Below are 144,179 nucleotides of genomic sequence, written 5' to 3'. Positions count from 1 at the left end.
ACGATGTATAACTCAGACATGTGCGATGTTCTGTTGAGACGTTACGCACGTCGGTTTATACCGCCGCTTCTTGTGTGGTCGGCCTTTCAAATGCGCCCTTGTTCAGTCTTTGCCTTATCTCGTCTTTGTTTGCTTCTATCTCCGTTATACCTATCTGCAACAAACCTGTATTGGTATCATTAGAAAGCTCTTTTGACGTCGGTGACGGTGGTGAACACAGATTGGATCTATCCTGAAAATTAAAATATATATTGTACAAATTGTTTGTAAAAATCGTCATGTTTTGCTATACTTCCGCAGGAAATCCTATATAACTTTTCTGTCCAAAGTCAACAATCAAATTGGCTTATATTGCCAGAAAGCCCATTCAATGGCGGAGGTACATGCAAAAGGGCATCTTTTTAACCCTTCAAATAAAGTATTTATTAACTTTTTAAAATGCATAGTACTCTCAGGCGAAAGTCTAACTATCCAACGTATTTACGGGTATTCTTTATATGGGGACAAGAGCCAGGCTGGCCACTGGCTCAGAAATTTGCCTATGTTCCCGGGCAAGACGATGCGACGGGCACGGCGATGTGAAAATTGCGACGCTGCCGTCCACGTCTGCCGACGGAGGTCGGAAAGATGGGGGACCCGAGGTAGTGCATGGCGGGATAATTCCGACCTCCACCATGATCAAGCTTTTCGGTGCCTTGGTGTTTAGCTTGTGTAACGGCGCGGGACATTGCTCATGCTATTCGTCATTGGTTCTCCCGAAGATGCTCGATGCGGCCACGGTGTAGCAGAACTGAAACACATTGAGTCCCGACAGGGGCTCAGAGGCGACTTGGCAGTAAGCAAGCGCAAACGGTGGTGGATTTCTCCTGGAAGCAGGACGAAATGCTGGTGTTGCATGGGAGTGAAGGGGCGACCCTTAGAGGAGAGGCTATGAAGGCGAAACGGTAGCTGGCGCAGGCAAACCAGTTCGAGCCCGGCAGGGGCTCAGAGGCGACTTGGCAGTAAGCAAGCGCAAACGGTGGTGGATTTCTCCTGGAAGCAGGAGGAAATGCTGGTGTTGCATGGGAGTGAAGGGTCGCCCCATAGAGGAGAGGCGATGGTGGCGAAGCATTGGCTGGTGCAGGCAAACCAGTTCGAGCCCGGCAGGGGCTCAGAGGCGACTGGCAGTTAGCAAGCGCAAACGGTGGTGGTTTCTGCTGGAAGCAGGACGAAATGCTGGTGTTGCATGGGGTGAAGGGGCGACCCTTAGAGGAGAGACTATGACGGCGAAACGTTAGCTGGCGCAGGCAAACCAGTTCGAGCCGGCGGGGGCTCAGAGGCGACAGCGGTTAGCAAAGCATAAGCGGTGGTGGTTTCTGCTGGAAGCAGGACGAAATGCTGGTGTTGCATGGGGTGAAGGGGCGACCCTTAGAGGAGAGACTATGACGGCGAAACGTTAGCTGGCGCAGGCAAACCAGTTCAGCCCGGCAGGGGCTCAGAAGCGACAGCAGTTAGCAAGCGCATAAGCGGTGGTGGTTTCTGCTGGAAGCAGGACGAAATGCTGGTGTTGCATGGGAGTGAAGGGCGACCCTTAGAGGAGAGGCTATGACGGCGAAACGGTAGCTGGCGCAGGCAAACCAGTTCGAGCCCGGCAGGGGCTCAGAAGCGACAGCGGCAGTAAGCAAGCGCCAAACGGTGGTGGATTCTCCTGGAAGCAGGACGAAATGATGGTGTTGCATGGGGTGTGAAGGGTCGCCCCATAGAGGAGAGACGATGGTGGCGAAGCGTTGGCTGGCGCAAACAAACCAGTTCGAGCCGACAGGGGCTCAGAGGCGACAGGCGGTAAGCAAGCAAAGCGGTGGTGGATTTCTCCTGGAAGCAGGACGAAATGATGGTGTTGCATGGGGTGAAGGGTCGCCCCATAGAGGAGAGGCGATGGTGGCGAAGCGTTGGCTGGCGCAAACAAACCAGTTCGAGCCCGGCAGGGGGCTCAGAGGCGACAGCAGTTAGCAAGCGCATAAGCGGTGGTGGATTTCTCCTGGAAGCAGGGGCCGAAATGCTGGTGTTGCATGGGAGTGAAGGGGCGACCCTTAGAGGAGAGGCGATGGTGGCGAAACGGTAGCTGGCGCAGGCAAACCAGTTCGAGCCGGCAGGGAGCTCAGAGGCGACTTTGGCAGTAAGCAAAGCATAAGCGGTGGTGGATTTCTCCTGGAAGCAGGACGAAATGCTGGTGTTGCATGGGAGTGAAGGGGCGACCCTTAGAGGAGAGGCGATGGTGGCGAAGCGTTGGCTGGTGCAGGCAAACCAGTTCGAGCCCGGCAGGGGCTCAGAGGCGACAGCAGTTAGCAAAGCGCCAAACGGTGGTGGTTTCTGCTGGAAGCAGGACGAAATGCTGGTGTTGCATGGGAGTGAAGGGGCGACCCTTAGAGCAGAGACTATGGCGGCGAAACGGTAGCTGGCGCAGGCAAACCAGTTCGAGCCGGCAGGGGGCTCAGAGGCGACAGCGGTTAGCAAGCGCATAAGCGGTGGTGGTTTCTGCTGGAAGCAGGACGAAATGCTGGTGTTGCATGGGGTGAAGGGGCGACCCTTAGAGGAGAGACTATGGCGGCGAAACGTTAGCTGGCGCAGGCAAACCAGTTCGAGCCCGGCAGGGGAATCAGAAGCGACAGCGGTTAGCAAAGCGCATAAGCGGTGGTGGTTTCTGCTGGAAGCAGGACGAAATGCTGGTGTTGCATGGGAGTGAAGGGGCGACCCTTAGAGGAGAGACTATGACGGCGAAACGTTAGCTGGCGCAGGCAAACCAGTTCGAGCCGGCAGGGGCTCAGAAGCGACAGCAGTTAGCAAAGCGCCAAGCGGTGGTGGTTTCTGCTGGAAGCAGGACGAAATGCTGGTGTTGCATGGGAGTGAAGGGGCGACCCTTAGAGGAGAGGCGATGGTGGCGAAACGGTAGCTGGCGCAGGCAAACCAGTTCGAGCCCGGCAGGGGCTCAGAAGCGACAGCGGTAAGCAAAGCGCCAAACGGTGGTGGATTTCTCCTGGAAGCAGGACGAAATGCTGGTGTTGCATGGGAGTGAAGGGCGACCCATAGAGGAGAGGCGATGGTGGCGAAGCGTTGGCTGGTGCAGGCAAACCAGTTCGAGCCGGCAGGGCTCAGAAGCGACAGCAGTTAGCAAAGCGCGAAGCGGTGGTGGTTTCTGCTGGAAGCAGGACGAAATGCTGGTGTTGCATGGGAGTGAAGGGCGACCCTTAGAGGAGAGACTATGACGGCGAAACGTTAGCTGGCGCAGGCAAACCAGTTCGAACCGCCGGCAGGGGACTCAGAGGCGACAGCAGTTAGCAAAGCGCAAAGCGGTGGTGGTTTCTGCTGGAAGCAGGACGAAATGCTGGTGTTGCATGGGGTGAAGGGGCGACCCTTAGAGGAGAGACTATGGCGGCGAAACGTTAGCTGGCGCAGGCAAACCAGTTCGAGCCGGCAGGGGCTCAGAAGCGACAGCGGTTAGCAAAGCGCCAAAGCGGTGGTGGTTTTCTGCTGGAAGCAGGACGAAATGCTGGTGTTGCATGGGGTGAAGGGCGACCCTTAGAGGAGAGACTATGACGGCGAAACGTTAGCTGGCGCAGGCAAACCAGTTCGAGAGCCGGCAGGGGCTCAGAGGCGACAGCAGTTAGCAAAGCGCAAACGGTGGTGGTTTCTGCTGGAAGCAGGACGAAATGCTGGTGTTGCATGGGAGTGAAGGGCGACCCTTAGAGGAGAGACTATGGTGGCGAAGCGTTAGCTGGCGCAGGCAAACCAGTTCGAGCCGGCAGGGGAAAGCTCAGAGGCGACAGCGGTTAAGCAAAGCGCGAAACGGTGGTGGATTTCTCCTGGAAGCAGGACGAAATGCTGGTGTTGCATGGGAGTGAAGGGGCGACCCTTAGAGGAGAGACTATGGCGGCGAAACGTTAGCTGGCGCCGCAAAGGCAAACCAGTTCGAGCCGGCAGGGGCTCAGAGGCTTGGCAGCAGTTAGCAAAGCGCGCAAACGGTGGTGGGTTTTCTGCTGGAAGCAGGACGAAATGCTGGTGTTGCATGGAGTGAAGGGCGACCCTTAGAGGAGAGACTATGACGGCGAAACGTTAGCTGGCGCAGGCAAACCAGTTCGAGCCCGGCAGGGGCTCAGAGGCGACTTGGCAGCGGTAAGCAAGCGTTAGCTGGCGCAAACGGTGGTGGTTTCTGCTGGAAGCAGGACGAAATGCTGGTGTTGCATGGGGTGAAGGGGGGCGACCCTTAGAGGAGAGACTATGACGGCGAAACGTTAGCTGGCGCAGGCAAACCAGTTCGAGCCCGGCAGGGGCTCAGAGAAGCGACAGGCAGTTAGCAAGCGCAAAGCGGTGGTGGTTTCTGCTGGAAGCAGGACGAAATGCTGGTGTTGCATGGGAGTGAAGGGGCGACCCCTTAGAGGAGAGACTATGACGGCGAAACGTTAGCTGGCGCAGGCAAACCAGTTCGAGCCGGCAGGGGCTCAGAGGCGACAGCAGTTAGCAAGCGCAAAACGGTGGTGGTTTCTGCTGGAAGCAGGACGAAATGCTGGTGTTGCATGGGAGTGAAGGGGCGACCCTTAGAGGAGAGACTATGACGGCGAAACGAAACGTTAGCTGGCGCAGGCAAACCAGTTCGAGCCGGGCAGGGGCTCAGAGGCGACTTTGGCAGTTAGCAAAGCGCAAACGGTGGTGGTTTCTGCTGGAAGCAGGGGCGAAATGCTGGTGTTGCATGGGGTGAAGGGCGACCCTTAGAGGAGAGACTATGGCGGCGAAACGTTAGCTGGCGCAGGCAAACCAGTTCGAGGCCGGCAGGGCTCAGAGGCGACAGGCAGTTAGCAAGCGCGCAAACGGTGGTGGTTTCTGCTGGAAGCAGGACGAAATGCTGGTGTTGCATGGGAGTGAAGGGCGACCCTTAGAGGAGAGACTATGACGGCGAAACGTTAGCTGGCGCAGGCAAACCAGTTCGAGCCCGGCAGGGGCTCAGAGGCGACTTGGCAGTTAGCAAGCGCAAACGGTGGTGGTTTCTGCTGGAAGCAGGACGAAATGCTGGTGTTGCATGGGAGTGAAGGGGCGACCCTTAGAGGAGAGACTATGACGGCGAAACGTTAGCTGGCGCAGGCAAACCAGTTCGAGCCCGGCAGGGGCTCAGAGGCGACTTGGCAGTTAGCAAGCGCAAAACGGTGGTGGTTTCTGCTGGAAGCAGGACGAAATGCTGGTGTTGCATGGGAGTGAAGGGCGACCCTTAGAGGAGAGACTATGGCGGCGAAACGTTAGCTGGCGCAGGCAAACCAGTTCGAGCCGGCAGGGCTCAGAGGCGACTTGGCAGTTAGCAAGCGCAAACGGTGGTGGTTTCTGCTGGAAGCAGGACGAAATGCTGGTGTTGCATGGGAGTGAAGGGGCGACCCTTAGAGGAGAGACTATGACGGCGAAACGTTAGCTGGCGCAGGCAAACCAGTTCGAGCCCGGCAGGGGCTCAGAGGCGACTGGCAGTTAGCAAGCGCAAACGGTGGTGGTTTCTGCTGGAAGCAGGACGAAATGCTGGTGTTGCATGGGAGTGAAGGGGCGACCCTTAGAGGAGAGACTATGACGGCGAAACGTTAGCTGGCGCAGGCAAACCAGTTCGAGCCCGGCAGGGGCTCAGAGGCGACTTGGCAGTTAGCAAGCGCAAACGGTGGTGGTTTCTGCTGGAAGCAGGACGAAATGCTGGTGTTGCATGGGAGTGAAGGGGCGACCCTTAGAGGAGAGACTATGACGGCGAAACGTTAGCTGGCGCAGGCAAACCAGTTCGAGCCCGGCAGGGGCTCAGAGGCGACTTGGCAGTTAGCAAGCGCAAACGGTGGTGGTTTCTGCTGGAAGCAGGACGAAATGCTGGTGTTGCATGGGAGTGAAGGGGCGACCCTTAGAGGAGAGACTATGACGGCGAAACGTTAGCTGGCGCAGGCAAACCAGTTCGAGCCGGCAGGGCTCAGAGGCGACAGCAGTTAGCAAGCGCAAACGGTGGTGGTTTCTGCTGGAAGCAGGACGAAATGCTGGTGTTGCATGGGAGTGAAGGGGCGACCCTTAGAGGAGAGACTATGACGGCGAAACGTTAGCTGGCGCAGGCAAACCAGTTCGAGCCCGGCAGGGGCTCAGAGGCGACTTGGCAGTTAGCAAGCGCAAACGGTGGTGGTTTCTGCTGGAAGCAGGACGAAATGCTGGTGTTGCATGGGGTGAAGGGGCGACCCTTAGAGGAGAGACTATGGCGGCGAAACGTTAGCTGGCGCAGGCAAACCAGTTCGAGCCGGCAGGGGCTCAGAGGCGACTTGGCAGTTAGCAAGCGCAAACGGTGGTGGTTTCTGCTGGAAGCAGGACGAAATGCTGGTGTTGCATGGGAGTGAAGGGGCGACCCTTAGAGGAGAGACTATGACGGCGAAACGTTAGCTGGCGCAGGCAAACCAGTTCGAGCCCGGCAGGGGCTCAGAGGCGACTTGGCAGTAAGCAAGCGCAAACGGTGGTGGTTTCTGCTGGAAGCAGGACGAAATGATGGTGTTGCATGGGAGTGAAGGGGCGACCCTTAGAGGAGAGACGATGGTGGCGAAGCGTTAGCTGGCGCAGGCAAACCAGTTCGAGCCCGGCAGGGGCTCAGAGGCGACTTGGCAGTAAGCAAGCGCAAACGGTGGTGGATTTCTCCTGGAAGCAGGACGAAATGATGGTGTTGCATGGGAGGAGCGAGGGTGAAGGTAGCTGGCGCACCCAAACCAGTTTGAATCTTGGCAGTGGCTCAGAGGCGACTTGGCGGTAACTGTGCATGATTTGCCGTGTCAAATCTTTGCAATTCCCTAAGGTGTGGCATATGGGAAAGGAGAGGTATATTGCTGTAGTGTCTACAGCTATGTATGCGAGTCACCCAATTGATGGGTAGATGCAATGGCATTACACGCCAGACGGACATTGACGTTTTCTGACGTTTGTTATGCATGTTGATGTAAATTGTAGTATGTATTGTTCATCACGTGTAGCAGCTCCACTGCCATTGTCAACAGTACCTGAAGAATTCACAGAGATCTGATCTACCACGACGACCTTCCTACGTAGACTCAACTGCGCCATCACAGCAATCGGACTTTGAAATCAAAGTTGTATCCTTCCAGGTTTAATGTTTCGTATTATATATTTGTGCTGACATGTTTGAATTATCTGTCCATTATGCAATTGTTAGGGTATTGAATTCGTGAGCTATGGTTATCCATGTGGGTATATGACTGTGATGCACAAATGCTTCGTCATGATCATGTTCGTCTTACAAATGGGGAATGCAAAAATAAAAGTACAAGTTATCACCGTCTCGCTCTAAACTAACACTAACCACAAACCGATGTAACATAAACTTGCGTGAAAAGGCAATCAGTCCTTCTCTCTCTAATCTAAAACGCTAACCTAAAAACCGAAAAAAACAGAAATTAAAACTAAAAGCCTATGGCCTTCTCTTTAAGCTGAATCCCTAACCCAAACCGCAATGACATAAACTTAAAACAATGAAGGTTAAAACGTAAACCAAAACCGAAAAAAAACAGAAATTAAAACTAAAAGCCTACGGCCTTCTCTTTAAGCTGAATCACTGACCCAAACCGCAATGACATAAACTTAAAACAATAACAACAAAGAACTAATAATACCAGTAAATTAAACGGGAAAAAACATCGAGGTAAAGTCGGGCATGTGAAACTGAAATATAATCCTTGGCTCAAGTGATTTTCTACACTTGGCTCAAGTTCTATGAATTGAGTCGGTAGGCCGGCCGAGGCATTGATAGTATTGTTTCCAGGTGAGGGGAACATGCTTTCAATGTCTACGAACTAGCCCGGATATTTGTCTTCAATTCCACCTGGTGTGATGGCGAACTGAATTTTTGCTATGTTTGCACTTGGTTTGATGTTGTCTGGAAGGATGAATAAAACGTTTTCATTGCTGCGCTTAGCCGTGGTATTGTCTTCAATTCCACCTGGTGTGATGGCGAACTGAAGTTTTGCTATGTTTGCACTTGGTTTGATGTTGTCTGGAAGGATGAATAAAACGTTTTCATTGCTGCGCTTAGCCGTGGTATTGTCTTCAATTCCACCTGGTGTGATGGCTAACTGAATTTTTGCTATGTTTGCACTTGGTTTGATGTTGTCTTGAAGGATGAATAAAATGATTTCTTTGCTACGTTTAGCCTTGGTATTGTCTTTATTTCCATGTGAAGAGAAAACGGAGACACGTTTTTTGTGATATTTAATTCGTTTGTTACTCAAGGTCACCTTCACGCAATTACATTCCTAAAGTAGCTTCATAGTGAGTTCTTACTCACCTCATTGTCTTCAAACGAGCCTTGATTGACGTCACGTTTGCAGAGGCACTTGTTGTGGTGGGGCACACAGGCTCTGCTCTGATGTTTTGATTGTAATGCCTAATCCGAGAGTTTCTGAGTGAGACATGGAAGCCAACCAAGTGGCGGGAATTACGACTGAAAGCGCCAATCGTTGATCGGTTGTTTAATCGCATAAGTGAATGGGATGAGTGAGTCGTGTCAGGTTTAAGCTACCAACCGGCCTTAATCCATGAATGATTGATTGACTCTGTGACCTCAATGCAGAGCTTAATACAAACACTTTTCAATCGCTCGGGCTATATATACCTAGCAGTCAGATACAAGCATCACGGCACTTGTGCTAACATTGTTTGACACAACTCATTGTTGAAGACTTCATTCAAGCCATGGCCTACACACTTTTTTAAAGGTCCTGTTTCAAAGCCCGTCCACTTTGCCATCCTGGGACATAGCTTCGTGCGGCGACTTGATCAAGTCTGTCCCCCCTCCACGTGGCATCATCACTTCCGTGCGTGGGATAGGAGGGGCGACTGTCGCTCGGATGAAAGCAGTGGTGGATGCCCTTGATGCAGGTTTCCAGGGCATTGTTTTCTTTCAAGTGGGAGAGAACGACGTGTCGGCGTCAACTGATCCTCAGAACCTGGTTGAGGACTTGCTGGATCTTCTGGACTACCTTCGGTGGAAACGGCCGGGCTCCAGAGCAGTGATAGGAAGTCTGTTCCCGAGGGTAAAACCAAGGAACATGACGGTCTCTGCCTACAAGCGGAAGGTGGAGGAGACGAATCGGCGCTTGAAGAGGATGTTGCGACGCCGTCTGGATGCCACCTTTTGGGACCACAGCCAGCACATGAGGATGGGACCTGCACTGTTAGGCAAGGATGGCGTCCACTTGACGTCAAAAGCCAATGCCCAGTTCTGGCTTTCCATTCGTAAGTGTATGTGTAGGTACGTTTAAACGCACATGCCCTGTCCGGTAGATCATAATTTTATCGTAATTCCAAAACTCTATAATTGTCGTTTCGGCCCATTGTGTTTATATACAGCAGTGGCAAAAAGGGGATCCGCGTGTGAGACAATCAGTGCAAACGGGACGCACAGATCAGTCAAATCTGAGCGCACGGGGCTTAGCTTGGGATGGCTTTAAGGGTGGGAAAACGAGACGACATCCGCACGTGTTGCACATGACGTGAAAGCTAAGACACGGGACTTTCGATCCATAGTAACGACAAAACCCTGTGGTCGATGTACGAAACAAAACAAGCATCTGCAGTGTGAAATACTGCCGTAAATCGGGGTCAAATCGGGCTTAAAAGCGCCCCGGCTTCGAACCCGTTAAAGACAGGTCACTTCTGAGGATACCACCAGTTGGCCCTGGGAACCAGCTTCACGTCGGTGTGCAACATGTCAATGGGTTGCGTATATTTGTCGTCCACGCGACGTATAAAAGATGATCGCAGAGCAAGGCTCTTTTCTTGGTAAAAGACATGTCTATATCACATGGCCAAATGGACGTGGACGTCCAACCAGGTGCCCCACGTCGACCCGTGACGATCCCAGGTGCCTTGTCCACGTGGCAACATTTTCATATATGATATGCGTGCATATGTTTCTTTCTCCGGGTGCGAGACGATTAGTGCAAGCGGGATGCAGAGATCAAACCCCTTTTGATATGAAATCTGAGCTGTTTTGGCTCCCGTCACACGCACGGGGCTTGGCTTCGGGGGGCTTTAAGGGTGGGAAAACGTGACGACACCCGCACGTGTCGCACATGACGTGAAAGCTAAGACACGGGGCTTTCGATCCATAGTAACGACAAAACCCTGTGGTCGATGTACGAAACATAACAAGCATCTGCAGCGTGAAATACTGCCGTAAATCGGGTCAAATCGGGCTTAAAAGCGCCCCGGCTTCGAACCCGTTAAAGACAGGTCACTTCTGAGGATACCACCAGTTGGCCCTGGGAACCAGCTTCACGTCGGTGTGCAACATGTCAATGGATTGTGTATAGTCGTCGTCCACGCGACGTTTAAACAACAACACTCACCGTTTCTGGCCCGTGATATAGGGCTCACATGTATGCCTCACGCAAACTATAATAGGCCGCGCCACTCAACCGCCTGAGCTACCGGAGACATGGCTGAAGTGTGTCGGTTTAACGGGTCTATCCTAGGATTGCATCATCGCTCCACGTGCCGCTGTGTCACGTTGACAGGAGGTAACATTGTGCCGTACGGTATGACTAATAATTCCTGTCTAACAAACCCTCTCCCTGGCCCATCTCCCAAGTAGTACAAGTTCGGCTCGTCGGCTTTCATGTCCACTTTATCTATGTTGTAAGTTTTGACTGACCATATTGGATCAGTGGCTCGCTTACGGCTATCACCCTCGTGTTCCCCCCGGCTGGTATAGATACCTCACTAAGACCCTATCTGGTATCTGTTTCTCTTTCCCACGCAATGGAGCAGCCGACTCTGCCACTATTGATTTTAGTTTGATAGCGTCTACCGGTTTCTTGCGGGTGAGACGGGTGGCTTCATGGTTGATTGCCGACACCACCTTAGGTAACCTCGCGACCCATTCAGTCGATCGCTTCCCCGGGGTGGCCATCTCACTCGCATACTGATGTCCGAATAAGCGCTCAGCCAAAGTCCTATTGAATCTCTCAACTATGGCTTGGTTGCGATGGGCTCCGTCCATGCCACGCCTGACCTTTGTATCATGTTTGGCTAGCAGTTGTGACACGACACCCATGAACTCCCGCCCGGGGTCAACTTGCAGCTCTGTTGGCCACGTCAGCGGACTGCGTTTGTATATGCGTTCGAATCCTCTGGCTACCTGGAGTCTTTCGTTGTCAAGGGTTCGGCTTCCTTGTAGCGACTGGCCACATCGACGACGGTTAAGGCATACTTGTACCTCTTGTCGTGGGGTAGGAATAGGAGGTCGGCCTGGTGAACGCTATTGGGTATGTTAATACCGAACCTCCTTCTAGGAACGTCGCGTGGTGCCGGTAAATAGATCTGCCACAGGGCTTGTTTTTCAAGCCACGCTTTGGCCTCCTCCGGGGGTACTCGCGCCATTTTAGCCAGCTTATGTACAGCGCTAGCTCCTTTCCAGTACCCACGTGGGCTGTAGTAAATAGCCGCAAACTTTCTCTGGTTCCGTGACATCCCGATATGTACACCTATGTTCTTGGTTCAATTTTCTCATGCCCGTACGCGTACTTGTTTATCTCATCAATAGCTATCCAACGTTTAGTGTCCATCGGCGACAGGGACGTCTTGTTTATCGTCAGTCCGTATATCCTATGGCCATCACTTCTAAGTGTGTTCATTTTATGTCTAAAGGTACGGGTCTTGAACAAGGCTTCCTTGAATCTGGCGTGTTTGATGTGTTGTTTCACCACGTACTTCTTAACACCTTTCGCCTTACGGATCTCACCATTGTCGGCTTTCAGTATGGAGTACATCTTAGGCCTCAACCCTATGTACTCGGCTATGGGCGTGCCAGCACACTCGTCCTTCATCTTACCTAGGACCTTTTTATTTACCGTGCTGTGTATGGCATGGTCCTTGGGGTAGTCACTGGTGTCGTACAAATCGAGGTGTTTTTTCATGTCCTCGTACACGTCCTTGGCTCGAATCTCCATCAGCAGGGAATCCGTGTCAGTGTACAGCACTTCACACCTGTCGCCGTACTGTTTCTTCAGCTCGTTGCAGTAAAAGAGGTACATCAGGAGTTTGGATAAATCGAGGATGCTCATCCCCACGTAAACAGGCCGGTTGAATTTTATGTGGCTTTTCTTCATGTGTAGGGCAACTAGGTCGTCGGTGAATATTTTGCTACGGTTGAATGCCGGACTGGCTATCAGTCTCCTGAGCTTGTCTTCCTCATTCGATCGAACCAGCTTCATAGTCACGTTTCCTCAGGTTCTCCATAGTCTTACCAAACACCGAGTTGTTCATGAGCTTGTAGAGATTTTTCTCAAAGTCACTGGTTGCAAGCTTTCGGAGGTCTGTGTTCATTCTGATGTATGGTTCCATCCAGGGGCTCTGGTTGAACATGAGCACCCTGTGTATTTTGGTCAGCCTCATACCCAACGACAGGTACAGTTGTAGGTTGCGATAGTGAACGATGTACTTGGTCTTATTCATTAAGTTGGGCACGAGTTTTTCAACGTCTTCCACCCGCCCACCTAACAAGTTATGTTGGTACTCAGACATCCAGTCTGGGTTAACCCTCATACGTTCGGGGGCCAGGGGGTAGCTGTTGTGTGATGTGTGTAATGCCTTGGGGTATTCCAAGTCAACCTCTAGGATATAACCTTTATTCGAGTCTGGTGCGATGCTCATAACATTGACCTCATGCGATGCCCATTCGAATCCCCCTGTGGGTAGATACTGGCTAATGGCCCAGCCGTACAGGTTGTTGGCATCGAGGTAGAGAACATGATTGGTTGGCTTGCTCGGGTCGTAGCCTTTCACGTATTGATTATTTGTTTTCGCGTATGGTTTGGTTGCCATGGAAATCCCGCCTCGCAAGCCTTTCTCAATGAATAGGTGCACGTCATAATCTGTGAGCAATTCCAACTTAACTCCGGTCTTTTTAAGCAAGGCATCCCACGACAGACCTGGGCTGGTGTAATACCATGCGGGGTCTAGTTTATACTGCTTGGAACATGTCCGCCTAAACGTCTCAAACACGTCGGCTAACAGTAGTACATCTGTCCTCAAGTACAGGTCGTGGTAGTCACCCAGATTCTTACAACCTAGTTTATTCCATTCTTTAATAGCGTGTGAGTAATCGTCTTTGGATATTGCCGAGTCGGTCAGGTTACTGTAAAATTCTCTGATGGGTAGTCTGGTCTCGGTGAACTTAGCCCAGCCATCCATATACTCATAGGGGTACACACCCTTCCTCATCAGCAGGGGTCTAGTCTCGGCGTCTGTGTATCGATCGGTAATAGGGAAGGTATCGTTGGCCTTGACCAGACTATCGAGTGACGACAGGAGGAACTGAACCGAGTCGATGAACCTCAGGCCGTTTAAGCTGAAGGAAATGTATCTCTCCATGTTGTTGGGGATGCACGTCAGGTTGCCATCGACTTTCGCGATGGCCTGCATGATCAAGTGAGAGTCATACCCTCTCAAGTTGTGAAAGTCAACGGGGATGTTTATTGTCTTGGGGTTGATTCTAAGCTTGAGGTTGCACGCGCTGTGAGCGGCGCCTCTATTCTTACCGGTTACGTGGCAGTGATCTCTCACCGAATCACCGTTCAGTGGTGAGTCACACACGTGACAATTAGTGCTGCAGGCGTGAGCTAGCCGGTCGGCTTGGGTCATACGCATGGGAGCGATTGTATACAGTGTATTCCTAATAATTTTTTCTTCCTCCTGCAAACACTTTAGAAACCTTTCAGCCACGTCAGGACCCCTGTACACTACCGGAGCTTTCGTTTCCCCATCACAACAGACGACTATGTATCCAAACCCACAGGCTTCATGCTCTTGTGTTTTATGTGTGAAGCTCTCACCTGTGGGAGTACCCCCAACCTCAAGTGGTTTGACCAAGGCTTCAAAGTCGGCGTAGATGATATAAGGCACAGACATTTGGTTCTTGTGGTTACCGAATTTTAGGATATTGTCACCTTCCTTAGGCATGTCGACTCGTATGGCCGTCTGCCCCACACCTTGGCAATCCTCCCGGTGGGATTCTAATAAATCAGCTCGGCTGAAACCGTGCAGGCATCGCACACAAACGTGTTTCAACTGGTCGTGCAACAACCGACTGAGATGTTTTATCCACGTGTAGTGATACTTTTCACCTCGTTGGATCATGAATATATTGATGACGCGGTGGGATCCCCCCCCAGTTGGGGTTCCCCCAACGCTGGGCTGACCCTGTGTACTATTGTTGTGTTGCCTTCGTGCCCTAATACGTTTATGGCTATATCGTTCTGTTTTTCTATTTTAGTGATCTGAGATATGGGGGTGGGTTCATCTATACCATCCCAGTTCAGCCCATCGTCTTGGGGATAGCTAGAAAGCCTGTTTGAATTAGTGTCAGCTGGAAACAAGGCTGACCTGATAGCTACCCTCAGGCAATCGTCTCCTCTATTCTTGATGTTTACCATGGCCTGTTTTTTCTTATAGTAGGGGGGCAAGTCTAGGTATGACCCGCCTCTGAACGGCACGTAGTTAGCTATGTCTAGAGACAACATCAAGCCGTTGGTGCGAGACTATGCCAAGTTTACCGTCGATAAGAAGGGCACGCTGCGATTGAAGGCTCACCCGGGGGGTCGATATCATGAAAAATTTCCCCTGAGGGAACTGCGAGGCCTAGACGAAGCCTTGAAACATGTACGCGGAGAACTTGTTAACAACAAGCGGAAACTGAACGAAGTCGACGAGCACATCGCTCGCGCGAAAATAAAACTCACCGAAACTGAAGATGATGATATGAAACGTCGTATCGAGGAGAGAATAAAAAACTTGGAAGATGAGAGACGGACTTGGTTGGAATCCGCTTCCTCGAACCAGGAAGCCCTCCGATCCCAGATCAGTCGTGTACGGGAAACCATCGATCGAGTCCTAAATGAGGACACCTCGCTAGCTGACAGGATCCGAATCCTCTTCCGAGAGCAAGGCATAACCATCGCCAGCATTCTGACTGCATTGGGGTTCATCATATCAACCCTGGTGGTGACATTGAGTGGGGGTACCCCCACGCCTGCCGGCGGCACACCACCAAGTGGTTGTAACTGGATAAAAAAACACCTGAAATACCTCGGGGAGGCCCTGGCTAAACTGGCTGGTAAGGCCGCCGAAGCCCTGCCCGGCATCCTGGGTAGCATCGTCTCGGGGCTGCTGAGCGCTCTGGCTAAAACTGCCACATGGCTCAGTCAAAACCTGTGGGCAGCTATCGTCGCCGTGGCGGGTTTGGTGTACGTAGCGGCTAAGGAATTTTTAACCAAATGAGCCCCAACCCGACCGCGACCCCTCCAACCACCAGGGCTGTTTTACGATCGATGTGCTGCTGATTGGACGCCTGAACGTGTGACCCCACAGGGGGTGTTGGTTGAACCCTAGGCTCTGGGGGTGGTGTCACTATACCCGTTTCACCGGTCGTGGGTGGTGGGACGTGGGGGGTGTTAACATCGGGGTTGACGCCCAACTTTTGGTCTGCCGTGGCTATGACTATTTCGTTGTTGTAGCCCACAACTTTTTTTACTCTCAGTTGCATATCACTCGGAGCCATGTACAGCCCCACGTCGAAGACGTAGTCGACTTTTGACCTGGCGTATTCCAACACGTCTTGGTAGCGTTTGATGGCACTGGGGAGATCAACTGGAGAATTGATAGCATCCTCAACGTTAACAACGAACTGTTTCTGAGCGTCCTAAGCAGGCCCCTTACCAAGGATGTTGGAACGTGTTTGCGTCTGCGCACCCAACAGCGCCCACACGTACGTTCGAATCGAGTCGTTCAATCTGGTGACACCAGCACGAGTAAACCCTTTCGACGTGTCCAGCATGAACTTTTTCCAGTCATCCGCTGCCCCCTGCTCAAACCTCCAGACTCGGTAATCCTTGCTGTTGTTGAAAGCCATGTAACGGTCATCCCACTCGTTCGTTGTGAAGTGATGATACGACTTGAAACCCCATTCTTTAATCTTCTCGCTGGCATCCACGAGGGGAATGTTTTTGAACGATGGGGATACCCAACCCGTGGTTCGGTCCCGGCAAACACCAATCCGTCTTCGGGTTTAGTTCGAATTCGTTGCAAATACGTTCGTAGGCCCGTCTATCGTACTGGTTGTTTACTGCGTTCCATGCTTTGTCCTGTGGGACCGGAGCGCTGATCTCTTTAAGGATACGCCTGACCTGGTAGTACACGTGGAAAGTGAACACCGACTGACTCAGCGGTCCACACCGAGTGTCGGCCAATGTCACACCACACCCCGTTGTAGCGCACCACACGGCGAAAGTGAGTTGATTCTGCCAGAACTGCATCGGGTTGTTGAACCAAGCATGAACTACCTTAGCGTTAGTCACCGAAAACTTATACTGGTCGAACACATCTATAAACTGGGTGTTGAAATACATCCCATCAGCGACCACGATCTTCATGTGGGGGAAATCTATGCCCAGTTTAGGGTAAAACACTCCAGGGGAGTAAGACACTCCTTGGGAGTACATTTAAAAACTATTATATAATGATCATATATACTCTAACATGTACATAACACTTCCAGGAATAACGAGCGGCAAGGCCGTTCAGCTGACGCACGCGATCGATAACACGTCGGGTCAACTCGAGGTCGCACTCTGCGATATCACCTACCTTTCTGTGATGGACTAACATCAACGCCAGCAACAATAAGCTGATCGTTAGTGGCGCCCGCAACCAGATAACTGACGGCTACTACAGCGTGTGCTCGCTAAGCGATGAGGTCTTCAAGCCCCTGGGAGCCGAACTCAAAATGAACGACTCAAACGGCACAGTGGTGTTAATCAACAACGGAAGAAACCCCTTGAGACTCAGCCGGCCAACAACTACCGTCACAGGCACGAAGTTACCCGACCTAGTACCGTACCGAGGGCTGTGCATTCATCTCAACCAGCTGAGCACAACGGACAACATTCAAAGGGGTCACCCTTCCACTATACTGAGAGCCGTACCGGTGAAAACGGAGAAATACAACGACGGTAGAACCGAGTCGTTTTCAGCGCGGCAGTATAAGAGGTTGACTCAGGGCGAAATCCCTGAGCTGATGATATCGGTGTTAGATATAAATCATAATCCCGTGAATATAGGATACCTCAGCATAATGCTGCACTTAAAATGACCAGCGCACAAGGCCCCGGAATGAAGGTGAAAAAATGTGTCAATGCGGGGATATCCGACCTCGGAGACACACGCGGATTCGACGACCCCGGAGTAGATGGTAAATTGTACACCTTGCAGCTTAAAAACAGTATTTACAAACGCGTTGAAGTCCCCTCCATCGGTGGTACTAGCAACCTAAGTGATATAGTAGATACCACAAGAGCGACAGTCAACAGCGACAGTACACCCTAGTCACCACAGGGGATGATACATGGATAATATACCCATCGTTCGGGGGCAAACTGTTCGACTTATAGATGTTGAGAGCACTACCGTCGCCCGAAACAAGCCATATACGCTCGTCTTCACCGAAGATGACAAGTGGGTGTTGTTACCCGATAAAGACGACTGGTTTCTCAATATTAGGCTCGTCTCCCCTACGTGTTCACGGATAACAAAGACAACCACCTAAACAAAGTCGCGAAAAACGGAACCCTGCTCGTGGCTTACGTCCCGACTCAGAGACGTAGCGTAATCATCAGTCCACTCGCCAGTATGGCAGCCCACATGCTATCGGGTAAACCCGGGATGCAAAACGTGGTATTGCACTTGGTGTCTGAATTCGAAGGCGTGGTCAACATCCTGGAGAGTCTACCGGCGAACTCAACACTGGTCATCCAAGTCTACCTATGGGAACCATCGCGGGATGATGTCGAGATCGTGAAGGGGATCAAACTCCGTTTGCAACGTTTACGTGCGGGTGGGTGTCGACTCCAAAACCAGTCTGCAGGGTGTCACCATGATCGTGGAAGACACGATATCACTAACCAAGATCTTCCTACCCGACAACATACACTTCATGGGGGTGAAGTTCACCCCTGAACTATTATCAGAAAACCAGTTGGAAATTATATCATAATAGTATTATAGCAATGTCTTGGCTTCGCCCCAACACTACACTTAAAGACTTAGGGGACACGGAGGGATTCGATCAACCTGGTGAGGAAGACACCTTATGCATCCTGCACTTGAAAGACAACGTGTATAGGCGGGTGTCGTTATCAGATTTTAAAGAACCCAAATGGATAGTCAACTTAACCCTCACCTCACCTTATATCTCATTTAAGGAACACAGTATTATCTCTGAAATTAAGAATAGCGGTACCTTACCCTCGTGTTTCGTTCCGGGGCCTAATACAAGGATTATGCTACACGTGTCACCCCATATGTTAATGGCTTTCAACGGGGGTGAGTTGAGGTATGACTGCCACGGGGCCATAGGAGTTCCGGCTCCACACTCATCATAGAAGTCTATCTCCTGAGAGCTTATAGTAGTATAGAACAACAACTTTTACCTGGAGTGACAGTACACTGGAGGCCCCGTGGCCATGGTCAACGTTACCGTATCATCATACAACCGGACCCCTCAACGGGTTCTATAACCTCCTCAATAAGCCCCTCCTCCTATGGGGATCGTGTGGATGCAGAGTTACCTATTAACTTCTCCACTATTCTCCTACATGAGGATTTACACCTTATGAGCCTCAAGTTCGTTGATCGACTGTTAACTGAAACCCAATTAAAATATCTTTTGTAATATATATTATAGGATGGGGCTGTACCCAGTCGTAGAGGAAGTACCGAAGTCACTGGAAACTGTAGACAGGTTCCGCTTGAGACAGTTATGTGATGTAAAACGCCAACTAGAACAAGACCGCGACACGCGGAAAGCCCTGTATAAGAAGTACCATAGAGCTTTCAATGCCGTGGACGGGACTGATACTACCCTTATGGCAACCAGCATGGGACTAGGGGCGGCAGGTGTTGGGTTGTTAGCTACCATCGTGGCTGCACCTATAGTGCTAGGTCTTGAAATAACAGCTGGGGTGGCAGGGGTGTTAGGGTTGGTGCTTAAGTTTGCATCACGGAGTTTGCATCGTAAGGCATTGAAACACGACGAGATCAGGGTTCTGGCTGAAGCAAAACTGAACACGGTAAGTGAGCGTATTTCAGCAGCACTCACTGACAGTAAGATCTCAGAGGAGGAGTTTCGCTCAATCCTCTCTGAACTCGACAAGTACCGTAAGATGAAACAAGAAATCCGGTCCAAGTCTCGTAAGTCTGCGAAGACGAGAAAAAAAAGTACATAGAACAGGGGGTACGAAAAGCCCAGCAAGCCTTTATTACGAACACCAAAGAGATCATAGGCGATTCACATTAAACTGTTTCATCGAGGTCAACACATCATAGCGGCACAATAGTGCCACGTGGATCCAGGGAGTTAACTGGGGGTTCAAAAGTAGTAGATACAATGGTGGCGAGATCTAAGGGCCTAACAAAAGCTTTATTTGTGATATAAGGCTTTGCAGAGGCTTTTGTTGGACTTGATCCCGGACTATCATTATATATACTACTACAGTTTTATCATTCATGCACAACATTATTTCAAATACACAGCACAATGAAGTAACAAGCATAAGTGAGATCGAGTAGATTATGTAAATAAGTTGTGGCATGATGACCAGAAAGTCGTGAACTTGCTATATTTGCATACCGAGTATGCATTATATTTATGGAGATTGTAACGGTGGTTTAATTTGGCTTTGAGACTTTCAAAGGTTGGACGTATATTTGCTAGATTTCTGGAATATATATATTCCTTTGTTATGATAAATATCAAGCTCAGAACATCGTTACGTTTTTCATGAAAGCCCAAAAGGATTGTTTTCGGATCCAGGTTTATAGTAGTGTCTGTTTTATCTTCAAGCCAATTTAAAAGGTCTTAAGAAAGTAAGAAAGTTTATGGATAACAACTTCTTTATTATATATGATGCGACGTTTCGGTATGGATTTTTATACCGTTGTCAAGCAAGAGTGAAGTACTACAGCACAGAACAGACTTATATACATGAACAGGGATTAAGTAATAACAACATGTAGGACTGAATGAGGGGGATTAACAATAACAACAAGGCACGGTGGCAATAATGTAGTGACAATAGGAAGCCAATGGTGGTGGAGGTAAAAAACAAAATATACATGCTGATGAGATTAATTAACAATGATGGCTGAGGTGCTCTTGTTATTTGCCCAAATATTCTGTTTGCAAAAGTCGGATTTCGTGTAAGGATACCGTTCTTGTAAATCAGCCCAAGCATCCAGAACATCTTTCCAGAAAAGGTTTTTAAGTTTTGGGATGATGTGTGTTTTCAAGTAATTTGAGCCCATTTCTATTGGGTTTGTATTTTTTACCATGTTATTTAAGATATTGTTGAATTTAGAATTTGTTGTAAACAGCCTTCTTATCCATGATACTTTCTGAGATTTTATAGTTTCGAGTATATCTGGAACTTTCAAGCCGCCTTCTTTATAGTTTCTGATTATCAGAGATCTCTTTATTTTGTATGGTTTGCCTCTCCAAATAAATGCGAAGATCTTTTTCTGGATCATTTGAATTGTATTCATTTTGGGGTTTGGTAGTGAGGAAAATAGATGATTAAGTGTGGGCAATATTAGGCTTTTCAGGATAGTTATTCTGCCGAATGGTGTGAGATCTCTAAGTGACCAAAGTTTCATTAATCTATCCATTTTCTTTAGTTTATCTTTATAGTTTCTTTCCACCATTTCTGCCTTATTATGTTGAAATATGATACCTAGCAGTTTGAAAGGCCTTTGCGTCCAGTCCAGATTATAGTCTCTGCAATACTGTGTACTTGAGAATTGTTTAGAACCTATCCACAATACTTTAGTTTTATCAATGTTTATTTTAAGACCAGAGAGGGATGCATATTGTTTAAGCACTTCTAATGTTGTTTGAAAAGAACGTTCAGACCCGTCTAAGATTATAGTTGTATCGTCTGCGAACTGTGTTAGTAAATATTCTAAGTCAAACATTTGTATCCCTTTTATTTTGTCATTTTGACGTAACATGTGAGCAAGGATTTCTGCGACTATGAGAAATAGATATGGCGATAGAGGATCACCTTGTCTGCAGCCTCTAGTAATGTGAAAGAAGTCTGATGCAAAACCATTTATTGAAACGCTAGAATTCATGTTGTTGTAAAATGTTTTAATCCAGTGTTTGATTGATGGTCCAAAATTATAGAAGTTAAGACATTTCTCAATAAAAGACCATTCCACGGAATCGAAAGCTTTTTCAAAGTCTATCATTATCAGTAATCCTGGTATATTCATATAGTCTGTATAATCCACAATGTCACTTACCAATTTCGTACATTCGCCAATGTATCTACCTTTCATGAAGCCTTTTTGGTCGTCGCTTATTATTTTCGTGAGTATACGTTTTATTCGCGCTGAAATTACGGACGAGGCTAGTTTATACTATATGTTATATAGGTCTGTGATATTTAATTTGGTCAGGTCTGTAGTTTTTAATTTGGTCTTTAGGTTTATCTTGTTTGGGAATACATGTTATAAGGCCCTGTTTTTGGCTTACCGAAAGTTCACCTGTTTTGAATGCGTGATTCAACGAGTTAATCAAATATTTGTTAACATCTTGCCAAAAGAATTTGTAAAATTCTGCAGTAAATCCAGATGGTCCAGGACTTTTATTGTTTTTCATATTTTTGAGAGATTGAAGTACTTCATCATATTGTAGTGCGCCTTCCAGGCACTGAGATTCTTCTTCAGTTATTTTAGGTATAGTGCAATTTTTTAAAAAGTTCAAGTTCTACATCTTTTATTTCTTTACTAGTATATAGATTCTGGAAGTAATCTTTGGTATGTTTAATAATATCCTTAGCTTCAAATATAGCACCGTGTGCAGTTTCTAATCTAGCGACGGATTTATTTTGAAAGTTTTGTTTTTCAAGTGACAGGAAGTATTTCGACGGTTTCTCTCCCTGTTCATACCATTTCGCTTTCGATCTTAGTATAATGCCTTCTGTTTTGTATCGGTTAAGTTCTAATTGTTGTTCTTTGACTTCATTTATTTCTTTTAATAATTTATCTTTATCTTCTTCGTTCATGGCTGCATCTAATTTGACGTCAAGGTTTTCAAGTGCTTCATTGGTTTCCTGTTCTGCTTTAATTCTTTCTTTCTTTTTTGAGATGAATATATTTAATTGTATATCCTCGAATATTACATGATAAAACTTCAAAGAATATTTGTTCGTTTATCATTAGTACTCGTTCTCCTTCAGTGGATCGACTATGATACTGATCAACAGTTTCTTGAATAGTGATTTTGATTTCTTTCACATAATGTGGATCTTGTAATAAACTATTATTAAATTTCCAGAAGCCTCTACCCCTTTCTATTTTTGTGAATTCAATATGTAAAGAGATTATGGAGTGATCAGGTCGATAACTAGGTTCTGTTTTAGTGCAGGTTATTGATTTTTCCATATTTTGACTTACGAGAAAAAAATCTAACCGTGCCTGTTTTAGGGATTTCGGCTTTCTCCAAGTGTACCTGCGTACATTTACATTGTTTGCTCGCCATGGATCATATAAACTGAGTTCATCAACCATCTCAAGTACTGCTTCCTTTGATTTAGGATTATTTATGTGCAGATAGTTGAAGGTGTCTAGGTTTTGATCTTGAACCAGATTGAAATCACCACATATTACATTTGTTTCTGTTTCCAAGTTTTTTACAATGTGTTTTATGTTATGATAGAAATCTGGCGTGTCGGTATTTGGTCCGTATATATTTGTTATGCTTATCAGTTCGTTTTCTTGTTTAACCTTAAGTATTATATAGTTTCCATTATTTTCATCTCTTATTTCTTGTAGTATTTCAAATTCAAAATTATCTTGAAATAGGATGGCTACACCTCTAGACTGACTTGTAAATGAACAACAGCGTACTTCGGATGATCCCCATTCTAGTTTAACTTTCTGCTCTATATCCTTAGTAAAGTGTGTATCTTGTAAACAGTAAATATTTCCATTTCTTTTCTTTAAGTTTTCAAAAACATCAATTCTTTTCTTTTCATTATTTATTCCTTGGCAATTTGTAGAGAAAATATTTAGTTTATGTGCCATCATGTGAATTTTTTTGTGCTAGCAACCAGAGTTATTGTTTCACTTGTTGAACAAACAGCCAACTGTACCAATGTTATAATGTAGTGCTTCCCTGTGCGAATTGAAAGTGAATATCTTTTTGAAAAACATAACTGAACGATTAAACAAAGGAGGAAAACTGTGACTTCCGTCATGTAACCCTACGGCTCAATGCTACCATCCCCAACCCATGTTACTAAAACAGTTATGTATAATCTCCTGCTCTGTAGGGCTATCCATAAAGTTAAATATAAAGGTAAATTTACTATCTAGGAACAAATATTTCTACCTTCAACGAAATAGACAATAAAGCAAAAGTGAAATAGAGCTTCTAATCCTCTCAATATTCACAGTGCATGAATTTAGCAATACACAATACTAGCTGCATAGGTGCACCTATTTATCCATTCATGTTGCTGGGGTTCTATATAGAAAATGGATCAAATATGTTTACCCTCAACAAAGTCGAAAACAATCGTGCAAAAGTCAAATATAGCCTCTAACCTAGAATTATAATAAGTTGTGGGTATCCAGCCATTTGGCAGCTAACTGGTTGTTTTGACGGAAATAATACGGAAATAAAATCAATACTCACAGTGCTTGGTTGTATCATATAATCCAATATAAATCCTATGGATTTAGCAACACACAATACACTATGCACAGATACACTTATTTTATCAAAGTCCATGAATGTCTGTCATGGTTAGGACCTGATGGTAGTTCATAGTATCTTGTATGTCTGTACATCATTTTCCGATATGAAATCCTGTGAAGTAATAACAATATCACAACGCACAATTACACATAGTTTAACAATATCCATGATTATCTGTTAGTTCAGTGTGTAGTATATCTGTCCATCTATAATGCAGATTTGGACACCACATGCGTTGACAGAATGAGGATGCTCCCGTACGCGTGTGGGAGAGTTTCAGCGCACAACCTGCACGTGCGTTTCATGCACAGTGAATACTGTATGTGCGACAACTCATTTTTAAAACAAGATATTGAAACGACATTTGACCTTTGCAAAAATTATTTTCAAATCATGTTAACGTTAAGAGGTATATAAAAGGTATATAAATGTCCAGTTAACTAAATGCCTTTAATAAAGAGATTGAACAGTCGTTAAATCATCGGAACTTAGTGTAAGAAGTATGGTACGTGTTTACTCTTAAAGAAAGTACTTTCTCTTTAATGTAAACATTGATCTAGGCACAAAATGTCTGTCGATAATCAATCACGTCTTTGCCATTGTAAAGAAGGTGCATTTGGTTCCTTCACCTCCAGGACTACTTCCACTCCTACAACGCGAACGCGTGTCCACAACTTCTCATTTTCTCGGATTTCGTTAGCCTTTCTGCTCAGAATTGCGCGTCGTTTTTTGAGCATTGCAGGTAAGTCTGTTTGAATACTCATGTTGTTGTTTTGCTCCCGCAAGATCAATGCAGTTTACAAGATGAAGAATAATAAAAAGCCCAGGGATTGATAGATTTCCTATTGATTTCTTTAAAGCTTTGTGGAAAGAATTAAAAGTATGGATTTATAGATTCGTTAAAAATGTATCAACTAAGAATGAAATGTCTTCAAATATGAAAAGGGGTGTCATCACCTGTATTCCAAAATCCAATAAAGACAGAACATTACTTAAAAACTGGAGGCCTATCACTTTACTCAATGCCATTTATAAAATTATCAGCTCCTGTATTGCACATGGATTAAAAGCTACTTTAGATAATCTTATTCATTGTAATCAAACTGGTTTTATACCATGTAGGACTATTAGCGAAAATACTAGACTGCTATATGACATAATGTTCGAAACAAAGAAACAAAACATTCCTGGCTTGCTAATTCTGATTGATTTTGAAAAAGCTTTTGACACTGTTTCTAAAGATTTTATCAACCTAGTTTAACATAAATTTGAATTTGGCCCTGAAATAATAAGATGGATAAATATGCTGACTTTTGAAACAACATCTTGTGTCATCCAACATGGTAATCTCTCTGAATTTGTGGCTAATGAACGAGGATGTAGACAGGGAGACCCACTTTCCCCTTACATTTTTCTTTTTGCAGCTGAGATTCTTGGTTGTATGATAAGAAACAATGGAAACATTAAAGGAATTGTCATCAATGATAAGGAATATAAGCTGGATCAATATGCTGATGATACTGAACTATTTCTTGATGGAACCGAGGAGAGTTTATATCTCGCTATCGACACAATTAATGCATTTGATAAAATCTGGATTTGATCAAAAGCTTAATCTACTGATAAAGATGTAATGACCTGAAAATTGAATGGGTAACTGGTGAATTTGATGTACTTGGCATTAAATTTACACCACATCTTGAAAACCTATGGGTAATCAAAACCAGAAAGAGACTGGAAGAAATTAATAGACTCTTCGCATCTTGGAGAAAAAGAAATTTAACATTTATTGGTAAAATAACAGTAATAAAACCCCTAGCAATCTCCAAACTAGTTCATATTTTCAATTCCTTGCCCAACCCTCCAGAAGAATTTCATGACTTCGCTTGAGAAACTATTTTTTAAATTCATAAAAAAGAGGAGTGTAATAAAAAGTAGATATGAAGATGGAGGATTGAGAATGATTGATACAAGTAGATTTATTGATGCTTTGAAATTATCAACCATAAGATTACATTTTTAAAAAAGTGAAAATAAAAATCCATGCAATATACCTTTTAAAGACATATTTAACTTTGGAGCTTATTCTGAAAGTTTTCTTGAGATTGAAAATCCTTTTTGGCATGATGTGCTAAAAGCATGGAAACTATTTCACAAACAACATTATGTTGATCCAAATAACATTAATCAAATTTTATCCCAATCACAATTTCAAAAACTCTACATATTTTATAAAGAATTGGGCAGAGAAAGGGATTATGAATATTAGGGATATATGTGATGAGAATGGTTTACTATCAATAGAATCTTTAAAAGAAAATTATCATATCAAAGGCACCTTTTATATTTCAGATATTTACTGAACGTATTACCTGAATCTTGGAAATATACTTTAAAGCACTGTCTCTCTATTCCAGTCAGTAATTTGACATGACATGAGGGTGACATGACCACCTCGTCATTGCGCGCCTCATTTGAACTGTGTTTTGTTTTCGCTTCATGAAGGGTTTCATGCAACATAGCACGAGCGAGGGTTCATTCACCTTTCTGACCTGTGACGTCATGCATTCATTAAGATTGAATGTCACTTTGTGTGTTTGCACTTAAAATGAACGATGTCAAAATGTTGACATCGTTCATTTTTCAGTGCAAACACACCTAAAGTGACATTCGATTCTTATAATTTCTCACTTTGATGTTTACACATACGTTTCTTACCCACTTCTACATGATCATTGTTTACAGTGATGTGTTTTAATACCTGTAAAATGCTGTAATGTCATTCTGTTCAAGACCGTATTGTAGCGATGTGTGTATACTTGGCGATTTTTTTACACATGTATCCCAACCCTTGACGAAATAGTTCTCAAAGTATTCCTTAAAATATTACAACAAATTCGTCAATAGGTTTGAAACTGCTTTAATAAGCATAACATCAATAAAATTATCAAACAGAAACAAATATCAATAACAATATCATTTTAACAAACTGTCATTGTACCTATAAAACTATGACGGATTCGTTTGACCGCGTAAAAATACACTGACCGATTTCGAAGTTGTGCGGCGTGGCAAATAGGAAGCAGATCTCGTTGGTGTATTCTATTTACTTGTGATTGTTTATTGTGAAATTTAATTAGCAGCTTTTAAACAGATAACGGGGTAGAACCCGCAAACCGCGAGAGATTAAACTCTTGTGATAAGGAACAATGCTCGGCAATTGGAAATCCGTTTTGTCGTGAAGAAGCGTCGTTGACAAAATTGGGGTGACTTGAAACAGGATCGCTCGCTAAATTGTCATCACCAAATGCAGCAAGATCATTGGGGTTCCTTGAAACCGTAGCGGAAATATGAAAATTAGGACGCACTGGCTGGGACTTGTTGTCGGACGCGTTGTCGGTCAGATTTTTTCAAAACTGTGCACAGTTGGTGCTTTTTGTTACGTACAAAAACAAGTATGTGATATGTATAAATTAAAAGGAATGTGAATACAATTCAGACCTTTCATCCAGGCGAGAAGCAAGCCAATTTTTCGTGTAAGCCCGATAGGTTGCAAAGCTTTATATTTAGATAGTATTGGGGGCTTGTCCAACCTTTCTAGCCAAAATCACGTGTAAGCCCGGGCTTTTTTTATAATGGTAGCAACACCCCTGACAACTTTAATGGACGACAACGTAATAATGACTGAAATGCAATGGCTAGTGTAGAAGACACAGTACTCACGTCCGACTGATGGATTCCAATGAGTGTCATCCGATTGCGTCACAGTCCTCCCACATGATAATCTCACGTGATATACATTGATATGTTCGGATTTTCGTATATCAGATGATGTGTCTGTCCCCAGCCCGAGGGCGGTGCATACAGCGTGAAGCAGGTACACCAGGGCGACTGCTACAACTGCGTAGAGGACGCCTAGTATTGTAAAGCAACAATCCTATTTTCGCTTTCTTTTGCCTGGTCACATGACGAGTATGTAGGTCATTGCGTCACCCGGCATTGTGTCTTGTATTGACGGCAGCCACCGCAGAGGGTTGGTAACCGAATACCCGTCTAAAGTAAAACTCCTAACAAGCGTTAATGGCGGGTCTTTATGTCACCGCCACAGGTACATGACACGGGCTGGCAGCTAACAATCACATGACACAGGGAGGTGGTCAACAGGCACATGACATATCACACAGGGCGGTGACCAACAGACACATCACAAATGACACAGGGCAGTTACCAACAGACAAATGACATATGACAGAGGCCTGCGGTGGTCAACAGGCACATGACATATGACACAGGGCGATGGTCAACAGGTACATGACACAGGGCGGTGGTCAACACGCACATGACATATGACACAGGGCAATGGTCAACAGGCACATGACACAGGGAGGTGGTCAACAGGCACATGACACATGACACAAGGCAATGATCAAAAGGCACATGACACAGGGCGGTGGTCAACAGGCACATGACAAATGACACAGGGCGATGGTCCAACAGACACATTACATTTGACACAGGGCGATGGTCAACAGGCACATGACATATGACACAAGGCAATGATCAACAGGCACATGACACAGTGCGGTGGTCAACAGGCACATGACACAGGTTTGTGGCCAACAGGCACAAAACACAGGGCGGTGGTTAACAGGCACATGACATAGGGCGGTGGTCAACAGGCACATGACATATGACACATGGCGATGGACAACAGGCACATGAAGCAGGACGGTGGCTAACGGGCACATGACATATGACACAGGGCGATGGTTAACAGGCACATGACACAGGGCGATGGTCAACAGGCACATCATATATGACTGAGGGCGATGGTCAACAGGCTCATGACATATGACACAAGGCGGTGGTCAACAAGCACATGACATATGCCACAGGGCGGTGGTCAACAGGCACATGACATATGACACAAGGCGATGGTCAATAGGCACATGACATATGACAGAGGGCGATGGTCAACAAGCACATGAAATATGACACAAGGCGGTGGTCAACAGGCAGATGACATATGACACAGGGCGATGGTCAACAGGCACGTTACATATGACACAGGGCGGTGCTCAACAGGCACATCACATATGACACATGGCGATGGTCAACAGGCAGATGACATAAGACACAGGGCGGTGGTCAACAGGCACATGACACATGACACAAGGCGATGGTCCAACAGACACATTACATTTGACACAGGGCGATGGTCAACAGGCACATGACATATGACACAAGGCAATGATCAACATGACACAGGGCGGTGGTCAACAGGTACATGACACAGGTTTGTGGCCAACAGGCACAAAACACAGGGCGGTGGTTAACAGGCACATGACACAGGGCGGTGGTCAACAGGTACATGACACAGGTTTGTGGCCAACAGGCACAAAACACAGGGCGGTGGTCAACAGGCACATGACATATGACACAAAGCGATGGTCAATAGGCACATGACATATGACAGAGGGCGATGGTCAACAGGCACATGACATATGACACAAGGCAATGATCAACATGACACAGGGCGGTGGTCAACAGGTACATGACACAGGTTTGTGGCCAACAGGCACAAAACACAGGGCGGTGGTTAACAGGCACATGACACAGGGCGGTGGTCAACAGGTACATGACACAGGTTTGTGGCCAACAGGCACAAAACACAGGGCGGTGGTCAACAGGCACATGACATATGACACAAAGCGATGGTCAATAGGCACATGACATATGACAGAGGGCGATGGTCAACAAGCACATGACATATGACACAAGGCGGTGGTCAACAGGCAGATGACATATGACACAGGGCGATGGTCAACAGGCACATTACATATGCCACAGGGCGGTGGTCAACAGGCACATCACGTATGACACATGGCGGTTGTCAACAGGCACATCACATATGACACATGGCAATGGTCAACAGGCACATGACACAGTGCGGTGGTTAACAGGCACATGACATATGACACAGGGCGGTGGTTTACAGGCACATGACACAGGGCGATGGTCAACAGGCACATGACATATGCACAGGGCGGTGGTCAACAGGCACATGACATATGACACGGGGCGGTGGTCAACAGGCACATGACACAGGGGATGGTCAATAGGCACATGACATATGACACAGGGCGGTGGTCAACAGGCACATGACACAGGACTGTGGCCAACAGACATATGTATGCCCTATAGAGATTTAGCTGATGCCACAAACAACTGTTTGCATGTTGCTGTTTCATATTATGGGAAAAAATCGAAAAGTAATAATTGTTGAGGATTTGTGTCAAGGCGAAATTCGGAATGTTCCACTTGTATAGGAGAATAACGTAGATTAGCACAAGTCACAACTCGTCCCTTTCCGTGAGCTACAAGAAAACACGTCACCTGAACTGAACTTTACTTCAACTTAGGCTGCAGACAGAGGCATATATGAGGTTACATATGCTTTATAAGTAAATACATCCGTACAGTTCTAAACATTATATGTGCAGTCGAGTATTTCATATATACAGATGAATAAGCAATACAATATGAGTCCAGATATTTCTTCTTGCCAAGATTTGAATTTTATATATTTATTGCTTATACACTTGCAGAAATCACTTGTGTGTGTGTGTGTGTGTGTGTGTATATATATATATATAAACAGAATGCCTTTTTCTCCAACATGTTTCGTTCTTTACTCTTGAGGGAGATTGTCGCCAATCTCCCTGAAGAGTAAAGAACGAAACATGTTGGAGAAAAAGGCATTCTGTTTTATTTATCTATGTAATATTTATGACTGAACACCTGTACTATTTTGGACATTTTGTGCGTATATATATGTGTGTGTGTATATATATACATACATACATACATACATACATACATACATACATACATACATACATACATACATACATACATACATACATACATACATACATACATACATACATACATACATACATACATACATACATACATACATACATACATACATACATACATACATACATACATACATACATACATACATACATACATACATACATACATACATACATACATACATACATACATACATACATACATACATACATACATGCATGCATGCATGCATGCATGCATGCATGCATACATACATACATACATACATACATACATACATACATACATACATACATACATACACAAGTCTGAAGATCCTAAGCACAGATATAATTTCTTCAATTCTCACACTGTCAATGTTATCATCTTGAGAATGACGTTATAGACTACACTTTGTGTGTGTTTTGTGTGTGTGTTGTGTGTGTTTTTTGTGTGCGTGTGTGTGCGTGTGTGTGCGTTGTGCAAAACTCCTAAGAATTCGTGCATTAATCACGGCTCATATTAATCAAGACTCACTCACTCATTCACTAAGCTCCAGTCCACTCCACTCTACTCCATTCAGTAATTTTTTCAGCCACTTTGCGACGAGGGAAGCTGGCAGTGTCAGAGAGCTGTGGCTACAACGTTCCATGTTTCACATTCTGAAATTTGCAGGTTATGAAACATGTACGAACAATCACAAAATGTTGACGATCGACCCCGTTCAGGGCGCCCCACAATACCTGGTCGATTGATCCCAAATCAGGTTGTACGAATTCGAGCGCAAATGGCGAATCAAGTCGGGTTCGGGATCCTGACCATCCGATCTATTAAGTTGCCCCATACTACCAGTAGAGTTTGGTGGGGCAGATCCCAGCCGGAAATTATCACGGGTCACAGTACAATCAATAAACCAATCAAAAGGATGATATTGCAGGGGTCGCCACAGTTACCTTCTGTGTCTGGTTGCGCCTTGATCTTGCCTACAACCTCATCCAGTAGATTGCATGTCTGTATCAACCCTGGATACTCCAGACGGAACCGGAAGTAGACAACATGCGTCATCAGTACCCCAGCATGTTATTCCAGGGAATAGAGGCGGTTCCAAGTAAGGGCGACATGCGTTGCGTGACTGCGCGTCATCAGAATGTATTATGGTGTTGGGCGACATCACCACATTGTGACAAGAAGATCCAGTTGACAGTGTAGGTACAAAAGGCTGACGGCCCCTGTTTACCAGTTTGGAAGGCTTGCAGGCGACGTCTTAAGCTTACAGGACGACACTCCCCGTGCTTACTGCCCAAGAATCGCAGGACAATATAGAATACCTGGAATGGTTTCCACCTGAACATGTATGGCACGCGATAGGGAAACGAGAGCGTCAACTTCACAGTGTTACGCACTACTGATCCAAAACGTTAACACTGAAATTTCCCAACTTGCCACTATCGTCTCCAAGATGGTGGCAAGGTCAAGGTTCTTTTCATTTTACTCAACAAACGCCACCAATGGTGGTACATGAGCTATAATATAAAATCATGAAAACAAATGTTACAAGATGGACAAAGCCAAAAATGTAAATGGAAATCACAACAAAAACAAAAACAAGCCGCATAGTGTAATATAATAAATAAATACGGATAACAGAAACGCATCATAATTAAAGAAATTGTTTAAATAATGTACAGTATACATACAATTGAATGCAAGAACATTTACTGCCATACGTCACCACTGGTTGTAATGTGGCCCCTATTTGTTAATTATCAAATTACAGCAATTATTTATGTCTCCTAATTACAATTTTTGAAAAGGTTATTTCCGAGTGTCCCCTGTCCTTTTTTAAAGAGCATAGATGAAACCACGTTCTCGAGTAACTGTTGACTAAATGTATACTGACGTACAATAGAAAGTATACACCTGCTGTACTGGGATGAATTTCACAGAACACAGCGTGAGTATGAAAAATATAAACTATTTTGACAGTTATGAACGAATCACAAACAACATGTACATGTTGCTCAGTCACCAGTTGAGTTCTTCGGTTTGTTTTTAGTTCAGGGTTTCCCAAATATTTGACGAACCATGGTCACATGTCACGCTCACTGAAATATTGTATTCATGCACGGTATCAATGAAACGATCTCTATCTTACTAACAGAGGGAAGTATATGTGCATGGAATGCACGTGCTGTATGAACACTTCGCTACTCTGACGGGTTGAGAGTGTATACCACTAAAGATCATCCATCCAGGTAAAGATCATCCAGCCTTCCTGTTGTGGTATTCTTTAACTTGTTTGGAGCTCTATATATTGGGTGGCTCTCAGACTGAGCATTAAAAAAAGTACGTTACAAAACAGTCTTGACTTAAGCAGAGTAAATAACCCCAGCATGTCTATGGTAAACGATTATCTTCGGGAACCAACGCATCCGGGTGGATCCAGGGGGAATAACTCCTGTTACTCTAGTGTCGTCGTTCGACGTCATTGTGTGGACGATGTCTTATGCTACAGTGCCGGACTATCGTCTACGACTCGGTGAAATCCGTAACTGTTTTCATGGCGGTCAATGGTATTGGACTTCTAGTGACCACTATGCATGTTAAGGGAGGGTGCAGACAGTTTTTCTGTATTAGGGTACTTCTTTCTGTGTTACATACATTGTGTCTCAAGTGGTATTGATGTATACTTGAAGGTATACGTATGGTGTATTGTCCTTCCTGTTTCCCGTAATCTCTTGAAATATTTCCTCTGTTCGTAAAACTTTTTAGATGCTTTTTGTACCTTGTGATCTGGCTCTTTTCAACCCAATATGTACACCCCCCAAGACCTTTCTGTTTCCAGTTGTGACCTCGGTTACCAGGCGTGTCACGTTCAGTGAGTTATTTGGGTTTTAAGCCGCTTTTAGCAACATCCCAGCTACATCACGAGGGGATTACACAAGAAATGGGCTTCACACATTGTACCCATGTCGGGAATCGAACCCGGGCCTTCGTGTGACGAGCGAACGCTTTAACCACTGGGATACCCCGTGATACCCTCTGTTACCCAGCGTGTGACGTAGAATGGAGACAGAATGCACCGGATGATCGAGGATGTGTCACTGCCTCCTTAAACACCATCCTTCAGCCACCTGACCAGCCACCTGACCAGCCACTGACCAGCCACACGGATGTGTGAAGATACGCACAGTTCCGTTGGTATCTGAGTAGTCCCCGCCGACAAGAGATCATCTGACTTGATGTAGCTACCTGTATTGGCTGGCTGGTATCCATTTTCTCCACTTGACCCACTTGATCTTATTTATCATGTCCTGTTACGTTGTATTTAAACACACTCTACAACCTTGGTCTGTCGTATACCATCAGGGCACGAAGCAGGACTGCCTCACTCACCCATCGTATACCGCCAGGGTATGAGGTAATACTGCTTCACTCACTCATCGTATACCGTCAGGGCATGAGGTAATACTGCCTCACTGACTCATCGTATACCGTCAGGGCATGAGGTAATACTGCCTCACTGTCTCATCGTATACCGTCAGGGCATGAGGTAGTACTGCCTCACTCACTCATCGTATACCGCCAGGGCATGAGGTAATACTGCCTCAATCACTCATCGTATACAGCCAGGGCATGAGCTAATACTGCCTCACTCACTCATCGTATACAGCCAGGGCGTGAAGCAAGACTGCCTCACTCAGTCATCGTATACAGCCAGGGCATGAGGTAATACTGCCTCACTCACTCATCGCATATTGTCTGACCCGTGTCTTGGCTGACACATATACACGTGTCACGCCGTAGATTTATTATTTATATCTTATTTTTCTTATAATTCCGGGTACGTAAGTCCCAAAACATTTCAAGTAAATTTAAGTATACCAGGTGTTTTAATCGTAGTATTTTTGTCATTTTAATGTATGGCTAATTCTCGATATAAACGCCAATGGCTGAAGGGATGGTGTAAATCCAGCTAGGGTCCATGCAGGTAGCAAAGGTACTGTAAGTCCCCATGGTCCCTAGTATAGTGATCTACCTTCAGTTGTTGGCGATCTATAGCCCAATTTTACATTGTATTGTCCAGAAATAATTTTCTACTTTTAAAGATATATGTTAGCTAGTTTTAACTCAATCTGTGATAATCTAGTGGTTTTACTGTCCTTCGTTGACAGGGTTTAATATATTATATGTATGTATTACAAATTTAGAACTAGTTTTAGTCACGATATGGCTGAAATATTGCCGATGTGACTTTAAATCTTAACTCACTCACTCACTCTTATAATTCCAACTGTGGGTGCTGTCTACTTAGATCTAATAAATTTCCTCAGTTCATCTTTGGCTGTCTTTGTGGTACTGAAAAACATTAGTGGTAAGTGGACCTGCTTACAACTACCAGCTCACGATAAACAACGCTGTTCACGAAAAGTACTCGATGGGTGATCTCCCTTGACTCTTGAGGTCATGACCCACACCGGAGCACGTGCAGCACGTCGGTGTCTCCTTAGGCACTTGAGTATTTGAAATAATCCTGTGCTGATGGAGCAGGGAATGGGTACCCGGTGGGTGATGTGATAATGGGACTATTTTAGTATGTCACATGTCACATGTCACAGGCAGAGAATCACAAATCGTGTGTACACTACGTCATTCAAGGGGGACTCTTATTATTGTTATAATCATCATCATTATTATTGTTATAATCGTCATCATTATTATTGTTATAATCATCATCATTATTATTGTTATAATCGTCATCATTATTATTGTTATAATCGTCATCATTATTATTGTTATAATCATCATCATTATTGTTATAATCGCCATCATTATTATTGTGTGTTGCAGCCTCCCCACTAAGGCAGGGCGACCGCGAGTACTGGACTGAGTGGTACGACGTGGACGACCCAGTGAGCGGCGACGGCGACTACGAAACGGTTCAGTCCATCACCAGGGTGGGTGTTGTGGTTGTTGTAATCCATGTACCCCGACTGGGAATTAAAGGTTGATATAACGGTAGAGCTTCACACTCATGTACCCCGACTGGGAATTAAGGGTTCATGGAACGCCTGTAGAGCTTGACACTCATGTACCCGGACTGTGTATTAAGGGTTGATATAACACCTGTAGAGCTTCACACTCATGTACCCCGACTGTGTATTAAGGGTTGATATAACACCTGTAGAGCTTCACACGCATGTACCCCGACTGTTTATTAAGGGTTGATATAACACCTGTAGAGCTTCACACGCATGTACCCCGACTGGGAATTAAGGGTTGATATAACACCTGTAGAGCTTCACACTCATGTACCCTGACTGTGTATTAAGGGTTGATATAACACCTGTAGAGCTTCACACTCACATAAATTGGTCGCGCTGCCTATTACCTGAGAAATAATTAGCTCTTTATTCCCTTTGGGACCCCTATAGCCTTATATGGTGAGTCGTCACAAGACATTGTGTACGCCATTGTATTACAACCCCGCCCCTTTCCAGTCACTATAGCCAAAGTTTGGAGTTTTAGTCAAACGCGTTCACGATATTTGTAACTAATGGATGAAATACACGGTTTCGAATTTTTCAAAATGGATCCGTTTTCAAATCCAAGTTAGCCCTGATCACGTTTGTATATAGAATTACCTTCATACTCCGTCGTGTATTTCTGATCGCGTGCATATACACCTACATCCCTGCAGATCGTGACTACAAGCTATATCTGATCCCTGACACCTACATACCAGCAACTAGTGGCTACAAGCTATATCTGATCCCTGACACCTACATACCTGCAGTTAGTGACCACAAGCTATATCTGATCCCTGACACCTACATACCACAAGCTATATCTGATCCCTGACACCTACATAACATACCAGCTAGTGACTACAAGCTTATATCTGATCCCTGACACCTACATACCAGCAACTAGTGACTACAAGCTATATCCCTGATCCCTATATCTGACACCTACATACCTGCAGCTAGTGGCTACAAGCTATATCTGATACCTGACACCTACATACCTGCAGCTAGTGACTACAAGCTATATCTGATCCCTGACACCTACATACCTGCAGCTAGTTACTACAAGCTATATCTGATCCCTGACACCTACATACCTGCAGCTAGTGACTACAAGCTATATCTGATCCCTGACACCTACATACCTGCAGTTAGTGACTGCAAGCTATATCTGATCTCTGACACCTACATACCTGCAGTTAGTGACTGCACGCTATATCTGATCCCTGACATCTACATACCTGCAGTTAGTGGCTACAAGCTATATCTGATCCCTGACACCTACATACCTGCAGCTAGTGGCTACAAGCTATATCTGATCCCTGACACCTACATACCTGCAGCTAGTGATTACATGCTATATCTGATCCCTGACACCTAAATACCTGCAGCTAGTGGCTGCAAGCTCTATTTGATCCCTGACACCTACATACCTGCAGTTAGTGACTGCAAGCTATATCTGATCCCTGACACCTACGTACCTGTAGCTAGTGACTACAAGCTATATCTGAACCCTGACACCTACATACCTGCAGCTAGTGACTACAAGCTATATCTGATCCCTGACACCTACATACCTGCAGCTAGTGACTGCAAGCTATATCTGATCCCTGACACCTACATACCTGCAGTTAGTGACTGCAAGCTATATCTGATCCCTGACACCTACATACCTGCAGCTAGTCACTACAAGCTATATCTGATCCCTGACACCTACATACCTGCAGCTAGTCACTACAAGCTATATCTGATCCCTCACACCTACATACCTGCAGTTAGTGAGGGCAAGCTATATCTGATCCCTGACACCTACATACCTGCAGTTAGTGACTGCAAGCTATATCTGATCCCTGACACCTACATACCTCCAGCTAGTGACTGCAAGCTATATCTGATCCCTGACACCTACATACCTGCAGCTAGTGATTGCAAGGTATATCTGATCCCTGACACCTACATACCTGCAGCTAGTGACTACAAGCTATATCTGATCCCTGACACTTTCATAACTACAGCTAGTGACTACAAGCTATATCTGATTCCTGACACCTACATACCTGCAGCTAGTGACTGCAAGCTATATCTGATCCCTGACACCTACATACCTGCAGCTAGTGGCTACAAGCTATATCTGATCCCTGACACCTACATACCTGCAGTTAGTGACTGTAAGTTATATCTGATCCCTGACACCTACATACCTGCAGCTAGTGACTGCAAGCTATATCTGATCCTTGACACCTACATACCTGCAGTTAGTGACTGCAAGCTATAACTGACTCCTGACACCTACATACCTGCAGTTAGTGATTACAAGCTATATCTGATCCCTGACACCTACATACCTGCAGTTAGTGACTGCAAGCTATATCTGATCCCTGACACCTACATACCTGCAGTTAGTGACTGCAAGCTATATCTGATCCCTGACACCTACATACCTGCAGCTAGTCACTACAAGCTATATCTGATCCCTGACACCTACATACCTGCAGTTAGTGAGGGCAAGCTATATCTGATCCCTGACACCTACATACCTGCAGTTAGTGACTGCAAGCTATATCTGATCCCTGACACCTACATACCTCCAGCTAGTGACTGCAAGTTATATCTGATCCCTGACACCTACATACCTGCAGCTAGTGATTACATGCTATATCTGATCCCTGACACCTACATAACTACAGCTAGTGACTACAAGCTATATCTGATTCCTGACACCTACATACCTATAGCTAGTGACTGCAAGCTATATCTGATCCTTGACACCTACATACCCGCAGTTAGTGACTGCAAGCTATAACTGACTCCTGACACCTACATACCTGCAGTTAGTGATTACAAGCTATATCTGATCCCTGACACCTACATACCTGCAGTTAGTAACTGCAAGCTATATCTGATCCCTGACACCTACATGCCTGCATTTAGTGACTGCAAGCTATATCTGATCCCTGACACCTACATACCTGTAGCTAGTGACTGCAAGCTATATCTGATCCCTAAAACCTACATACCTGCAGCTAGTGATTGCAAGCTATATCTGATCCCTGACACCTACATTCCTGCAGCTAGTGACTGCAAGCTATATCTGATCCCTGACACCTACATAACTACAGTTAGTGACTACAAGCTATATCTGATTCCTGACACCTACATACCTATAGCTAGTGACTGCAAGCTATATCTGATCCTTGACACCTACATACCCGCAGTTAGTGACTGCAAGCTATAACTGACTCCTGACACCTACATACCTGCAGTTAGTGATTACAAGCTATATCTGATCCCTGACACCTACATACCTGCAGCTTGTTACTACAAGCTATATCTGATCCCTGACACCTACATACCTGCAGCTAGTGACTACAAGCTATATCTGATTCCTGACACCTACATACCTGCAGTTAGTAACTGCAAGCTATATCTGATCCCTGACACCTACATACCCGCAGTTAGTGACTGCAAGCTATAACTGACTCCTGACACCTACATACCTGCAGTTAGTGATTACAAGCTATATCTGATCCCTGACACCTACATACCTGCAGCTAGTTACTACAAGCTATATCTGATCCCTGACACCTACATACCTGCAGCTAGTGACTACAAGCTATATCTGATCCCTGACACCTACATACCTGCAGTTAGTAACTGCAAGCTATATCTGATCCCTGACACCTACATGCCTGCATTTAGTGTCTGCAAGCTATATCTGATCCCTGACACCTACATACCTCCAGCTAGTGACTGCAAGCTATATCTGATCCCTGACACCTACATACCTGCAGCTAGTGATTGCAAGCTATATCTGATCCCTGACACCTACATACCTGCAGCTAGTGACTGCAAGCTATATCTGATCCCTGACACCTACATACCTGCAGTTATTGGCTACAAGCTATATCTGATCCCTGACACCTACATACCTGCAGCTAGTGATTGCAAGCTATATCTGATCCCTGACACCTACATACCTGCAGCTAGTGACTGCAAGCTATATCTGATCCCTGACACCTACATACCTGCAGCTAGTGACTGCAAGCTATATCTGATCCCTGACACCTACATACCTGCAGCTAGTGGCTACAAGGTATATCTGATCCCTGACACCTACATACCTGCAGCTAGTTACTACAAGCATTATCTGACCCCTGACACCTACATACCTGCAGCTAGTGACTGCAAGCTATATCTGATCCCTGACACCTACATACCTGCAGTTATTGGCTACAAGCTATATCTGATCCCTGACACCTACATACCTGCAGCTAGTGATTGCAAGCTATATCTGATCCCTGACACCTACATACCTGCAGCTAGTGACTACAAGCTATATCTGATCCCTGACATCTACATACCTGTAGCTAGTGACTGCAAGATGTATCTGATCCCTGACACACCAACAAACATGTTTACATTAGGTCACACTGCTAATAAAACACATATGAAATGTACACCATGAACTACAGTTTCAAGTACGTTTACACAAGGAAAGGACTGACACAGGCAACTATACGCTCGCTCATATCGGAATTTTAAATAAAAAACGAACACGGATATAGCACGACCTCGCGTTATCCGTGAGTGTTTATCTTTGAGCTCAGCTTTTAAAACTATGCGAAGTATAACTTTACCCCATTTACAGGCTCTGAGACGGAATATCTGCCCATCAACTCACAGAATCACCAGAGCTGACTGCGATGTCGACAACGGTGACGTCGACGACATCGTGAGGGAAGACAGTCTGGCTCCACTGCGGGTCTAGCCTGCAGGAATAGTGACCAGACTTCTGGAATATGCAATAACTACAGAATAAGATTCTTCTGTCAGCGTACGTGCCTTTATGTTGCGTGAATACTTATGTTTCTCTCTATGATATTTTTTGTGAATTCAAGGCTGGATGCCTAAAGACTGTCATGGGCCCCATTGGCATTTGAGATGTTTTTTACATTATGGTAAATAAGATCTTAATTTAGTGTTTAAAACTGTTATTTTGGGGACTAAAAGTCAGTCTAGCTCCTCACATTAAATTCCGTTGTTCCCAGCAACATAAGCTGGTTGTAGGAGACGACCTACGGTAACAGCGGGTCTGGCTCGGGAACTTGGTTGTTGACATGTCTTTATTGACAAAATACTTTTCTCGAGTTTTACGTTAAACATTTGGAATATATCTCATAGCAGTGGCAAAAATTCGTGCAAACTCTTTATCTCCTCTCCGTGTTTTCAGCACTAAACAGGGTCCACACGAAAGGAGACACGACACAAGACGAGGACGAGGAAGGGAATGGTACAAGACGTGTCCCCCGATTTGACATGCGCATTTACATCGTCCTCGCGGCTGTTCCGGTCGTCATCTTCCTGTTCCGTATTTGCTGGTCGTGCACCTTCGAGAAGCGTCGTCGCCGGAACAGACGCTCTACGCGTGCGCGACGTCCAGCTCAAGACGAAGAGGCGGTTCACCCGGAAGTGTTTCTTCCTCCGCCGAGCTATCAGGAACTGTTTGGCTTGAATGGAGGGCCTTTTTTGTTATCTCGACATTATTCTTTGTGCAGAAAGTGCAAATCTTCCCAATGTGGCATTTTTAGGGACAGACATTTGACAAATCTTGACTCTGAAACCTCTAACGAATCTCTTTCTACTTCATCTGAACATGAGCCGGACGTCATGATAACATCAGAAACCACGTCTTCATCCGCGGGGTCTCCGTCAATTCGAGATCGAACTCGCTCAGTGAAAGCAATTCTTCCGAAAGCAGTGCCCCCACAACGAACACAGACGCCGAGGCTCCCACCTCTCAAACAGTCCAGCCTGCTCAGTGTGACTGCCCTTGCCATAAACAAGCACCGGAAGTCAGTGTTTATGACAATCCCGCATATGAACCGGAAGTAGCTATACATAATGGCCGGTCATCACGGATACCGGGGATGCATTTACCTGTATTTTCTTTATTCAGGTCAACATCTGCTTCCTCCGTGGAAGAAGCCCCACCTCCAAATTACAAGGAGGCTTTGAAAATATTGAACCTTAACAAAAAAATTCTCTCGTTGAAACACTGTTGTTTTTTCGTCAGAAACACATATGGGCATTTCCAGCTATCTCGTATAGATATTCAGGGCTGGTCCTTGAAATATGAAAACCCCATCTGATCACGTGACTACTCGTCAAAGTTACATCCTTCCGTGAAATCCTACACCAAGGGGGAGATAACTATTTATGTAGATAGATGACATTAATATTATAATGTTGAACTGTATTCGTGTATCTGTTATATCATTTATATCATGTTTGTGTTGAGAGTTGCTCAAGTTAGTGTACACTGTGAACTTCAACCAGACAATCCTTCACTGACCTCCTTTTATACAGTATCACCTCTCATTATCAGTTCATGTGTGGGGCATAGGTAGAAAGTTTCCCAATTATGCATGTATATCGCTCTTTACTGTTCTCAGCAGTGAAGGAAACTCTTAGTTCGTGGGTCGATGCTGGTATTGGGTTTGCATGTCCCAGATGAACATTACCTTTGAAGGCGTTGTGCTTCCACTACGACGATGTAGAGCTAGCGGTGAATATCCCAGAATAAGGTCTGCTGATTAAAACTCAAACCGGAATCACACGTATATATGTTTGACCCAAGGGAATGTCCACTTTGTAGAGCCGTGATGTTCAACTGACATTGCTACACGAACTTAACTGTGTACTTTGAACTTTGTACTTTGAACTTTGTACCCAGACTGAATTACATGCGAGGCCAGTGAGACACGTGGGGAAGATCCTGTGTGACCCGTGACAAAGCAACGTGTATCTTGTTCTTCTGCTGCTGGGAGGTATGTTGTTACGAGATATGTTGATGTGATGCTGTGACGTAAAATTGAATTTCCCCATGCGCTTTGGAGTCACTACACCAGGGGAGATAACCTGTATCATCCAATGTCAGCATGCTTGTTTTTCTGAGAAACTGACTTATTGTTGGATCTGTTACTCAAAATGAAGGCAATCAAAACCACGAAACTGTGTATTCCCTGCGAAACCGTGATTACCATACTAATAACAATAGTAATAACGCAATGTGTTAGTTTGCTATTGACGTCATGGACACCATATATTATGAAATCCTTGTTGGATAAAATAAACCAAATACTGAATGGATATTGTCTCGTATATATGTTGTAGTAGCAATGTACATGATCCATTCTGGGTCCGACATAACTGCTTGACATCGTCAGCATCAATCTCAACACTCGGGACGTGAATCAAGTAGATATCAAGTAGAAACATAGCCTGAGTTAACCAGGATTCGAACCCGGAACCACAGGTTAACGTGACAATGTATAACACTCAAAGAATGCTAAAGGTGGAGTTTAGATGATATTAACAAGTCGTTCAACAAAAAATGCTTCCAATATGTCAGAACACGATGATTGGGTAACTCTTGTAGGTCATCTGGGTCTTGTCTTATCCGTCGTAGACTGTTTTGCACTAGGGTAAAGATAGGGTGCAATGTGCAACTACATTATCTCCCTTAGTTCGCCAGGATCAGCCGCGGCTCGCACGTTTGACTGCAATCACATAAGTAAACTGTTGGTGCAGAATTTCCTTCAGCAGTAACTGGAAAACTGATGAAAGTGATAAAACCCAATAAACTCAATTTCAATGCACTCATATTGACCTATGATTATATGACACCTATATATGTTGCTGTCCACATTGTCGAGTTGACATTGCAAAACCATTTAAAACCTGACATCGATCCGCAACAGTATATTCCTTTCATGATTCCATCACTTTGTGTAATGGGTGATTGAGGTTTTACACAACTTTTAGCAATATTGCAGACGCAGACGATGCAGACATCGTACCCATGTGGGGAATCGAACGCAAACACAGAGGCCCACTTGTGGCAGTAACCTATAGTTTCTGTAGCAGAGCCCCCTTGTGGCAGTAACCAACATTTACTGGAGCAGAGGCCCACTTGTGGTAGATGCCTACTTGTGGCGGTAGTATAGTGTGTATGGACCGATCCCAGGAGAGAACATACTGGTTCTACAACAGAAAATTCCACGCCAATAACCGCTGTGTAAAGTTAGTTCCACTAAAAAAGTGAACGGGTATGGTTAATCCGTTTTTAACGCTTTTCAAGACTTTCAACAGTCTCAACATTCTCAAGATGTTTGTATTAGTTGGGTGGCATGACTTACTCCTACTTCGTGTAAATCCTTCATATGTAAGCAGTAAACCCCATAATGCAGTGTGAACACAACGCGATTTATAATCACAAACCAACAAGTAAAATAGATTAAGTCTGTTAGGAATTTCTGTACTTTATTAGCAAGTATATATCATGCAGTACAAATTAAATGCTTTTCAAGTGAGTTTTGTGATTGACATATCTTTTTTAAGATTGAACCAACTAGGTATGACAGTCAGTACTGAACTATGTCTGCTAGCGATCTGATTATCTGCACCCGGAGCTCGCTCAATGTACCCTGTCTCAAAAGCATTTCAGTCCGTTGGGAAGCGACGTTTTTCCTGTCCTTGTAACAGTAGGCAATATAGATAACGAAAACCCGAATAATCCACAAGAACCAAAATTCTAAAACAAAGCCCGCTGGTTCGAAAATTTGTGTAACTAGGTAAACCAAACTGAACAAGAAAACAAAGACCAGGACAATTTTTGCCAAAACCTAACACACTGCATCATATATAAAGCTAAAGAATTCATTCCTTTAAAATGCCTACAATAGATAACCCTTCAGTATTGTGGTGCATCAAAACAATCAAACAGACCAGGAAAAAGTGCACTGTACAATGCTGTATACACAGTGGTGTGGTTCGCACTTATCCAGTGCCACGTTACATCAGTCGGGTAGCGTACACAGTGTACAACATCATGCCATACAGTGTATGCAATATGTCATGCATACATTCATACCAGAATCCACTAAGGTTACAATACTGGAAAATAGTACCATGCTATATACACCTCTACAACCCTATACGCTCGTACATGCAGCAATACACAACTATTTATATATGACATTTACACCACAGCTAAACAATGCCATAGTATAACACGATAGTATACTACAATGTCACGTACACCACGATACAGTGTTATATACAGATATTCAGCTTCCAGATATGTTTCCTCTCTTGCATGGCAGACAGTTTCTGATGCGTTCATCAATAAAGGTCATATCTGCACACCTAAGACAAGATCACAAGCATTACAGTGTTTCCAATGTAACGACATAGCAAATTGTGTTAGTTTCATATATCAGTTGTGAGATCTGCGCGCTCAGATACAAGGAGATGATAAACATCATAGTGTCCTCTTTTCAATGCCATCACTTTTGGTGTTTGTTTTGACTTTCCTCCCCGTCTGTTGATGTCACATGTTTTCATTGAAAGGATGTGTTTCACAACAGATATGTTACCTCCTTCACATGCCAACATCAGACCCATTTCTGGTGTTCCCCGCCGTGATGTTGCTGGAATATTGCTAAAAGCGGCGTAAAACCAAAACTCAGTCAGTCAGTCAGCCAACATCAGACAGTCAGTGTTGTATCTATCAGTAAGGTTCAGATCTGCGCCCTCAGATACAAGGAGATGACAAACATCATAGTGTCCTCTTCTCAATGCCATCATTATTGGTGTTTGTTTTGACACTCCTCCCCGTCTGTTGATGTCACATGTTTTCATTGATAGGATGTGTTTCACAATAGATATGTTACCTCGTTTACATGCCAACATTAGACAGTCAGAGTTGTATCTATCAGTAAGGGTCAGATCTGCGCCCTCAGATACAAGGAGATGATAAACATCATAGTATCCACTTTTTACTGCCATCATTATTGGTGTTTGGTTTGACTTTCCTCCCCGTCTGTTGATGTCACATGTTTTCATTGATAGGATGTGTTTCACAATAGATATGTTACCATTTTACATGCCAACATCAGACAGTCATTGTTGTCTTCATCACTAATGGTCAGATCTGAGCCCTCAGATACAAGGAGATGATAAATATCATAGTGTCTTCTTTCCAATGCCATCATTATTGGTGTTTGGTTTGAGTATCCTCCCGTCTGTTGAGGTCCCACGTTTTCATTGATAGGACGTGTTTCACAATAGATATGTTACCTCCTTCACATGCCAACATCAGACAGTCATTGTTGTCTTCACCAGTAAGGGTCAGATCTGCGCCTTCAGATACAAGGAGATGATAAGCATCATAGTGTCCTCCTTCTAATGCCATCAGTATTGGTGTTTGTTTTGACACTCCTCCCCGTCTGTTGATGTCACATGTTTTCATTGATAGGATGTGTTTCACAATAGATATGTTACCTCCTTTACATGCCAACATCAGACAGTCATTGTTGTCTTCATCAGTAAGGGTCAGATCTGTGCCCTCAGATACAAGGAGATGACAAACATCATAGTGTCCTCTTCTCAATGCCATCATTATTGGTGTTTGGTTTGAGCATCCTCCCCGTCTGTTGATGTCACATGTTTTCATTGATAGGATGTGTTTCACAATAGATATGTTACCTCCTTTACATGCCAACATCAGACAGTCAGTCTTGCCTCCTCCAGTAAGGGTCAGATCTGCGCCCTCAGATACAAGGAGATGATAAACATCATAGTGTCCTCTTTCTAATGCCATCATTATTGGTGTTTGGTTTGAGCATCCTCCCCGTCTGTTAATGTCACATGTTTTCATTGATAGGATGTGTTTCACAATAGATATCTTACCTCTTTCACATGCCAACATCAGGGAGTCAGTGTTGTTTACATCAGTAAGGGTCAGATCTGCAACCTCAGATACAAGGAGATGATAAACATCATAGTGTCCTCCTTTTAATGCCATCATTATTGGTGTTTGGTTTGAGTATCCTCCCCGTCTGTTGATGTCACATGTTTTCATTGATAGGATGTGTTTCACAATAGATATGTTACCTCGTTTACATGCCAACATCAGACAGTCAGTGTTGTCTTTATCAGTAAGGGTCAGATCTGCGCCCTCAGTTACAAGGAGATGATAAACATCATAGTGTCCACTTTCTACTGCCATCATTATTGGTGTTTGGTTTGACTTTCCTCCCCGTCTGTTTTTGTCACATGTTTTCATTGATAGGATGTGTTTCACAATAGATATCTTACCTCCTTTACATGCCAACATCAGACAGTCATTGTTGTCTTCATCAGTAAGGGTCAGATCTGCGCCCACAGATACAAGGAGATGATAAACATCATAGTGTCCTCCTTCTAATGCCATCAGTATTGGTGTTTGTTTTGACTTTCCTCCCCGTCTGTTGATGTCACATGTTTTCATTGATAGGATGTGTTTCACAATAGATATGTTACCTCCTTTACATGCCAACATCAGACAGTCATTGTTGTCTTCATCACTAATGGTCAGATCTGCGCCCTCAGATACAAGGAGATGATAAACATCACAGTGTTCTCTTCTCAATGCCATCATTATTGGTGTTTGGTTTGAGTATCCTCCCCGTCTGTTGATGTCCCATGTTTTCATTGATAGGATGTGTTTCACAATAGATATGTTACCTCCTTCACACGCCAACATCAGACAATCAGTGTTGTCTACATCAGTAAGTGTCAGTTCTGCGCCCTCAGATACAAGGACATGATAAAAATCATAGTCTCCCCTTTTTAATGCCATCATTATTTGTGTTTGGTTAAAGTATCCTCCCCGTCTGTTGACGTCAAATGTTTTCATTGATAGGATGTGTTTCACAATAGATATGTTACCTCCTTCACATGCCAACATCAGGGAGTCAGTGTTGTTTTCACCAGTAAGGGTCAGATCTGCACCCTCACATACAAGGAGATGATAAACATCATAGTTTCCCCTTTCTAATGCCATCGTTATTGGTGTTTTGTTTGAGTATCCTCCCGTCTGTTGATGTCACATGTTTTCATTGATAGGATGTGTTTCACAATAGATATGTTACCTCCTGCACATGCCAACATTAGGCAGTCAGTGTTGTCTTTATCAGTAAGGGTCAGATCTGCGCCCTCAGATACAAGGAGATGATAAACATCATAGTGTCCTCTTCTCAATGCCATCATTATTGGTGTTTGGCTTGGTAATCCTCCCCGTCTGTTGATGTCACATGTTTTCATTGATAGGATGTGTTTCATAATAGATATGTTACCTCGTTTACATGCCAACATTAGACAGTCAGTGTTGTCTGCATCAGTAAGGGTCAGATCAGCACCCTCAGATACAAGGAGATGATAAACATCATAGTGTCCTCCTTCTAATGCCATCATTATTGGTGTTTGGTTTGACTTTCCTCCCCGTCTGTTGATGTCCCATGTTTTCATTGATAGGATGTGTTTCACAATAGATATCTTACCTCCTTTGCATGCCAACATCAGACAGTCTTTGTCGTATTCATCAGTAAAGGTCAGATCTGCACCCTCAGATACAAGGAGATAGTAAACATCATAGTGTCCACTTTTTAATGCCATCATTATTGGTGTTTGGTTAAAGTATCCTCCCCGTCTGTTGATGTCACATATTTTCATTGATAGGATGTGTTTCACAATAGATATGTTACCTCCATCGCATGCCAACATCAGACAGTCAGTGTTGTCTACATCAGTAAGGGTCAGATCTGCGCCCTCAGATACAAGGAGATGACAAACATCGTAGTGTCCTCTTCTCAATGCCATCATTATTGGTGTTTGGTTTGAGTATCCAATCCGTCTGTTGATGTCACATGTTTTCATTGATAGGATGTGTTTCACAATAGATATGTTACCTCCTTTACATGCCAACATCAGACAGTCAGTGTTGTCTTCATCAGTAAGGGTCAGATCTGCGCCCTCAGATACAAGGAGACGATAAACATCATAGTGTCCTCTTCTCAATGCCATCATTATTGGTGTTTGGCTTGATAATCCTCCCGGTCTGTTGATGTCACATGTTTTCATTGATAGGATGTGTTTCACAATAGATATGTTACCTCCTTCACATGCCAACATCAGACAGTCAGTGTTGAATCTGCCAGTGATGGTCAGATCAGCGCCCTCAGATACAAGGAGATGATAAACATCATAGTGTCCGCCTTCCGCGGCAAACATAGCTGGTGTTTTCTTCAATTCGCTATCCTTCTTGCTTACATCATATATTTTCAATGAAATTAAGAAGCTCACAGTTGACAGGTTGCCATTTTGACTTGACAAATGCAAACAGTCTTTCCGCGTATACATGTTAAATCGGCTCCTTTTGCTTTAAGGAACTTGAGAATATTAAGCCAACCTGTTTTGCACAAATCATTGCAGGCGTTAACTTCTCATGATTCATCAAATTAATCAATGCAGGGCATGTTTCCACCACCTTCGTTGCTATTGCCATGTTTCCTGATTCACAGGCATAATGCAAACAGGTGTTTCCTTTCCAGTCCCTCACTGGAACATCAGCACCTTTCTGTATGAGAAAGTTGAACACCTTTGATTTTGGTGACTTTGCAGCCATGAGCAGGAGGGTTGTCCCATGGATGGTATATTCAACATTAAATCCTCCATGTTTACCCATGACTGTAACGAGGTGTTCCAGATGTTCCAGTTTGTCGTGGTAACACAGGCTACCACACATGCATACAGATCAGGTGCTCTGTCACCCAGTCTCACAGCAACTTCTAAAGACTTGGAGAATAGAAAGTAACTGTCAGAGAGGGAAGCCAAGTACAAAAGCTTTCACCAGTGTCCACATCCCTTTGTAGGACAGTCTCAACTATGTTATCATTGATCTCTGTCCAAAGCAGAGAAGCAATCCTTTCGCCACGGAGAACTGGGTGTTTTATTGTCCAAATGAAGCATCCTTGTCGGATACCTTCCACCAATCTGTTCACTACTGTTGGGTGTAGTTGGGGAGTTATGGCGATCATGTTTGTGACATCGTCCATGCCTGTTGACTCAGAACTCTTATCCAATCTCACTCTTTCATACAAGAATTTCAGTGAGCAGTGTCCCAGCAGCAACACGATATTGAGATGTCCTACAGCACAGGCTGCAGCATCGTATATGGAGGGGTGGGAGAAAGATGCCATGTGATCCTCCACTGTACAGTAGACCCCAGTAAAGTTGCTGATCTCATTGGCAACGCCTGTCTTTGTACAACAAGGAACTACTTCCTTCACAGCGTCAAACATTACATGTCCAGCTTTCCCTGACTGCAAGGAAACAAGATTCAGTTTCCCATCAGACAGGATGAGGATGATGATTGCTGCCGATCTATTGCTTCCCTCCCGGACAATGGTGTCAAGGTCGCATCTCAGGTAGGTCAGTGGATGGTTGAAGAATTGCAAGTTGTGCATCTGGAAGACAGCATTGGTGAAAAACAGTCTGCTGATAAGAGGAAATCCAAATATGCTGTGTTTTGAATCTGCGATGATACAAATATCTTTTTCAGAGATATCGCATGCAGGGTGTTTGGACTTGTAGGACCATAACATACGTTTCTTTTCTTCCATCGTGAGACAGTCTTTAGCCATATCAAGAACAGCGTCTGTTGTAAGCAGATCCACTTTGTACTGATGTAGTCTGGAACATCCTTCCTTCCAGTTGTATGTCCTGGATGTGAACACAAGCTTCAGTCTGTAGACAGGGATTTCTTCATTAGATTTGTCTTCCTGTTTTGATTGTTTACCCTTATTCTTCTTCTTCTTTGAAACCTCTATATCTGCAGCTGTTTTAGCACGATCATCAACCAAAGCACTAAACAATTTATGCAGTTTTTCCAGATTTGAAATGAAAGTAACACAGCCAAATATATCATCAAAAACAACCAACATGTGTGATTGTCGTTTAGAAATTGTATCAACATCAAAGTGTTCAATGTTTTCCACAAAGACTGTTTCATATCCCTGTTGCTGATATGCCTCACAGATCATCAGAGCAATGCTGGTCTTCCCATCCCCCGGGGCTCCACAGATGCTGACATGATTATGTTTCTCAAGGAGTTGTCTGGCTGTCTGGAGGGCATGGATGTCCACAAAATACTTCTTTAGGTGTTCCATCTTTTGACGGAAACGTTCTGTGGGGAAAAGGAAACTACAATTGGGTAACAGTTCATGCGGGCGGTGTTTGGATCTGATGCTGTCAATTCATACAAGCATACACGTAAACGTAACAATTTCCATCTTTAAGCTTACCACAGAGGATGAAAGTATGGACTTACACGCATTTATCTTACTGCTCCATAATGAAAATACTGTCAATATTTTAGATCAACTGTTCATTTTTCGGAACATCCATTATGTCTGAATAATATTTTCTGAGATAAAACCTGAGAACCAATCCTCAGTTAATTTGGGAAGATTATTATGGATTGTGAAGCCCCTGGAAATCTTTAAGTCAACCCTTCTTCCTTATTACCATGCCCTCTTTTCATTTTCAGGATAACACGTTTGAGCAGCTACATCAGGGATCAAAAACAGCACTCAAGAGATGCGATTGTCGCCATTGTCCTCTTTACCAAATTATCAGTATGTTTGTGCATCATCTCACCTTGGGACAGACATCCTTTAGTTCCTTGCTCCCCAACGGAGACAGATACATTGGAAGCATTGGTCAAGTCCACCTGAGACACTGGGCCACCTGCAACAGAACAAGATAACCTCTGGTCTCAATATTCACGTCATACCCATCCGGTCAAGGAACCATAAACATAAATTCAAACCAATTATTTCATTTGGTAATACTCCTGCTTATCTAACTGCATGCATGACTTGAATGAATGAAATGCTCACTGTAGTTCTGCTGCATGGCTGAGACAGAAGTGGGTTGTCTCCCTTGTTCATTCCTCCTCAGCACTTCAGCTGCTTCCTCAGTAAGCCATCTGGTCATGTGCTGGTCACGTGAGTCGGGAGTTCCTTCCATTGCTCACCATTCTGAAAGTAAACTACACTATGACTGAGGACTTGATCAAGCTACAGTACATTCCACATGGGTCTGATCTTTCCATTTTGAAAGAATTTCTCCAGCAGTTTATGCAGTGCGGTCTAACAGATCAAGCAAGAAAGTATGCAACTGAAATTTGAAACTTATATGCACTTCCAGTCTATTAGGCCCGACCTTCGTACTCAGTCAAGAGCTAAATGAACCCTTTTGTGCAACATACAGTCTATATTTTGTCATTGTTTTGATTCCAGCAAGAAAACAGGTTCATGGTCCAAATCTCATTGCAGAGGTTTTAAGTTTTTAACATTGCATAACATTGTGTTTCAGGTAGGACAGGTTTAATTCCAGAAAATATTCATCTACATCTATCATACCAAGTCCTCCGTTACTTCTGTAACTGGCGATTAGGTCCCTGAATCTGAGGGTGTGGGTTCGAATCCCGGATTGGACTTAACCCAACAAAACGGCAAGAATCTGTACCTTACTAAGAAAGTGTAATTCCAAATATAACATTTGTTACGTCAGAAATACGCTCAAACCCATGTGCGTGCGTTTGAATCTCTCACCGTCCATGGCATTATCCTTACTAAAAACTACACAAACAAATTCTGTTACAAAGGTTCTTCGTACTTTCAATATGACGATATATAAGCTTCAGAATGTGTTTAACAATGACATGATTCCATAAACGATTTAAGTACCCGGGATTATCTTTATCAAAGCACCTTTTGTCGTATTTGTAGTGTTCTTGTAGGTTACGGAAAGGGGCGAATGGGACACATCTATCAAAGCCATCGCGCTGGCTGAATGCCTATCGTGTGGCGGGAACAGTTGTATATCCACATTATACAGTTATAGACTGGTGATGAGGTCAATAGCCACATTATACAGTTGTAGACTGGTGATGAGATCAATAGCCACATTATACAGTTATAGACTGGTGATGAGGTCAATAGCCACATTATACAGTTATAGACTGGTGATGAGGTCAATAGCCACATTATACAGTTGTAGACTGGTGATGAGGTCAATAGCCACATTATAGAGTTATAGACTGGTGATGAGGTCAGTAGCCACATTATACAGTTATAAACTGGTGATGAGGTCAATAGCCACATTATACAGTTATACACTGGTGATGAGGTCAATAGCCACATTATACAGTTGTAGACTGGTGATGAGGTCAATAGCCACATTATAGAGTTATAGACTGGTGATGAGATCAATAGCCACATTATACAGTTGTAGACTGGTGATGAGGTCAATAGCCACAGTATACAGTTATAGACTGGTGATGAGGTCAATAGCCACATTATACAGTTATACACTGGTGATGAGGTCAATAGCCACATTATACAGTTATAGACTGGTGATGAGGTCAATAGCCACATTATACAGTTGTAGACTGGTGATGAGGTCAATAGGCACATTATACAGTAATAGACTGGTGATGAGGTCAATAGCCACATTATACAGTTGTAGACTGGTGATGAGGTCAATAGCCACATTATACAGTTGTACACTGGTGATGAGGTCAATAGCCACATTATACAGTTGTAGACTGCTGATGAGGTCAATAGCCACATTATACAGTTATAGACTGGTGATGAGGTCAATAGCCACATTATACAGTTGTAGACTGGTGATGAGGTCAATAGCCACATTATACAGTTATACACTGGTGATGAGGTCAATAGCCACATTATACAGTTGTAGACTGCTGATGAGGTCAATAGCCACATTATACAGTTATAGACTGGTGATGAGGTCAATAGCCACATTATACAGTTGTAGACTGGTGATGAGGTCAATAGGCACATTATACAGTTGTAGACTGCTGATGAGGTCAATAGCCACATTATACAGTTATAGAATGGTGATGAGGTCAATAGCCACATTATACAGTTATAGACTGGTGATGAGGTCAATAGCCACATTATACAGTTATAGACTGGTGATGAGGTCAATAGCCACAAGATAGAGTTATAGACAGGTGATGAGGTCAATAGCCTCATCACCATTTACAGGTTCCACCATATACGATGGAGCCATAACCAAGCTTCGAGCGGACAAGTGATCTGTATAGGTGTAGGAGAGAAGCTTGATCCCCTCCCCAATTTGAGTTAGAATCATCTTTCAGTAAATCGAGTGCCTTCAGGCATTTAGTTTTTAGGCATTTGATATGCGACAAAAAAGTTAAAGTGGAGTCGAAAATTAGAATCCAAGAATTTGGCCTCCTTGACAACTTTGATGGGAGTGCCATTTAAAGATAGTTCTGGGTCACCTAATTTGGAAGCTGGGTTTCAAAGTTTGAAGAGAAAAGAGATAAGAATTTGAATGTTAATGGATTAAATTTAAAGATAAGAAGATGTTTATTCAAAGTGACGAAAACACAGACAACAGAGAAATGATTTAAACAAATCTCTCTCTCTCTCTCTCTCTCTCTCTCTCTCTCTCTCTCGCTCGCCCCTCTTCTTCTTATTGATGATAATACAACCAGTACTTTTCTTTGCGGTCTAATTTACGAGGATAAGCACACAACGTGTATTTCTGAATGTATAACAAGGCAAACAGTTATCATTCTCTTCGTTTACCTGAATTCTTTGAAAGGATATGACGCAGTGCATAATTTCCTATGTAAAATGTGATTTTGAACCCTCATCCTTACAAGAATTCAAGGAAAAAGACCAACAGTCTGAGTGTATCCCCTTATTGTATTTCCCATGTTTTGATATCCGGTCGTTCTTCGATCCTCCTATACTTGTCGCTATCGCGCAGGTCAGCGAAAATAGTGTGGAACAAACCAAACCAGCCATAACTAGTCTAGTATTAGCAACGTTTTAATCTGCGAAAAAGGGCCATATTTCAGTACCGTCAAACAATCGCTGTTTCACTTTTCTAAACCAAATCCCCGCAAACTATATTCCATATTAAACATGTTGATAACACCAACATTTGTTATATGTGGATCGCATCATGTTACAACTGTACAGGACACAGGGATATATTTCCGTGCCACAGCTATTCATAATAGAACAAATCAGTGCACATCTTTAACGCAAGACAACGTACTAATGGTGGAAATGCAATGGCTAGTGTAGAAGACACACAGTACCTCACGTCCGACTGACGATTCCAGCCAGTGTCATCCGATTACGTCACAGATGAGTCTTCACAACTGATAATCACACGTGATATAGATGGATATGTTCGGATTCTCGTATATCAGATGATCTGTCTGCCCCATCCCGAGGGTGGTGCATACAGTGTGAAGCAGGTACACTAAGGCGACTGTTACCACTGCGTAGATGCCGGCTACTTGTACAACCAGGATCTTATTTTCGCTTTATTCTTCCTGGTCACATGAGTCGTATGTAGCAGCCAGCCACCATCGAAGGTTGGTAACCGGATACCCATATATAGTAAACATCCTGACAAGCATTAATGGCGGGTCTTTATGTCACCGCCACAGAGCGGTGGCCAACAGGCAAATGACATGGGTTGGTGGCCAACAGGCACACGACAAATGCCTATGTCAAGTGTCTGTTGGCCACCTACCTGTGTCATATGTTAAGTGACTGCGGGCCAACGACCTGTGTCATATGTCAAGTGTCTGTTGGCCAACGACCTGTGTCATATGTCAGGTGTCTGTTGGCCTCAAACCTGTTTCACATGTCAAGTGTCTGTTGACCTCTAACCTGTATCACATGTCAAGAGTCTGTTGGCCACCTACCTGTGTCATATGTCAAGTGTCTGTTGGCCAACGACCTGTATCATATGTCAAGAGTCTGTTGGCCACCTACTTGTGTCATATGTCAAGTGTCTGTTGGCCTCTAACCTGTATCATATGTCAAGTGTCTGTTGGGTTCTTACTTGTGTCATATGTCAGGTGTCTGTTGGCCTCTAACCTGTATCATATGTCAAGTGTCTGTTGGCTTCTAACCTGTGTCATATGTCAGGTGTCTGTTGGCCTCTAACCTATATCATATGTCAGGTGTCTGTTGGCCTCTAACCTGTGTCATATGTCAAGTGTCTGTTGGCCCCTAACCTGTATCACATGTCAAGTGTCTGTTGGCCTCTAACCTGTGTCATATGTCATATGTCTGTTGGCCACCGACCTGTGTCATATATATCAAGTGTCTGTTGGCCACCGACCTCTGTCATATATCAGGTTTTTGTAGGCCAACTAACTGTGTCATATATCAAGTGTCTGTTGGCCAACGACCTGTGTCATATGTCAAGTGTCTGTCGGCCACCGACCTGTGTCATATATCACGTGTCTCTTGGCCACCGAACTGTGTCATATATCAAGTGTCTGTTGGCCACCGACCTGTGTCATATGTCAGGTGTCTGTTGGCCAACGAACTGTGTCATATGTGCCTGTTGGCCATCGACCTGTGTCATATGTCAAGTGTCTGTTGGCCACCGACCTGTGTCATATGTCAGGTGTCTGTTGGCCTCTAACCTGTATCATATGTCAAGTGTCTGTTGGCTTCTAACCTGTGTCATATGTCAGGTGTCTGTTGGCCTCTAACCTATATCATATGTCAGGTGTCTGTTGGCCTCTAACCTGTGTCATATGTCAAGTGTCTGTTGGCCCCTAACCTGTATCACATGTCAAATGTCTGTTGGCCTCTAACCTGTGTCATATGTCATATGTCTGTTGGCCACCGACCTGTGTCATATATATCAAGTGTCTGTTGGCCACCGACCTCTGTCATATATCAAGTTTTTGTAGGCCAACTAACTGTGTCATATATCAAGTGTCTGTTGGCCAACGACCTGTGTCATATGTCAAGTGTCTGTCGGCCACCGACCTGTGTCATATATCACGTGTCTGTTGGCCACCGAACTGTGTCATATATCAAGTGTCTGTTGGCCACCGACCTGTGTCATATGTCATGTGTCTGTTGGCCAACGAACTGTGTCATATGTGCCTGTTGGCCATCGACCTGTGTCATATGTCAAGTGTCTGTTGGCCACCGACCTGTGTCATATGTCAAGTGTCTGTTGGCCACCGAACTGTGTCATATATCAAGTGTCTGTTGGCCAACGACCTGTGTCATATGTCATGTGTCTGTTGGCCAACGAACTGTGTCATATGTGCCTGTTGGCCTCTAACCTGTATCATATGTCAGGTGTCTGTTGGCCTCTAACCTGTGTCATATGTCAAGTGTCTGTTGGCCCCTAACCTGTATCACATGTCAAGTGTCTGTTGGCCTCTAACCTGTGTCATATGTCATATGTCTGTTGGCCACCGACCTGTGTCATATATATCAAGTGTCTGTTGGCCACCGACCTCTGTCATATATCAAGTTTTTGTAGGCCAACGAACTGTGTCATATATCAAGTGTCTGTTGGCCAACGAACTGTGTCATATGTCAAGTGTCTGTCGGCCACCGACCTGTGTCATATATCACGTGTCTGTCGGCCACCGAACTGTGTCATATATCAAGTGTCTGTTGGCCACCGACCTGTGTCATATGTCATGTGTCTGTTGGCCAACGAACTGTGTCATATGTGCCTGTTGGCCATCGACCTGTGTCATATGTCAAGTGTCTGTTGGCCACCGACCTGTGTCATATGTCAAGTGTATGTTGGCCAGCGAACTGGGGCTTGTGTCTGCGGGCCACGGACCTGTGTCACATGTCATGTGTCTGTTGGCCAACGACCTGCGTTATATGTCATGTGTGTGCGGGCCACCGACCTGTGTCATATGTCATGTGTCTGTTGGCTAACGACCTGTGTCATGTGTCAAATGTCTGTTGGCCAACGGCCTGTGTTATATGTCATGTGTCTGTTGGCCAACGACCTGTGTCATGCTTCCGTATGTTAAAGCTTTAGGCTGCAAACATATGTGATCACAATCATCCAAACATCTACATTATCAAGACGGAGCAGTGTGTTCTGCTCCAGATCAAGACTGGTGCCACACTGGAGACAAAAATACATCATCCTTAACACTCTGACCAATAAAACAGCAGGAAGACTCCCAGTGAGTATGTCGATGCAATGTCGCATTAGGGTGGCCTATAAATGTGTTTCACGTGTGTATGTGAATGAACTGTACATTGGATTTGGGTATTAAACGTACTGCGTTTGTACAATATCTGAAGAAAGTATGCTTCTGGGCATGTTGAATTCGTGGGTTAATAATTTGTTTCATGAATGTATAGTAGATTACAGTGGTGACCATTACAGTTGGGTCTAACCCAATTAATTTGCCATGGATGACCACACTTCTGCCTAGAACAATAAGTGATGAACAACATTGGATAATTCAGTGACCCTCATGAGCTGTGAGCATGAGACGGTTACCTTTGTATTCCAGCTTCAGAAATGAAGAATACTAGAAAACAACCATTATGGTTTGATAGTGAATGTGCAGAACTTAAAAAAGAGAAATACAGAAGCTTGAATTTATTCCGAAGATGTGAGTGTAAGAAAAACCTAGATAAGTATGTGGAATCTAAGGCTCAATTTAGAAAAATATGTGCTATGAAAAAGGACAATTTGGAAAAACGTTTAGCAGACGATCTGTGTCGAGCCGCTAAGTATGGTGACTGTAAAACATTTTGGAACAGTTTAAAAAGCTCTCTACGGAATAAAAACAAAGGATGTCCAATAACACCAGATACTCTACAGTTATATTTTAAGGATCTCTTAAACCCATCTAAACTTCAAACAGATGACGACTTTGATCAACATGTTTGTGATTTTATAAGTAACCATTATTGTGATGAGTGTGTGAACTCCTCAGGTATAGATCAATTGTTGTCTGATAATATTTCTGAACTTGAAATCACTGAGGCTATTAGGAAACTGAAAACTGGTAAATCCCCTGGCGAAGATGGAATTCCTCCAGAATTTTTTAAGATTGGACAATCGACGTTACTTGCTTTCCTCAAACCACTATTTAACTCAGTATTAGACTCTGGAATATGTCCAGATGCCTGGAACTCTGCACTAACCATACCTCTATTTAAGTCAGGTTGTGCAACCGACCCAAACAACTACAGGGGTATATCACTCCTAAATGTTTCAGGGAAAATATTCACATCAATACTAGATAAACGCCTCCGTGTGTGGATAGACTTGAATGATATTTTAACAGAAGCACAAGCTGGTTTCAGGCCCGGATATGCTACTACAGATAATATATTTACCCTTCAGACTTTATGTTCCAAATATCTTTCGAAGCCTAAGGGGCGATTCTTCTGTACTTTTATAGATTTTAAAAAGGCCTTCGACTATGTTGATAGAGCCAAACTTCTATATTTGTTACTTAAGTCAGGTTGCCATGGTAAATTATACAATCTTCTTCATAATATGTATTCATCTGTAAAATCTGGTGTAAAGACTGGTAATTGTAAAACTGATATGTTCTCAACAAGTTCTGGTGTACGTCAAGGTTGCATTTTAAGCACAATTCTTTTCATCTTTTTTCATAAATGAACTTGTTGCAGAAATATATAAATCCTGTAAACATGGTGTGTTTATATCTCAAGACATTGATGATATTATGATGTTACTTTTTGCTGATGATGTAAATATGTTTTCCTATACAGTTAATGGTTTACAGCAACAACTTAATGTTTTGCATAAATTTTGTATTACTTGGGGTTTGAGTGTTAATATTGAGAAAACTAATATTATTGTGTTTAGAAATGGAGGTGTGCTAAAAAAGGATGAGGTATGGTATTATGGTAATACAAGGCTGAAATGTGTTTCGTATTATAAATATTTGGGTTTAATATTCTCATCCAGACTAAATTGGTCAACAGCCTGTAAACATTTATCTGTTCAAGCATCAAAGGCTATGCAATCTGTATATCAGTTATTCAAAAAGAATTATTTTATTTCTTTCAAAACGGCCTGTACCATCTTTGATTGTAAGATTTTACCGATTCTTTTATATGGGTCCGAAATCTGGGGAACTAAATATTTTCATTGTATAGAAAAGGTTCATGCATCATATTTTAAATGCTTCCTAAATTTGGGAAAGTATGCTTCAAATAAGGCTGTATTAGGGGAAACTGGGCGTTGCAATATATTTGTACTCACCAGATTACGAGTAATAAAAGTTTGGTTGAAATTATTAAAAATGGATTCTTATAGGTACCCAAGGCAAAGCTATATGTTCCTAAAGCTACAAGATGATATTGGCAAGCTTAATTGGGCATCAGAGGTTAGACAGTTACTTTTTTCGACTGGATTTTCTCATGTGTGGATTTCACAAATGGTTGGAAATGAATGTAATTATTTATATGTTTTTAAGCAACGTCTTCAGGACATTTTCTTCCAAGAATGGTCTATGTCTATAAATAATTCAAGTTTCTTAGAACACTATTCTTCTCATAAATCTCTGTTAGAACCGGAGTTTTATATTATGAACTTACAAGACAAATCATTAATACGGGCGTTGTGTAAATTTAGAATTGGCTTTCATGATTTTAGAATTCACTATTTACGCAAACCCAATAGAGCTTTCAATGATGTAAATGAATCCATCTGTAAAAATTGTAATACAGGTAATATTGAAAGTGAATTTCATGTATTATTTGTGTGTACCAAATATTTAGATTTAAGAACTAAGTATTTATCATTTGTACAAACACCTGTAAGAGATGAACAAACATTGTCCAGTCTGTTAAATTCTAAAAATATTGATATTATCAAATCTATTGCAATTTATTTAAAACATGTCTTTAATGCAAGAAATGTCACCACAACCAACACGTGCATATAATTGTAGCAAGTGTATTTGTACTATAGGCCTTTAGGCCCGAAATACTGAATAAAAATGAATCTGAATCTGAATCTGTATTCCAGCTTCACACTGCCTGCACCAGCCTCGGACCAAGCACATATATATCATCTGCTATACAACATTGGATAATACAAAAACCTATACAAAAAACAAAATACAGCTGTCAATATATGATCTGGTGTAACGCAACCACCCTGAGACCGAGGACAGATGTATCATGAAGAACACACATGTTTTACAAGAACACATATCACCACTCGTCCCTCTCCGTGACCTAAATGAACACACATCACCACTCGTCTCTTTCCGTGACCTAAAAGAACACATATCACCACTCGTCCCTCTCCGTGACCTAAATGAACAGACATCACCACTCGTCTCTTTCCGTGACCTAAAAGAACACACATCACCACTCGTCACCAGTCGCCCCTTTCCGCGGACGCTTTTTGTTCTGGGGAGGTAATGGGGCTTAGCAATTTCGTACATAAAATTATTGTAAAAACATGCTTAAATATGGGTAGTTGGAGGTAGTGATATGCAAAGGGTGGTGGTGGGTGGGTGGTGGTGGCATTTTCTCTCTCCCCCATCCCCTCTTCCCTTCCTCTCCCTATCTCTTCTCCGCCCCTCCCCCCCCCCCTCTCTCGTTCTCTCTCGCTCTCTCTCTCTCTCTCTGACCCACAGTGTGCGCTAGTTACAGAATTCTTTGAAGCGTCTGTAAAATATGTTGCTATGCCCCTTATGATTTCTTAATCCGCGGCACTATCCAAACTACAGCTCATGTTCCGACAAAATGATAAGCTTAAGATTCCACACATATCCAGCTCACACGCGGCGTAATACTTTGTTACATTGAGGGAGCAAATGTTGAAACATTAAGGTACAGAATTGTTACATTAAGAGAGAAAACATTGTTATATTAAGGGTCATATGATTGTTACATAAAAGGCAGAACGTTGTTAGATAAAGAAACATAACATCGTTACATAACACCACACAAAATGACTGTATTACCCAAATTTACTAACGTCAGGAAATACTCGTTTCATCCGGCGGCCATATGAACAACGTTTGAAATCTACGTATCATCTGGCCGTCAGATTTACACACGTTTAAAAGGGTGTTAAAATAAACGAACATTCGACTCTGCATTTACATGTATTTCACAGGTGTGTAAATCTGGCCATTGTTTCCATGTGTTTCCTAACATGTGTAACATATGTAAATGCTGTGATTGTAGGACATGCATTTCAATACCCTTGAAATCTCGTATGACCAGGGTTAGGTTTGTCATATATTTTGTACATGCGTAAATGGTTGGAAATGAGTAAGTATAGTGTTACAAGATTAGCACTACTTTAACATGTATTTCAATGGTGCTATAATGTAACTGTCACATAGGATTCGTTAGCGCGTCCGACCACGCCATAATGTACTGAGATAATTAGTAACACATGGTAAAGTGATACCCATGACTGAGCAACACTAATAACGTACGTGTCTTTCTTGACATACACATGGTGTCTGTTTAAAAGGTTCAAATATCGGGTCTATGGGCCAGAGCGATATGTATGTTAGGGAGTGTGTGTGTGTGCGGGGGAGAGGGTGTGGCATGGGGTAGGCCTAGGGTGGGGTGGTGTCGGTGGTCGGTGTTGGGGTATTGATAAGTCTTTCTGATCAATAGGTAATATCATTTATATTTTTTGTAATGGAAATTACATAACAGTTTAAATAACTGACCTTAGGTACTCTTCTTATATATGCTATACTAGGAGACACTGCTAATTACAATAAAACACAGATCTAGACGAATGTGTTCACACAGACATGAACCGGTAGGTCCCTAATTTTAGTTCTCACTTGTATGAGTTATCCGACTGATCATAACTGAACAAATTTCATTATCTATACTTTCATAAAAGATGATAACAATGTATTAATGATTCCCGGTGTAAATTACTTTTGTAAATGTGTGAACATGCACATACTTGGTGTGACCTCTTTTTGATTCGGAATACAGGTATTATTCCATACGGACGTTTTCTCAAATTTCAGTTACCCGACGGAATATACTGTAGACATATTTTGTTTCCACCTCTTGGGTAGACTAAAGAAAATTGTAGTGATTGCAATTAGCTCATAATTTTCATATTAGACCTATTTTGTTTTCATCTGTTGGGCAGACTATAGGAAATTGTAGTGATTGCAATTAGCTCATAACTAAGAAGTTTCGATAATTGTTGAAAGCTTACTACCTGACAGTATTATGTTGCTCATGCGTTTTCTTTTTTGCTTTTGCTTTTTGCTGTCTAATTTGTTATACATTATATAATCATGTTAATCATTTTGGTATCTCAATATCATGGAATATAATATGTACTTATTAATCTATCAAAGTACCGAAACGTATTATCTGTATGCTTTACTGTTATTGGGTGAAACTGTTAAAAGTACCTTCATACAGAATTTCGTGAAAACAGATACTGAAAATTACTAGATCAATGGAAAACTAAATTGGATAAAGATCGCAAACAATCATTATTTATATTCCACTTTTTAAATTATCAGTGTGAAGATCATGTCACTAACATAAAAACAGAAGGATATATGGTGACAAAACTGGGTTCAATCTTGAATGTATAATAAATGTACCAACAGTATCAAGGAATGATGGGGTACGCTCGTGGCTAAAGCGTTCGCTTGTCAGGTTAAAAACCGGTGTTTGATTCCCGACAAAGGCACATTAAGACTGAAAATATATTACATATTGTGATAAAAGGCAAAGATCTTAATTTCAATTGAAAAAAAGAAACGAAGTAATTTGGACTAACAACATCTACATTGGGGCTACAGGTGCAGGGAGCATCTTCAATTATAAAATCACATTCCACAAATATCCGATAAAGGTTTAAATGACAAGCATATTTATTAGTATCTTGCCAAGCTCTGTCCTCTCCCAATGCAGTAAAACCAGAGTGCTGTGGTTACTACCTCCGGTGGCCAAATTCAGCAATCCCATTACTTTACAGTATTTTCTTACAGGCATATATTGGAAAGTTAACTTTTACGGGTATGGAAAGAGGGGGAACACGTGCAAAGTATTAGTACGCTGATATTATCCTTCAAAAACATCATATGTACAACAATCACTTATCATTATGGCATTACAAAAAGGCCATATTTCAAGACAGCATAACATCACCTTTGGCTGGAGTTCCAAATAATTTGACACCGAAAGCCTGTCAGTTAACCCAAAGGAAATAACCCTTGTGTTTTAAAGTGATAGGCACAATGAAGTGTAGGTTGCCATGCATTTTCTAGTCTGTCTCACAGTCCCTGAACCACATTATTTTCCTTACTGTTTAGTCTGTCTCGCAGTCCCTGAACCACATTATTTCCCCTACTGCCAAGCCCTATGTGCAATGCTAAAGCCTTAAATGAAGCAAGTCTAGATCTCCTCAGGTCCAGGGTCTGTTAACACCTGCAAGAACCCTAACTCACTTTGGAGGTCGGGTTACAAAGTAAACATATCTATAGCTAACTGCAGCCATGGCTAGCCGGACTGAATCTCGTGTCTCCCTGGGGCTCAATTTAAATGGGCTTGTTTGTTACTATCAAAATTATGATGATGATAGACTTCATATAAGGCATCACAGATTTTTCACAAACATGGTACAGGACCCTTAGCCTCATTAGCTTATTGCCTCACCACTTGCGAATTAAGCGTTGGCAGATGTAAATGTTACTGGAGATGTTGGTCCCGCCAGCTGTGGGTGTTCGGTATGGCTCTCCATAACCCGAACCCTGCAGTGAGTTTTCCTAGCGACGGAAGGGGAGAAAATATCGTTCTGTGACTATGGAAAACCAAAAATGTGGACAACACACCATTGTTTGGGTCTTTTAATTGTAAATATGATTCAACTAGCTTAACCTAGATTTCGATATCCTCCGAATGTACATTTGGTGGAAAATATACATTTATCCCGAGACAAGGACGAATGTTTATATATAATTAAAAAATGTAACAGCACTAGTATCCATTTTGTCTTTTGTCTTCTACCCGTCAGAACTAGATTAACAACTAGTCTCTGATATGAACATATTTTACAGAAAAAAAGTTGATAGTAAAAAAAGAATATTATATAAGGAAAAGGAGCCCTGAGACTTTCTCCTGAAGCTGTGAAAATCTAGACTTGCCACATTTTGTAGACTTGCGTGGGCTTGGATATATTTGCTTCAGGGTCTGTATGACAGACGACGTCCCAACAACGGACGGAAGTCTTACCACCATGGAAATTCAAGTGTGATTTCCTCATATACAAATATGTTTGGACATATTTTATACATGTCAGCTGCATTGATACAATACCATACATCGAGTATTTGGTGTTTTTTCTAAAATAATTGATAAACAAATGATAAATAAACAACTGCATTTCAGTGATGATTCACATATAATCATGACTGTAACAAAACATCCTCATACATGTCGATTTACAGCTTCTCTTTTCTTAACATGCTCACGTCATAACTGATTTAAATTCTAATCACAGATTAAAGAACAACACAATAAATAGTATGCCAAATTATCGTTACCATGACAATCCTGTGATATTTCACCTTATGTAAGACTGACTGACTGACTGACTGAGTTTAGTTTTACGCCGCTTTTAGCAATATTCCAGCAATATCACGGCGGAGGACACCAGAAATGGGCTTAACACATTGTGCCCATGTGGGGAATCGAACCCGGGCCTTCGGCGTGACGAGCCAACGCTTTAACCACTAGGCTACCCCACCGCCCCCCTTATGTAAGAGAGTAATGCAGATGATACTGTCGGCTGTAAATTTTGATAAGCTGCTTCGTCGCTATCAATAAACACTGGGTATCTATACAATTATATGTGTGATCAAAGGCCATATGATAGATTATGTGGTCTCTGGTGTGATGGAGGAGAACTTGGGTCGCTAGTTTTCTCGACAATCTGAACACATGTATGTAGCGTGAAACCGGCAGATACTTTAGAATAAAGTGTTTGCCCTACCTGTAACAACGATGTCCCGTGTCTATAAAAGGGATATAATGTGGAGATGAATGACATGTACTTTTATCTTGGCCCGTTTATGATGATACATACTGCGATCTTTCACAATAATCCCTCTGGCTATCAGATTGAAGGTGCGTTTTAAACATAACCGGTATTTCTATTATTGTATTTATAAAGTTCTTCGAACGTTCTCCATATACGTCCGTCATATACATCGCGCACTACCCTTTTCTCTTTTGATCTTCTCAAACGACTGTTACAAGTTCGAAGAATCTTGGTCAAAGTAGAAAAGTCTTAAGACTATTTCCTACAATTCTGTAACTTACACATTGTGCCCTAAATGGGTAGAGCTTTCGTTCGGGGGAATATCAGAAGGACAACGATACAGTTATTTCCAATGTTGTAGAAAGATCTCCACTTACTTAGGAAAACACTGAAATATTGTATTCATGTCGGAATGATATTTTCAGCATCTGTCAGATCTGAACCTGAACAGGCGATGTCCGCGTCTGTGGACCCGTGAAGGTCCGCGGTAGAATAGCCCTTCAGCAACCCATGCTTGCTATAAAAGGCGACGATGCTTGTCGTAAAAGGCGACTAACGGGTTCGGGTGGTCAGGCTCGCTGACTTGGTTGACATATGTCATCTGGCCCCGATTTCTCGAAACAAACTTAAGTTTTTACTCAAATTTCAAACTGAGTTTGACAACTTGAAACAGCTGAATTTTTAACTCATCTGCATTTTATAAATAAAAAGACGAAACAACCACAGTAATCTATCCTACAAACCCAAATTGTCTGCTACGTTTGAGTTAAATATCGAATTCAGTTCCTTCTGGGAAATGCATTTTCTCAGATTTGAGTAAAAACTCTTACGTAAGTCGAAACTCAGACTTAAGTTTCTTTCGAGAAATCGGGGCCTGTTCCCAATTGCGCAGATCGATGCTCATGATGTCGATCACTGGATTGTCTGGTCCAGACTCGATTATTTACAGACCGCCGCCATATAGCTGGAATATTGCTGAGTGCGGCGTAAAACTCAACTCACTCACTCACTCCGCGTCTGTGTCAGACTAAAGGCCTATAAGATGTTTAGCAACACTGGGGCGTAATAGCCATAGATCTTCTCCAAACAAGGGAATATACATCTTGTGAGAATGACTTCTTCGACAGGGAAATTTACAGCAGTGCGACATCACAATTAATTACGTGATATTTACTCGCAATCTGATTTATGGATCGTCAATTTAAACAGGACAATATAGACGAATTTCACAAAAGGCACGGAGATCCAACATATCTGTGATATACTCAGAGAACACACCCGGCCTGTGCTATCCGGTCATTTTTCATTTCATGTCTCACAGAATATATAATTTGATATGGCATTGTTTCTTATTGTATACTTTTGCGTTAGTGAAACAAACTTTAAAGTTTATGTATGGCGTTTATTACAGCAAGTGCAATAATATTCCAATTATGTACTGCCACAATTATTGTACAGTAGTGATGCGCGAGCTGAACAGAAATAGGAATTACGAGTTGGTTCGTGTAGCATATTTGACTGTGCTCCAAGAGAGACAAAGTGCTATTCTTTTGGGGCAGCTAGGGACACTTGCTAGGACAAAGGGGCAACGCATCGCCCTTTGTTCACCACTGAACCTTTCAATCCCTCGAAACATGCACCTCACAAGATTTGCCAACACCACAGACAAGGTGTAACTGATACTGGTAGCAAGAGCGAGTGCAGCTTAATAAGGCGTGTTAGCTTGCGTAATACCGCTTTCTTTGTCAGGCTCTTTGGTGATAAGAATATTTAGGTCATGTGAACGTTGATTTCAAACGTACTAAAATGTGTGAAAGTGAAATTACATGAGCCAAGTAATTCACATGATGGAAACATATGATCATCTTGCTTGAATACAGGTAAGATTGATGGTGTAAGAACCGTTCATATACATGCCCCTGAAATCCGATATGATACATAAATATCTAAGGTGTGTAAACATTTGCAAATTTGAGAATTTACTTGTGTTTTCCCACCTAAGTAAATTCACATGTTTCCAACCCGAGTAAACTTAGAACGAAATCGGAAATTTCAGCACCCACTGAAATTCAAAGGAATGCATTGGAAATACTGTATGATCATGTATTTACCGGGGTATCTGTTTTGCAATTCATATTTGGAAATCCCCGACAATCCGGTCAGGGCCTACATGAACGAGGTGCTTGTGCATACGAAAATGTACGATGAGCATATGTTTCAAAGGTATAGATTCATATGAAATATATCCCCGAAGTTAGGAAATATCTGAAAACATACGTAAACCCGGTCATGGCATGTATTTCCTACTGTATTTACGTATATTTCAATGGTTTACTATCCGGTTTTTGGTGCTGTGTAGAGGGACGGAGCATTGTCACACAGTAATGGAACTTTGTTAGTTACTGGAGAGAACATTGTTACATTCTGGACAATTACATTGTTACATTCGGTAATATAGCACCGTTACATTCGGAAATATAACATTGTTACATTAATGAACATAGCATTTTTGCATGAGGGAACACATCTTGATCAGGGCTGCCTTCGGGTGTATAGTGCCGACCTACTGAGGTTGCAGACACAGATTGACACAGCAGACTAGTCCCGAGCCAGCCAGTCCTTTAACCGATTACTGGTCAAGGAAGGAAGCCACAAGTATTATCTTTAAACGTATTGAAACGACAATCCTCTTCTCTCATGGCCTCTGAACCACCGACTTGTTGCTCTCCAGACAGACGCTATCAACTATACAACCGACCTTCTCTTCTCGCAGACATTCTTTTCACCTATACACCGACCACAGGCTCTCCTGACAGACACTTTGTCAACCACAATGACCACGTGCTCTCCTGACAGACGCTCTATCAACTACACCGCCGACTTCCTGCTCTCCTGACAGATGCTATGTCAACTACATCGACCACAAGCGCTCCTGACAGACGCTCTATCAACTACACCGCCGACTTTCTGCTCTCCTGACAGATACTCTGTCAACCACACCGACCACAAGCTCTCCTGACAGACGCTCTATCAACTACACCGCCGACTTTCTGCTCTCCTGACAGATACTCTGTCAACCATACCGACCACATGCTCTCCTGACAGACTACACCGCCAAATTTCTATTCTCCTGACAGCCGCACTGTCAACTACATAGCCAACATAGCTCCTTTTAAATCTAATTCTAGAGGTGTTGCCATACGTTTTAATAATGATACTGATATCTACATAGATAGGACCTTAATAGATGAAAATGGCAATTATATTATTGCTGATATTTCACTAATTAATCTCTATGGACCTAATAATGATGAACCTCAATTTTATATTAATCTATTTTAAAATATTTTAAAATGTGAAATTGATTCATTAGCAATTGTTGGATACTGGAACCTAGTGCTTGACCCCACAATTGATCTGGAGAACTATAAGCATGTAAACAATCCAAAATCGAGAAATACTGTGGTAGAATCTTGAAAAAGAAATCAGTATGGAGGAAATTAGCAATGCAGTTTACAAGATGAAGAATAATAAAATCCCAGGGATTGATAGATTTCCTATTGATTTCTTTAAAGTTTTTTGGAAAGAATTAAAAGTATGGATTTATAGATTCGTTAAAAATGTGTATCAACTAAGAATGAAATGTCTTCAAATATGAATGGGGTGTCATCACCTGTATTCCAAAATCCAATAAAGACAGAACATTACTGAAAAACTGGAGGCCTATCACTGTACTCAATGCCATTAATAAAATTATCAGCTCCTGTATTGCACATGGATTAAAAGCTACTTTAGATAATCTTATTCATTGTAATCAAACTGGTTTTATACCAGGTAGGACTATTAGCGAAAATACTAGACTGCTATATGACATAATGTTCGAAACAAAGAAACAAAACATTCCTGGCTTGCTAATTCTGATTGATTTTGAAAAAGCTTTTGACACTGTTTCTAAAGATTTTATCAACCTAGTTTTACATAAATTTGAATTTGGCCCTGAAATAATAAGATAAATAAATATGTTGACTTTTGAAACAACATCTTGTGTCATCCAACATGGTAATCTCTCTGAATTTTTGGCTAATGAACGAGGATGTAGACAGGGAGACCCACTTTCCCCTTACATTTTTCTTTTTGCAGCTGAGATTCTTGGTTGTATGATAAGAAACAATGGAAACATTAAAGGAATTGTCATCAATGATAAGGACTATAAGCTGGATCAATACGCTGATGATACTGAACTTTTTCTTGATGGAACCGAGGAGATTTTATATCTCGCTATCGACACAATTAATGCATTTGATAAAATCTGGATTTGATCAAAAGCTTAATCTACTGATAAAATATGTAATGACCTGAAAATTGAATGGGTAACTGGTGAATTTGATGTACTTGGTATTAAATTTACACCAGATCTTGAAAACCTATGGGTAATCAAAACCAGAAAGGGACTGGAAGAAATTAATAGCATCTTGGAGAAAAAGAAATTTAACATTTATTGGTAAAATAACAGTAATAAAACCCCTAACAATCTCCAAACTAGTTCATATTTTCAATTCCTTGCCCAACCCTCCAGCAGAATTTATGACTTCGCTTGAAAAACTATTTTTTAAATTCATTTGGAATGATAAAAATGATAAATTATAGAGGAGTGTAATAAAAAGTAGATATGAAGATGGAGGATTGAGAATGATTGATACAAGTAGATTTATTGATGCTTTGAAATTATCAACCTTAAGATTATATTTTAAATAAAGTGAAAATAAAAATCCATGCAATATACCTTTTAAAGACATATTTAACTTTGGAGCTTATTCTGAAAGTTTTCTTGAGATTGAAAATCCTTTTTGGCATGATGTGCTAAAAGCATGGAAACTATTTCACAAACTACATTATGTTGATCCAAATAACATTAATCAAATTTTATCCCAATCACAATTTCAAAAACTCTACATATTTTATAAAGAATTGGGCAGAGATAGGGATTATGAATATTAGGGATATATGTGATGAGAATGGTTTACTATCAAAAGAATCTTTATAAGAAAATTATCATATCGAAGGCACCGTTTTAGATTTCAGATATTTACTGAACATATTACCTGAATCTTTGAAATATACTTTAAAGCACTGTCTCTCTATTCCTGTCAGTAATTTGAATGTTAACCAATGCCAGATACATTTAGTAAAAGCATCCAAAGGCTGCAGAACGTTTTAAGATAAACTTATTTGTAATGATAAATATCCAAACATTTGTAATAAATGGCAGCGTTTATTTTCTGAAACTGACTTTGATTTGAAAACTATATTTATAGTATATAGAAAGGGATTGCAAGATACAAAGCTTATAGACTTTCAATATAGATGTCTACAAGGTATTTTTTACACAAAAAGGGAATTGGTCAACATGACAAAAATTGACAACAGTTTGTGTTGTTTTTGCAAAGATGTTTAAATGAGAGTGTGTGGCATGTGTAGTGTTGTTTTTACAAAGATGTAAATGAGAGTGTGTGTCATGTGTAGTGTTGTTTTTACAAAGATGCTTAAATGAGAGTGTGTGTCATGTGTAGTGTTGTTTTTGCAAAGATGTAAATGAGAGTGTGTGTCATGTGTACTGGGAATGTCAGGAGACTCAAACCTTTTGGATAAACCTACAAATTTGGCTTAACAATTATTATCCACATCCATTGAAATTATCAAAAAACATGATTTGGTTTGGTACTCAACATGAAAATAGATTACTAACATCACATCATCATTGCTGCAAAGAGACATATTCACTAATGCTGTATTAAAAATATGCTTCCAAATCTAACTTTCTATATAAAAACTCTAAAAGAAATATTCTTTGTGGAAAAACATACATCAGCCAAAAATGATAAAATACATAATTTCCATCATAAATGGAGGCTTCTCCCCCCAGTACTTAGATGACTTGAACTGTATTGACTTGTACCTGACATTATCTGTACATTATCTATTTAATGAATTATGCATGTTTATACATATATTAATACAAAAATGTCTCACCTGCACATCTGTACATTATCAATTTAATGAATTATGCATGTAATAAATATATCAATACAAAAATATCTCACCTGTACATCATGTAGCCATATTACTTTTAAGCCGTACGTATCACGGTATATCTGCAATATTGTAATCTTGGGAACCAATAAAAAAAAAAAAGAAAAAAAAAAGAAAAGTATACCTGTATGGGATAGTGACCAGATATACTGTAAAGCTGACGGTTATCTAAGGCGTAACCAATGACATTACATCTATGCTCTGTGTTGACAAAAAACATAATCGATCATAGTTTGGATATCCCTACATTTGCTTGTATAAGTATATAATGTAGGAAATTCCGTTCATGCAAGGCTCGAAAGAGCATTCTCGATTTAGACACACACAACTGTAACTCTCTAACTTATGACTACTTAGAGAATAGTTGTATTTCATGTAATCTGTATATATTTATATATTTTACATATATTATATTTATGCAATGGTCAGTATCGATGACGTCAAATCCTCCATTTTCATGTTGTATTATATGTTGCATGGGAGCGGTGTTAATATAAGCAGTAATGCTTGTTCACCAATCTCAATTCATCTTCATGAATAGAAATATGTTTAAATCATTCTCGATCTAGATTTCATGTATTTACAGTCACGTAGATCTGTGTTAAAGTCACCGACCAGGACAGTCTCACCGTTATATGAAAGTCTGTCATAAGCCTCAAAGAGGGTATTCATTTCTTCACTGTATACACTGTCCAAGACATTGGTAGATGGAAGACGTGCACCAATGATGTGGATCGGAGTCTTATCCGTAGTTAGCTGCACACCAATCACATGATCACTCCCCGGGATGTGCAGACTAGAGGTGGAGTAACTATCGTTTTCCGTACAAACATAGCGAGTCCACCTGCTCCCCTGAGTGAGGAGTGATCAGTCTGACACTTAACATACACATCGAAGTCTGTGTAGATCTGTAAGGAGGGATAGCTGATCCGTGTGTAGCTGATAAACATCACATCGGTGCAGTCTAGTTTGGTGTTGATTTCATCTAGACACGTAGCGGCACCCCTAACGTTCCAAGTGATAATACGGGAGAGCGTCATTGCCATAAGTAAAATGTTCATGACGTTCATCATGGTCATTATTGTCTGTTATCACCGTACCATTGTTGCTTTGGCACCCACTCACGACAGTTGACGTTTTCGGGCCAGAAACAGTCATCATCTGCTATGACGTCAGCACACTTACTGGAGACAGCTATCCTGATGGTGTAGGTCGGGTTGTATCTGCTGTCCCAATATTTTAGCAGCACAGTGTTCGTGACAGTAGCACCACGATCTGATGCATACTTACAAATAGCATCCTTCACAGCGTCAAAAGGTTCGTCCGCACGAACGTAACTGAGCACAAAACGCCTGTTGTTACTTCTGTGCACTCCAGTGAATGCACGTTTCCAGTGGTTGTTGAAAGTAACTGTACCATCTCTTTTGTCTTGTTTGTTGTCATTACTCTGTCCAGCACGGTGTTTTGATTGCTGACCACATTGCTTGTCATCATTGCTTGAGTATGTGTCTGTGATTATGCAATCGCTTGTGTTGGGAGTTGCGTGCTGCTGGGTGTATCTGGATGGCTTGGTGTGGTGTTGTTATATAACGCTGGCTTTACGGATTGGCTTGGGAGATGATAGCCAGTTTTAACACATTCTGGATACATGAGCTTACTTCGTGTACTCATGCAATCAATTTTTCCATCAACTTCACGTACATTTTTGTCGATACGAGTTATGGTCGAATCCAATGTATCTTTTATGACTTGGAAATCAATGTCTTTTTGTTCAAGCTGTGTCTGTAACTGAACAATTTCTGCCTTGAGTGCTTTCACATGGGCACGATGGCGTTCATTTTCAATCTCGAGACGTCTAGCGTCATCTCTCTTGCACTCATATGGGCCAATAAGTTGTACCATGTCAGAGTTGTATTTATCTCGAAAGTCCTGTAGCTCTTGGGTTACATACTGAAAATTCTTCGTCATGTCTTCATGCATATGCATCATTTTAGACAGAACACTACATATTATATCTTTATCTCTGTTGTTTAAAGTCTCGTTGTCTGCAGGCACACAGCCTCTGACAAACATATACAGCAGATATATATCAGATGCATATTTTGTCGAGACATTCTTAGTTTGTCGTTTTATTCTCTTGATCAAGACGCCGCCAGGAAAATCATCACATTGTGTCTTTGCCACGTCATATACAGACTGTCTTTTGAAGTTTAGACCAGATTCATCATTATCAAATTTGTCTATAAGCTTTCTTTCACAAGTTTTTCTGTCACATTATCCTAATAGTTCATCAAGTTCTTTGATGATATCGTAGTAATGGCCATTATGATCTTGTGTGTCTTATACTTGTGAAGAGTTCTTGTAAATGCAAGGTTTCTTTACATGCATTTCAATGTACAAATTCTTTCAAATGAAATTGTTTACTAAGTTGTGACAATTGGTTTTTAGTATTTTATCCATGTTGGTCCAATAATTAAAACACTTAATTAATATTTAAAGTTCATTTCCATTTAAATCCTTATCAGTCAAAATTGTAAACAATGTGGCCCAGTAAATTTCCATTACCCTGTGGCCTTCACCTTCATGTGTGATGTCAAAGCTCACAGGTCACATCATGACCTCTCCAAAGCTCATGCATTTTGGAGCACATGCTTACCGGTGTGTATTGGACCTCCATGCTGCCTGGTTGTCACCCAGCTGACTGTAAGCTGAACTATGTAAAGACACATATGTGAGTACTTTACCATTTCATTGCTAGGTTGTACTATCTCTAAATTACAATGAAATTGTATATATGCCAAAATTGTTAATATATTTCACACAATTATTTGTAAATTTGTAGCTGTTACTTTTGCATTTTCAATGTATTCACATATCATTCGAATGAAACATTGAATGTTATGTGCTATGAAATTTGTACATTTTCTGAATTTCATCGAAAGCCATTGTTTGTTGTAGTTTTCTGAACCTCATCAGCTCATCAGCAACTTTACTCTTCAAGTGAACGCAATAATATTCATCAAGTCCTCAGCAGCAGCCATTTATTATGAACTGTAATTTCTTAAATATCAATACATTAAACCCTGTTGCTGCGAGTATCAGTTTTTGTGTTCTGCATTAACAGTTCTGATCACTCATGCTTGAAGTGTGTAAATAGTATATTTACCAGACTGGTTTCCTTAAAATCCAGGAATAGTCCATAAAATTCACACTGCACAAGAGAATGTATCCATTTCTTGAAGTAAGCAAGCGTAACTTCGAATGTTCTCAGTCACTTCAAGATCAGTCAACCGTGAGATAAGCCCGAGAGCTCCCACAGAGCACATCTGCTCACCTCAGCGTACCAAGCCAAACACAACAGTTACAAAGTTTAATTGCACAGTCGTGAGTGTTTGTGGATGTACATAGTTTGATATACAAAAATTTAACAGAAATGAGAGATGGTAACCCAAGAGTAAATAATTATAACATGTCCATTGTACTTTCCATTTTAAAGATACGATAAACTCTTTTAGCAATACCAATCAATAGTTGTACATTATTAGTTTGTAGCATGTTCACAAACTTTATCATACTTGGTCCGGCAATGACATTCTTTGGTAGATTCCTTATACTTAAATATTTTGGACAAATGAGCAAGATATGGTATTCATCTTCAACATCGTTCACACAAAAAGGACACAGGCGATCGTGTAATGGTGTTTTAGGTGTAGTCCATCTACCCTTTTCAATCATCAGTGTATGTAAACTCAGTCTGAACCGTGTAAGAGCAATAATTATATCAATATGTACTAGATACTTTTCAAAATCTAAACAATCTTTAATTTGCAAATATAATCTAGTTTCACTCAACGAATTTAAATCATTTCAACATTCATCACACACATGACACGTGTTAGTAGTCATATGACACAGGTCGGCAGTCATCAGACACATGACACAGGTCGACAGTCATGCGCAACAGCCCTATAGAGACCTATACTATATTGAATACACAGTAAACACGCATACAGACCTATTGACCTATTATTTCGGATCACGTATGCGTTGACAAGATGTCAAACTAATGACTACCACAACTCATGTTTGTATGTGAAGAGGAGTGAATATCTTGCTCTTGTAGATGTTATACAGTTAAAAATGGGTACGGGTGTTCGTCCACAACCAAACCAAACCGGTTTCCACTGGTGCTGCAGGTACATTCGGGTGAGGACTGAATGATTCAGCACTCCTTTACAAGTTGATTTCAATAGTTTCAAGTCACACCCTCAATTAACATTTTGAATATAAAGTTCTCTTTATTGAACAAAGTAGGTCGCACGCTCTGGCGAGCACGAGTTTTTAAAATCCAGGTACATTCATTCAGGGTGACATAACTACCTCGTCATTGCGCGCATCATTTGAACTATGCTTTATTTTCGCTTCATGAAAGGTTTCATGCAAAATAACACGACCGCATTAAATGAAACAAGGGCTCATTCACCGTTCTGACCTGTGACATCATGCATTCATTATCATATGAATGAGTTCTCGTGCATATTAATCACGGATCCGGCAGAGCAGCTTGTACTTCCACCAACAATACTACTGACGATAAATATGCATTGTGTACATATCTATCCACATTTATTATTATCCAAGCATATTACATTCATTTTCACTTACATGACGTAATGCTCTCTCTCTAGACATGATAGTTCTGGACCAAGTCCAACAAAAGCCTCTGCCAAATTTCAGGCCCTTGATCCCGCCACCATTACCCCTACTGCTTTTGAGACCCCCGGCACTCAAAAGCCTTATAAAAAGTTGAAACGCCAGCAGGATACGAACGCCCAATGTTATACCTCACAGCCGCACCACTCAACCGACTGAGCTACCGGGGACATGGCTGAAGTATCTCGGTTTAACGGGTCTATCCTAGGATCTCCACGTGCCTCTATGCCGTGTTGGCAGGAGGTAACATTGTGCTGTACGGTACGATCAATAATTCCGCTCTAACAAACCCTCTACCTGGCCCATCCCTCTAGTAGTACAAGTTAGGCTCGTCCTCTTTGATGTCCACTTTATCTATGTTGTAAGTTTTGACTGACCATATAGGATCGGTGGCTCGCTTATGGCTATCACCCTCGTGTTCCCCCGGCTGGTATAGATACCTCACTAGGGCCCTATCTGGTATCTGTTTCTCTTCCCCACGCAATGGAGCAGCCGACTCCACCACTATTGATTTTAGTTTGATAGCGTCTGCCGGCTTCTTACCAGTGAGCCGGGTGGCTTCATGGTTGATTGCCGACACCACCTTGGGTAACCTCGCGACCCATTCAGTCAAACGCTTCCCCAGGTTGGCCATCTCCCTCGCATACTGATGACTGAATAAGCGTTCAGCCAAAGTCCTATTGAATCTCTCAACTATGGCTTGGCTGCGATGGGCTCCAGCCGTGCCACGCCTGACCTTTGTATCGTGTTTGTCTAACAGGTGTGACACGACACCCATGAACTCCCGCCCGGGGTCAACTTGCAGCTCTGTTGGCCACGTCAACGGACTGCGTTTGTATATGCATTCGAATCCTCTGGCTACCTTGGCTGAGTCTTTCGCGGTCAAGGGTTCGGCTTCCTTGTAGCGACTGGCCACGTCCACGACGGTTAAGGCATACTTGTACCTCTTGTCGTGGGGTAGGAATAAGAGGTCGGCCTGGTGAACGCTATTAGGTATGTTAATACCAAACTTCCTTCTAGGCACGTAGCGTGGTGGTGGCAAATAGATCTGCCACAGGGCTTGTTTTTCAAGCCACGCTTTGGCCTCCTCCGGTGGTACTCACGCCATTTTAGCCAGCTTATCTACAGCGCTAGCTCCTTTCCAGTACCCACGCGGGCTATAGTAAATAGCCTCAAACTTTCTCTGGTTCCGTGACATATATACATCTATGTCCTTGGTTCAATTTTCTCATGCCCGTACGCGTACGTGTTTATCCCATCAATAGCTATCGAACGTTTAGTATCCATAGGCGACAGGGACGTCTTGTTTATAGTCAGTCTGTATATCCTATGCCCATCACTTCTAAGTGTGTTCATTTTATGTCTAAAGGTACGGGTCTTGAACAGGGCTTCCTTGAATCTGGCGTGTTTGATGTGTTGTTTCACCACATACTTCTTAACACCCTTCGCCTTACGGATCTCACCATTGTCGGCCTTCAGTATGGAGTACATCTTAGGCCTCAAACCTATGTACTCGGCTATGGGCGTGCCAGCACACTCGTCATTCATCTTACCTAGGACCTTTTTATTTACCCAGCTGTGTATGGTATGGTCCTTGGGGTAGTCGCTGGTGTCATACAAATCGAGGCGTTTCTTCATGTCCTCGTACATGTCCTCGGTTCGAATCTCCATCAGCAGGGAATCCGTGTCAGTGTACAGCACTTCACACCTGTCGTCGTACTGTTTCTTCAGCTCATTGTAGTAAAAGTCGTACATCAGGTGTTTGGATAAATCGAGGATGCTCATCCCCACGTAAACAGGCCGGTTGAATTGATGTGGCTTTTCTTCATGTGTAGGGCAACTAGGTCATCGGTGAATATTTTGCTACGGTTGAATGCCAGACTGGCTATCAGCCTCCTGAGCTTGTCTTCCTCATTCGACCGAACCAGCTTCACGGTCACGCATTTCCTCAGGTTCTCCATAGTCTTACCAAACAGTGAGTTGTTCATGAACTTGTAGAGGTTTTTCTCAAAGTCACTGGTGGCAAGCTTTCGGAGGTCTGTGTTCATTCTGATGTAAGGCTCCATCCATGGGCTCTGGTTGAACAAGAGCACCCTGTGTATTTTGGTCAGCCTCATACCCAACAACAGGTACAGCTGTAGGTTGCGATAGTGAACGATGTACTTGGTCTTATTCATTAAGTTGGGCACGAGTTTTTCAACGTCTTCCACCCGCCCACCTAATAAGTTATGTTGGTACTCAGACATCCAGTCTGGGTTAACCCTCATACGTTCGGGGGCCAGGGGGTAGCTGTTGTGTGATGTGTGTAATGCCTTGGGGTATTCCAAGTCAACCTCGAGGATATAACCTTTGTTCGAATCTGGTGAGATGCTCATAACATCGACCTTATGGGACTCCCATTGGAATCCCCCTGTGGGTAGATACTGGCTCATAGCCCAGCCGTACAGGTTGTTGGTGTCGAGGTAGAGAATATGATTGGTTGGTTTGCTCGGGTCGTAGCCCTTCACGTATTGATTATTTGCTTTCGCATATCGTTTGGTTGCCATGGAGATCCTACATCGCAAGCCTTTCTCAATAAATAGGTGCATGTCATAATCTGTAAGCAATTACAACTTAACTCCGGTCTTTTTAAGCAAGGCATCCCACGACAGACCTGGGCTGGTGTAATACCATGCGGGGTCGAGTTTATACTGCTTGAAACATGTCCGCCTAAACGTCTCAAACACGTCGGCTAACAGCAGTACATCTGTCCTCAAGTACAGGTCGTGATAGTCACCCAGATGTTTACAGCCTAGTTTATTCCATACATTAATAGCGTGTAAGTAATCGTCCTGGGATATTGCCGAGTCTGTAAGATTGCTGTAAAATTCTCTGATGGGGGCTAGTCTGGTTTCGGCGAACTTGGCCGAGCCATCCATGTACTCATAGGGGTACACGCCCTTCCTCATCAGCAGGGGTCTAGTCTCGGCGTCGGTGTATCGATCGGTGATAGGGAAGGTATCGTTGGCCTTGACCAGACTGTTGAGTGACGACAGGAGGAACTGAACCGAGTCGATGAACCTCAGGCCGTTTAAGCTGAAGGAGATGTATCTCTCCATGTTGTTGGGGATGCACGTCAGGTTGCCATCGATTTTAGCGATGGCCTGCATGATTAAGTGAGAGTCGTACCCTCTCAAGTTGTGAAAGACCACGGGGATGTTTATTGTCTTAAGGGTGATTCTAAGCTTGAGGTTACACGCGCTGTGAGCGGCGCCTCTGTACTTACCGGTCACGTGGCAGTGATCTCTCACCGAATCGCCGTTCAGTGGTGAGTCACACACGTGACAATTAGTGCTACAGGCGTGAGCTAGCCGGTCGGCTTTGGTCATACGCATGGGAGCGACTGCATACAGTGCATTCCTAATAATTTTTTCTTCCTCCTGCAAACACTTAAGAAACTTTTCAGCCGCGTCGGGGCCCCTATACACTACAGGAGCTTTCGTTTTCCCATCACAACGGACGACTACGTATCCAAACCCACAGGCTTCATGCTCCTGTGTTTTGTGTGTGATGCTCTCACCTGTGGGTAGAGCATTGGGGATACCCCCGGCAGCCTCAACAGGTTTGACCAAGGCTTCAAAGTCAGCGTAATGATATAAGGCACAGACATTTGGTTCTTGTGGTTGTCAAATTTTAGGATATTATCACCTTCCTTAGGCATGTCGACTCGTATGGCCATCTGCCCCACACCTTGGCAATCCTCCCGGTGGGATTCTAATAAATCAGCTCCGCTGAAACCGTGCAGGCATAGCACACAAAAGTGTTTTTTCCCAACGTGTTTCGACTGGTCGTGCAACAACCGACTGAGGTGTTTCATCCACGTGTAGTGATACTTTTCACCTCGTTGGATCATGAATATATTGATAACTTGGCGACCCTCCTCCCCCAACACTGGGCTGACCCTGTGTACTATTGTTGTGTTGCCTTTATAAGCTAGATTATTCTGTTTTTCTACTTTAGTGATCTGGGATATGGGGGTTGGTTCATCTATACCATCCCAGTTGAGCCCATCATCTTGGGGATAGCTAGAAAGCTTGTTCGGATGAGTGTCAGCTGGAAACAAGGCTGACCTGGTAGCTACCCTCAGGCAATCATCTCCTCTATTCTTGACGTTGACCATGGCATGTTTTTCCCTATAGTATGGAGGCAAGTTTAGGTATGACCCACCTCTGAACGGCACGTAGTTAGCTATGTCTAGATAGACATTATCGATTTTATCTACAGCCCACCCGGACCCCAAGTGTGTGTAGCGTTCTAGGTATTCTCATATCTGCTGAAAACTGGTATCGATTGATGCGTCTATGGTCTCTGTATGCGTGACGACCTCTTGCCTACCTCGGAAGTAAGGCTGAACGTACTCAGTGACACCATTTCCCTGTTTATCGAGTGACATTTTCACTGTGACTTGAAATTTTATACTTCCCAGATCGTTTAGTTCCTGGTTGACTTTATCAGCTATCAGAGGCTTGATATCTGTGATGTCTATGTTCCTATCAACATGCATGCGCCATCCTCTCAAATAGTTGCCTACAGCGCGCTCAGTGCACATGAACTGTAGGTCAATAGCTCTATTCTGCCGTAATAGTTCTACAAGCTGTGGTTTCCTCATACGGGAATAACCACCTAACCCCAAATTACGTGCCTCAGCTTTTAATTGTTTTACAGTGGGAGGTTTTGCTACGGGGGCATGTGATAACAATGCGACTAACCCGGCTCTCAAGCTGTTTTGCTTGGACTTTTAATTGTTTTACCGTAGGAGGGGCTTGTATGTTAAGTAATCTCAACAATGCTGGTTTGGTCATTCGAGAATAACCAATTACACCTCTCTGTCTTGCGATCTGCTTGAGCTCGCGAACAGTAGTCATAGTTGCACACACACCTAAGAATATCAATCTCTAATTGGGCTGCCATAAAGGTAAAAAATAGTGAGGCGCTCATAAAATCACTAGATGGGCCGTTTCAATCCAGTACTTACACTGTTGGATATAGTATTCCTTGAAGTTGTACAGGTATTCCTGTATACTTGTAAAACAATATATTTGGTATTGAGTCTTGATGTCCCGCCCACATGTGAAGGGGTGAGTATACTTAACACCCTCTTTAATCCATGCCACTTCCAATATGACCTGAAATCTGAAGCGTCCCCATAAGTTCAGTTCATCTTTGAGTATGTTTTTGACCAGAGATTCGATGCCGGGTATACTTTCCCTGGGGTCAATTTCCACAAACATAGTTAACTTTAGGTGTGCACAGTCTCTAACTGGGGGTCTATCCTGAGGAGGCGCCTACGTTCTTTTATGTAGGCCTTTTTATTCTCGTAGATGAGGTGATGTCTGACTACGTTTGCCCCGTGAGCTTTACATAGGCAGTAGTGCCCTTTAACCCCTATACCACACACAGAACACGAGTAGTTAGGGCTTCCCATGTGGAAACAACAGTACCCCTCACTCCTGCATCTCCTACCACAGGCTTCTTTCTTCCCCATAAGTATGTATTCGCATCTGTACGGAGCAGGTCTCATCTTTAGCATACTTATGTGAGTATTTAGTCTAATTGTTTCGCAACCAACGCAGTCGCTGCTATCCCCAGCACGACAAACACCAGTTCACGGTCCATTTGCCCCTTGGATGGTCAGTAGTACTGAGCGAGTGTGGGCTGATGTAGGGGTTCCAGCTGTTTACCTGTTAGTAGGTAGTATTCTCTCGCTGCGTCATCGACATCGTGAAATGTTTTAACGGCATGGCTCTCACGCCTGAGTTGTTTGTTAATGTAATCGATCCTCTGGAGACGTTTTTTAGTGTACTCGGATTGTGCCGCCTGTAATCATTCTACAGTGAGGTTATGTCGCTTCCTTTTTGCCTGTATTTCAGCCGCGTGTGACTCTCGTAGTTTCGAGAAGAGGAAATTACTCCCGGAAAATGCTAGGGCATTTACTAACGCACCACCAACCATCATGGCAATCGTAGCCATCCTATATTTACTTCATAATATTTTCAGGTAGTATCCCTTGTTTTACTAGGATGTCCTTTGTAGCCATCGCCATACCAAGGTTCATTATGAGCATACCCATATCCTGCAGGTTGAAATCTAGCTTGATAGTCGGTTGTTTAAGCACCATTTTGGTCAACCGAGCGTACCCTACGGCTAGACTGGCGACCACGGTGGCGTGGTATGCGTCGTTGACGAACGTTTTCCCCTCAGACATTATGTATATGATATAAAATATTAAATTATAACATGATATGTGGGTTGACCTCTAATTGCGGGGGCTCCCTGGGGTCCCCGGAATCCCTGTGTCGTGTATATAACCATGAGATAGCCACGGCAGCAGTTACGCCTACAACCAACAAGAGTCGAGACGGGTGAGTCACCGTGATAATTTTATGTTGGTTACACCACCGCTTTTTACCGGCAGCTACTCTCGTAGGTGGGGTTTCCTCCAGTTGGGGTTTCCCCAACGTGGGGGTCTGGGTCTCCCCCAAAGTGGGGGTCTCCTCCAGTTGCTGGGTCTCCTCCTGTGCAGCATCCATCTATACTAATATTATTATTTTTCCTCTCAAATTGGCAATGCTTTGCCGTGATAATCGCCGCCGTCACCGGGGCTAAAAACATACCGTATTTGTGGTACAGCTGGCAGCTGATAGAGCTCAAGGCGTGTTCAATAAAAAGGGTCTTTCTCAAGGGCCTCCCACAAGTAAAGTCGGCGCTCCGGGGGGATGGGAAGGAAGTATGACGCAATACCAGTGTATATTTGGGTCATAGCCGATCCTATGGTCTTCGTCATCTCTGCCCCGAGTCTAGCCTCGTATCTAGCGTACAGCTTATCGATTTCTTCGGCTGACATTTTGTTAATTTTATCGGGAGTGTAGTCTCCAAAGTAATGTTTGGCTTTGCCACCAACAGCCAACGCCACCAGTCTCTCTCGCTTATCATCATCCACTGGCACCAACAATTGTTCTAGCAATTCATCACACTCCATCTTATAATGTGATAAGTAAGTTTTCGTTTTAACAATATAATACCCAAAGTAGGTAAAACACAGGGAAATGAAGGTTAAGTTGCACATGCTGAACACTTAAAAAAAAGGCATAGCTTAGCTTTGCTTAGCATTTACTTAGCTTTGCTTAGCTTTGCGTGTTTAGTTTCAGCGAGCTGTTTCTTCACCCGTTCCCGTTCTAATTTACTCATCACATCGTTCTCTCTCAAACACTCCTCGAACGAATCCCTGTCCTTGCAGCGAAATAAGGCCACCCATCGCGTCTGCTCCCTGAGGTCTTTCAACACCGAGTTGAACTTCTGCGTTAGCACCCAGACGCTGTGATTTGCGTGTCGGCCAGAGAAGGTCAGGTACGATAGCATGTCTCTCTTTTTTTTGTTATCTCGCGATTAGTGCTGCAGTCGTCCAGTATGAACAGTGTCGACTCCCCTTTCAATTTCTCGTGAAGAGCTTTCAATAAGTCCTGCAGACGTGTCCCCGGGTCGACTTTGTGTACGTCCGGGTCCGTCATCACCCAAGGTCTTTCCATGTACGTTCTATTCATGCTCAGAGTAGGGCACATGATAACGATGTTGTCGAACACAACCAGTCTGCCCACACACTATGGCGCAGTGTGTGTCGCGGGGCAAATCAATAGGCAGTGGCCTAGTAGATGGCTTGCCGCCATCAGTAGATGGCTTGCACGAATCTCCCATTGTCTATATTAAGTTGTGCGTCCATAATCACGTACAGATATGATTTCAACTTGCCCGCGGGTTGAGCCTTCTTGGTAATCTGGATAGTTATCCCCTCGCTGCTGTTGTCTATGCGGCGACCGCTACCGTGCAGTTTATCGTCATCCATGGATCGCATGTCCAACCATAGTGCGTACTTGGTGGTCAGGTATTCACCGATCTGCACGGAGGATAGGTCCAGGTCCTTGGTTATGTCTGGGTGTTGTTTGATAGCCGGTAGCTTTTTTATCTCATCCCACTGCTGGTATGGTCTCATACCATGACTGAACAGCTGGTTGGGCACACCCTCGATGGTCACTTCCGCCTTTTCAATCTCGGGGTTGAAAAACTGAGCCGGCACGTTCAGGTTGATATTCCACACAGTGTCGCTCTTATCACGCACGACTGATCTATGCCGCAGTTTGCGGTCGTACAGGATGGCCACCTTCCCCCGAGTACTGGCTTCGAACCTGCCTGGCCAGCTCGGGGCTAGTGACCATGTCGAACTCCAGAGAGATGTTATCTATGACGTAACTGGCCTCATCACCGTTCGGCGTACGCACTACTTTACTGTAGTCGTTAAACGTTAGCTCGTATTCAAGCTTATCACCCAGCGCGGCCTGGTAAAATGGCGCGTACCCCGTTAGCAACTCGAAGTCGAGCGGCACGCAGAACCTGTTCCCGTACGCTTGAGCGATGGCCTTTTCACCGTCCGTGATCTTGTCTAACTGGTCTGCTGTGAAGCCATACCCCATGCGCAACCGGGTCGATTTGCTGATACCTTGATACACGTCATTGACGCGTTCTCCCTCGCTTTTCCAGAGATCCCCATAGCAGTGAAACACGTCACTGTTGTCGATGCTCAACACCTCGTTACTGCTGATCTTGATGGTGGTTTTTTTTTTATGATGGCTCGACCTACGTTCCGCACTAGCTCGCGTTTGTCGTTGTCGGAGCTCAGTATGAGGTTGAACGCCAGTCGAACCGTGCCTGGTACAATGAGGTCATTCTCACCAAGGTTTGAGAATCTAACCAGCAGCTTTTGATTCTGGTCTATCTTGCTGGGATTGTTGGTGATGGTCACCGACTGCCGCGTGGCTCTGACGCCTAGAGGCTCTCTTGATCTTCTGAAAGAATCTAGTTTTCTACCATACATTGTTATATAAATGAAATACATAAGTTTTAATACTTAATAATGGCCGAGTTCATACCTATGGATGATACGTGGGATGATAGTGCCCAGGCATTCCACGAGCAGGAGACCTCATTCACTAACCCCTTAAGTACTGAACTTATACAGCCGGCTGTCGACGATTATTACGACGCAGTTGAAAATAGAGACAACATCAAGCCGTTGGGGAGGGACTATTCCAAGTTTACCGTCGATAAGAAGGGCACGCTGCGATTGAAGGCTCACCTGGGGGTCGATATCATAAAAAAAGACGGGAAGCCGTATGCTTTGTCAACACTCACCAGTCGCCCTGGTGGGGTCAACTGATCCGTGATGAACTAGGCTTCATAGATTATGGTGGCGCGCGATCTAAGCTTCCCCCAAAGGTCGTCCAAGATCTGCAAGCAGCCAGGCTCAAAGGCGATGAAGGTGATATACCCCAACGTGCTAAAGAAACGTCAGACAGTATAAAAAAATATTGGCCACGTACCATGACAAACCCTTGCCGGGGCTCGAATTTCCCCTGAGGGAACTGTACGGTCTAGATGAAGCCTTGAAACATGTACGCGGAGAACTCGTGAACAACATGGGGAAACTTAACGAAATCGACGAGCACATCGCTCGCTAGAAAATAAAACTCGCCGAAGCAGATGGTGATATGAAACGTCGTATTGAGGAAAGAATAAAAAACTTGGAAGACGAGAGACGGACTCGGTTGGAATCCGCTTCCTCCGATCACAGATCATGCGAGTACGGGAAACCATCGATCGAGTCCTAAATGAGGACACCACGCTAGCTAACAGGATTCGGATCCTCTTCCCAGAGCAAGGCATCACCATCACCAGCATTCTGACTGCATTGGGCTTCATCATATCAACCCTGGTGGTGTCATTGACAGGAGGTACCCCCATGCCTGTCGGCGGCAGTGGCAAACCAAGTGGCGTCAAAGACTGGATAAAAAAACTCGGGGAGGCCCTGGCTAAACTGGCTGGTAAGGCTGCCGAAGCCCTACCCCGGCATCCTGGGTAGCATCGTCTCGTGGTTGCTGGGTGCTCTGGCTAAAACCGCCACGTGGCTCAGTCAAAACCTGTGGGCAGCCATCGTCGCCGTGGTGGGTTTGGTGTACGTAGCGGCTATGGATTTTTTAACCAAATAAGTCCCAAAGCTACCCCACCAACCACCAGGGCTGTTTCACGATCGATGTGCTGCTGATTGGACGCCTGCTGTTGGGGTGACCCCACAGTGGGTGTGTGTTGAACCCTGGACTCCGTGGGTGGCGCCACTATACCCGTTTCACCAGTCGTGGGTGGTGAGAAGTGGGGGGTGTTAACATCAGGGTTTATGCCCAACTTTTGGTCCGCCGTGGCTATGACTATTTCGTTGTTGTAGCCCACCACTTTTTTACTCTCAGTTGCATATCACTCGGAGCCATGTACAACCCCACGTCGAAGACGTAGTCAACTTTCGACCTGGCGTATTCCAACACGTCTTGGTAGCGTTTGATGGCACTCGGGAGATCAACTGGAGAATAGATAACAATGAACTGTTTCAGAGCGTCGTAAGCAGTCCCCTTACCGAGGATGTTGGAACGCGTTTGCATCTGCACACCCAACAGCGCCCACACGTACGTTCGAATCGAGTCGTTCAGCCTGATTACCCCGGCACGAGTAAACCCTTTCGACGTGTCCAACATAAACTTTTTCCAGTCATCCACTGCCCCCTGTTCGAACCTCCAGACTCAGTAATGCTTGCTGTTGTCAAAAGCCATGTAACGGTCATCCCACTCGTTGGTTGTGAGGTGATGATACGACTTGTATCCCCATTCTTTCAACTTCTCGCTGGCATCCACCAGGTGCATGTTATAAACGATGGGGATACCCAACCCATGGTTCGGCCCCGGCAAACGCCAATCCGTCTTCGGGTTCAGTTCGAATTCTTTGCAAATACGTTCATAGGCCCGTCTATCGTACTTGTTGTTTACAGCGTTCCATGCTTTGTCCTGTGGGACTGGAGCGCGGATCTCTTTAAGGATATGCCTGACCTGGTAGTACACATGGAACGTGAACACAGACTGACTCAGCGGTCCACGCCGAGTGTCGGTTAATGTCACACCAAACCCCGTTGTAGCGCACCACACGGCGAAGTTGAGTTGATTCTGCCAGAACTGCATCGGGCTGTTGAACCAAGCATGAACTACCTTAACGTTAGTCACCAAAAATTTATATAGGCCGAACACATCTAAAAGCTGGGCATTGAAATACATCCCATCGGCGACCGCGATCTTCATGGGTGAGAAATCTACGTCCAGTTTAGGGTAAAACACTCCAGGGGAGTACATTTTAAAACTATTATATAATGAGCATATATACTCTAACATGTACATAACACTTCCAGGAATAACGAGCGGTGAGGCCGTTTAGCTGACGCACGCGATCGATAATACGTCGGGTCAACTCGAAGTCGCACTCTGCGATATCACCTACCTACCGCAATGGACTAACATCAACGCGAGCAACAATAAGCTGTTCGTTAGTGGAGCTCACAGCCAGATAACTGACGGCTACTACAGCGTGTGCTCGCTAAGCGATGAGGTCTTCAAACCCCTGGGAGCCAAACTCAAGATGAACGACTCAAACGGCACAGTGGTGTTAATCAACAACGGAAGAAACTCCTTGAGGCTCGGTCGACCATTGGCGAGGACACTCGGTATGTCGCCTGACGAGATAAAACCAACAACTACCGTCACAGGCATGAAGTTACCCGACCTAGTACCGTACCGAGAGCTGTACATTCATCTCGGCCAGGTGAGCACAACGTACAACATTCAAGGGGGTCATCCTTCCACTATACTGAGAGCAGTGCCGGTTAAAACTGAGAAATACAACGACGGTAGAACCGAGTCGTTTTCACAGCGGCAGTATAAGAGGTTGAGCTGATAATATCGGTGTTAGATATAAATCATAATCCCGTCAATATAGGATACCTCAACATAGCGCTTCACATAAAATGACCAGCGCACAAGGGCCCGGGGTGAAAAAATGCATCAATGTGGGGATCTCCGACCTCGGGGACACACGCGGTTTCGACGCTCCCGGAGTATATGGTAAATTGCACGCCTTGCAACTGAAAAACAACATTTACAAACGCATTGAAGTCCCCTCCGGTGGAGCCCTAGGTGATATAGTAGATACCTCAAGAGCGACCATCAACACTCGGTACACCCTAGTCAACACCGGTGATGATAAATGGATAATATACCCATCGTTCGGGGGCAAACTGTTCGACTTGGACGATGTTGAGAGCACTACCGTTGCCCAAAACAAGCCATATACGCTCGTCTTCACCGAAGATGATAAGTGGGTGTTGTTACCCGATAAAGACGACTGGTTTCTCAATATTAGGCTCGGCGCCCCCTACGTGTTCACAGATAACAAAGACAAGTACCTAAACAAAGTCGTGAACAACGGAACCATGCTAGTGGCTTACGTCCCGACTCAGAGACGCAGCGTAATCATCAGCCCAGTCACCAGTATGGCAGCCCACATGCTATCGAGTAAACCGGGAATGCAAAACGTGACATTGCAGTTGGTGTCTGAATTCGTAGGAGTGGTCAACATCCTGGGGGGTCTACCGGCGAACTCAACACTGGTCATCCAAGTCTACCTAGGGGAACCATCGCGGAATGATGTCGAAATCGTGAAGGGGATCAAACTCGGGTGGGGAAACGACACCAGTATCACGTTTGCACAGTTTACGTGCGGGTGGGTGTCGACTCCAAAACCAGTCTGCAGGGTCTCACCGTGATCGTGGAAAACACGATGTCACTAACCAAGATCTTCCTACCTGAGAACATACATTTCATGGGGGTGAAATTAACCCCTGAACTATTATCAGAAAAACAGTTGGAAACTATATCGTAATAGTATTATAGCAATGACCAGTCATCGTCCCAACACTACGCTTAATGATCTAGGGGACACGGAGGGATTCGATCAGCCTGGTGAGGAAGGTGGCTCTTACGTCCTACACTTGAAAAACAACTTGTATAGGCGGGCGGCAATGGCCGATCATCTACCCAAACCCACACTCGGGGGTCTAGGAGACACTGAGGGATTCGATCAGCTGGCGAGGAAAACATCTCGTACATCCTACGCTTGAAAAACAACGTGTATAGGAGGGTGGAAATAGCTGATTGGCGCCTGCAGGACCACCTTTTAGAACCCAAATGGTTGCTCGGCATAACCCTCACCACACCTTACGTCTCTTTTCGTAATGGTGGACCTATCACTAGGGATATCGCTGAAATTAAGAACAGCGGTATCTTGCTTGGGGGGTTTCAATCCGACGGCTTTAAAAATATTAGAATTTCCCAAATCCCAAATCACCCTGGTTACATGTAAGATGCAACCCGGAATGCACAGTTATCATTTAAGATATACTCTGGCCTACCATTTCCTAGGTTTATGCCTCCAGGCTCCACATTAATCATAATACTCTTTTTAAAAAACGTCCATGGGCCCTCATGGGACCATTTATCTGGGGTGCAAATAAGCCTATCTGTTATTGGCTATGAAGACCACCATTGTAGTATCGTCATACGACGGGACTCGGGGTCGGGTGAGGGGTTGCTGCCCCCCTTAATAAGCTCCAGTATATTTAGGGTAAGTTCCCAAAATTTACCTATTGACCTTTCCACTATTCACCTACATGGGAACGTAGGCCTTATAAACCTCAAGTACGTTGATCGGCTATTAACTGATACCCAATTAAAAAATATTTTATCAGATATATTATAGGCACACAGAATGGGTCTATACCCAGTCATAGAGGAAGTAGCGAAGACCCTGGAAACTGTAGACGGGTTCCGTTTGAGACAGTTATGTGATGTAAAACGCCAACTAGAACAAGACCGCGACACGCGTAAAGCACTATATAAGAAGTACCATAGAGCTTTCAATATTGTGGACGGGGCTGATACTGCCCTTATGACAACCAGCATGGGGCTGGGGGCGGCAGGTGTTGGGTTGCTAGCTACCATCGTGGCTACCCCCGTAGTGCTAGGTATTGAAATAACAGCTGGGGTGGCAGGGGTGTTAGGGTTGGTGCTTAAGTTTACATCACGTAGACTGCATCGTAAGGCATTGAAACACGACGAGATCAGGGTTCTGGCCGAAGCAAAGCTTAACACAGTAAGTGAGCGTATTTCCACGGCACTCACAGACAACAAGATCTCGGAGGAGGAGTTTCGTTCAATCCTCTCTGAACTCGAAAAATATAACAAAATGAAACAAGAGATTCGATCCAAGTCTCGTAAGTCTGCTATCAGCGAAGACGAGAAAAAAAAGTACATAGAACAAGGGGTGAAAAAAGCCCAGCAAGCCTTTATTACAAACACCAAAGAGATTATTGGCGATTCACATTTAACTGTTTCATCGAGGTCAACGCGACATAGCGGCACAATAGTGTCATAGCGGCACGTGGAGCTATTATAGACCTCAGCTAAGTACCCGGTAGCTCAGTCGGTTGAGTGGTGCGGCTGTGAGGTATAACATTGGGCGTTCGTATCCCGCTGGCGTTTCAACTTTTTATAAGGCTTTTGAGTGCCGGGGGGACTCAAAAGCAGTAGGGGTGATGGTGGCGGGATCAAGGGCATGACAAAAGCCTTATTTGAGAAATAAGGCTTTGCAGAGGCTTTTTGTTGGACTTGGTCCAAACTATCATTTCCCCTACAACTGTATATATTTCATGTATTCTTATCATCCTAAATCTATATGCAATGTATCGCTGTATATGATTTATCAATGTTGTACACAAAACCACTGTTTTGTGATTTATATTCTATATTGTACACAGCAGGAAACTGCTTGACTGTAACGGTTTCTCTTTTTCTCATTACGGGTACAATCAAGTTTCCAAACACGGGCCTAAAGCTTGATTATAATATGTAACCAATATTCAGGAACAGTGCTCACTTGTACCCAAGTTCTACACTGAGATGCAATGGCTAGTGTAGAATACACCCAGTACTCACGTCCGACTGATGGATTCCAGTCAGTGTCATCCGATTGTGTCACAGGTAAGTCCCCACCTGATAATCACTCATGATGGTGATGGTGATGTTTGGATTTTTGTATATCGGATGATGTGTCTGTCCTAAGCCCGAGGTTGATGCATACAGCGTGTAGCATGTATACTGAGGCGACTGGTACCACTGCGTAGAGGTCGCCTAATATTGTAAAGCAACAATCCTATTTTCGCTTTCATTTTCAAAGAAGCACAAGGCTTTTGTAGGCCAATGCATTATCCAATGTTGTGTCGAGTATTGGCTGTCACCAAGATAACCATTATGAAGGGGTTGCCTGGGGTCAGAGTGATGAACAAGAGTTAGGCATTTAGAAAGTACTGGGCCATGAGTCAGGGCAACGAACACCGCATTTGTCTGCAGTCAACAGACACATGACACAGGTCGGCAGTCATCAGACAGATGACACAGATCGGCAGTCAGCAGACAAATGACACAGGTCGGTAGTCAGCAGACACATAACACCTGTCGGCAGTCAAAAGGCAGTCAACAGACACATGACACAGATCGGCAGTCAGCAGACACATGACACAGGTCGGTAGTCAGCAGACACATGACATGACTGCAGTCAGCAGACATATTACACATGTCGGCAGTCAAAAGGCAGTCAACAGACACATGACACAGATCGGCAGTCAGCAGACACATGACACAATGTCATGTCGGCAGACATCAGGCACATGGCACATGTCAGCAATCAAGAGACACATGACACAGGGTCAGGGATATGGAGACCGCATTTGTCGGTAGTCATCAGACACATGACACATGTCAGTAGTCATCAGACACATGACACAGGCCGGCAGTCATCAGACACATGACACAGGCAGGCAGTCATGCGTAACAGCCCTATAGAAACCTACACTATATTGAATACACAGTAAACATGCATACAGAACTTTTGGCATGTTATTTCGGATCACGTATGCGTTGACAAGATGTCAAACTGATGACTACCACAACTCCTGTTTGTATGTGAAGAGGAGTGAATATCGTGCTCTCGTAGATGTTATACAGTTAAAAATGGGTACTTTGTCGGGTGTTCGCCCACAACCAAACCAAACCGGTTTCCACTGGTGCTGCAGGTACATTCGCACCAATAATATGTTGGGAGCATACCTTCTGCTTGGCATTCAGGGAAGATATTTTCTCATGTTTTCTCTTGCCTTCTCGAAGATTGTTAATTGCATCAACCAAACTGGTAACTGACCTGATGTCTTAACGTTGAGAGAAAGTCACCATTAAAATATTTTGATAACATTTAAACATAACATCGGGTTAAACTGTCCAAGTCGGGTGAGGACTGAATGATTCAGAATATAAAGTTCTCTTTATTCAACAAAGTAGGTCGCACGCTCTGGCGAGCACGGGTTTTTTAAATCCAGGTGCATTCATGTAATTCAGTGTTACATACAATTCAGGGTGACATGACCACCTCGTCATTGCGCGCCTCATTTGAACTGTGCTTTGTTTTCGCTTCATGAAGGGTTTCATGCAACATAGCACGAGCGAGGGTTCATTCACCTTTCTGACCTGTGACGTCATGCATTCATTAAGAATTGAATGTCACTTTGTGTGTTTGCACTTAAAAATGAACGATGTCAAAACGTTGACATCGTTCATTTTTCAGTGCAAACACACAAAGTGACATTCAATTCTTATAATTTCTCACTTTGATGTTTACACATACGTTTCTTACCCACTTCTTCGTGATCATTGTTTACAGTGATGTGTTTTAATACCTGTAAAATGTTGTAATGTCATTCTGTTCAAGACCGTATTGTAGCGATGTGTGTATACTTGGCGATTTTTTTACACATGTATCCCAACCCTTGAAGAAATAGTTCTCAAAGTATTCCTTAAAATATTACAACAAATTCGTCAATAGGTTTGAAACTGCTTTAATAAGCATAACATCAATAAAATTATCAAACAGAAACAAATATCAATAACAATATCATTTTAACAAACTGTCATTGTACCTATAAAACTATGACGGATTCGTTTGACCGCGTAATAATACACTGACCGATTTCGAAGTTGTGCGGCGTGGCGAATAGGAAGCAGATCTCGTTGGTGTATTCTATTTACTTGTGATTGTTTATTGTGAAATTTAATTAGCAGCTTTTAAACAGATCACGGGGCAGAACCCGCAAACCGCGAGAGATTAAACTCTTGTGATAAGGAACAATGTTCGGCAATTGGAAATCCGTTTTGTCGTGAAGAAGCGACGTTGACAAAATTGGGGTGACTTGAAACAGGATCGCTCGCTAAATTGTCATCACCAAATGCAGCAAGATCATTGGGGTTCCTTGAAACCGTAGAGGAAATTTGAAAATTAGGTCGCACTGGCTGGGACTTGTTGTCGGAAGCGTTGTCGGTCAGATTTTTTCAAAACTGTGCTCAGTTGGTGCTTTTTGTTACATACAATAACAAGTATGTGATATGTATAAATTAAAAGGAATGTGAATACAATTCAAACCTTTCATCCAGGCGAGAAGCAAGCCAATTTTTCGTGTAAGCCCGATAGGTTGCAAAGCTTTATATTTAGATAGTATTGGGGGCTTGTCCAACCTTTTTAGCCAAAATCACGTACGTGTAAGCCCGGGCATTGTTTATAATGGTAGCAACACCCCTGACAACTTTAATGGACGACAACGTAATAATGACTGAAATGCAATGGCTAGTGTAGAAGACACAGTACTCACGTCCGACTGATGGATTCCAATGAGTGTCATCCGATTGCGTCACAGTCCTCCCACATGATAATCTCACATGATATACATTGATATGTTCGGATTTTCGTATATCAGATGATGTGTCTGTCCCCAGCCCGAGGGCGGTGCATACAGCGTGAAGCAGGTACACTAGGGCGACTGCTACAACTGCGTAGAGGACGCCTAGTATTGTAAAGCAACAATCCTATTTTCGCTTTCTTTTGCCTGGTCACATGACGAGTATGTAGGTCATTGCGTCACCCGGCATTGTGTCTTGTATTGACGGCAGCCACCGCAGAGGGTTGGTAACCGAATACCCGTCTAAAGTAAAACTCCTAACAAGCGTTAATGGCGGGTCTTTATGTCACCGCCACAGGTACATGACACGGGCTGGCAGCTAACAATCACATGACACAGGGAGGTGGTCAACAGGCACATGACATATCACACAGGGCGGTGACCAACAGACACATCACAAATGACACAGGGCAGTTACCAACAGACAAATGACATATGACAGAGGCCTGCGGTGGTCAACAGGCACATGACATATGACACAGGGCGATGGTCAACAGGTACATGACACAGGGCGGTGGTCAACACGCACATGGCATATGACACAGGGCAATGGTCAACAGGCACATGACACAGGGAGGTGGTCAACAGGCACATGACACATGACACAAGGCAATGATCAACAGGCACATGACACAGGGCGGTGGTCAACAGGCACATGACAAATGACACAGGGCGATGGTCCAACAGACACATTACATTTGACACAGGGCGATGGTCAACAGGCACATGACATATGACACAAGGCAATGATCAACAGGCACATGACACAGGGCGGTGGTCAACAGGCACATGACACAGGTTTGTGGCCAACAGGCACAAAACACAGGGCGGTGGTTAACAGGCACATGACATAGGGCGGTGGTCAACAGGCACATGACATATGACACATGGCGATGGACAACAGGCACATGAAGCAGGACGGTGGCTAACGGGCACATGACATATGACACAGGGCGATGGTTAACAGGCACATCATATATGACTGAGGGCGATGGTCAACAGGCACATGACATATGACACAAGGCGGTGGTCAACAAGCACATGACATATGCCACAGGGCGATGGTCAACAGGCACATGACATATGACACAAGGCGACGGTCAATAGGCACATGACATATGACAGAGGGCGATGGTCAACAAGCACATGAAATATGACACAAGGCGGTGGTCAACAGGCAGATGACATATGACACAGGGCGATGGTCAACAGGCACATTACATATGACACAGGGCGGTGGTCAACAGGCACATCACATATGACACAGGGCGATGGTCAACAGGCAGATGACATAAGACACAGGGCGGTGGTCAACAGGCACATGACACATGACACAAGGCGATGGTCCGACAGACACATTACATTTGACACAGGGCGATGGTCAACAGGCACATGACATATGACACAAGGCAATGATCAACATGACACAGGGCGGTGGTCAACAGGTACATGACACAGGTTTGTGGCCAACAGGCACAAAACACAGGGCGGTGGTCAACAGGCACATGACATATGGCACAAGGCGATGGTCAATAGGCACATGACATATGACAGAGGGCGATGGTCAACAAGCACATGACATATGACACAAGGCGATGGTCCAACAGACACATTACATTTGACACAGGGCGATGGTCAACAGGCACATGACATATGACACAAGGCAATGATCAACATGACACAGGGCGGTGGTCAACAGGTACATGACACAGGTTTGTGGCCAACAGGCACAAAACACAGGGCGGTGGTCAACAGGCACATGACATATGGCACAAGGCGATGGTCAATAGGCACATGACATATGACAGAGGGCGATGGTCAACAAGCACATGACATATGACACAAGGCGGTGGTCAACAGGCAGATGACATATGACACAGGGCGATGGTCAACAGGCACATTACATATGACACAGGGCGGTGGTCAACAGGCACATCACGTATGACACATGGCGGTTGTCAACAGGCACATCACATATGACACATGGCAATGGTCAACAGGCACATGACACAGTGCGGTGGTCAACAGGCACATGACATATGACACAGGGCGGTGGTTTACAGGCACATGACACAGGGCGATGGTCAACAGGCACATGACATATGCACAGGGCGGTGGTAAACAGGCACATGACATATGACACGGGGCGGTGGTCAACAGGCACATGACACAGGGGGATGGTCAATAGGCACATGACATATGACACAGGGCGGTGGTCAACAGGCACATGTCACAGGACTGTGGCCAACAGACATATGTATGCCCTATAGAGATTTAGCTGATGCCACAAACAACTGTTTGCATGTTGCTGTTTCATATTATGGGAAAAAAATCGAAAAGTAATAATTGTTGAGGATTTGTGTCAAGGCGAAATTCGGAATGTTCCACTTGTATAGGAGAATAACGTAGATTAGCACAAGTCACAACTCGTCCCTTTCCGTGAGCTACAAGAAAACACGTCACCTGAACTGAACTTTACTTCAACTTAGGCTGCAGGCAGAGGCATATATGAGGTTACATATGCTTTATAAGTAAATACATCCGTACAGTTCTAAACATTATATGTGCAGTCGAGTATTTCATATATACAGATGAATAAGCAATACAATATGAGTCCAGATATTTCTTCTTGCCAAGATTTGAATTTTATATATTTATTGCTTATACACTTGCAGAAATCACTTGTGTGTGTGTGTGTGTGTGTGTGTGTGTGTGTGTGTATATATATATATATATATATATAAACAGAATGCCTTTTTCTCCAACATGTTTCGTTCTTTACTCTTGAGGGAGATTGTCGCCAATCTCCCTGAAGAGTAAAGAACGAAACATGTTGGAGAAAAAGGCATTCTGTTTTATTTATCTATGTAATATTTATGACTGAACACCTGTACTATTTTGGACATTTTGTGCGTATATATATGTGTGTGTGTATTATATACATACATACATACATACATACATACATACATACATACATACATACATACATACACATACATACATACATACATACATACATACATACATACATACATACATACATACATACATACATACATACATACATACATACATACATACATACATACATACATACATACATACATACATACATACATACATACATACATACATACATACATACATACATACATACATATACGTACACAAGTCTGAAGATCCTAAGCACAGATATAATTTCTTCAATTCTCACACTGTCAATGTGATCATCTTGAGAATGACGTTATAGACAACACTTTGTGTGTGTTTTGTGTGTGTGTTGTGTGTGTTTTTTGTGTGCGTGTGTGTGCGTGTGTGTGCGTTGTGCAAAACTCCTAAGAATTCGTGCATTAATCACGGCTCATATTAATCAAGACTCACTCACTCATTCACTAAGCTCCAGTCCACTCCACTCTACTCCATTCAGTAATTTTTTCAGCCACTTTGCGACGAGGGAAGCTGGCAGTGTCAGAGAGCTGTGGCTACAACGTTCCATGTTTCACATTCTGAAATTTGCAGGTTATGAAACATGTACGAACAATCACAAAATGTTGACGATCGACCCCGTTCAGGGCGCCCCACAATACCTGGTCGATTGATCCCAAATCAGGTTGTACGAATTCGAGCGCAAATGGCGAATCAAGTCGGGTTCGGGATCCTCACCATCCGATCTATTAAGTTGCCCCATACTACCAGTAGAGTTTGGTGGGGCAGATCCCAGCCGGAAATTATCACGGGTCACAGTACAATCAATAAACCAATCAAAAGGATGATATTGCAGGGGTCGCCACAGTTACCTTCTGTGTCTGGTTGCGCCTTGATCTTGCCTACAACCTCATCCAGTAGATTGCATGTCTGTATCAACCCTGGATACTCCAGACGGAACCGGAAGTAGACAACATGCGTCATCAGTACCCCAGCATGTTATTCCAGGGAATAGAGGCGGTTCCAAGTAAGGGCGACATGCGTTGCGTGACTGCGCGTCATCAGAATGTATTATGGTGTTGGGCGACATCACCACATTGTGACAAGAAGATCCAGTTGACAGTGTAGGTACAAAAGGCTGACGGCCCCTGTTTACCAGTTTGGAAGGCTTGCAGGCGACGTCTTAAGCTTACAGGACGACACTCCCCGTGCTTACTGCCCAAGAATCGCAGGACAATATAGAATACCCGGAATGGTTCCCACCTGAACATGTATGGCACGCGATAGGGAAACGAGAGCGTCAACTTCACAGTGTTACGCACTACTGATCCAAAACGTTAACACTGAAATTTCCCAACTTGCCACTATCGTCTCCAAGATGGTGGCAAGGTCAAGGTTCTTTTCATTTTACTCAACAAACATCACCAATGGTGGTACATGAGCTATAATATAAAATCATGAAAACAAATGTTACAAGATGGACAAAGCCAAAAATGGAAATGGAAATCACAACAAAACCAAAAACAAGCCGCATAGTGTGATATAATAAATATATACGGATAACAGAAGCGCATCATATTTAAAGAAATTGTTTAAATAATGTACAGTATACATACAATTAAATGCAAGAACATTTACTGCCATACGTCACTACTGGTTGTAATGTGGCCCCTATTTGTTAATTATCAAATTACAGCAATTATTTATGTCTCCTAATTACAATTTTTGAAAAGGTTATTTCCGAGTGTCCCCTGTCCTTTTTAAAGAGCATAGATGAAACCACGTTCTCGAGTAACTGTTGACTAAATGTATACTGACGTACAATAGAAAGTATACACCTGCTGTACTGGGATGAATTTCACAGAACACAGCGTGAGTATGAAAAATATAAACTATTTTGACAGTTATGAACGAATCACAAACAACATGTACATGTTGCTCAGTCACCAGTTGAGTTCTTCGGTTTGTTTTTAGTTCAGGGTTTCCCAAATATTTGACGAACCATGGTCACATGTCACGCTCACTGAAATATTGTATTCATGCACGGTATCAATGAAACGATCTCTATCTTACTAACAGAGGGAAGTATATGTGCATGGAATGCACGTGCTGTATGAACACTTCGCTGCACTGGCGGTTTGAGATTTTATACCACTAAAGATCATCCATCCAGGTAAAGATCATCCAGCCTTCCTGTTGTGGTATTCTTTAACTTGTTTGGAGCTCTATATATTGGGTGGCTCTCAGACTGAGCATTAAAAAAGTACGTTACAAAACAGTCTTGACTTAAGCAGAGTAAATAACCCCAGCATGTCTATGGTAAACGATTATCTTCGGGAACCAACGCATCCGGGTGGATCCAGGGGGAATAACTCCTGTTACTCTAGTGTCGTCGTTCGACGTCATTGTGTGGACGATGTCTTATGCTACAGTGCCGGACTATCGTCTACGACTCGGTGAAATCCGTAACTGTTTTCATGGCGGTCAATGGTATTGGACTTCTAGTGACCACTATGCATGTTAAGGGAGGGTGCAGACAGTTTTTCTGCATTATGGTATTTCTTTCTGTGTTGCATGCATTGTGTCTCAAGTGGTATTGATGTATACTTGAAGGTATACGTATGGTGTATTGTCCTTCCTGTTTCCCGTAATCTCTTGAAATATTTCATCTGTTCGTAAAACTTTTTAGATGCTTTTTGTATCTTGTGATCTGGCTCTTTTCAACCCAATATGTACACCCCCCAAGACCTTTCTGTTTCCAGTTGTGACCTCGGTTACCAGGCGTGTCACGTTCAGTGAGTTATTTGGGTTTTAAGCCGCTTTTAGCAACATCCCAGCTACATCACGAGGGGATTACACAAGAAATGGGCTTCACACATTGTACCCATGTCGGGAATCGAACCCGGGCCTTCGTGTGACGAGCGAACGCTTTAACCACTGGGATACCCCGTGATACCCTCTGTTACCCAGCGTGTGACGTAGAATGGAGACAGAATGCACCGGATGATCGAGGATGTGTCACTGCCTCCTTAAACACCATCCTTCAGCCACCTGACCAGCCACCTGACCAGCCACTCCCCTGCCACACGGATGTGTGAAGATACGCACAGTTCCGTTGGTATCTGAGTAGTCCCCGCCGACAAGAGATCATCTGACTTGATGTAGCTACCTGTATTGGCTGGCTAGTATCCATTTTCTCCACTTGACCAACTTGATCTTATTTATCATGTCCTGTTACGTTGTATTTAAACACCCTCTACAACCTTGGTCTGTCGTATACCATCAGGGCACGAAGCAGGACTGCCTCACTCACCCGTCGTATACCGCCAGGGTATGAGGTAATACTGCTTCACTCACTCATCGTATACCGTCAGGGCATGAGGTAATACTGCCTCACTGACTCATCGTATACCGTCAGGGCATGAGGTAATACTGCCTCACTGTCTCATCGTATACCGTCAGGGCATGAGGTAGTACTGCCTCACTCACTCATCGTATACCGCCAGGGCATGAGGTAATACTGCCTCAATCACTCATCGTATACAGCCAGGGCATGAGCTACTACTGCCTCACTCTCTCATCGTATACAGCCAGGGCGTGAAGCAAGACTGCCTCACTCAGTCATCGTATACAGCCAGGGCATGAGGTAATACTGCCTCACTCACTCATCGTATACAGCCAGGGCATGAGGTAATACTGCCTCAATCACTCATCGTATACAGCCAGGGCATGAGCTACTACTGCCTCACTCTCTCATCGTATACAGCCAGGGCGTGAAGCAAGACTGCCTCACTCAGTCATCGTATACAGCCAGGGCATGAGGTAATACTGCCTCACTCACTCATCGCATATTGTCTGACCCGTGTCTTGGCTGACACATATACACGTGTCACGCCGTAGATTTATTATTTATATCTTATTTTTCTTATAATTCCGGGTACGTAAGTCCCAAAACATTTCAAGTAAATTTAAGTATACCAGGTGTTTTAATCGTAGTATTTTTGTCATTTTAATGTATGGCTAATTCTCGATATAAACGCCAATGGCTGAAGGGATGGTGTAAATCCAGCTAGGGTCCATGCAGGTAGCAAAGGTACTGTAAGTCCCCATGGTCCCTAGTATGGTGATCTACCTTCAGTTGTTGGCGATCTATAGCCCAATTTTACATTGTATTGTCCAGAAATAATTTTCTACTTTTAAAGATATATGTTAGCTAGTTTTAACTCAATCTGTGATAATCTAGTGGTTTTACTGTCCTTCGTTGACAGGGTTTAATATATTATATGTATGTATTACAAATTTAGAACTAGTTTTAGTCACGATATGGCTGAAATATTGCCGATGTGACTTTAAATCTTAACTCACTCACTCACTCTTATAATTCCAACTGTGGGTGCTGTCTACTTAGATCTAATAAATTTCCTCAGTTCATCTTTGGCTGTCTTTGTGGTACTGAAAAACATTAGTGGTAAGTGGACCTGCTTACAACTACCAGCTCACGTTAAACAACGCTGTTCACGAAAAGTACTCGATGGGTGATCTCCCTTGACTCTTGAGGTCGTGACCCACACCGGAGCACGTGCAGCACGTCGGTGTCTCCTTAGGCACTTGAGTATTTGAAATAATCCTGTGCTGATGGAGCAGGGAATGGGTACCCGGTGGGTGATGTGATAATGGGACTATTTTAGCATGTCACATGTCACATGTCACAGGCAGAGAATCACAAATCGTGTGTACACTACGTCATTCAAGGGGGACTCTTATTATTGTTACAATCGTCATCATTATGATTGTTATAATCATCATCATTATTATTGTTATAAGCATCATCATTATCATTGTTATAATCATCATCATTATCATTGTTAAAATCATCATCATTATCATTGTTATAATCGTCATCATTATCATTGTTATAATCATCATCATTATCATTGTTAAAATCATCATTTTCATTGTTAAAATCATCATCATTATCATTGTTATAATCGTCATCATTATCATTGTTATAATCATCATCATTATCATTGTTAAAATCATCATCATTATCATTGTTATAATCATCATCATTATCATTGTTATAATCGTCATCATTATCATTGTTATAATCATCATCATTATCATTGTTAAAATCATCATCATTATCATTGTTATAATCGTCATCATTATCATTGTTATAATCATCATCATTATCATTGTTATAATCATCATCATTATCATTGTTATAATCATCATCATTATCATTGTTACAATCGTCATCATTATCATTGTTATAATCATCATCATTATCATTGTTACAATCGTCATCATTATCATTGTTATAATCATCATCATTATCATTGTTATAATCATCATCATTATCATTGTTACAATCGTCATCATTATCATTGTTATAATCGTCATCATTATCATTGTTATAATCATCATCATTATCATTGTTATAATCATCATCATTATTATTGTTAAAATCGCCATCATTATTATTGTGTGTTGCAGCCTCCCGACTAAGGCAGGGCGACCGCGAGTACTGGACTGAGTGGTACGACGTGGACGACCCAGTGAGCGGCGACGGCGACTACGAAACGGTTCAGTCCATCACCAGGGTGGGTGTTGTGGTTGTTGTAATCCATGTACCCAGACTGGGAATTAAGGGTTGATATAACGGTAGAGCTTCACACTCATGTACCCCGACTGGGAATTAAGGGTTCATGTAACGCCTGTAGAGCTTGACACTCATGTACCCGGACTGTGTATTAAGGGTTGATATAACACCTGTAGAGCTTCACACTCATGTACCCCGACTGTGTATTAAGGGTTGATATAACACCTGTAGAGCTTCACACTCATGTACCCCGACTGGGAATTAAGGGTTGATATAACACCTGTAGAGCTTCACACTCATGTACCCTGACTGTGTATTAAGGGTTGATATAACGCCTGTAGAGCTTCACACTCATGTACCCCGACTGTGTATTAAGGGTTGATATAACACCTGTAGAGCTTCACACTCACATAAATTGGTCGCGCTGCCTATTACCTGAGAAATAATTAGCTCTTTATTCCCTTTGGGACCCCTATAGCCTTATATGGTGAGTCGTCACAAGACATTGCGTACGCCATTGTATTACAACCCCGCCCCTTTCCAGTCACTATAGCCAAAGTTTAGAGTTTTAGTCAAACGCGTTCACGATATTTGTAACTAATGGATGAAATACACGGTTTCGAATTTTTCAAAATGGATCCGTTTTCAAATCCAAGTTAGCCCTGATCACGTTTGTATATAGAATTACCGTCATACTCCGTCGTGTATTTCTGATCGCGTGCATATACACCTACATACCTGCAGATCGTGACTACAAGCTATATCTGATCCCTGACACCTACATACCAGCAACTAGTGGCTACAAGCTATATCTGATCCCTGACACCTACATACCTGCAGTTAGTGACTACAAGCTATATCTGATCCCTGACACCTACATAACTGCAGCTAGTGACTACAAGTTATATCTGATCCCTGACACCTACATACCAGCAACTAGTGACTACAAGCTATATCTGATCCCTGACACCTACATACCTGCAGCTAGTGGCTACAAGCTATATCTGATACCTGACACCTACATACCTGCAGCTAGTGACTACAAGCTATATCTGATCCCTGACACCTACATACCTGCAGCTAGTTACTACAAGCTATATCTGATCCCTGACACCTACATACCTGCAGCTAGTGACTACAAGCTATATCTGATCCCTGACACCTACATACCTGCAGCTAGTGACTACAAGCTATATCTGATCCCTGACACCTACATACATGCAGTTAGTGACTGCAAGCTATATCTGATCCCTGACACCTACATGCCTGCAGTTGGTGGCTACAAGCTATATCTGATCTCTGACACCTACATACCTGCAGTTAGTGACTGCACGCTATATCTGATCCCTGACATCTACATACCTGCAGTTAGTGGCTACAAGCTATATCTGATCCCTGACACCTACATACCTGCAGCTAGTGGCTACAAGCTATATCTGATCCCTGACACCTACATACCTGCAGTTAGTGGTTACAAGCTATATCTGATCCCTGACACCTACATACCTGCAGTTAGTGATTACATGCTATATCTGATCCCTGACACCTAAATACCTGCAGCTAGTGGCTGCAAGCTCTATTTGATCCCTGACACCTACATACCTGCAGTTAGTGACTGCAAGCTATATCTGATCCCTGACACCTACATACCTGCAGTTAGTGACTGCAAGCTATATCTGATCCCTGACACCTACATACCTCCAGCTAGTGACTGCAAGTTATATCTGATCCCTGACACCTACATACCTGTAGCTAGTGCCTACAAGCTATATCTGATCCCTAAAACCTACATACCTGCAGCTAGTGATTGCAAGCTATATCTGATCCCTGACACCTACATTCCTGCAGCTAGTGACTGCAAGCTATATCTGATCCCTGACACCTACATACCTGCAGCTAGTGACTGCAAGCTATATCTGATCCCTGACACCTACATACCTGCAGCTAGTGGCTACAAGGTATATCTGATCCCTGACACCTACATACCTGCAGCTAGTTACTACAAGCATTATATGATCCCTGACACCTACATACCTGCAGTTAGTGACTGCAAGCTATATCTGATCCCCGACACCTACATACCTGCAGCTAGTTACTACAAGGTATATCAGTTCCCTGACACCTACATGCCTGCAGTTAGTGACTGCAAGCTATATTTGATACCTGACACCTACATACCTGCAGTTATTGGCTACAGGCTATATCTGATCCCTGACACCTACATACCTGCAGTTAGTGATTGCAAGCTATATCTGATCCCTGACACCTACATACCTGCAGCTAGTGACTACAAGCTATATCTGATCCCTGACATCTACATACCTGTAGCTAGTGACTGCAAGATGTATCTGATCCCTGACACACCAACAAACATGTTTACATTAGGTCACACTGCCAATAAAACACATATGAAATGTACACCATGAACTACAGTTTCAAGTACGTTTACACAAGGAAAGGACTGACACAGGCAACTATACGCTCGCTCATATCGGAATTTTAAATAAAAAACGAACACGGATATAGCACGACCACGCGTTATCCGTGAGTGTTTATCTTTGAGCTCAGCTTTTAAAACTATGCGAAGTATAACTTTACCCGATTTACAGGCTCTGAGACGGAATATCTGCCCATCAACTCACAGAATCACCAGAGCTGACTGCGATGTCGACAACGGTGACGTCGACAACATCGTGAGGGAAGACAGTCTGGCTCCACTGCGGGTCTAGCCTGCAGGAATAGTGACCAGACTTCTGGAATATGCAATAACTACAGAATAAGATTCTTCTGTCAGCGTACGTGCCTTTATGTTGCGTGAATACTTATGTTCCTCTCTATGATATTTTTGTGTGAATTCAAGTCTGGATGCCTAAAGACTGTCATGGGCCCCATTGGCATTTGAGATGTTTTTTACATTATGGTAAATAAGATCTTAATTTAGTGTTTAAAACTGTTATTTTGGGGACTAAAAGTCAGTCTAGCTCCTCACATTAAATTCCGTTGTCCCCAGCAACATAAGCTGGTTGTAGGAGACGACCTACGGTAACAGCGGGTCTGGCTCGGGAACTTGGTTGTTGACATGTCTTTATTGACAAATTTTTTTTATCGAGTTTTACGTTAAACATTTGGAATATATCTCATAGCAGTAGCATAAATTCGTGCAAACTCTTTATCTCCTTTCCGTGTTTTCAGCACTAAACAGGGTCCACACGGAAGGAGACACGACACAAGACGAGGACGAGGAAGGGAATGGTACAAGACGTGTCCCCCGATTTGACATGCGCATTTACATCGTCTTCGCGGCTGTTCCGGTCGTCATCTTCCTGTTCCGTATTTGCTGGTCGTGCACCTTCGAGAAGCGTCGTCGCCGGAACAGACGCTCTACGCGTGCGCGACGTCCAGCTCAAGACGAAGAGGCGGTTCACCAGGAAGTGTTTCTTCCTCCGCCGAGCTATCAGGAACTGTTTGGCTTGAATGGAGGGCCTTTTTTGTTATCTCGACATTATTCTTTGTGCAGAAAGTGCAAATCTTCCCAATGTGGCATTTTTAGGGACAGACATTTGACAAATCTTGACTCTGAAACCTCTAACGAATCTCTTTCTACTTCATCTGAACATGAGCCGGACGTCATGATAACATCAGAAACCACGTCTTCAGCCGCGGGGTCTCCGTCAATTCGAGATCGAACTCGCTCAATGAAAGCAATTCTTCCGAAAGCAGTGCCTCCACAACGAACACAGATGCCGAGGCTCCCAACTCTCAAACAGTCCAGCCTGCTCAGTGTGACTGCCCTTGCCATAAACAAGCACTGGAAGTCAATGTTTATGACAATCCCGCATATGAACCGGAAGTAGCTATACATAATGGCCGGTCATCACGGATACCGGGGATGCATTTGCCTGTATTCTCTGTATTTAGGTCCACATCTGCTTCCTCCGTGGAAGAAGCCCCACCTCCAAATTACAAGGAGGCTTTGAAAATATTGAAACTGAACAAAAAATTCTCTCGTTGAAACACTGTTGTTTGTTCGTCAGAAACACATGCGGGCATTTCCAGCTATCTCGTATAGATATTCAGGGCTGGTCCTTGAAATATGAAAACCCCATCTGATCACGTGACTACTCGTCAAAGTTACATCCTTCCGTGAAATCCTACACCAAAGGGAGATAACTATTTATGGAGATAGATGACAGTAATATTATAAGGTTGAACTGTATTCGTGTATCTGTTATATCATTGATATTATGTTTGTGTTGAGAGTTGCTCAAGCTAGTGTACACTGTGAACTTCAACTAGACAATCCTTCACTGACCCTCCTTTATACAGTATCACCTCTCATTATCAGTTCATGTGTGGGGCATGGGTAGAAAGTTTCCCAAGTATACATGTATATCGCTCTTTACTGTTCTCATCTGTGAAGGAAACTCCTAGTTCGTGGGTCGATGCTGACACTGGGTTTGCCTGTCCCAGATGAACATTACCTTTGAAGGCGTTGTGCTTCCACTACGACGATGTAGAGCTAGCGGTGTATATCCCAGAGAAAGGTCTGCGGATTAAAACTCAAACCGGAATCACACGTATATACGTTTGACCCAAGGGAATGTCCACTTTGTAGATCCGTGATGTTCAACTGGCACTGCTACACGAACTTAACTTTGAACTTTGTACTTTGAACTTTGTACCTAGACTGAATTACATGGGAGGCCAGTGAGACACGTAAGGAACACCTGTGTGACCCGTGACAGAGCAACGTGTATCTTGTTCTTCTACTGCTGGGATGTATCTTGTTACGAGATATGATGACGTGATGCTGTGACGTCAAATTGAGTTTCTCACTTCGCTCAGGAGTCACTACACCAGGGGAGATACCCTGTATCATCCAATGCCAGCATGCTTGTTTTTTGAGAAACTGACTTATTGTTGGAACTGTTACTCAAAATGGAGGCAATCAAAACCACGAAACTGTGTATTCCCTGCGGAAACCGTGATTACCATACTAATAACAATAGTAATAACGCAATGTGTTAGTTTGCTATTGACGTCATGGACAGCATATATTATGACATCCTTGTTTAATAAAATAAACCAAATACTGAATGGGAGTGAGTGAGTATGGTTTTTCGCCGCCTTTTAGCAATATTCCAGCAATATCACGGCGGGGGACACCAGACAAATACTGAATGGATATTGTCTCGTATATATGTTGTAGTAGCAATGTACATGATCCATTCTGGGTCCGACATAACTGCTTGACATCGTCAGGATCAATCTCAACACTCGGGACGTGAATCAAGCAGATATCAAGCAGAAACATAGCCTGAGTTAACCAGGATTCGAACCCGGAACCACAGGTTAACTTTACAATGTATAACACTCAAGGAATGCTAAAGGGGGCGTTCAGATGATATCAACAAGTCGTTCAACAAATAAAGCTTCCAGTATCTCAGAACATGATGATTGGGTAACTCTTGTAGGTCATCTGGGTCTTGTCTTATCCGTCGTAGACTGTTTTGCAGTAGGGTAAAGATAGGGAACAATGTGCAACTACATTATCTCCCTTAGTTCGCCAGGATCAGCCTCGGCTCGCACGTTTTACTGCAATCACATAAGTAAACTGTTTCTTGCAGAATTTTCTCAAGCAGTAACTGGAAAACTGATGAAAGTGATAAAACCCAATAAACTCAATTTCAATCCACTCATGTTGACCTATGATTAAATGACACCTATATATGTGGCTGTCCATATTGTCGAATACTTTCATACTTTCAAGGGCAGGTCAGAAATATCCAAATGGTATGGAATCCCAGAAGGGAGATTGTCGAGTTGTCATTGCAAACCCATTTAAAACCTGAGTATGTTCCTTTCATGATTCCATCACTTTGTGGAATGGGTGATTGAGGTTTTACACAACTTTTAGCAATATTGCAGACGCAGACGATGCAGACATCGTACCCATGTGGGGAATCGAACACAAGTCTTCGGCATGACGAGCGAACTCTTTAACCACTAGACTACCTCACCGCCCCCACTTCGTGGAGGAGAAAGGAGCGTGACTGTGTTCGTGCACAAGTCATTTGTGTTCTATTGCGCCAATCATCAATTCTTCTGTACCAGAGACCCAATTGTGACAGTAACCAATAGTTTCTGTAGCAGAGGCCCCCTTGTGGCAGTAACCAACATTTACTGAAGCAGAGGCCCACTTGTTGTAGATGCCCACTTGTGGCAGTAGTATAGTGTGTATGGACCGATCCCAGGAGAGAACATATTGGTTCTACAACAGAAAATTCCACGCCAATAACCGCTGTTTAAAGTTAGTTCCACTACAAAAGTGAACGGGTATGGTTAATCCGTTTTTAACGCTTTTCAAGACTTTCAACAGTCTCAACATTCTCAAGATGTTTGTATTGGTTGGGTGGCATGACTTAATCCTACCTCGTGTAAATCCGGCATATGTAAGCAGTAAAGCCCCTAATGCAGTGTGAACACAACACGATTTATAATCATAAACCAACAAATAGAATAGATTAAGTCTGTTAGGAATTTCTGTACTTTTATTAGCAAGTATATATCATGCAGTACAAATTAAAAGCTTTTCAAGTGAGTTTTGTGATTGACATATCTTTTTAAGATTGAACCAACTAGGTATGACAGTCAGCACTGAACTATGTCTGCTAGCGATTATATTATCTGCATCCGGAACTCGCTCAATGTACCCTGTCTAAAAACCATTTCAGTCCGTTGGGAAGCGACGTTTTTCCTGTCCTTGTAACAGTAGGCAATATAGATAACGAAAACCAGAATAATCCACAAGAACCAAAATTCTAGAACAAAGCCCGCTGGTTCGAAAATTTGTGTAACTAGGTAAACCAAACTGAACAAGAAAACAAAGACCAGGACAATTTTTGCCAAAACCTAACACACTGCATCATATATAAAGCTAAAGAATTCATGCCTTTAAAATGCCTACAATAGATAACCCTTCAGTATTGTGGTGCATCAAAACAATCAAACAGACCAGGAAAAAGAGCACTGTGCAATGCTGTATACACAGTGCTGTGGTTCCCACTTATCCAGTGTCAGGTTACATCAGTCGGGTAGCGTACACAGTGTAAAACATCATGTCATACAGTGTATGCAATATGTCATGCATACATTCATACCAGAATCCACTAAGGTTACAATACTTGAAAATAGTACCATGCTATATACACCTCTACAACCCTATACGCTGGTACATGCAGCAATACACAACTATATATATATATGACATTTACACCACAGCTAAACAATGCCATAGTATAACACGATAGTATACTACAATGTCACGTACACCATGACACAGTGTTATATACAGATATTCAGCTTCCAGATATGTTTCCTCTCTTGCATGACAGACAGTTTCTGATGCGTTCATCAGTAAAGGTCATATCTGCACACCTAAGACAAGATCACAAGCATTACAGTGTTTCCAATGTAACGACATAGGAAATTGTGTTAGTTTCATCAATTAGTTGTCAGATCTGCGCCCTCAGATACAAGGAGATGATAAACATCATAGTGTCCTCTTTTCAATGCCATCATTATTGGTGTTTGTTTTGACTTTCCTCCCCTTCTGTTGATGTCCCATGTTTTCATTGATAGGATGTGTTTCACAATAGATATGTTACCTCTTTCACATGCCAACATCAGGCAGTCAGTGTTGTCTTCATCAGTAAGGGTCAGATCTGTGCCCTCAGATACAAGGAGATGACAAACATCATAGTGTCCTCTTTTCAATGCCATCATTATTGGTGTTTCTTTTGAGTATCCACCCCGTCTGTTGATGTCACATGTTTTCATTGATAGGATGTGTTTCACAATAGATATGTTACCTCCTTCACATGCCAACATCAGACAGTCAGTGTCGTCTTCATCAGTAAGTGTCAGATCTGCGCCCTCAGATACAAGGAGATGATAAACATCATAGTGTCCTCTTCTCAATGCCATCATTATTGGTGTTTCGTTTGAGTATCCATCCCGTCTGTTGATACCACATGTTTTCATTGATAGGATGTGTTTCACAATAGATATGTTACCTCCTTGGCATGCCAACATCAGGCAGTCTCTGTCGTCTCTTTCAGTAAGGGTCAGATCTGCGCCCTCAGATACAAGGAGATGACAAACATCATAGTGTTCTCTTTTCAATGCCATCATTATTGGTGTTTCTTTTGAGTATCCACCCCGTCTGTTGATGTCACATGTTTTCATTGATAGGATGGGTTTCACAATAGATATGTTACCTCTTTCACATGCCAACATCAGGCAGTCAGTGTCGTCTCTATCATTAAGTGTCAGATCTGCACCCTCAGATACAAGAAGATGATAAATATCATAGTGTTCTCTTTTCAATGCCATCATTATTGGTGTTTCGATTGAGTATCCACCCCGTCTGTTGATGTCCCATGTTTTCATTGATAGGATGTGTTTCACAATAGATATGTTACCTCCTTCACATGCCAACATCAGGCAGTCAGTGTTGTCTTCATCAGTAAGGGTCAGATCTGCGCCCTCAGATACAAGGAGATGATAAATATCATAGTGTTCTCTCTTCAATGCCATCATTATTGGTGTTTCGTTTGAGTATCCACCCCGTCTGTTGATGTCCTATGTTTTCATTGATAGAATGTGTTTCACAATAGATATGTTACCTCTTTCACATGCCAACATCAGCCAGTCAGTGTTGTCTTCATCAGTAAGGGTCAGATCTGCGCCCTCAGATACAAGGAGATGATAAATATCATAGTGTCCTCTTTTCAATGCCATCATTATTGGTGTTTGTTTTGACTTTCCTCCCCGTCTGTTGATGTCCCATGTTTTTATTGATAGGATGTGTTTCACAATAGATATGTTGCCTCCTTCACATGCCAACATCAGACAGTCAGTGTTGAATCTATTAGTAAATGTCAGTTCTGCGCCCTCAGATACAAGGAGACGATAAACATCATAGAGTCCACTTTTCAATGCCATCATTATTGGTGTTTCTTTTGAGTATCCACCCCATCTGTTGATGTCACATGTTTTCATTGATAGGATGTGTTTCACAATAGATATGTTACATCTTTCACATGCCAACATCAGGCAGTCAGTGTTGTTTCTATCAGTAAGGGTCAGATCTGCGCCCTCAGATACAAGGAGATGATAAACATCGTAGTGTCCACTTTTCAATGCCATCATTATTGGTGTTTGTTTTGACTTTCCTCCCCGTCTGTTTATGTCACATGTTTTCATTGATAGAATGTGTTTCACAATAGATATGTTACCTCTTTCACATGCCAACATCAGGCAGTCAGTGTTGTCTTCATCAGTAAGGGTCAACTCAGATACAAGGAGATGATAAACGTCATAGTGTCCACTTTTCAATGCCATCATTATTGGTGTTTGTTTTGACTTTCCTCCCCGTCTGTTGATGTCACATGTTTTCATTGATAGGATGTGTTTCACAATAGATATGTTGCCTCTTTCACATGCCAACATCAGGCAGTCAGTGTTGTCTCTATCAGTAAGTGTCAGATCTGCGCCCTCAGATACAAGGAGATGACAAACATCATAGTGTCCACTTTTCAATGCCATCATTATTGGTGTTTCTTTTGAGTATCCACCCCGTCTGTTGATGTCCCATGTTTTCATTGATAGGATGTGTTTCACAATAGATATGTTACCTCCTTCACATGCCAACATCAGACAGTCAGTGTTGTCTTCATCAGTAAGGGTCAAATCTGCGCCCTCAGATACAAGGAGATAATAAACATCATAGTGTCCACTTTTCAATGCCATCATTATTGGTGTTTCTTTTGAGTATCCATCCCGTCTGTTGATGTCACATGTTTTCATTGATAGGATGTGTTTCACAATAGATATGTTACCTCTTTCACATGCCAACATCAGCCAGTCAGTGTTGTCTTCATCAGTAAGGGTCATCTCAGATACAAGGAGACGATAAACATCATAGTGTCCACTTTTCAATGCCATCATTATTGGTGTTTGTTTTGACTTTCCTCCCCGTCTGTTGATGTCCCATGTTTTCAATGATAGGATGTGTTTCACAATAGATATGTTACCTCTTTCACATGCCAACATCAGGCAGTCAGTGTTGTCTTCATCAGTAAGGGTCAGATCTGCACCCTCAGATACAAGGAGATGACAAACATCATAGTGTCTTCTGCTCAATGCCATCATTATTGGTGTTTCTTTTGAGTATCCACCCCGTCTGTTGATGTCGCATGTTTTCATTGATAGGATGTGTTTCACAATAGATATGTTACCTCTTTCACATGCCAACATCAGGCAGTCAGTGTCGTCTCTATCAGTAAGTGTCAGATCTGCGCCCTCAGATACAAGGAGATGACAAACATCATAGTGTCCACTTTTCAATGCCATCATTATTGGTGTTTCTTTTGAGTATCCAACCCGTCTGTTGATGTCACATGTTTTCATGGATAGGATGTGTTTCACAATAGATATGTTACCTCCTTCACACGCCAACATCAGACAGTCAGTGTTGAATCTATTAGTAAATGTCAGATCAGCGCCCTCAGATACAAGGAGACGATAAACATCATAGTGTCCTCTTTTCAATGCCATCATTATTGGTGTTTCTTTTGAGTATCCACCCCGTCTGTTGATGTCACATGTTTTCATTGATAGGATGTGTTTCACAATATATATGTTACCTCCTTCACATGCCAACATCAGACAGTCAGTGTTGTCTCCATCAGTAAGTGTCAGATCTGCGCCCTCAGATACAAGGAGATGATAAACATCATAGTGTCCGCCTTCCGCGGCAAACATAGCTGGTGTTTTCCTCAATTTGCTATCCTTCTTGTTTACCTGATATATTTTCAATGAAATTAAAAAGTTCACAGTTGACAGATTACCATTTTGACTTGACAAATGCAAACAGTTTTTCCCGTATGTACATGTTAAATCGGCTTCTTTTGCTTTGAGGAACTTCAGAATATCAAGCTGACCTGTTTTTGCACAAATCATTGCAGGCGTTAACTTCTCATGATTCATCAAATTAATCAATGCAGGGCATGTTTCCACCACCTTCATTGCTATTGCCATGTTTCCTGATTCACAGGCATAATGCAAACATGTGTTTCCTTTCAAGTCCCTCACTGGAACATCAGCACCTTTCTGTATGAGAAAGTTGAACACCTTGGATTTTGGTGACTTTGCAGCCATGAGCAGGAGGGTTGTCCCATCGATGGTATATTCAACATTAAATCCTCCTTGTTTACCCATTACTGTAACGAGGTGTTCCAGATGTTCCAGTTTGTCGTGGGTAACACAGGCTACCACACATGCATACAGATCAGGTGTTCTGTCACCCAGTCTCACAGCAACTTCTAAAGACTTGGAGAATAGAAAGTAACTGTCAGAGAGGGAAACCAAATACAAAAAGCTTTCACCAGTGTCCACATCCCTTCGGAGGACAGTCTCAACTATGTTATCATTTATCTCTGTCCAAAGCAGAGAAGCAATCCTTTCATCACGGAGAACTGAGTGTTTTACTGTCCAGACGAAGCATCCTTGTCGGATACCTTCCTCTAATCTGTTCACTACTGTTGGGTGTAGTTGGGGAGAGATGGAGATCATGTTTGTGACATCGTCCATGCCTGTTGACTCAGAACTCTTATCCAGTCTCACCCTTTCATACAAGAACTTCAGAGAGCAGTGTTCCAGCAGCAGCACGATATTGAGATGTCCTACAGCACAGGCTGCAGCATCGTATATGGAGGGGTGGGAGAAAGATGTCATGTGATCCTCCACTGTACAGTAGATCCCAGTAAAGTTGTGGATCTCATTGGCAATGCCTGTCTTTGTACAACACGGAACTACTTCCTTCACAGCGTCAAACATTACATGTCCAGCTTTCCTTGACTGCAAAGAAACAAGATTCAGTTTCCCATCAGAAAGGATGAGGATGATGATTGCTGCCGATCTATTGCTTTCCTCCCGGACAATGGTGTCAAGGTCGCCTCTCAGGTAGGTCAGTGGATGGTTGAAGAATTCCAGGTTGTGCATCTGGAAGACATCATAGGTGAAAAACAGTCTGCTGATAAGAGGAAATCCAAATATGCTGTGTTTTGAATCTGCGATGATACAAATATCTTTTTCAGAGATATCGCATGCACGGTGTTTGGACTTGTAGGACCATAACATACGTTTCTTTTCTTCCATTGTGAGACAGTCCTTAGCCATATCAAGAACAGCTTCTGTTGTAAGCAGATCCACCTTGTACTGATGTAGTCTGGAGCATCCTCCCTTCCAGTTGTATGTCCTGGATGTGAACACAAGCTTCAGTCTGTAGACAGGGATTTCTTCATTAGATTTGTCTTCCTGTTTTGATTGTTCACCCTTATTCTTCTTCTTCTTCTTCTTTGAAACCTCTATATCTGCAGCTGTTTTAGCACGATCATCAACCAAAGCACTAAACAATTTATGCAGTTTTTCCAGATTTGAAATGAAAGTAACAGAGCCAAATATATCATCAAAAACAACCAACATGTGTGATTGTCTCTTAGAAATTGTATCAACATCAAAGTGTTTAATGTTTTCCACAAAGACTGTTTCATATCCCTGTTGCTGATATGCCTCACAGATCATCAGAGCAATGCTGGTCTTCCCATCCCCCGGGGCTCCACAGATGCTGACATGACTATGTTTCTCAAGGAGTTGTCTGGCTGTCTGGAGGGCATGGATGTCCACAAAATACTTCTTTAGGTGTTCCATCTTTTGACGGAAACGTTCTGTGGGGAAAGGAAACTACAATTGGGTAACAGTTCATGAGGGCGGTGTTTGGATCTGATGCTGTCAATTCATACAAGCATACACGTAAACGTAACAATTTCCATCTTTAAGCTTACCACAGAGGATGAAAGTATGGACTTACACGCATTTATCTTAACTGCTCCATAATGAAAATACTGTCAATATTTTAGATCAACTGTTCATTGATCGGAACATCCATTATGTCTGAACAATATTTTCTGAGATAAAACCTGAGAACCAATCCCCAGTTAATTTGGGAAGATTATTATGGATTGTGAAGCCCCTGGAAATCTATAAGTCAACCCTTGGTCCTTATTACCATGCCCTCTTTTAATTTTCAGGATAACACGTTTGAGCAGCTACATGAGGGATCAAAAACAGCACTCAAGATCGAGATGCGATTGCCGCCATTGTCCTCTTTATCAAATTATCAGTATGTTTGTGCATCATCTCACCTTGGGACAGACATCCTTTAGTTCCTTGCTCCCCAACGGAGACAGACACATTGGAAGCATTGGTCAAGTCCACCTGAGACACTGGGCCACCTGCAACAGAACAAGATAACCTCTGGTCTCAATATTCACGTCATACCCATCCGGTCAAGGAACCATAAACATAAATTCAAACCAATTATTTCATTTGGTAATACTCCTGCTTATCTAACTGCATGCATGACTTGAATGAATGAAATGCTCACTGTAGTTCTGTTGTATGGCTGAGACAGAAGTGGGTTGTCTCCCTTCTTCATTCCTCCTCAGTACTTCAGCTGCTTCCTCAGTAAGCCATCTGGTCATCTGATGGTCACGTGAGTCGGGAGTTCCTTCCATTGCTCACCGTTCTGAAAGTAAACTACACTTACTACACTATGACTGAGGACTTGATCAAGCTACAGCACATTCCACATGGGTCTGATCTTTCCATTTTGAAAGAATTTCTCCAGCAGTTTTTGCAGGACGGTCTAACAGATCAAGCAAGAAAGTATGCAACTGAAATTTGAAAGTTATATGCACTTCCAGTCTATTAGTCCCGACCTTCGTACTCAGTCAAAAGCTAAATGAACCCTTTTGTGCAACATACAGTCTATATTTCGCCATTGTTTTGATTCCAGCAAGAAAACAGGTTCATGGTCCAAATCTCATTGCAGAGGTTTACTAAGAAAGTGTAATTCCAAATATAACATTTGTTACGTCTGAAATACGCTCAATCCCATGTGCGTGCGTTTGAAACTCTCGCCGTCTATGGCATTATTCTTACTAAAAACTACACAAAACAATTCTGTTACAAAGGTTCTTCGTACTTTCAATATGACGATATATAAGCTTCAGAATGTGTTTAACAATGACATGATTCCATAAACGATTTAAGTACCCGGGATTATCTTTATCAAAGCACCTTTTGTCGTATTTTCGCATATAACAAGCATCGAGAGGGAGACGAGCCTTCTTGTAGGTAATGGAAAGGGACGAATGGGACACATCCATCCAAGCCATCGCGCTGGCTGAATGCCTATCGTGTGTCGGGAAAAGTTGTATAGCCACATTATACAGTTATAGACTGGTGATGAGGTCAATAGCCACATTATACAGTTATAGACTGGTGTTGAGGTCAATAGCCACATTATACAGTTATAGACTGGTGATGAGGTCAATAGCCACATCATACAGTTATAGACTGGTGATGAGGTAAATAGCCACCTTATACAGTTATAGACTGGTGAAGAGGTCAATAGCCTCATAATACAGTTGTAGACTGGTGATGAGGTCGATAGCCACATTATACAGTTATAGACTGGTGATGAGGTCAATAGCCACATTATACAGTTATAGACTGGTGATGAGGTCAATAGCCACATTATACAGTTATAGACAGGTGATGAGGTCAATAGCCTCATCACCATTTACAGGTTCCACCATATACGATGGAGCCATAATCAAGCTTCGAGTGGACAAGTGATCTGTATAGGTGTAGGAGAGTAGCTTGATCCCTTCCCCAATTTGAGTTAGAAACATCTTTAAGTAAATCGAGTGCCTTCAGGCATTTAGATTTTAAGCATTTGATATGCGGCAAAAAACTTAAAGTGGAGTCGAAAATTACACCCAAGAATTTGGCCTCCTTGACAACTTTGATGGGAGTGCCATTTAAAGATAGTTCTGGGTCATCTAATTTGGAAGCTGGGTTTCAAAGTTTGAAGAGAAAAGAGATAAGAATTTGAATGTTAATGGATTAAATTTAAAGATAAGAAGATGTTTATTCAAAGTGACGAAAACACAGACAACAGAGAATTGATTTTGACCGAAGAAAATGATTTAAACAAATCTCTCTCTCTCTCGCCCCTCTTCTTCTTCTTATTGATGATAATATAACCAGTACTTTTCTTTCCGGTCTAATTTACGAGGAGAAGCACGCAACGTGTATTTCTGCATGTATAACAAGGCAAACAGTTATCATTCTCTTCGTTTACCTGCATTCTTTGAAAGGATATGACGCAGTGCATAATTTCCTATGTAAAATGTGATTTTGAACCCTCATCCAAGAATTCAAGGAAAAAAACCAACAGTCTGAATGTATCCCCTTATTGTATTTCCCATGTTTTGATGTCCGGTTGTTCTTCGATCCTCCGATAGGTGTCGCTATTGCGCAGGTCAGCGAGAATAGCGTTGAACAAACCAAACCATAACTAGTCTAGAATTAGCAACGTTTTAATCTGCGCAAATGGGCCCTATTTCAGTACCGTCAAATAATCGCTGTTTCACTTTTCTAAACCAAATCCCCGCAAACTATATTCCATATTAAACATGTTAAAAGCATAAGTTGATAACACCAACATTTGTTATTTGTGGATCGCATCATGTTACAACTGTACAGGACACAGGGATATATTTCCGTGCCACAGCTATTCATAATAGAACAAATCAGTGCACATCTTTAACGCAAGACAACGTACTAATGGTGGAAATGCAATGGCTAGTGTAGAAGACACACAGTACCTCACGTCCGACTGACGATTCCAGCCAGTGTCATCCGATTACGTCACAGATGAGTCCTCACAACTGATAATCACACGTGATATAGATGGATATGTTCGGATTCTCGTATATCAGATGATCTGTCTGTCCCATCCCGAGGGTGGTGCATACAGTGTGAAGCAGGTACACTAAGGCGACAGCTACGACTGCGTAGATGCCGCCTACTTGTACAACCAGGATCTTATTTTCGCTTTATTCTTCTTGGTCACACGAGTCGTATGTAGGTCATTGCGTCACCCGGCATTGTGTCGTGTATTGACAGCAGCCACCACCGAGGGTTGGTAACCGAATACCCATATATAGTAAACATCCTGACAAGCGTTAATGGCGGGTCTTTATGTCACCGCCACAGAGCGGTGGCCAACAGGCACATGACACGGCCTGCTGGCCAACAGGCACATGACACGGGTTGCTGGCCAACAGGCACATGACACGGGTTGCTGGCCAACAGGCACATGACACGGGTTGCTGGCCAACAGGCACATGACACGGGTTGCTGGCCAACAGGCACATGACACGGGTTGCTGGCCAACAGGCACATGACACGGGTTGGTAGCCAGCAGGCACATGACACGGGTTGCTGGCCAACAGGCACATGACACGGGTTGGTGGCCAACAGGCATATGGCACGGGTTGCTGGCCAACAGGCACATGACACGGGTTGGTGGTCAACAGGCACATGACACGGGTAGCTGACCAACAGGCACATGACACGGGTTGCTGGCCAACAGGCACAAGACATGGGTTGCTGGCCAACAGGCACATGACACGGGTTGCTGGCCAACAGGCATATGACACGGGTTGGTGGCCAACAGGCACATGACACGGGTTGGTGGCCAACAGGCACATGACAAGGGTTGGTGGCCAACAGGCACATGACACGGGTTGGTGGCCAACAGGCACATGACAAGGGTTGGTGGCCAACAGCCACACGACACGAGCTGGTGGTCAACAGGCACACGACAAATGCATATGTCAAGTGTCTGTTGGCCACCTACCTGTGTCATATGTCAAGTGTCTGTTGGCCAACGACCTGTGTCATATGTCAGGTGTCTGTTGGCCTCAAACCTGTATCACATGTCAGGTGTCTGTTGGCCAACGACCTGTGTCATATGTCAAGTGTCTGTTCGCCTCTAACCTGTATCATATGTCAAGTGTCTGTTGGCCTCTAACCGGAGAGAACATTGTTACATGCTGGATAATTACATTGTTACATTCGGTAATATTTCACTGTTACATTCGGAAATATAACATTGTTACATTAATGAACATAGCAGTTTTGCATGAGGGCTGATCTCGATCAGGGCTGCCTTCGGGTGTATAGTGCCGACCTACTGAGGTTGCAAGACGCAGATTGACACAGCAGACTAGTCCCGAGCCAGCCAGTCTTTTAACCGATTACTGGTCAAGGAAGGAAGCTACAAGTATTATCTTTAAACGTATTGAAACGACAATCCTCTTCTCTCATGGCCTCTGAACCACCGACTTTTTGCTCTCCAGACAGACGCTATCAAATATACAACCGACCTTCTCTTCTCGCAGACATTCTTTTCACCTATACACCGACCACGTGCTCTCCTGACAGACGCTCTATCAACTGCACCGCCGACTTTCTGCTCTCCTGACAGATGCTCTGTCAACCACACCGACCACATGCTCTCCTGACAGACTACACCGCCAAATTTCTATTCTCCTGACAGCCGCTCTGTCAACTACACAGCCATCATAGCTCCTTTTAAATCTAATTCTAGAGGTGTTGCCATACTTTTTAATAATGATACTGATATCAAGATACATAGGACCTTAATAGATGAAAATGGCAATTATATTATTGCTGATATTTCAATGGAAGATAAAAACTACACTAATTAATCTCTATGGACCTAATAATGATGAACCTCAATTTTATATTAATCTATTTTAAAATATTTTAAAATGTGAAATTGATTCATTAGCAATAGTTGGAGACTGGAACCTAGTGCTTGACCCAACAATTGATCTGGAGAACTATAAGCATGTAAACAATCCAAAATCGAGAAATACCGTAGTAGAATCTTGAAAAAGAAATCAGTATGGAGGAAATTAGCAATGCAGTTTACAAGATGAAGAATAACGAAAGCCTAGGGATTGATAGATTTCCTATTGATTTCTTTAAAGTTTTTTGGAAAGAATTGAAAGTATGGATTTATAGATTCGTTAAAAATGTATCAACTAAGAATGAAATGTCTTCAAATATGAAAAGGGGTGTCATCACCTGTATTCCAAAATCCAATAAAGACAGAACATTACTTAAAAACTGGAGGCCTATCACTTTACTCAATGCCATTTATAAAATTATCAGCTCCTGTATTGCACGTGGATTAAAAGCTACTTTAGATAATCTTATTCATTGTAATCAAACTGGTTTTATACCAGGTAGGACTATTAGCGAAAATACTAGACTGCTATATGACATAATGTTCGAAACAAAGAAACAAAACATTCCTGGCTTGCTAATTCTGATTGATTTTGAAAAAGCTTTTGACACTGTTTCTAAAGATTTTATCAACCTAGTTTTACTCAAATTTGAATTTGGCCCTGAAATAATAAGATGGATAAATATGTTGACTTTTGAAACAACATCTTGTGTCATCCAACATGGTAATCTCTCTGAATTTTTAGCTAATGAACGAGGATGTAGACAGGGAGACCCACTTTCCCCTTACATTTTTCTTTTTGCAGCTGAGATTCTTAGTTGTATGATAAGAAACAATGGTAAGGAATGATAAGGAATATAAGCTGGATCATTACGCTGATGATACTGAACTATTTCTTTGATGGAACCGAGGAGAGTTTATCTATCTATCGACACAATTAATGCATTTTATAAAATCTGGATTTGATCAAAAGCTTAATCTCCTGATAAAATATGTAATGACCTGAAAATTGAATGGGTAACTGGTGAATTTGATGTACTTGGCATTAAATTTACACCAGATCTTGAAAACCTATGGGTAATCAAAACCAGAAAGGGACTGGAAGAAATTAATAGACTCTTCGCATCTTGGAGAAAAAGAAATTTAACATTTATTGGTAAAATAACAGTAATAAAACCCCTAGCAATCTCTAAACTAGTTCATATTTTCAATTCCTTGCCCAACCCTCCAGCAGAATTTATGACTTCGCTTGAAAAACTATTTCTTAAATTCATTTGGAATGATAAAAATGATAAAATAAAGAGGAGTGTAATAAAAAGTAGATATGAAGATGGAGGATCGAGAATGATTGATACAAGTAGATTTATTGATGCTTTGAAATTATCAACCTTAAGGTTATATTTTTAAAAATGTGAAATTAAAAATCCATGCAATATACCTTTTAAAGACATATTTAACTTTGGAGCTTATTCTGAAAGTTTTCTTGAGATTGAAAATCCTTTTTGGCATGATGTGCTAAAAGCATGGAAACTATTTCATAAACAACATTATGTTGATCCAAATAACATTAATCAAACTTTATCCCAATCACAATTTCAAAAACTCTACATATTTTATAAAGAATTGGGCAGAGAAAGTGATTATGAATATTAGGGATATATTTGATGAGAATCGTTTACTATCAAACGAATTTTTAAAAGAAACTTATCATATCAAAGGGACCTTTTTAGATTTCAGATATTTACTGAACATATTACCTGAATCTTGGAAATATACTTTAAAGCACTGTCTCTCTATTCCAGTCAGTAATTTGACATGACATGAGGGTGACATGACCAGCTCGTCATTGCGCGCCTCATTTGAACTGTGCTTTGTTTTCGCTTCATGAAGGGTTTCATGCAAAATAGCACGAGCGCATTAAATGAAACACGGGTTCATTCACCTTTCTGACCTGTGACGTCATGCATTCATTAGGAATTGAATGTCACTTTGTGTGTTTGCACTTAAAAATGAATGATGTCAAAACGTTGACATCGTTCATTTTTCAGTGCAAACACACAAAGTGACATTCAATTCTTATAATTTCTCACTTTGATGTTTACACATACGTTTCTTACCCACTTCTACATGATCATTGTTTACAGTGATGTGTTTTAATACCTGTAAAATGTTGTAATGTCATTCTGTTCAAGACCGTATTGTAGCGATGTGTGTATACTTGGCGATTTTTTTACACATGTATCCCAACCCTTGAAGAAATAGTTCTCAAAGTATTCCTTAAAATATTACAACAAATTCGTCAATAGATTTGAAACTGCTTTAATAAGCATAACATCAATAAAATTATCAAACAGAAACAAATATAAATAACAATATCATTTTAACAAACTGTCATTGTACCTATAAAACTATGACGGATTCGTTTGACCGCGTAATAATACACTGACCGATTTCGAAGTTGTGCGGCGTGGCGAATAGGAAGCAGATCTCGTTGGTGTATTCTATTTACTTGTGATTGTTTATTGTGAAATTTAATTAGCAGCTTTTAAACAGATCACGGGGCAGAACCCGCAAACCGCGAGAGATTAAACTCTTGTGATAAGGAACAATGCTCGGCAATTGGAAATCCGTTTGGTCGTGAAGAAGCGACGTTGACAAAATTGGGGTGACTTGAAACAGGATCTCTCGCTAAATTGTCATCACCAAATGCAGCAAGATCATTGGGGTTCCTTAAAACCCAAGCGGAAATTTGAAAATTAGGTCGCACTGGCTGGGACTTGTCGGACGCGTTGTAGGTCAGATTTTTTTCAAAACTGTGCTCAGTTGGTGCTTTTCGTTACATACAAAAACAAGTATGTGATATGTATAAATTAAAAGGAATGTGAATACAGATCAAACCTTTCATCAGGCGAGAAGCAAGCCAATTTTTCGTGTAAGCCCGATAGGTTGCAAAGCTTTATATTTAGATAGTATTGGGGGCTTGTCCAACCTTTTTAACCAAAATCACGTGTAAGCCCGGGCTTTGTTTCTAATGGTAGCAACACCCCTGACAACTTTAATGAAAGACAACCTAATAATGACTGAAATGCAATGGCTAGTGTAGAAGACACAGTACTCACGTCCGACTGATGGATTCCAATGAGTATCATCCGATTGCGTCACAGTCCCCCCCCACATGGTAATCTCACATGATATAGATGGATTGATGGATTTTCGTGTATCAGATGATGTGTCTGTCCCAAGGCCGAGGGAGGTGGATACAGCGTGAAGCAGGTACACTAGGGCGACTGCTACCACTGCGTAGATGCCGCCTACTTGTACAACCAGGATCGTATTTTCGCTTTCTTTTTCCTGGTCACATGACGAGTATGTAGGTCATTGCGTCACCCGGCAGAGGGTTGGCAACCGAATACCCGTCTAAATGAAAACTCCTAACAAGCGTTAATGGCGGGTCTTTATGTCACCGCCACAGGCACATGACACGGGTTGGCAGCTAACAATCACATGACACAGGGAAGTGGTCAACAGATACGTGACATATGACACAGGGCGGTGACCAACAGACACATGACATATGACACAGGGCGGGGGGCAATAGACACATGACATATGACACAGGGCGGGGGTCAATAGACACATGACATATGATACAGGCCGGTGACCAACAGACATATGACACAGGGCGGTGGCCAACAGGCACATGACACATGACACAGGGCGATGGCCAACAGGCACATGACAGATGACACAGGGTGGTGGCCAACAGGCACATGGCACATGACACAGGGTTGTGGCCAACAGGCACAAGACATAACACAGGGCGGTGGAAAACAGGCACATCACACAGGGCGGTGGCCAACAGGCACATCACACATGACACAGGGCGGTGGTCAACAGGCACAAGACATATGACACAGAACAGTGAACAACAGACACATGGCATATGACACAGGGCGGTGGTCAACAGGCACATGACACAGGTCCGTGGCCAACAGGCACATAACACAGGTCTGTGGCCAACAGGCACATAACACAGGGCGGTGGTTAACAGGCACATGACACAGGGTGGTGGCCAACAGGCACATGATACATGACAGGGCGATGGTCAACAGGCACATGACACATGACACAGGGCGGTGGCCAACAGGCACATGACACATGACACAGGGCGGTGGTCAACAGGCACATGACACATGACACAGGACGGTGGTCAACAGGCACATGACATATGACACAGACCAGAAAACAACAGGCACATGACATATGACACAGAACAGTGAACAACACGCACATGACATATGACACAGGGCGGTGGTCAACAGGCACATAACAAAGGACGGTGGTTAACAGGCACATGACACAGGGCGATGGTCAACAGGCACATGACATATGACAAAGGGCGAAGGTCAACAGGCACATGAGATATGACATAGGGCGATGGTCAATAGGCACATGACATATGACACAGAGCGGTGGTTAACAGGCACATGACATATGACACAGGGCGATGGTCAACAGGCACATGAGATATGACACATCGCGATGGTCAACAGGCACATGACATATGACACAGAGCGGTGGTCAACAGACTCATGACATATGACACATGGAGATGGTCAACATGCACATGACAAATGACACAAGGCGTTGGTCAACAGGCACATGACATATGACACAGGGCGATGGTCAACAGGCACATGACATATGACACAGGGCGATGGTCAACAGGCACATGACATATGACACAGGGTGATGGTCAACAGGCACATGACATATGACACAGAGCGATGGTCAACAGACACATGACATATGACACAGAGCGGTGGTTAACAGGCACATGACATATGACACAGAGCGGTGGTCAACAGGCACATGCCACATGACACAGGGCGATGTTCAACAGGCACATGACATATGACACAGGGCGATGGCCAACAGGCACATGAGATATGACACAGGGCGATGGCCAACAGGCACATGACACATGACACAGGGCGGTGGTCAACAGGCACATGACACATGACACAGGGCGGTGGTCAACAGGCACATGACATATGACACAGACCAGAAAACAACAGGCACATGACATATGACACAGAACAGTGAACAACACGCACATGACATATGACACAGGGCGGTGGTCAACAGGCACATAACAAAGGACGGTGGTTAACAGGCACATGACACAGGGCGATGGTCAACAGGCACATGACATATGACAAAGGGCGAGGGTCAACAGGCACATGAGATATGACATAGGGCGATGGTCAATAGGCACATGACATATGACACAGAGCGGTGGTTAACAGGCACATGACATATGACACAGGGCGATGGTCAACAGGCACATGACATATGACACAGGACGATGGTCAACAGGCACATGACATATTACACAGGGCGATGGTCAACAGGCACATGACATATGACACAGAGCGGTGGTGAACAGGCACATGACATATGACACAGAGCGATGGTCAACAGACACATGACATATGACACAGAGCGGTGGTCAACAGACTCATGACATATGACACATGGAGATGGTCAACATGCACATGACAAATGACACAAGGCGTTGGTCAACAGGCAGATGACATATGACACAGGGCGATGGTCAACAGGCACATGACATATGACACAGGGTGATGGTCAACAGGCACATGACATATGACACAGAGCGATGGTCAACAGGCACATGAGATATGACACAGGGCGATGGTCAACAGGCACATGACATATGACACAGAGCGGTGGTTAACAGGCACATGAGATATGACACAGGGCGATGGTCAACAGGCACATGACATATGACACAGGGTGATGGTCAACAGGCACATGACATATGACACAGGGTGATGGTCAACAGGCACATGACATATGACACAGAGCGATGGTCAACAGACACATGACATATGACACAGAGCGGTGGTTAACAGGCACATGACATATGACACAGAGCGGTGGTCAACAGGCACATGCCACATGACACAGGGCGATGTTCAACAGACACATGACATATGACACAGGGCGATGGCCAACAGGCACATGAGATATGACACAGGGCCATGGCCAACAGGCACATGACATATGACACAGACCAGAAAACAACAGGCACATGACATATGACACAGAACAGTGAACAACACGCACATGACATATGACACAGGGCGGTGGTCAACAGGCACATAACAAAGGACGGTGGTTAACAGGCACATGACACAGGGCGATGGTCAACAGGCACATGACATATGACAAAGGGCGAGGGTCAACAGGCACATGAGATATGACATAGGGCGATGGTCAATAGGCACATGACATATGACACAGAGCGGTGGTTAACAGGCACATGACATATGACACAGGGCGATGGTCAACAGGCACATGAGATATGACACATCGCGATGGTCAACAGGCACATGACATATGACACAGTGCGGTTGTCAACAGACTCATGACATATGACACATGGAGATGGTCAACATGCACATGACAAATGACACAAGGCGTTGGTCAACAGGCACATGACACATGACACAGGGCGATGGTCAACAGGCACATGACATATGACACAGGGTGATGGTCAACAGGCACATGACATATGACACAGGACGATGGTCAACAGGCACATGAGATGTGACACAGGGTGATGGTCAACAGGCACATGACATATGACACAGAGCGGTGGTTAACAGGCACATGACATATGACACAGGGCGATGGTCAACAGGCACATGACATATGACACAGGGCGATGGTCAACAGGCACATGACATATTACACAGGGCGATGGTCAACAGGCACATGACATATGACACAGAGCGGTGGTGAACAGGCACATGACATATGACACAGAGCGATGGTCAACAGACACATGACATATGACACAGAGCGGTGGTCAACAGACTCATGACATATGACACATGGAGATGGTCAACATGCACATGACAAATGACACAAGGCGTTGGTCAACAGGCACATGACATATGACACAGGGCGATGGTCAACAGGCACATGACATATGACACAGGGTGATGGTCAACAGGCACATGACATATGACACAGAGCGATGGTCAACAGGCACATGAGATATGACAAAGGGCGATGGTCAACAGGCACATGACATATGACACAGAGCGGTGGTTAACAGGCTCATGAGATATGACACAGGGCGATGGTCAACAGGCACATGACATATGACACAGGGCGATGGTCAACAGGCACATGACATATTACACAGGGCGATGGTCAACAGGCACATGACATATGACACAGAGCGGTGGTGAACAGGCACATGACATATGACACAGAGCGATGGTCAACAGACACATGACATATGACACAGAGCGGTGGTTAACAGGCACATGACATATGACACAGGGCAGTGGTCAAAGTGCACATGACATATGACACAGGGCGATGGTCAACAGGCACATGAGATATGACACAGGGCGATGGTCAACAGGCACATGACATATGACACAGAGCGGTGGTCAACAGACACATGACATATGACACATGACGATGGTCAACAGGCACATGACAAATGACCGAAGGCGTTGGTCAACAGGCACATTACATATGACACAGAGCGGTGGTCAACAGGCAAATGACATATGACACAGGGAGATGGTCAACAGGCACATGACATATGACACAGAACGGTGGTTAACAGGCACATGACCAATGACACAGGGCGATGGTCAACAGGCACATGACATATGACACAGGGCGATGGTCAACAGGCACATGGCATATGACACAGGGCGATGGTCAGGAGGCACATGAAACAGGGCAGTTGTCAACAGGCACATGACATATCACACAGGGCGGTGGTCCACAGGCACATGACATATGACACAGGGCGATGGTCAACAGGTACATGACACAGGGCGATGGTCAACAGGCACATGGCATATGACGCAGGGCGATGGTCAACAGGCACATGACATAAGACACAAGGCGGTGGTTAACAGGCACATGACATATGACACAGGGCGTTGGTCAACAGGCACATGACATATGACACAGGGCGATGGTCAGCAGGCACATGACACAGGGCGGGTGTAAACAGGCACACGACATATGACACCGGGCGGTGGTCAAAAGGCACATGATACAGGTCTGTGGCCAACAGGCACATAACACAGGGCGGTGGTTAACAGGCACATGACAAAGGGCGGTGGTCAACAGGCACATGACATATGACACTTGGCGATGGTCAATAGGCACATGACACATGACACAGGGCGATGGTCAACAGGCACATGACATATGACACAGGGCGGTGGTCAATAGGCACATGACACAGGGCAGGTGTCAACAGGCACATGACATATCACACAGGGCGGTGGTCAACAGGCACATGACGTATGATTCAGGGCGAGGGTCAACAGGCACATGACATATGACACAGGGCGATGGTCAACAGGCACATGACACCGGGCGGTGGCCAAAAGGCACATGACAAATGACACAGGGCGATGGTCAACAGGCACATGACATATAACACAGGGCGGTGGCCAACAGACACGTGACATATGACACAGGGCGGTGGTCAACAGGCACATGACATATAACACAGGGCGGTGGTCAACAGGCACATGACATGACACAGGGCTGTGGTCAACAGGCACATGACACAGGGCAATGGTGAACAGGCACATGACACAGGGCGGTGGCCAACAAGCATATGACACAGGGCGATGGTCAACAGGCACATGACATATGACACAGGGCGATGGTCAACAGGCACATGACACAGGGCGATGGTCAACAGGCATATGACACAGGGCGATGGTCAACAGGCACATGACATATGACACAGGGTGATGGTCAACAGGCACATGACATATGACACAGGGCGATGGTCAACAGGCATATGACACAGGGCGATGGTCAACAGGCACATGACATATGACACAGGGCGATGGTCAACAGGCACATGACACAGGGCGCCGGCCAACAGGCACGTGACATATGACACAGGGCGATGGTCAACAGGCACATGACATATGACACAGGGCGATGGTCAACAGGCACATGACATATGACACAGGGCGATGGTCAACAGGCACATGACACAGGCAGTGGCCAACGGGCACATGACACTGGGCGGCGGCCAACAGACATATGTATGCCCTATAGAGATTTAGCTGATGCCACAAACAACTGTTTGCATGTTGCTATTTCATATTATGGGGAAAAAATCAAAAAGTAATAATTGGTGAGGATTTGTGTTAAAGCGAAATTCGGAATTTTCCACTTGTATAAGAGGATAACGTAGATTAGCACACGTCACAGCTCGTCCCTTTCCGTGACCTACAAGAAAACACGTCGCCTGAAGTGAACTTTACTTCAACTCCGGCTGCAGGTAGAGGCATATATGAGGTTACATATGCTTTATAATTAAATACATCCATACAGTTCTAAACATTATATGTGCTGTCGAGTATTTCACATATACAGATGAATAAGTGATACAATATAAGTCCAGATATTTCTGGAGATCCTAAGCACAGATATAATTTCTTCAATTCTCACACTGTCAATGTGATCATCTTGAGAATGACGTTATAGACTACACTTTGTGTGTGTGTGTGTGTGTGTGTGTGTGTGTGTTGTGCAAAACTCCTAAGAATTCGTGCATTAATCACGGCTCACATTAATCAAGACTCACTCACTCATTCACTAAGCTCCAATCCACTCCACTCTACTCCATTCAGTAATTTTTTCAGCCACTTTGCGACGAGGAAAGCTGGCAGTGTCAGAGAGCTGTGGCTACAACGTTCCATGTTTCACATTCTGTAATTTGCAGGTTATGAAACATGTACCAACAATCACAAAATGTTGACGATCGACCTCGTTCGGGGCGCCCCACGTCAATAATACATGATCGATTGATCCGAAATCAGGTTGTACGAATTCGTGCTCAAATGGCGAATCAAGTCGGGTTCGGGATCCTGACCAACCGATCTATTAAGTTGCCCCATACTACCAGTACAGTTTGGTGGGGCAGATTCCAGCCGGAAATTATCACGGGTCACAGTACAATCAATAAACCAATCAAAAGGATGATATTGCAGGGGTCGCCACAGTTAACTTCTGTGTTTGGTTGCGCCTTGATCTTGCCTACAACCTCATCCAGTAGATTGCATGTCTGTATCAACCCTGGATACTCCAGACGGAACCGGAAGTAGACAACATGCGTCATCAGTACCCCAGTATGTTATTCCAGGGAATAGAGGCGGTTCCAAGTAAGGGCGACATGCGTTGTGTGACTGCGCGTCATCAGAATGTATTATGGTGTTGGGCGGCATCACCACATTGTGAAAAGAAGATCCAGTGGATAGTGTAAGTACAAAAGGCTGACGGCCCCTGTTTACCAGTTTGGAAGGCTTGCAGGCGACGTCTTAAGCTTACAGGACGACAATCCCCGTGCTTACTGCCCAAGAATCGCAGGACAATATAGAATACCCGGAATGGTTTCCCAGCTGAACATGTATGGCACGCGATAGGGAAACGAGAGCGTCAACTTCACAGTGTTACGCACTACTGATCCAAAACGTTAACACTGAAATTCCCCAACTTGCCACCATCGTCTCCAAGATGGTGGCAAGTTCAAGGTTCTTTTCATTTTACTCAACAAACGCCACCAATGGTGGTACATGAGCTATAATATAAAATCATGAAAACAAATGTTACAAGATGGACAAAGCCAAAAATGTACATGGAAATCACAACAAAAACAAAAACAAGCCGCATAGTGTGATATAATAAATATATACGGATAACAGAAGCGCATCATAATTAAAGAAATTGTTAAAATGATGTACAGTATACACATTCAATTAAATACAAGAACATTTACTGTCATACGTCACTACTGGTTGTAATGTGGCCCCTATTTGTTAATTATCAAATTACTGCAATTCTTTATGTCTCCTACTTACAATTTTTGAAAAGGGTATTTCAGAACGCCCCCTGTCCTTTTTAAAGAGCATAGATGAAACCACGTTCTCGAGTAACTGTTGACTAAATGTATACTGACGTACAATAGAAAGTATACACCTGGTGTACTGGGATGAATTTCACAGAACACAGCGTGAATATGAAAAATATAAAATATTTTGATAGTTATTAACGAATCACAAACAATATGTACATGTTGCTCAGTCACCAGTTCTTCAGTTTGTTTTTAGTTCAGGGTTTCCCAAATATTTGACGAACCATGGTCATATGTCACGCTCACTGAAATATTGTTTTCATGCACGGTATCAATGAAATTACGTACTTTTTAAGAAGGACAATTTATGGGAGGGGCAACATATACCCCCGTGTGTATCGGTATTGTAAATACCATACATCAACAATAAAAAATATGTATTGAAGTTTATGATGTTGAGACACGGAAGCGGTGTCCGTGTATGATCTGTATATACGTTTATCACGCGGCTCGTAAACAATTGTCATAGCGAGTCACTAGGTACACGTGGCTTGTTGTAAACAGGTATGTGTTCAAGTGTTCTGTTTACAATTCCCGTGTAACTAACAGAGATCGAATTATACCTGGGGAAAGAGGGCAAGAGTAGTTGTGTTGTTTGTTTTCGGAAGATTAACGATCTCTATCTTACTAACAGGACGGAGTAAATGTGCCTGGAACGCACGTGCAGTATGAACTTTTCGCTACACTGACGGGTTGAGAGTGTATACCACTAAAGATCATCCATCATGTTAAAGATCATCCAGCCTTCCTGTTGTGGGTATTCTGTAACTTGTTTGGAGCTCTATATATCGGGTGGCTCTCAGGCAGAGAAAGATCATCCAGCCTTCCTGTTGTGGTATTCTGTAACTTGTTTGGAGCTCTATATATTGGGTGGCTCTCAGACTGAGCATTACAAAGTACGTTACAAAACAGTCTTGACTTACGCAGAGTAAATGACCCAATCATGTCTATGGTAAATGATTATCTTCGGGAACCAACGCATCCGGGTGGATCCAGTGGAAATAACTTCTGTTACTCTAGTGTCGTCGCTCGACGTCACCGTGTGGACGATGTCTTATGTTACAGAGCCAGACTATCGTCTACGACGCGGTGAAATCCGTAACTAGTAACTGTACATGTTTTCGTGGCGGTCAAGGTTATTGGACCTCTATTGACCACTAAGCATGTTAAGGGAGGGTGCAGACAGTTTTTCTGTATTATGGTATTTCTGTCTATGTTGCATGCATTGTGTTTCAAGTGGTATTGATGTATACTTGAAGGTATACGTATGGTGTATTGTCCTTCCTGTTTCCCGTAATCTCTTGAAATATTTCATCTGTTCGTAAATCTTTTTAGATGCTTTTTGTACCTTGTGATCTGGCTCTTTTCAACCCAATTTGTGCAACCCCAAAGACCTTCTCTGTGGCCAGTTGTGACCTCGGTTACCCAGCGTGTCACGTTCAGTGAGTTATTTGAGTTTTAAGCCGCTTTCAGCAATATTCCAGCTATATCACGAGGGGATTACACCAGAAATGGGCTTCACACATTGTACCCATGTGAGGAATCGAACCCGGACCCACCGCCCCGTGGTACCCTCTGTTACCCAGCGTGTGACGTAGAATGGAGATATCATGCACCGGATAATCGAGGATTTGTCACTGCCTCCTCAAACACCGTCCTTCAGACACCTGACCAGCCACTCCCCTGCCACACGGATGTGTGAAGATACGCACAGTTCCGTTGGTATCTGAGTAGTCCCCGACAAGAGATCATCTGACTTGATGTAGCTACCTGTATTGGCTGGCTGGTATCCATGCCCTCCACTTAAACCACTTGATGTTTATTTATCATGTCCTGTTACGTTGTATTTAAACACACTCTGCAGCCTTGGTCTGTCGTATACCATCAGGGCACGAAGCAGGACTGCCTCACTCACTCATCGTATACCGCCAGGGCACGAAGCAAGACTGCCTCACTCACCCATCGTATACCACCAGGGCACGAATCAAGACTGCCTCACTCACCCATCGTATTCCATCAGGGCATGAAGTAATACTACCTCACTCACTCATCGTATACCACCAGGGCACGAATCAAGGCTGCCTCACTCACCCATCGTATACCATCAGGGCATGAGGTAATACTACCTGAATCACTCATCGTATACCGCCAGGGCGTGAAGCAAGACTGCCTCACTCACTCATCGCATAAGCTCTGAGCCGTGTCTTGGCTGATACATATACACGCGTCACGCCGTAGACTAATTGCTGAGGTCTTATTTTTCTTACATTTCCAACTGTGGGTGCTGTCTACTTAGATTTAATACATTTCCTCAGTTCATCTTTGGCTGACTTTTTGGTACTGAAAAATATTAGTGGTAAGTGGACCTGCTGACAACGACCAGTTTACGTTAAACAACGCTGTTCACGAAAAGTACTCGATGGGTGATCCCTTGACTCTTGATGTCGTGATCAACACCGGAGCTCGCGTAGCACGTGGGTGTCTCCTTAGGCAAGTGAGTATTTGAAATAATCCTCTGCTGATGCAGCAGGGGATGGGTACCCGATGGGTGATATGATAATGGGATTATTTTAGCATGTCACATGTCACATGTCACAGGCAGAGAATCACAAATCGTGTGTACACTAAGTCATTCAAGGGGGACTCTTATTATTGTTATAGTCGTGATCATTATTATTGTGTGTTGCAGCCTCCCGACTAAGGCAGGGCGACCGCGAGTACTGGACTGAGAGGTACGACGTGGACGACCCAGTGAGCGGCGACGGCGACTACGAAACGGTTCAGTCCATCACCAGGGTGGGTGTTGTAATCCATGTACCCTGACTGTGTATTAAGGGTTGATATAACACCTGTAGAGCTTCACACTCATGTACCCTGACTGTGTATTAAGGGTTGATATAACGCCTGTAGAGCTTCACACTCATGTACCCCGACTGTGTATAAAGGGTTGATATAACGCCTGTAGAGCTTCACACTCATGTACCCCGACTGTGTATTAAGGGTTGAGATAACGCCTGTAGAGATTCACACTCATGTACCCCGACCGTGTATTAAGGGTTGAGATAACGCCTCTAGAGCTTCACACTCATGTACCCCGACTGTGTATTAAGGGTTGAGATAACGCCTCTAGAGCTTCACACTCATGTACCCCGACCGTGTATTAAGGGTTGATATAACACCTGTAGAGCTTCACACTCATGTACCCCGACTGTGTATTAAGGGTTGATATAACACCTGTAGAGCTTCACACTCATGTACCCTGACTGTGTATTAAGGGTTGATATAACGCCTGTAGAGCTTCACACTCATGTACCCTGACCGTGTATTAAGGGTTGATATAACACCTGTAGAGCTTCACACTCATGTACCCCGACCGTGTATTAAGGGTTGATATAACACCTGTAGAGCTTCACACTCATGTACCCCGACTGTGTATTAAGGGTTGATATAACACCTGTAGAGCTTCACACTCATGTACCCTGACTGTGTATTAAGGGTTGATATAACGCCTGTAGAGCTTCACACTCATGTACCCCGACTGTGTATTAAGGGTTGATATAACTCCTGTAGAGCTTCACACTCATGTACCCCGACTGAGTATTAAGGGTTGATATAACGCCTGTAGAGCTTCACTCTCATGTACCCCGACCGTGTATTAAGGGTTGAGATAACGCCTGTAGAGGTTCACACTCATGTACCCCGACTGTGTATTAAGGGTTGATATAACGCCTGTAGACCTTCACACTCATGTACCCCGACTGTGTATTAAGGGTTGATATAACTCCTGTAGAGCTTCACACTCATGTACCCTGACTGTGTATTAAGGGTTGATATAACTCCTGTAGAGCTTCACACTCATGTACCCCGACTGTGTATTAAGGGTTGATATAACTCCTGTAGAGCTTCACACTCATGTACCCCGACTGTGTATTAAGGGTTGAGATAACGCCTGTAGAGCTTCACACTCATGTACCCTGACTGTGTATTAAGGGTTGAGATAACGCCTGTAGAGCTTCACACTCATGTACCCCGACTGTGTATTAAGGGTTGAGATAACGCCTGTAGAGCTTCACACTCATGTACCCTGACTGTGTATTAAGGGTTGAGATAACGCCTGTAGAGCTTCACACTCATGTACCCTGACTGTGTATTAAGGGTTGATATAACACCTGTAGAGCTTCACACTCATGTACCCAGACTGTGTATTAAGGGTTGATATAACGCCTGTAGAGCTTCACACTCATGTACCCTGACTGTGTATTAAGGGTTGATATAACTCCTGTAGAGCTTCACACTCATGTACCCCGACTGTGTATTAAGGGTTGAGATAACGCCTGTAGAGCTTCACACTCATGTACCCTGACTGTGTATTAAGGGTTGATATAACACCTGTAGAGCTTCACACTCATGTACCCCGACTGTGTATTAAGGGTTGATGTAACTCCTGTAGAGCTTCACACTCATGTACCCTGACTGTGTATTAAGGGTTGATATAACACCTGTAGAGCTTCACACTCATGTACCCCGACTGTGTATTAAGGGTTGATATAACACCTGTAGAGGTTCACACTCATGTACCCCGACTGTGTATTAAGGGTTGATATAACGCCTGTAGAGCTTCACACTCATGTACCCCGACTGTGTATTAAGGGTTGATATAACACCTGTAGAGCTTCACACTCATGTACTCCGACTGTGGATTAAGGGTTGATATAACGCCTGTAGAGCTTCACACTCATGTACCCCGACTGTGTATTAAGGGTTGATATAACTCCTGTAGAGCTTCACACTCATGTACCCTGACTGTGTATTAAGGGTTGATATAACACCTGTAGAGGTTCACACTCATGTACCCCGACCGTGTATTAAGGGTTGATATAACGCCTGTAGAGCTTCACACTCATGTACCCCGACTGTGTATTAAGGGTTGATATAACACCTGTAGAGCTTCACACTCATGTACTCCGACTGTGGATTAAGGGTTGATATAACGCCTGTAGAGCTTCACACTCATGTACCCCGACCGTGTATTAAGGGTTGATATAACTCCTGTAGAGCTTCACACTCATGTACCCTGACTGTGTATTAAGGGTTGATATAACACCTGTAGAGCTTCACACTCATGTACCCCGACTGTGTATTAAGGGTTGATATAACTCCTGTAGAGCTTCACACTCATGTACCCCGACCGTGTATTAAGGGTTGATATAACACCTGTAGAGCTTCACACTCATGTACCCCGACTGTGTATTAAGGGTTGATATAACTCCTGTAGAGCTTCACACTCATGTACCCCGACCGTGTATTAAGGGTTGATATAACACCTGTAGAGCTTCACACTCATGTACCCCGACTGTGTATTAAGGGTTGATATAACGCCTGTAGAGCTTCACACTCATGTACCCTGACTGTGTATTAAGGGTTGATATAACGCCTGTAGAGCTTCACACTCATGTACCCCGACTGTGTATTAAGGGTTGATATAACTCCTGTAGAGCTTCACACTCATGTACCCCGACCGTGTATTAAGGGTTGATATAACACCTGTAGAGCTTCACACTCATGTACCCTGACTGTGCATTAAGGGTTGATATAACTCCTGTAGAAGTCCACACTCACTTAAATTGGTCGCGTTGCCTATTACCTGAGAAATAATGAGCTATTTATTCCCCTGTGGACCCTTATAGCCTTAATAATGTGAGTCGTCACATATCAAGACATTGTGGAAATCATAGTCTTTCAGCCGCACCGCTTTTCAGTTACAAGACAAAACAAGACAAGATTTTACAATAGCAACAGTTTTGAGTTTTAGTCAAATGCGTGATATTTGTAACTAAAGGATAAAATACGCGGTTTCGAATTTTTCAAAATGAATCAGTTTCCGCATCCAAGTTAGCCCTGATCACGTTTGTATATAAAATTACCCTGATACTCCGTCGTGTATTTCTGATCGCGTGCATATACACCTACATACCTGCAGCTAGTGACTACAAGCTATATCTGATCCCTGACACCTACATACCTGCAGCTAGTGACTACAAGCTATATCTGATCCCTGAAACCTACATACCTGCAGCTAGTGACTACAAGCTATATCTGATCCCTGACACCTACATACCTGCAGCTAGTGACTACAAACTATATCTGATCCCTGACACCTACATACCTGCAGCTAGTGTCTACAAGCTATATCTGATCCCTGACACCTACATACCTGCAGCTAGTGACTACAAGCTATATCTGATCCCTGACACCTACATACCTGCAGCTAGTGACTACAAGCTATATCTGATCCCTGACACCTACATACCTGCAGCTAGTGACTACAAGCTATATCTGATCCCTGACACCTACATACCTGCAGCTGGTGGCTACAAGCTATATCGGATCCCTGACACCTACATACCTGCAGCTAGTGACAACAAGCTATATCTGATCCCTGACACCTACATACCTGCAGCTAGTGACTACAAGCTATATCTGATCCCTGACACCTACATACCTGCAGCTAGTGACTACAAGCTATATCTGATCTCTGACACCTACACACCTGCAGCTAGTGGCTACAAGCTATATCTGATCCCTGACACCTACATACCTGCAGCTAGTGACTACAAGCTATATCGGATCCCTGACACCTACATACCTGCAGCTAGTGACTACAAGCTATATCTGATCCCTGACACCTACATACCTGCAGCTAGTGACTACAAGCTATATCTGATCCCTGACACCTACATACCTGCAGCTGGTGGCTACAAGCTATATCGGATCCCTGACACCTACATACCTGTAGCTAGTGACTACAAGCTATATCTGATCCCTGACACCTACATACCTGCAGCTAGTGACTACAAGCTATATCTGATCCCTGACACCTACATACCTGCAGCTAGTGACTACAAGCTATATCTGATCTCTGACACCTACACACCTGCAGCTAGTGGCTACAAGCTATATCTGATCCCTGACACACCCACAAACATGTTTACATTAAGTCACACTGCTAATAAAACACATATGAAATGTACACCAGGAACTACAGTTTCAAGTACGTTTACACGAGGAAAAGACTGACACAGAATTTGAAACAAACCGAACACGGAAAAAGCACGAACATGCGTTATCCGTGAGTGTTTATCTTTGGGCTCAGCTTTTAAAACTATGCGAAGTTTAACTTTACCCCATTTACAGGTTCTGAGACGGAATATTTGCCTATCAACTCACACCATCAACAGAGCTAACTGCGATGTCGACAACGGTGACGTCGACGACATCGTGAGGGAAGACAGCCTGTCATTGCCTTGTTCCACTGCGGGTCTAGCCTGCAGGAATAGTGACCAAACTTCCGGAATATGCAATAACTACAGAATAAGATTCTTCTGTCAACGTACGTGCCTCTATGTTGCGTGAATACTTACGTTTCTCTGTATGATGTATTTTGGAGTTTTTCTGGTTTCACCCATAGTGTGTTCCCCAGACCCCAGATAATAAATATATAGGAATTGTATTCAAGTCTAGATTGCCTAAAGAATGTCCTGGGCTCCATTTGGATTTGGGATTTTTTTACATTTTGTTAAATAAGATTTTAATTTAGTGTTTCTAAATTTTATCAAATACGATAACTTTATTTTGGGGACAAAAAGTCAGTCTAGTTCCTCACAATAAATTCCGTTGTCCCCAGCAGCATAAGCTGGTTGTAGGAGGCGACCTACGGTAACAGCGGGGTCAGGCTCGGGGACGTGGTTGTTGGCATGTCTGTATTGACATAATACAAAATCGCAGGATTGTCTGGTCATTTCTCGATTTTTACGTGAAACATTTGGAACACATATGTCTCAGCAACTGCATAAATTCATGCAGACTACCCGTGAAGATCCGGGGTAGAATGGATCTTCAGCAACCCATTCTCGCCACAAAAGGCGACTATGCTCGTCGGGATCGGGTGGTCAGGCTCGTTGACTTGGTTGACACATGTCATCGGTTCCCAATTACGCAGATCGATGCTCATGCTGTTGATCACTGGATTGTCTGGTCGAAACTCGATTATGTACAGACCGTCGCCATATAGCTGGAATATTGGTGAGTGCGGTGTAAAACTAAACTCACTCACTCACTCATGCAAACTCTTCATCTCCTTTCCGTGTTTTCAGCACTAAACAGGGTCCACACGGAAGGAAACACGACACAAGACGAGGACGAGGAAAGAAATGGTACAAGAAGTGTACCCCGATTTGACATGCGCATTTACATCGTCCTCGCGGCTATTATGGTCGTCATCATCCTGTTCCGTATTTGCTGGTCGTGCACCTTCGAGAAGCGACGTCGCCGGAACAGACGCTCTACGCGTGCGCAACGTCCAGCTCAAGACGAGGAGGCGGTTCACCCGGAAGTGTTTCTTCCTCCACCGAGCTACCAGGAACTATTTGGCTTGAATGGAGGGCCTTTCTTGTTTTCTCGACATTTTAGGGACAGACATTTGACAAATCATGACACAGAAACCTCTACTTCATCTGAACATGAGCCGGACGTGATGATAACATCGTAAACCACGTCTTCATCTGCGGGGTCTCCGTCATCTTCGAGATCGAACTCTCAAACAGTCCAGCCTGCTCAGTGTGACTGCCCTTGCCATAAACAAGCACCGGAAGTCAGTGTTTATGACAATCCCGCATATGAACCGGAAGTAGCTATACATAATGGCCGGTCATCACGGATACCGGGGCTGCATTTGCCTGTATTTTCTTTATTCAGGTCAACATCTGCTTCCTCCGTTGAAGAAGCCCCACCCCCAAATTACAAGGAGGCTTTGAAAATATTGAAACTGAACAAAAAACTCTCTCGTTGAAACACTGTTGTTTGTTCGTCAGAAACACATATGGGCATTTCCAGCTATCTCGTATAGATATTCAAGGCTGGTCCTTGAAATATGAAAACCCCAGCTGATCACGTGACTACTCGTCAAAGTTACATCCTTCCGTGAAATCCTACACCGAGGGGAGATAACTATTTATGTAGATTGATGACAGTAATATTATAATGTTGAACTGTATTCGTGTATCTGTTATATCAATGATATTATGTTTGTGTTATGAGAGTTGCTCAAGTTAGTGTACACTGTGAACTTCAACCAGACAATCCTTCACTGACCTCCCTTTATACAGTATCACCTCTCATTATCAGTTCATGTGTGGGGCATGGGTAGAAAGTTTCCCAAGTATACATGTATATCGCTCTTTACTGTTCTCAGCTGTAAGGGAAACTCTTAGTTCGTGGGTCGATGCTGGTATTGGGTTTGCCTGTCCCAGATGAACATTACCTTTGAAGGCGTTGTGCTTTCACTACGACGGTGTAGAGCTAGCGGTGAATATCCCAGAGAAAGGTATGCGGATTAAAACTCAAACCGGAATCACACTTATAAATGTTTGACCCAAGAGAATGTCAACTTTGTAGATCCGTGATGTTCAACTGACACTGCTACACGAACTTAACTGTGTACTTTGAACTTTGTACTTTGAACTTTGTACCCAGACTGAATTACATGCGAGGCCAGTGAGACACGTAAGGAAGATCCTGTGTGACCCGTGACAAAGCAACGTGTATCTTGTTCTTCTGCTGCTGGGAGATATATGTTGTTACGAGATATGTTGACGTGATGCTGTGACGTCAAATTGAATTTCCCCATGCGCTTCGGAGTCACTACACCAGGGGAGATAACCTGTATCATCAAATGTCAGTATGCTGGTTTTTCTGAGAAATTGACTTACTGTTGGATCTGTTACTCAAAGTAGAGGCAATCAAAACCACGAAACTGTGTATTTCCTGCGGAAACCGTGATTACCATACTAATAACAATAGTAATAACGCAATGTGTTAGTTTGCTGTTGACGTCATGGACAGCACATATTATGACATCCTTGTTTAATAAAATAAACCAAATACTGAATGGATATTGTGTCGTATATATGTTGTAGTAGCAATGTACATGATCCATTCTGGGTCCGACATAACTGCTTGACATCGTCAGCATCAATCTCAGCACTCGGGACGTGAATCAAGCAGATAGTAAGCACAAAACATAGCCTGAGCTAACCGGTATTCGAACCCAGAACCACAGGTTAACTTTACAATGTATAACACTCAAGGAATGCAACAAGTCGTTCAACAAATAATGCTTCCAATATGTCAGAACACGATGATTGGGTAACTCTTGTAGGTCTTCTGGGTCTTGTCTTATCCGTCGTAGACTGTTTTGCACTAGGGTAAAGATAGGGAACAATATGCTACTACATTATCTCCCTTAGTGCAGAATTTTCTCCAGCAGTAACTGGAAAACTGATGAAAGTGATAAAACCCAATAAACTCAATTTCAATGCACTAATATTGACCTATGATTATATGCCACCTATATATGTGGCTGTCCATATTGTCGAATACTTTCATACTTTCAAGGGCAGGTCAGAAATATCCAAATTGTATGGAATCCCAGAAGGGACATTGTCGAGTTGTCATTGCAAACCCATTAAAAACCTGAGTATATTCCTTTCATGATTCCATCACTTTGTGGATTGGGTGATTGAGGTTTTACACAACTTTTAGCAATATTGCAGACGCAGACGATGCAGACATCGTACCCATGTGGGGAATCGAACACAAGTCTTCGGCGTGACGAGCGAACTCTTTAACCACTAGACTACCTCAACGCCCCAACTTCGTGGAGGAGAAAGGAGCGTGCACAAGTCATTTATGTTCTATTGCGCCAATCGTCAATTCTTCTGTACCAGAGACCCAATTGTGACAGTAACCTATAGTTTCTGTAGCAGAGCCCCCTTGGGGCAGTAACCAACATTTACTGGAGCAGAGGCCCACTTGTAGTAGATGCCCACTTGTGGCAGTAGTATAGTGTGTATGGACCGATCCCAGGAGAGAACATATTGGTTCTACCACAGAAAATTCAACGCCAATAGCCGATGTTTAAAGTTAGTTCCACTACAAAAGTGAACGGGTATGATTAATCCGTTTTTAACGCTTTTCAAGACTTCCAACAGTCTCAACATTCTCAAGATGTTTGTATTAGTTGGGTGGCATGACTTAATCCTACTTCGTGTAAATCCGGCATATGTAAGCAGTAAACCCCATAATGCAGTGTGAACACAACACGATTTATAATCATAAACCAACAAATAGAATAGATTAAGTCTGTTAGGAATTTCTGTACTTTTATTAGCAAGTATATATCATGCAGTACAAATTAAAAGCTTTTCAAGTGAGTTTTATGATTGACATATCTTTTTAAGATTGAACCAACTAGGTATGACAGTCAGCACTGAACTATGTCTGCTAGCGATTTTATTATCTGCACCCAGAACTCGCTCAATGTACCCTGTCTCAAAAGCATTTCAGTCTGTTGGGAAGCGACCATTTTCCTGTCCTTGTAACAGTAGGCAATATAAATAACGAAAACCGGAATAATCCACAAGAACCAAAATTCTAAAACAAAGCCTGCTGGTTCGAAAATTTGTGTAACTAGGTAAACCAAACTGAACAAGAAAACAAAGACCAGGACAATTTTTGCCAAAACCTAACACACTGCATCATATATAAAGCTAAAGAATTCATTCCTTTAAAATGCCTACAATAGATAACCCTTCAGTATTGTGGTGCATCAAAACAATCAAACAGACCAGGAAAAAGAGCACTGTACAATGCTGTATACACAGTGGTGTGGTTTCCACTTATCCAGTGCCAGGTTACATCAGTCGGGTATCGTACACAGTGTAAAACATCATGTCATACAGTGTATGCAATATGTCATGCATACATTCATACCAGAATCCACTAAGGTTACAATACTTGAAAATAGTACCATGCTATATACACCTCTACAACCCTATACGCTGGTACATGCAGCAATACACAACTATATATATATGACATTTACACCACAGCTAAACAATGCCATAGTATAACACGATAGTATACTACATTGTCACGTACACCACGATACATTGTTATATACAGATATTCAGCTTCCAGATATGTTTCCTCTCTTGCACGGCAGACAGTTTCTGATGTGTTCATCAGTAAAGGTCACATCTGCACACCTAAGACAAGATCACAAGCATTACAGTTGTTTCAATGTAACGACTTAGCAAATTGTGTTAGTTTTATCTATCAGTTGTCAGATTTGCGCCCTCAGATACAAGGAGATGATAAACATCATAGTGTCCTCTTTTCAATGCCAGAATTATTGGTGTTTGTTTTGACTTTCCTCCCCGTCTGTTGATGTCACATGTTTTCATTGATAGGATGTGTTTCACAACAGATATGTTACCTCCTTCACATGCCAACATCAGACAGTCAGTGTTGTATCCATCAGTAAGGGTCAGATCTGCGCCCTCAGATACAAGGAGATGATAAACATCATAGTATCGTCCTTCTAATGCCATCATTATTGGTGTTTGGTTTGAGTATCCTCCCCGTCTGTTGATGTCACATGTTTTCATTGATAGGATGTGTTTCACAATAGATATGTTACCTCCTTTGCATGCCAACATCAGACAGTCAGTGTTGTCTTCACCAGTAAGGGTCAGATCTGCACCCTCAGATACAAGGAGATGATAAACATCATAGTGTCTTCCTTTTACTGCCATCATTATTGGTGTTTGGTTTGAGTATCCTCCCCGTCTGTTGATGTCACATGTTTTCATTGATAGGATGTGTTTCACAATAGATATGTTACCTCCTGTGCATGCCA

General features: G+C 43.4%; 1 protein-coding gene and 6 long non-coding RNA genes across 11 annotated transcripts; 5 read left to right on the top strand and 2 right to left on the bottom strand.

The window, feature by feature from the left end:
• The first annotated feature begins 33,996 nt into the window (after nucleotides 1–33,996).
• LOC124288079 lies at nucleotides 33,997–42,621 on the top strand. The gene is made up of 4 exons (XR_006901373.1): nucleotides 33,997–34,441; nucleotides 35,564–35,670; nucleotides 40,388–40,573; nucleotides 40,970–42,621. It is a non-coding gene; the product is annotated as an uncharacterized LOC124288079 (long non-coding RNA).
• Nucleotides 42,622–48,707: 6,086 nt separating this feature from the next.
• Nucleotides 48,708–94,234, bottom strand: LOC124288075. Of its 4 annotated transcripts, none has more exons than XM_046724644.1 (4): nucleotides 94,046–94,234; nucleotides 51,522–51,662; nucleotides 51,280–51,369; nucleotides 48,708–50,806 (listed from the first exon to the last, which is right to left on the bottom strand). In XM_046724644.1, exons 2-4 carry the CDS (start codon nucleotides 51,649–51,651, stop codon nucleotides 49,410–49,412), a joined length of 1,617 nt encoding a protein of 538 aa, XP_046580600.1. In that variant the 5' UTR covers nucleotides 51,652–51,662; nucleotides 94,046–94,234; the 3' UTR covers nucleotides 48,708–49,409. The 4 variants fall into 4 exon arrangements, with proteins under 4 accessions (XP_046580600.1, XP_046580602.1, XP_046580603.1 ...); XM_046724646.1 differs by having other exon boundaries at nucleotides 51,522–51,657; XM_046724647.1 differs by lacking the exon at nucleotides 94,046–94,234 and adding an exon at nucleotides 91,287–91,353 and having other exon boundaries at nucleotides 51,522–51,657.
• Nucleotides 71,691–92,993, top strand: LOC124288082. Its single transcript, XR_006901376.1, has 3 exons — nucleotides 71,691–71,825; nucleotides 75,063–75,065; nucleotides 92,983–92,993. It is a non-coding gene; the product is annotated as an uncharacterized LOC124288082 (long non-coding RNA).
• LOC124288080 lies at nucleotides 74,282–74,710 on the top strand. The gene is made up of 2 exons (XR_006901374.1): nucleotides 74,282–74,353; nucleotides 74,581–74,710. It is a non-coding gene; the product is annotated as an uncharacterized LOC124288080 (long non-coding RNA).
• A 6,122-nt stretch (nucleotides 94,235–100,356) lies between the features above and the next one.
• Nucleotides 100,357–107,756, top strand: LOC124288076. Of its 2 annotated transcripts, XR_006901371.1 has the most exons (4): nucleotides 100,357–100,882; nucleotides 102,557–102,663; nucleotides 105,272–105,457; nucleotides 105,855–107,756. It is a non-coding gene; the product is annotated as an uncharacterized LOC124288076 (long non-coding RNA). The 2 variants fall into 2 exon arrangements; XR_006901370.1 differs by lacking the exon at nucleotides 100,357–100,882 and having other exon boundaries at nucleotides 102,468–102,663.
• A 2,908-nt stretch (nucleotides 107,757–110,664) lies between these two features.
• On the bottom strand, nucleotides 110,665–111,310 carry LOC124288081. The gene is made up of 2 exons (XR_006901375.1): nucleotides 110,942–111,310; nucleotides 110,665–110,737 (listed from the first exon to the last, which is right to left on the bottom strand). It is a non-coding gene; the product is annotated as an uncharacterized LOC124288081 (long non-coding RNA).
• Nucleotides 111,311–141,198: 29,888 nt separating this feature from the next.
• On the top strand, nucleotides 141,199–141,368 carry LOC124288083. The gene is made up of 2 exons (XR_006901377.1): nucleotides 141,199–141,237; nucleotides 141,300–141,368. It is a non-coding gene; the product is annotated as an uncharacterized LOC124288083 (long non-coding RNA).
• The last annotated feature ends 2,811 nt before the right edge of the window (nucleotides 141,369–144,179 follow it).

This window comes from Haliotis rubra, unplaced genomic scaffold (assembly GCF_003918875.1).
Source record: "Haliotis rubra isolate DU_JTF1 unplaced genomic scaffold, ASM391887v1 Scf411, whole genome shotgun sequence".
NCBI classification, from domain to species: domain Eukaryota; kingdom Metazoa; phylum Mollusca; class Gastropoda; order Lepetellida; family Haliotidae; genus Haliotis; species Haliotis rubra.
This window is presented reverse-complemented; position numbering and strand designations above follow the sequence as displayed.

Bases quoted from the DNA above. Each gene is read 5' to 3' on its own strand.
- LOC124288075 (XM_046724644.1), bottom strand. From the start codon at position 51,651: ATGGAAGGAACTCCCGACTCACGTGACCAGCACATGACCAGATGGCTT. The intron at 51,370-51,521 runs GTGAGCATTTCA...GTTCTGTTGCAG, and splicing joins AGCCATGCAGCAGAACTACA to GTGGCCCAGTGTCTCAGGTG. The intron at 50,807-51,279 runs GTGAGATGATGC...TTTTCCCCACAG, and splicing joins TAAAGGATGTCTGTCCCAAG to AACGTTTCCGTCAAAAGATG.